A 144,179-nucleotide genomic window follows, 5' to 3' on the forward strand; every position below is an offset into this window, starting at 1 on the left:
CTTATTTTCTTATTTTAGCCCAAATAATAATAAATCAGAAATGGCCCGAAATTATCAATCGGCACTTAAAATGCTGAACGAAATTAGGGTTAAAAATGAAAGGTAGTTCCTTCTTCAAGCACTCCAAGGAGTCCATACTTTACTCGTGGTTCTGTCCTTAAGCCAAGGCGTGAAAGGTAGAACTGTTTGAGGGTTTGGCCCAAAATCAATTCTATTTAATTTAATTTAATTATTGTTTTATTATTATTTCCTTGAAGTTACTAACTCGTTTATTATTTTGTAGTTGCAAGCAAACAGAATCAAAGTAAGAATTATGTTCCTTTTATTTCTATTATTTTTCTAACGATTTTATATTGTTGGAATTATTGTTGAATTGCTTCCAATATTAATGTTTATTCTTTTATATTTATTGATCACTATATTGCATGTTAAAGGGAATATGTAATTGAAAATCATGCCTAATAAGATAATTTGGACAACCGGTTTAGGTTCCTTTTTAATCTTGTTATTAATCGAAGTGATCACAAATAGTTTAGAATTATATGTTGCATTAATATTCAACCAATTTAGCCTAATAATAGTTTGGAGCAAATTGAATATTTTATTTGTATGCCTTTGAGATCGCAGGAATCACTTTTCACAATAAGAATCGAGTAGAGGCCAATACGGGCGAATGTGACTCCATGACTCACTTCGTACCATCATCCCCGATCCTCCTTTCGTGGTTCCGAACCATATGGAGTTAGTAATCTCATGGATTATGAATGGGGTGTAACCTTCACGGGTCAATCGTTGTTGCCTATCGTTGTCCCTTAATCGTGGTTGCCTTTTATGATCCGTGAACGGTTTACAAGTTCCTTAAAAACTTGTTGGCGGCTCCCTACTTTCCTTGTCCCTAATCGTATTATGTCAATTCCCACTTCCTATGAGTGCCAAGCATATTCACAACATGCTATAATGTAGGCGCACTTCGAACGACGCCTACAATTTGGCGACTCCACTGGGGAGGATTCTTGGTTATTTATCGATTTGAGTGATCCGTATTTAATTAAGATGAGTGGATGAGACTTGAAAGGTTCTTGAAAAATATTCCTGTGATTAATTTGGCATTTTTTCATAAGCATAGACGTTTTAACGTCGCATTTAGGTCTGTCCCGTAGGAAAAATTGAATAACTTGATTGCGTACGAAGGAAAATAGGGCACCAGTCAGATTTTCTAACTGTCGTGCCACGGCAGAATCTGCCGTGTGACGGTGCAGTACACCGTTTGACGGTGTACAATACCGTGGCATGGGAATCTCTGTTGTGTCACGGAAGGCCTAAAATAAGTCTGGTGGCTTGTTTTCTCTTCTCACAGTCAACTTCCTTCGATTTTTCTGAAAAAAACGTGTGTGTTCTACATGCGTCTTAGCCCCTGGGGGATTTAAGCTCTATCAACCCAAAAACGCTCACGGCAATAAGGGTTCATCCGAGTTATTAAATTCACCCAAACCATGGAGTCAAGTTCGATTTCATCACGAACTCGCGGAGCCGCCTGTTGGCATACACCCTCAAGGGAGGCTTCCTTGCTAATGCGTCCAAACTCTTAACCATGGTACCCTCTTGACACCCAAATCTTGACCAATAGTTGAACATAGATCTTGACCTTAGGTTGCGAACTCTTTTTTACATCATCGTGACTAAATGCTACATGGTTTGTTTGGTGTTGATCCTCATGTGTTTGCTCTTTTTGTTTAACCCATGACCGAGGGTTTTTATTTCCACATAGTAATTAGTACGGACTTAAAATCGATTAAAATCTGGAAAAACTCACTTGGAACTGAGCACCATGTCACGGAAATTCCTGCCGCGCCACGGTGAACAATGCCGTGACACGGCACTTTTTACCGGATGACGATAGACTGCACCGTGTCACGACAGTCAGCACCGTGACACAGTTCCCAGGGAAAATGTCCCGTCAGTCTATTTTTGGTTTTTGTGCGTACGTATGTGGTTTATGTGTCCAGTTTGGTGTCATGTCTAGCTGTACGGTCATAACACGCGTCCATAACCTCACTTCATCACTCACATGTCGTGTTCACACACTTTTTACGTTAGTCGTGCACCATTTCTTGACCGTATTTTAGGGTAGTCTTGTGTCATTTTTTTGTGTCGTTTTTTTTTTCGGAGTAAGTCGGATGGTATCCTCCCATATATTTTATTTTTAAACAAAAATAAATAAATAGAATTTCAAAATTCGAAATTTCTTTTTTATTTTTTTCGAATGGGTTAAGGTTAAGTTTGGTCATTAAAGGTGTGTTTGTTTCGGTGTCACATCACTTGGTCAAGAAGCAAGGGTAGATTCTTACGGTTCGAGTCAATACCTCAACAACCTCTTATACCAAAGAGGCGTACAAGGAAACCACCACAATCATCTCCACAAGATCCATCTCCAGTCTACTTTCAACCAATGGCTACTAAGGAAGATATCGAGAACATCAACAGGACAATTGAAATGTTGTCTAACATGATGCAAACACTCACCACTAGAGTCAACACGGTAGAGTAAGACAATCAGAAAAATGTCACTGCCGCTGCAATGGACAAGATTAAGGAACAAATGAGTAAGATTTCTGAAGAATTCACTTATGTAGAGAAACCTGTCACCTCTTCGTCCATAAGGGACAAGCTTCCTGAGAAGTTTTCCACTGTTGACATTCCCAAGTTCAAGCCTATTGATAATCTGCTCTTCCACTTGAAGGCCTTTCTGCGACCATGGCTCTTAAGGGAGTAGATGTGACACTCTTCCCTACTGTGTTCCCTCTTTCCTTAGAGCATGCCTGTCAACAATGGTTCTACTCTCTAGAATCCAAACATGTTGCGACCTGGGAGGATGTTGCTGAAAGCTTCATAAATCGTTACAAATGTAACATTCAGGCCAAAACTTCTAAATGTGAACTCTCCATTCTCAAACAGAAAGAGAATGAAGGCTTCACCACTTACTTAAGCAGGTGGAGGGAAACAATTGCGCTCTTGGTGGATCCCCCCAAGGAAAAAGAGATGGTTTGCTTGTTTATTGCCAATTTGACTCATAAGTACAAGCAACACTTGAAGTTTCTGCCTTTGAGTACCTTTAAAGCTGTATACGATATTGGAATCAATATCGAAGATGAACTGATGAAGACTGCTGGTAGCAACAGTAATAACAACAACACTTGGAAAAACAAGAAGAACGACACTCCTTCTTCTTCGTCTTCCAAGCCCAATAATGCTACCAACAACATCAATATCAATGATGTGCTGGCCCTTAATTCTCCTCGTCAAAGATTCCAAAGGCAAAGGAGGGTTTGCACGCCTTTGGGAATGACTTATGATGCTGCTTTGACCGCTTGCATGGTCAAGGAATGATTATGCCAATTGGACCGTTTCCAAAACCTCGACCAGAGAATAGAACCGCTAGCTATGACCCTAATGCTCATTGCAAATTTCATCAAGGCAAGGGTCATAATATGAAGTGTTGGAGGTTGAAGGATGCGATCCAAGACCTGATTGATGCTAATCTACTTCCTGTCCCTCCAGGGGGCGAGAAGCCTAACATTCAAACAGGTCCTCTTTCTGATGCGTTGGCTATCATGGGAGATGAAGTCTCCTTTGATCCGTCAATACTCATTCAACTTGTGAATGAACCTCTGCCGGAAGTTGTATTCGTCTCGAGCTATAAAGAAGTGAATGGAATTTGGGATAGTGACAATGAAGACGTCTATCTCAAGGATATAGCCTGTTCATCTCTTGGCACAAATGAAGATTTTTGGGGAGACCTTGAGGTCAAGGTTCTCACCAGAAGTGGACGGTTGCAACAGCCAAGTCCACCTCCACCGCAATCACAGGCAATTGTTGATCCCATCGACCCTGTGAACAACGATGTAGTCAAACAATTACAAAAGACCAAGGTGGAAATGAATGTATGGAAGCTTTTCGCCACCTCTCACGAGCATCGGAAGGCTGTGATGAATGCTCTGGTGAAAATAGGAGTTGATGATGATATGACTCCTCAAGGACTGGTCAACTTTCTCACTACTGAATTGCCAAGTACTAGCAATTTGATTTCCTTCTCTGATAAAGATCTGCCCCCGGAAGGGGACCAACATAACAAGGCCTTAAACCTCACTGTGGTGTGTAGGCAGATGAATGTTCCTATGAGCCTGGTTGATAATGGTTCTGCAATCAATGTAAGCCCACTTCACACTGCAAAGAAGTTAGGCATAAAAAATGAAGAGCTGACTCCCTCTAATCAAGGGATTCGCACTTATGATAATACTCGCCATCAAGCCATGGGTACTATCATGCTAAACATAACTACTGGAGCCATTGAACGTCGCACCAAGTTTCAGGTGGTGGACATTAAGGCTTCTTTCAATCTGTTGTTAGGACGTCCTTGGCTTCATGAGCTAAAGGCGATCCCATCGTCGTTGCACCAGAAAGTGAAAGCCATAGTTGGAGGGGTGTCAATTACCATTGATGCCTCCCCCATGCGCATTCAAGTTATCGACACTCCCATCGTCCATGTCGAACATGACGAAGAAGATGAAGATCTCTGGGGGTTTTTGCTCGATGATGTTCTCATAATCGAAGAAGAGGAGAAGTGTCATCTTGACTTCGATCCTTATTCAAATACCAATGTTAATTCCATTATGAAGAAGCAAGGACATTTCCCTGGAATGACCCTCGGACTCAAAAAGAAAATGGCTGAACTTTGGGGGCATCCTGGTGCGCTCAAGAAAGATACCTTTGGCTTGGGATTCAAGCCAACAAAAGAAGATGTTAAACAAGCCCTATTGAAATTGAAGGCTCACAATAATGCTCAAATCATGAAGACGGAAATGGCCATGGATCCATATCCATTCACCCTCAATGGTCAATATATCAAAGAAGGGGAAGACTTCCCATGCTATGAATTCCCTAAGCCTTTCGCCCATGATGGGAAGCGTGAACCAGGATTCTAGATATTCCTCGATTGTGACTTCGTTGATAAAGGCGAAGAACTCTTCACAATTGAGAAACCAGCTAGTCCAAGCTCTGATGATCTAAACATTAACCTTCTTTTTGGACTAGAAAAGAATGAATCTAAGCCTATCTGTAATGATGATTCCAAGCTCATTCAAGCTGTTATATCAAGCAAGGATTTTGACCCCTCTGAGTTAATCGTCCAGGCTGATGAAATTTCAAAGGGATGGAGCAAGACAGTGAAGATCACTACGCCAAGCCGAGAAAAGTTGGAAATAACCGCTGGCGAAGGTCCTATGTTTTATGAGTCTGAGTCGTTTGGGTCCGAGTCCGAGTCTGAGTCTAAGTCTGTAGACAAGTCTTTAGGATCTGAGGTCGAACCTCTTTCTGCTATAGAGTCCAATCCTGAATCTCTTGTTGAGTCTTCTCTTCTTATCCCAAATAATTCCGGCGAGGTCGCAGCTGACCTTGCCCCTCTTGATGTATTTACCGATGAATTCAATAAAATGAATACCTTTGCTTATGATGTGTGTCATTCCCCTAACCCTGATCAATATTGCTTTGCTAATGATAAAAATGACAAAGAAATAATAAAAGAAATGGAAGAACACGAAAATAAAACAGCAGTTATTGAAGATACAGAAATAGTTAATATTTCCAATGATACGACTATCAAAGAAGTAAAAATTGGATTAACACTAAGTCAAGATGAACGCAAAGAACTAATTAATTTGCTTAGTGAATTTGTTGATGTATTTGCTTGGTCATACCAAGATATGCCAGGAATTGACAGGGATATAGCTCAGCATACGATACCACTCATTTCAGGTATGACGCCTGTCAAACAAAAGCTGCGCTGTATGAAACCAGATGTGGCCCTCAAAATCAAAGAAGAAATCAGAAAGCAATTAGCTGCAGGTTTCATCAAAGTATCCAAGTATCCAGAGTGGATAGCAAATGTGGTTCCAGTTCCGAAGAAGGATGGAAGAGTCAGAATGTGTGTTGATTACAGGGACCTCAATAAGGAAAGCCCGAAAGATGGGTTCCCTCTACCTCACATTGACATTCTGGTCGATAACACAGCAAACCATGCACTCTTATCGTTTATGGACGGCTACGCCGGATATAATCAAGTATTAATGGCCGAGGAAGATATGGAGAAAACCACATTCATCACACAATGGGGTACATATTGCTATACAGTAATGCCATTCGGGTTGAAAAACGCGGGTGCCACCTACCAAAGAGCAGCCACGGCATTGTTATATGATATGATGCACAAAGAGGTGGAGGTCTATGTTGACGATATGTTTGTCAAGTCAAAAGATCGCCCAGGCCACATCATTGCACTTCGCAAGTTCTTTAAAAGACTCCGCAAATACAACATGAGATTAGATCAGGCAAAGTGTGCATTTGGAGTCACGTCAGAAAAATTACTTGGATATGTGATCAGTTCTCGAGGGATTGAAATAGATCCCACAAAAGTCAAAGCGATCATGGCCATGCCACCGCCCAAGAACGAGAAAGAAATTCGAGGCTTCATTGGAAGACTGCAATATATAAGTAGGTTCATATCAAAACTCACGGCGATATGTGAACCTATATTCAAGAAGCTTAAGAAAAATGTCCCAGTCACATGGGATGATGATTTCCAAAAAGCTTTCAAAAAAATCAAAGAGTACCTGGCAAATCCACCCGTGCTAGCGCCAGCAATACCTGACTTTCCTCTTCGACTCTACCTTACGGTCACAAGAGAAACGATGGGGGCAATGCTAGCACAAGAGATCGAAAGCAAGGAGAATGCAATTTACTACTTGAGCAAGAAGCTTCAAGGATATGAGACACGATATACACCGCTTGAAAAATTGTGTCTTGCACTTATGTGGGCCGCACAGAAACTAAGACATTACATGCTCACTCGTACAGTGCATGTCGTGTCCAAGATGGATCCTCTCAAGTACTTGTTCGAAAAAGCAACACTGAATGACAGATTATCAAGGTGGATAGTCAACCTTGCTCAATTTGACTTGAAATTTGTACCATAAAAAGCCATCAAAGGTTTTGCGATTTTTGACTTCTTAGCAGATTTTCCTTTAGAAGAAGTTGAGAAAGAAGAACAGGAGTACGATTTCCCTGACAAAGATTTACTCATGACCGAAGATGATAGCTGGACACTCTATTTCGACGGAGCTTCAAACCAAAAAGGTTGTGGTGTAGGAGTCTTGCTTGTGTCACCCAATGAAGCACATATCCCAATTTCCATGAAGCTCGACTTTGATGTCACCAACAATGCCGCAGAGTATGAAGAATGCATTTTGGGATTAGAAACAGCTGTGGCCTTGGGAATTAAGAAGCTCAGAATCTACGGTGATTTGTCACTAATCATTAACCAAATCTCCAAGAGATGGAAGGTGAGAAGTGAAAGTCTCGCTACGTATCAAGCTCATATGGAAACTCTCACGGAGCAACTAGATGAAGTGGAATATACGTACCTGCCTAGAGAAGAAAACCAATTTGCTGACGCACTTGCTAAATTAGCATCAATGGTGCGAATTCCAACGGATACAATCAGAATGCCATTGACCATAGAAAGAAGGTATGAATCGGCTTATGTTCACGCACTTGATGATGAACAAGAATCACAAGAAAAAGATGAAGAGCCATGGTATATAGATATCCTTAATTACGAGACAAAAGAAAATACCCTCCTAACACTGATAAAAGGGCGCGTCGTGCTTTGAGGCTCCTGGCCTCACAGTATGTGCTCATCAGAGGAGAACTCCACAAAAGGACTGCACTAGGGAGAAATCTCTTATGCATGGCCAAGAAAGAAGCACACAAAACCATGGAAAATCTTCATGTCGGCATATGTGGAACACATATGAATGCTAATATGTTAGTCCAGAAAATTCAGCGACAAGGTTATTATTGGAATACCATGGAGAGAGATTGTCACGAATACGTCAAGAAATGTATGAAATGTCAAGTCTATGCAAATTTACAGCACGTTCCACCTTTGCTTCTCTACACATATACTTCTCCATGGCCTTTCTCTACTTGGGGTATCGACATCATTGGAAAGATAACGCCACCGGGACAAGGAGGGCATGAATTCATCCTTGTAGCAATCGACTATTTCACCAAATGGGTCGAAGCTGCCTCATATGCTAAGTTAACGACAAAACACGTAGCTCAATTCATTGAGAAAAATATCATATGCCGCTATGGGGTACCTCATGAGATGATCAGTGATAATGGAACGCACTTCCAAGCCGAATGCACAGAACTATTACAGAAATATCATATCAAGCATCACAGATCATCACCTTACAGACCACAAACAAATGGTGCGGTCGAATCGGCCAACAAAAATGTAAAAACTATCATCGAAAAAATGACGGAAAATTACAAAGATTGGCCAAGTAAGCTACATTTTGCCCTTTGGGGTTATCAAACCTCTGTTCGTACATCAACAGGGGCTACCCCTTTCTCTTTGGTCTATGGAGTTGAAGCTATACAACCAATAGAGCTCGAAATCCCTTCTCTCCGAATCGCGTTGGAAAGCCAACTAGATGAAGTCGACTGGATTAGAGCAAGATATGATGAACTAGTCTTACTTGACGAAAAAACGCTTAGCAGCTTTGCATCATGTCCAAACCTACCAACAACGTATGGCGCGACATTTTAATAAAAAAAGTCAAGACTAGAAACATCAAAGAAGGTGACCTGGTGCTCAAGGCACTTCCCAAAAATGTGTTGGATCCAAGAGGAAAATTCAGACCAAATTGGTCAGGCCCGTACATTGTTAAAGCCATCTTGTCTGGCAGAGCGGCACAATTGGTAGACATGGACGGTAACGGTTTCCACAATTTAACCAACTTGGATCAACTCAACAAATTCTATGTCTAGTCGCTTGGGTTCATGACCCAATAGAGCTACGTTTGGCCTGATTCCTTTTTAAGGATACGTAGGCAACCCCTCAAGGGGGCCCGGCCACTAAAAAAAATAAAATCCTCCCTCCGTCGATCGAGTACACGGGCCAGTTCAGCATTGCGTCACGACAAAACGGAGCTAAAAAAAAAAGAATTTGTCGCGCCACGGGAATATCCACCGTGTCACGGCAGAGTCCACCGTGGCGCGGTGGAGTTGCAGCAAAAAAAAAAATTTGCTGCGCCACGGGAATTTGCACCGTGTCACGGCAGTCTCCACCGTGGCACGGTGGACTCTCAAATTTTCCGATTTTTTTTAGTGACGCAGTCTTTACGAATTCAGTTATTTGTTCGACGTTTTTTATTTTCATCCTCCTATTGCGTTCGACTTCTTGACTCGGATAAAAAAAAATTCATTGTAATTTTTATTTAAGACGAAAATAAATATGCTATTATTATTGAAATAAAGATGACTACAATTATTGGCATCATGCGCCTTATTTTAAAAATTATAAATAAAAATTATAAATCATATAAGCAAAGCAATACTGATCTAATCCCTCTTCACTTTAGGAACCTCCTTCCCTTTTTCAACTAGGTCGGCCTTCACCATTAATGTATCTTTTGTAGCCCGAACCGTCACACCCCTAGTCAAACTTTCACCCCTTTCACCTTTCTTAGAATTCTTTGGTTGCTTCTCTCTATAAACCATCTTCTCTTTACCCTTCCCTTTCGCATAATTCTTCCTCTTAGGCATTATAGGAGTCTTAAACTCAATCCCTTGTGTTCTCGGACCTAGAGAATCTTTAGGAGGCGCTTTCTTACTTCCAAGACGCCCCTTCACATCAAAGTTGTGTGATCCGACTCGATCCCTTCTACTTCTAGGATTCAACCATGCCTTGTATGCACTAGATAAGGGAGGAGGGGCTTGGTTACTTGCAGAAACAGTCCACAAAGGTCTTCCAATCCAATAAGCCTCGTACTTGTGAACGTTACTTTCATGCAACGATACTTCACGAGGACTATCGTTATAGCGTGGCACTACTTGTTCAAGTCCATACTGTCGTATCAATCGAGAAGGACAATAAAAAGTCAGCCTTGAGATACTAGGAACACGGAAATACGGAGTATCATTCGTACCAACCATCCTAGTAAGCCTCCACCAAAGCACCACCCAACGAATGGAAAATTCTCTCTTTGCAAAGAAATTCTTCCAATCTTCATACGACATGTTCACAGAGTAATTCTTCTTCCTGCGGACTAGATCGTTGCGACCATATTTTTCAATATCGTCGGGGGCTTCAAAAAGTTCTAAACGCTCTATCAACCAAATCTGCAAAACAAAAAAAAAATAATAAATCAGTAAAAAAAAAAATGCAGATTCCACCGTGACACGGCAGAATGCACCGTGTCACGGCAAAAGTGCACCGTGACACGGTACCTGTTTTGTGTCACGGGGGCTACTCAGAGCGCGTTTTTACCTGCAGCAGTACTAGAGAGCCCTTCCTGACGGCTTTCCGGTCAGCTTTTGCTTCGTCAAGGCCGCGTAAAGTTTCTCCAAGGCACGTGGGCATAGCAGATCTCCCAGATTTGACATGTTCAAGCACAGATGCTAGACAAGCATGTTCTACCCTGCCGTTTGCAAATAAAAGATTGCTAAACATGCAAAAAATATAAGCCCTTCTACGATATACATGATAAGACTCAGAGACAAAGCGATTGAAATATAAACTTGCAAGTTTTTCTAAGTCTACTTCATTACCACACACAATTCTATTTCAATCTGGATCTGTCTGATTCAGATGGCGTTCAAAATCTTGGTAATAATACTCATGTAGGGTAGGCATGGCAATAAGATTTTTGGCAGGAAACCCAAATATGGCACCGAATTCCTGCGGCAGGGGACAGATTTCATCGTAATCAAATTTAAAACAATGTGTTTCTGGACTCCAATATTCTAATGTTGCCTTAAGAAAATCATGTTCAGTTGCTACATGTCTCAGGGCTAATAAACCCCTGACATGAAACAATTCCAACTCCTTTTTGTCAGCATTGGTGAAAGAATAAGACTAGTCGCGCAGTGTATTATCAAAATTCTGAGACATTATTATTGAAATATGAAATTCTAATTATTTTATGTTTCGTAATTATGCATATCACGAATATACTGGTCCTATTTTATAGCAAAAACGCTCGGGAATTCTCAGAATCTATCTTTCTATACGCGTAAACTACACCGTTGCAGAATACGCGCACCGTGACACGGGAATTCCCATCGTGTCACGGGAATTTATGCCGTGACACGACAGATTTTGCCGTGACACAGTGTACAATGTCGTGTCGCGGTGCCCACGCGTTTTCTTTTTTATCCTTTTCCTATATCTATCCGGATTTTTATTGTTTTATCTTCACCGTTTTTTTTTAATTCTGTTTTTCGAGAGTTTCACTCCTAATAAAATTCTCAATTTTTTTTTATTAATATTTTTTTTTTAATATTATTTTTATTATTTTATTTTATTATTTTTTTCTACTTTATTATTATTTCTATTCATCTTTATTATCTGTTATTTTATTTTATTATTTACTCTTATTTCTATTATTATCTATTTTATTTTTTCTCTCTTTGGGGAAGTTGTAAACCTTGTCCCATTTCCATAATTATTTATTTTGGAGGAGTTGTAAAACTTATCCCTTTTTATTTTCCTTTTATATCTTTTTTCTTTTGGAGAAGGTCGGTACCCTCCACTTACGTGTTTTTTCTCGCGTCATTAATAAATACACAATCACACACAATGAGTCTCAAGCACACACTAATACACACTAATAAATACATAAATTGTGAATACTGTACAAAATGAGTCATAATAAATAAGCAGCGTCAAGTGACATCACAATATGTACAAATAAAGACCCTTGGTCAAAAATCTGTAGAACCAGAAGAGTGAGGATCAGTGTCATCTCCAGCCTGTGAATACGGGAGTGGTGAGACAAAGAGTCCCGCCATCATCCGGGTACGAGGAGTAGTATCCCTACTAGTCCCTGTAACTCCAGTAGCAGTCAAACTCAAAGCAGAACCCGTCCAACTAGCAAACGGTGTAGACTGACTCCAAGAGGTAGGAAGCATCGATGAAGGCATCGTCCCATCACTAGAACTGAAAACAAGCCTGGCATCGGTGGAGGAACCCCAGACGATGGAGCTGAATATAAGCCATGATCCACAGGAGTGATAACAGGCCTAAACTCGGGCTGTGAAGACTGAGAAAACGAATGTCGCTGCCACTGACCCTGACCCTGACCCTGAAAATGCTAGAACGGCTGGGAGGACTGAGGCTTCTGCCACTAAGCCTCCTGAAATGGCAAAGAAAGCTGAGGCCCCCGCTGAGACTGAGAATGCCGGTGAACCTCAGGAGATCGTCTGCCACGACTAGGCTCTCCCTCGTCCGAGCCTCTATGCCTCGAGCGCGAGCGGGACCTCCGTCGCTCCTGAAGAGCACAAAATCAAAAGATGTCAACAGTGCGAAATAGAACAAATGGTAAAAATGAGAAAAAGTGAACATACCTCAAGAACATCGCCGGAACTGCCCCGACAACTCGCACCACGCCGAAGATTGATGATGCAGTACTTCAGAACGTCAACCAGCTTCATGAATCCCATCATCTCCGGGCGGGTAGGCTGAGAACAAAGCAAAGAAAAATCAGTAACAAGCGGTGTTAAAAGGGATGAATAATGTATCAAAAGCTTTCCGGCTCAAAAACATCAGGCAAAGACTCATGCGCCTGTCTGAAACCCTCTGGTGCGTCGGCAATATGGTCCTCAGTAATACTGATCGGTCCCGAGTAGCGGACAGATTGAGGCGGGATCTCAATCCTCCCCACACGGCGAACAGTCGTCTGAAAATACAATCGAATAATCAGGTTATTCGACGGTTTAAACAGAGACTAGCAACAAACTTCTCAAAAGAAATCATACCTCAGGAAGACGGGGTGGAGGAGCCAAGGACGGAAGTAAGTCCTGCGCATAATCGCTCTCCATACGCACAAGCTCCTGCCAAGGAAAGTGTAGCGCTCTCCCCTGTTTATCAACTCCCTAAGCAAGCGCGAGTCCAGCATCGACTCCGGTGGAGACAAGGGTACTACAAAGCGATCACTACTGTGCTGACGAACAACACGCTCCCCCAGATACCAGACAAAGCGTCTAGTACCAACAAAAACAGTGCGGTACGCTGAAAGCTGCAAGGCCTCGGGAAGATTAGTCATCCCAGCCCAAGGCCGATACTGGACATCAATAGCAACCTGAAAACCATAAAAAGTTGCAATGAAACGCCGAAGATAATGTCAAGATAGAAAATAACATGCTACGAAAGTAATTCTAACACCAACAGAAGAGGTGCCTCGGCGTAGCATCCCGCGTAGCGCAGAGACAGACTCCACTCGTGACTCGCCTCGGTCACGCCAGCTGGCTCCGACAGGGAAATCATGGACCGCTCCACGACGCCGTCGAGGGGCCAATCCCAGAAAGTACTCATAGAACCATAGCTGCAATGAAAAGTAATCTTTGAGCACACGAGTCGAACAAATTAAACCAAAGCAAGAAGAGGAAAGATCGTCACCTCTACGACTCTCCGTAAACCATAGACAGTGACAGGGGCCTGGTCGTTCAGCTGCCTACAGCCATGACGTAACGACAAGAGAAGATTGGCATATCCGAGGCTGGCCCAGCTAAAGGATCCTATCTCACTGATCCTGATCAAAGAAGGAAGATAGCAAACGAGTGCACGCGAACTCCTATCAGGAGAAAGAGTCATGGAAATGAGAATCAAAATTAAGATCCGCACTCGCTGCTCAGGCGATGTCTCATCCATGTCGAAACCACGAGCCAGAACAGATCCAACTCTGATCGCCCGCTCCTAGGACCACCTCGAGACACCGGCTGAGTCCTGATATGCTGAACGATCGGACCTAAAAAATCGGCTGCCTCAGCCGCCCCCCAAGAAAGGTCATACATCTACGCTACGGCCCGGTCAGTGAAGCGTAGACCACGGATCATGCTAAAATCCAGAGGGGTTACTGTCATCTCCCCCCAAGCAAAGTGAAATGTGTTGGTAGTATCCCAAAAATACTCCAACAACGCACGAACGACTGTCGCGCCACAACCCCGGGGGCTGCGAAACCCTACGATCGCCGAAAGTCTACTAGACCAGCAGATTCCCACAAAGCGTTCGTAACGGGATCCCTCGTGATAATCCCATGAAGTCGAGGAATCAAATCTCCGGCTCCAGAACCGTGATGGCGAAGCGAACCATCGACTATACCGGCAAGTGAACGATGAGAAACGTGGTTCTCACGACAGAAAACCAACTGGTCTGGTGTCCACAGAGGTGGAGCCCACCTACCCCTACTCGTAGAGGGTTGAGGCTCAGACTCTAAGACATCGTTATCCATACCCTCAGGAATCGTGGGAGTGTCCTCCCGAAAAGCCTGATGCCGGCCATGAGTGGAAAGATTGCGGTCCCGTCGTCTAGGCATGCTATTACAAAAATAAAAATCTAAATGCTTAGCATCATTTCCTAAGTTATTTAGTTATTTATTTCAAACAGCTTAACGGTTATTTCAAGTTGCATTTTCTATTATATGCTAAATTTTTACCTCAAGGCTAAAAATTAGCAAAATAATGGAATTATTTTTCTAGTATTTAGTTTCTCCATGACGAACTAATACTATGTTCTCCTAATTGCATGATACTATGTTCTCCATGACAATGTAGTACATACACAACACAAAACATGTTTCAAAATCGCACGAAAACAATAGATCGACACATCATGGCATATTTTACAAGATCTACAACCAATATATCATCACTTCAAGTGCAAAAGAACAACATGAACAACATGAACAACAAGAACACCGTTTCACACAAGTAGTACCAAAAATGGTGGTTTGCTCCATTCTTCACCAAATCATGCAATTTTTGTCTCAAATCGTTCATAAACACGCATACATACATATACAAGCTAATTCATGCAAAAAATTTCAACATAAAACCTCAAAATCAAAAATCCCCAAATTGATTTTTCAAGGGTTTTTACATGAAATTACTCACTTGAAGCAAAATTCAAGACAAAGAGCAAGAGAAACTTACATGGATTATTGTAAGAAATCGGAAATGAATAGGATAGCACAAAATTGGAGCGAATTTGGTGGAGAATTGAGCTCCAAAAGCCCGAAAACTGCTGGATTTTGTGTAGTGCGACCACAGAAACTGCCGCGGCACGGGGGCAAGAACCCGTGGCACGGTGACCTTCCAACAGCAGCAATGAGCACCGGAACAGCAGCAGTGGTAACCAACAGCAGAGGAAAATAAAAAAATAATAAAGAACACAGCAGCCAACCTCCATGTCACGGTGGCTGAAGTCGCAACGCGGTGAAATCGGCCATCCGCCAGTGCAGCGAAACCGTGGCACGGTATTCTGAGAAGCCTAAATAAAAACAATGGAGAGGAGAAAGAGCGGAATAAGAAAGGAAATGGCGAAAATGGTGAAGAGCAGCTCAAATTTAAAGACAAAAACCATCCCGTTACATCCCGTTTCCCGTGCCATGATTTCCGTTACCGTGTAACGATAATGTATTGACGTGGCGCACGTGCACTGGACTGGTCAAAAATACCAGTTGACCAATTTGCAGCCAGAAAATTTCCCGTGTCACGGGAAGTTACTCCGCGTGACGGGGACCACTGCCATGTCGCGGGAATGTTTCTTTGTGACACGGTGGTCTCGCGCGTGTCCTGCACATTCCTTGAAGCTGTCAGCGAATATTCCTGGCATTTTAACCAAAATTGCGCGATTTTTCGTACAAATTGGATAGTTAGTTTTTTAGTAAAATTACGCGGAAAATTCTAACTGACATTTAAAAGGTATCAAAATTACTATTTTGCCCCCAGCAAGCAGCAAAGTCAATTTGCCGACGTTTTAAACACCTAATATGGTCAGATAGTCGACTTGAAGGTGTGAATCATCTGCGGCCCATGTTCGGGGATAATCGAACCATCACACACTTGCAAATTTCAGCGATTATAGTAGTTGTCGGTTTTCTTCAAGCATGGAAAACGTTATCGGTGGATTTTTCTGCAAGTATAGAAAATCGCCAAGTCGGCTTTCTTCAAGCATGGAAAGCGTTATTGGTGGATTTTTCTTCAAGTATAGAAAACCGCCAAGTTGGCTTTCCTCAAGCATGGAAAGCGTTATCGGTGGATTTTTCTTCAAGTATAGGAAACCGCCAAATCGGCTTTCCTCAAGCATGGAAGGCATTATCGGTGGAATTCTTCAAGCATAGAATGACACCAATTCAAATTCATACGTCGACTTTCCTCAGGCATGAAAAATTTCATCTGGTAGGTTTCTTCAGGCTTAGAAAGCTACCAAATTCCTCAGTCGGCTTTCCTCAGGCATGGAAAGCGTTTCAACGAACGTCATCCGGTGGATTCCTTCAAGCATAGGAAGCTGTCAGACTCATTTGTCACCGATACACTGGTGCCAGATACGTATTCTATCCTTATACTCTTTTGTTTGTGGAATTAACATTTTTTTGCAGGTATCGGCGTATACAGAGTGATTTAGGATCGCAGAACGTCTTAAATCACTCTCCGTCCCTATCGGCTGCTTTGACTATCGTTTTCGAAACTGACGTTTCTACAAACTCAGTCAAAGTGGGGGCTTCTTTAGACACCTAAAAATGTCTCCCCAAAACCAAACCCGATGATGAACAACCTTTCACCGTCACTATTGGTCAGGTTTAGTATTAAATCTCGAGAGTGCTTAAAAATCGTATTTAATTAAATTCAATTTTTGAATAGTCCATGGATCAGTCTTGATGTTTGTTCAAAGCATGTTTTTTTTTAATTTCAGCCCAAACCTTTTTTATTTTATTGTTATATTATTTATTTTGGCCCAAACCTTTTATTTACTTATTTTAGCCCAAATAATAATAAATCAGAAATGGACCGAAATTATCAATCTGCACTTAAAATGCTGAACGAAATTAGGGTTAAAAATGAATTTAGACAGAAAAACGGACTAAAAATTATCGCGTCACGGCAATAGTCCACCGTGTCACGAGAAACTGTCCCGTCTGACGGTGGGATTTCCCGTGACACGGGAAACCTGCTGTGACACGGGAGTTTTCGTGTCCTTTCCGCGTAAACCCTTAACGCGTTGTTAATTGATACAAAGGCCATTGTTAACAGAATCAAGCCCATGATGCCGCATCTAACCTCTTGTACACAAACTAGTTTTGTACCTGGAAGAAAAATTACTGATAACATAGTTATTGTGTAAGAGGTATTCACACCATGAGACAGAAAAAAGGAGGAAAGGGTCTGATGACAATCAAAACTGATTTTAAGAAAGCTTATGATCGTCTTCGATGGGATTTCATAGGGGATACTCTTCACAAATTCTTTTTCCACCATTGTTAATTGATCTTATAATGGAATGCATCACAACCTCTTCAATTAAAGTTTTATGGAATGGTGAGCCTACTCAAGCTTTCAAACCGGGGCGTTGGAATCAGGCAAGGAGACCCCTTATCTCCATATATTTTTTTTTTATGTATGGAAAGGTTGAACCAGTTGATTGAGGAATCAATTATTGAAGAACGATGGAAACCAATCTATGCTAGTAGAAATGGGCCAAAACTTTCTAACCTTTGTTTTGCGCATGATATTATCTTATTCGCCGAGGCTACGGTTGAACAAGCTGTGATTATTCAAGAGTGTGTTGCTAGATTTTGTAGTGCCTCAGGCCAAAAGGTCAGTTATCCGAAATCAAGGGTCTATTTTTCTCATAATATGCCTACGGATAAAACCATGGAAATTTGTCATGCTTTGGGTATAGATGAAACTGATGGCTTGGGTACATATCTCGGTATGCCTAAACTTACTAGTAGAGTAACCCGAGACACATTGCTTATTTGTGGGAAAAAATAGATCGAAGACTTGCGGGGTGGAAATCAAAGTATATTTCATTGGCTGGGAGAATTACCTTGGCTAAAACTACTTTGACAACTATGAGTTTGTATGCTATGCAAACGGCCAAAATTCCTAGATCAATTTGTGATGATATTGATAAAAAAAATTGGGCGATTATTTATTTGGCGTGGAGATGAGGAACATAGGAAGATTCATTTAATCTCATGGGAGTGTTTGGAAAGATCGAAGGAACAAGGGGGATTGGGAGTACGATCAGTTTGACAAACAAATGCAGCCTTCCTAACTAAGCTGAGGTGGCAAGTTCTAACTGAGCTGAATGTCATGTGGGCTCGAGTTTTAAGAGAAAAGTAATGTAAGGGAATGTGTGACATCGACATGTTTGAACCAAAAGCTAACATGTTCAATGTATAGAGAGGAATCTCTGAAAACACAACTTATATCTCAAAAGGGTCGAGGGTACGTAGCTATTGGTACTAGTGCTACAACCCTTTTCTAGGATCACAACTGGGCCATGTCGAGCCCCTTGAGAGCTGCCGCTATTGCTGAAATCCCAGAACACCTCGATGGGGCGGCTGTATAGGATCTTTGGGATGAGGAGTTAGATTGGAAGTGGGATTCATTCGCAGACTTACTCCCTGCTGACACTCTTAGATTGATTGAAGCCCATGCCTTGCGCAAAGATAATGATATGGGTGATCTTTTCTATTGGGGAGGTGGATTAAAAGGCAAATTCTCTATCAAATCCGCCTTGGTGATTATTAGAAGAGATGATGATATAGGTGATGATGGTACTTGGAAATTAATTTGGAAATTAAAGGTTCAACAACGAGCCAAAGTGTTTCTTTGGTTGGCAATGCATAATCAAATAATGACAAATAGATTAAAGCGTAACCTCTCGACCTCCCCTTGGTGTAAGACTTGCAATACTTTTGTGGAAACTACGCTACATACATTGCGAGATTGCAAGGCAGCGAGAGAGGTATGGCGCCAGGTGGGAGGCCCAGCCTTAGCTCTGAGTTTCTACTAGGGTACACTGCAACAATGGATAGGCCAAAACATTAGAATAAAAAATCGAAGCAATCTCTCTCCTGAGATTTGGCCAACCTATTTTACAATCACATTATGGTGGATTTGGAGATGGAGAAACATTGTGGTTTTTGATCGAACTCAAGATATTCCTATGGATATTAATCAATTCCTTCTTGCGCGTTTTGAAGAAGTGTGGCGTGTACTAGGTGAGGAAAACCCTACCAATCACCAACAATCAAGACCAAGAGAAGAGACCCTTGTTCGATGGATGGCACATCCCATAGGCTGGCTGGCACTGAACACTGATGGTGCAGCAAAAGGAGCACCTGGTCCAGAAGGAAGTGGGGGATTAATACGAGATTATACAGGCAGAATGTTACATGCTTTTGCACTTAAAATTGTTCACTATGATGCATTCATGACTGAACTAAAGGCCATTGAGTATGGATTAGAGCTAGCAAATAGAATGAACGCTGCCAAGATCCAAGTTCAAATGGACAACCAACTTGTTGTGGCAGCACTGACCAATGAGGAAACTTATCGAGGCCAAGATTATCACATCATACGCCATTGTAAGCAGCTAATTGATGAAACCAATTGGCAAGTGCAAATAATCCACATTTACCGAGAAGCAAATCGAGCTGCAGACTGGTTAACTAATCAAGGGGTCACCCATAACAACAATATCAAGTTGATTCAATTCCCTCCTATCGAGCTAGGACGCATTCTACATGATGATATTGTTGGTGTGGCATTGCCACGTTTAATTCCTAATTAGTTTTATTTCTTGTAATTTTTTCCCGGGGCTTAGCCCCTCGTTTGCACCACACACACACACACACACACACATATTATATATATATATATATATATATATATATATATATATATATATATATATATATATATATATATATATATATATATATATATATAATTCTTCAAGATCCCTACTAAAGTACGGAGTAGTTGACATCCACAAAAAGCTTTGTTTTGTGTTTTATTTCTCATAATACAACACAGTGCAAAGCAACAATGACGTTAGTTGAGTTGTAATAATTATATATATATTTATATATATGTATACATACATATATATATATATATATATATATATATATATATATATATATATATATATATATATATATATACATACAATTGTACATTGGTATGTTAATACAATAATACGCATAGGTTATTTGCAACCTCCATTTTACATCTTTGGATACTTTTTATTACAACTCAACTAACGTCATTGTTGCTTTGCACTGTGTTGTATTATGAGAAATAAAACACAAAACAAAGCTTTTTGTGGATGTCAACTACTCCGTACTTTAGTAGGGATCTTGAAGAATTTTATTTAAAATTTAGGATAAATTTACTTCTACATTATTAAAAATAATAATAATAAAAAAAAATCCAAGAACAGAAAACTTTACCCAAAAAAAATTGGAAAAATTGACAGGAATATTATGACCTTTCAGCGGTCTTCGGTAAACACAAATATTATAAAACACCCAGTGTACAATAGCATTATTGTAAATCGGCTCAAATAAAGTAAGTTAAGATCTGTCTGTTTGCACCTTCTTCCTTATTTTTCATTTTCCGGATCTTTCTTTCTTCTTTCAGTTTCTCTCTCGACTCTTCATTTCCTTCTCTCTCTTTTTTCTTTACTCTTTCATTTTCTCTTCATATTCCATGATTCATCTTTATATGTCTTCATATTCAAAGGTTTTTTTTTTCCTTTTTTATTTATTGAATTTTGTTATTTAATTAAAATTCCTACAGTGATGAATATAAGCGCAATTGAAATTCCTGGGGAGTTATACATTTGTGTATTGATAAGACCATTCACTCTTTCTTGAAGCTCGATCTCTCCACCGGATGAACATATAGCCAATAGAACCCGTGAACCAGAATAGAAGAGCTTGCATCACCCATAGTAAATATTTCATAGTAACCTCATTAGATCGTACATCTTTCTTTGTATATCCAGATTATAGGTAGGAGCATAAACTGAAACATTTTGGAGATACAAAGATAGTTATTAAATCGTTCCTATCTAACAGAACACTATTGGATCAAATGACAAAGACATTGTTGAGAAAAAGATGGCTTTTTCCAGATGAAATGCAAATTGGATTCATGCAAGAGGAGAAAGATTTTCCATTCCTTAGCCAGAGAGATATGTGGTCATGAAAGGGGGATAAAGTGGAAAAAAAATTGACTGGGTGGTAGAGTCGTGGAAACACTTGTTTTTCCATATTTTGATCTGATTTTGTTTTTGCATAATTAAGCTAAGATGCTTGTTTCGAAAGTTCACGATGGAGATATTTTGATTATTTTTCATAATTTTCTTTCAAGTTTATAATTTTGTAACCTAATTTTCTACATGTAAGTAATTTTTTTTCTTTTGATTTTTATTATTTTTGTTATATTGAATTCTGGATTTGTAGACGCGTTGCATTATCATTTTGAGCAAATCATTTTGGTTTTAGTGTAATTCTTTTTCTATTTTAAGAAAATTTGATATAAATTATGTATGCTTATCGAATTTAAAGCGAATGATAGTGGTTGTTGATGAAAATTCCTATGTTACTTGTCTATTTTGTTGAATTTTTGTACTGCAATTATGTGTTGCCAATTTAAATGCAATGACAGGGATGCAACCCGCCACCAATGGATATATATATATATATATATATATATATATATATATATTCCCCGTCCCACGGTCATATTTGTGCTTATTTGAGCTCTGCGGAGCTACTTTTATTACTAATATACGTTTTCTAGTGTTTTGTAGAATTGTTATTATTTTGTAGGAATCTGTAAATTTATGACGGTTCCCGAGCTTATTGAGCCACTACAAAGACATTGGAGTCGGGCCAGATTTTATTTGCCCAAGATCGAGTTAGAGTAATTTAATTCGATGATTAAGGGCTAAATTTGGAGAAAAGCTAACTCTACGAACTACTAAATAAAGTTTGTAGTCATGGATCATATTTATGGACAAAGCTCAAATGTGGATTTAAATTAAAGGCCCAACCTTACAATTGATCGGGCGGGCCCATGTCAGATCAGGCGCGTGATTTATTTGGGCCGCTGGAGTAGTTTCACGAGGAGTTGGACTTTGTTTTTAGGGAAATTCTCATTGGTAGCCTCGTACTTTTGCGTATTTCCAATGGTAGCCACTTCGTATATGAATTATCTTTAGTAGCCTCATACTCTTAACATTTTCACTTCCGTAACCTTAATTACTATAAATCGTTAAGTGGGTGTTAAATTTAAATGAATTATTTTTAATTCAATTAATATTTTTTATGTTTCATAAAAAAATAGAAATTAATTTTAATTATAAAACATCCCTCCTCCACCCAACCACGAGCCCAGACACTTCCCTCCCGTAGTCCCCTCTCCCCCTCTACTTCCGGCGGCGCCGCTCCGGCTGCCCCTCCCGCTTACTTTGGCTGCCTTTCCCCAACCCTCAATCGTCCCTCCTCGTCTCCCCCAAATCCACCACAACCACCAATACACTTTCCCTGTTTCTATGAAATTAAATCCCCAAAACCAAAGCCGTTCTTCTTTCCTTTTCTTTTGCTGGATTGCTGCTCACTATCTTCACCGATCAACCATCATCAATTGTCCTCACTAACCATCACCATCAGTTAGCATTATCATCAACAAGAATAAAAAAAAAACATGGTAGTTGGCTTAATAGAATCAATTGATTTGGGCTAAAATTGAAGCTTGCGACTATAAATTATGGGCTAGTGGCGCTACTCGGTAGTGAGGCGGTGTGATGATGCTGGTTGCAGGTTGGTGTGACGGTGGTTGGTTGTTCAGTGTGTGGTGGTCATGGGGAACTGCCCGATTGCTGGCAGGTGTTGCGGACTTGGTGCGTGAGGGAGTAGGGGCTTGGAAATTGAGCTTGGGGTGTCGAGAAATGGGCGCCGGTGGAAGGAGGAAGCTTCATTGCCGGTACCGACTCCGATAGTGGAGGGGGAGAGGGAAGGGGGTGGCTGGCTGGTTGAGGGAGGGGTGGTTATTTTTTAAAAGATTAATTAAATTATGATAACTAACCTTAGTTAAGTATTTTTAGTTATTATAAGACTAATCTTGGTTAAACTTAACAGCTAGTTAACGGTTTTAGCTAAATAAGGTTATGGAAGTCACATTTTAAAAGTAGGAGGCTACCAAAGATAATTCATATACAAAGTGGCTACCATTGGAAATATGCAAAAGTAGGCGGCTACCAATGAGAATTTTCCTTGTTTTTATTTAGCTGGAGATTTATTTTTGTTTGGAGTTTGAGTAGGATTAGAAGTTGACTTGGTATCAACTTCTTTTTCCTTTCTTATTAAAGGAGGCAGTAGTAGTCCGTAGGGGGAGAGTGGTTTTCTTGGCATTAGTTTTAGTTTAGTTGGAGATTAGTTTTAGTTTTTAATTTAGTTTTCTTTTCTCTTTCTCTCTCTAACTTTTCTCTCTCTCCTTTTAATTAAACTCTTAGTATTACTTTCTCTTTTATTTCTCTCCCTAAACTCTTGGTTTATGCAATTTTATATTTCCTTCTTTTGGTACTATCTCTTATCTCCTTTATCACTTATTTTCTTTGCTTTGATCTTAATCATGTCTTCTTTAATTGCTTTGTTTAGTATATTTTTAATTATGCACGAGTAGTTTAATTCTAGGGTTTATGGGATCCAGAAATAATATGAAGGGGTAATTTATTGTTGTTGATTGTCAATGCTAGATTAATTTCCTATTGATTGATTTAATGCTATGCAACTAGATTTGCGCAAGTCTTTTATGTATGAGTTTAGCAATATTAATTCGAGATTTGAGAGATGAGAATTGATATTTAGGCTTAGTTTCAATAGGCAGGTTAATTTATAAATGGTTAAGTCGAGATTCGAGAGATGAGATTTAATGCCAGTAGATTAATTCTGTGATTGTAATACGTAAGGAAAGCCCTTTATGATCTGATTAATTGATGCATTGATGATTGATTATTATGTCCTGGAATATTATTTATTGGTGAACCTATGCCCTAGGTCTTTTATTCATTGTTTCTCCTCCTACTTTTATTCTTTCCCACTTTTATTCTTAAGTAGTTTAGTTTCCCTTCGATAATAATAATTTGTTACTCTATAATCTAGATTATATTAATTAATTAGGAATAAAAAGACTCATTTCCCTGTGGATTCAACCCTACTTCCCTATCTATTTTAGTTAGTGGTTTTAGGAATTACTTATGATTAGGTGATATGACTTTAGCCTGTCAAAATTTGGCGCCGTTGCCGGGGAAACGGTTTTATTTTTATTTCTAGTTGTTATTAAAGTCTAGATTATTTTTTTTTATGAGTTGAAAATATCCATGCGTACGCCACTACAAGAATTATATGATCTTTATGCAGCACCTGACTAATGTCTTTGTCAATATCGTCTTTGTCATGAAAATCCTAAATGCCCTTATAGTGAGTTTTTTGTGCGTGCTCCGGATAATTTTAGAGTCTTTTCATATACATATGATCATATTCGGAAACGATTAGTTGCTAATGAAAGTTATTGGAAGACTCTTGATGAAAAAGTCTATGGACACTATAATAATACGAATGTTATTGAGGATGAAGAACCATCCGTTATAAAATTTGTGGTTGAAAAATCATTGGTTGACAAATCGGTGATTGAAAAATCATTAGTTGTAGAAACGGTGGTTGAAAATTCCTTTGTTGATGATGAGGTTATTCGTAAGGGTGGAATTTTCAAGTCATTATTGGATGATAAAGACAATGACTAACTCCATGTTTGTTCAATTAATTCTAAATTTTTAACGGAGGAAGTAGAAGGTTGTGGTGTATTTTCATCTCTCTCTTTTGATTTTTCCTTCTACCTTGAGTTCTCTTTATGTGCTCCTAACCTTTTATTTGTAGGGATTAATGTGCTTGAAATTAAGCCCTATCTAGTGCCTAATGAAATGTTTGCAGGAGCATTTGATAAATTACTCAAGGCATTGAATTCCTCCGATTGAGAGAAGGAGTATGGCCGAGCGGGACCTTGATAAACTAGCGCTTTGCGGGAGGCAACCCGTATTTTATTTTATTTCTATATATTATTTCTTTCTTTATATTTGTGTGCTTTTGTTTTTTTTTTTTTTTTGTTTTTGTTTCTTAGAGAGTTAAGGAGAGTGTAACTTATGCTTGTGGGAGTTTGTTTTTGTGCATATTTTGAGCTAGAGAAGACTTCATTCACGCTGGAACTGCACTCGCATTCGATTGGGCAAAGCTCGCCCGATCGGGCGCGTAGCGTCAGCAAAATTTGTCAATTTCTATAGGCCATAACTTTTGCGTTTCTTATCAGATTTTGGCGTGTGACCTATTGTTGGAAAGCTCCTCAAGTCTACTTTCCAATGCAATTAAAATCACTGCATTATCACTTATATATCAAAAGTTATGATCTAAAGAGTACACCTGACTCAAATTCGGACTTTTTCCCACTAACACTTTGTTTCATTCTTACCTAAATTTGTTCCAAAGAGATGCATTGCAATCCTCGAGGCTTTGGTGACATTATTGTGGTGATGTTAAGGAGTAGTCACCTTGACTACTAGCTTTCCTTTAAGACAATGAGGACATTGTCTGATTTAGCTTGGGGGGAGGTTCTCATGTGCACTTGGTATATCTTTCACTCTCTCTTTTTATTTATTTTTTTTCTTGGTGTGCTTAGTATAGATTTTGTTGCTTTTATAGGTTAGTTTATATTTCTTTTAAAAAATCCAAAAATACGTTCCAATGAATTATGAATCATGCTTCCCTGTGCCCCTTGAGAAAATTATTTTGATTCTTGGTTATTGATGATGAACATTGTGGATTAGTTGGTCATGATTTGATGTTTGATTGCCTTGGAACCCTAAAATGCGTCAATTTTGCCCAACTACTTCTGAATATAGTGCTTGACTAGTTGATTTGGTGAGGAATGTGTGTTAGTTCCTGGTATATCAATGAATTTGAGTATTTGTTTGCAACTATGAGTAATGTTCTACGATTCACTATTATGCACAATGTGGAGGACAAAGGCGTTCATTCTTTTAGGTGGCCTTCAAATGATTTTAGATACATTTGTTCCCTTCTTGCTACCCATGTTGTTGCCTTGACTTTTTGTTGTTTATTAGCCACATTACAAGCCGTATTTGCCCCATTGGTTACTAGTCCCAAGCTTGGCTTGGGGGAGCTATCAGTGAGAGAGGTGAGGGAGTTTGTAGTGTGCTTATTATTTGCACAATGTGGGTGGGTGTTGAGAATTTTTGTTCTTGATTGTGGTTTATTTTTGATGGTCTTGAAAGTTAAATTTTCTTGAAAAAATAAAGTATGATGATATGGAAAAAAAGAAAAAAAGTTCAAAAAAAAATTTAAAAAAAGAGTGAGCTTCAAAAAAAAAAAAAAAAAAAAAGCAAAAGAAAAAAAATGTTATATGTTCAAATATTCTAAGTGGAGGTCGATCAAAAGAAAGAAAAAATTTTAGAAGTTGAGTTTCATGAAAAATTTCATGTTTGTTAGTAAAGTTTTTTTATTCACTCAAGTTTTACATTATTATATTTTAGGAGTGAAATTGTAAGTGTTAGAAATTATTTGATATGATTGGAGTTGTATTTGGTGAATTTTTGGTGGAGATGAGTATGTTGGAATTGTTTGGTCATTATTTATTTTTTTGACCTTGGTTTTATTAGAGTTTGGCTCCCTTTAAGCATTGATTTTCTCTCACATTTTCCCAAATATTTCCTACCCTTTTACCTTAGACTTACATTACAAGCTTAAAGACCTTCCGACCTTTGTGCATAGAGTTGTATTAATATGAAAATAGTTGTTTATCAATGCAAAGAATGATTTGACGTATTTTGAGTCGACTATATAAGTTGAGTGCTTATCTCTTTAAACACACGAGTGTTGTGAGTTTGGGAGGGCATTGTTCACATAAATGGGTTGGTTGGAGAGCGATCAAGTACATCTTTTACTCGCCACATAAATGAGAGTCGAATGTGTGAGCACTAGTCTTGAATTCTATATGCTCTTGTGGTTTGCTCTATTTGACAATTGTTAGGGAAGATTGGTAGTTGGATGGATTTGATTGATTGACTTTGATACATGTTTGTCAGATTTACCTTGAATTATATTTATTGATTTTAATTATATTTGAGGTGAAGTATTGATTTATATATTCATCTCTTTGCTTGAGGACAAGCAAAGGTTTAGCTTGGGGGAGTTTGATAAGTCTATTATATATATATATATATATATATATATATATATATATATATATATATATATATATATATATATATATATATATATATATATATATATATATATATATATTCCCCGTCCCATGGTCATATTTGTGCTTATTTGAGCTCTGCGGAGCTACTTTTGTTACTAATATACGTTTTCTAGTGTTTTTATAGAGTTGGTATTATTTTGTAGGAATCTGTAGATTTATGACGGTTCCCGAGTTTATTGAGCCACTACAAAGACATTGGAGTCGGACCAGATTTTATTTGCCCAAGATCGAGTTAGAGTAATTTAATTCGATGATTAAGGGCTAAATTTGGAGAAAAGCTAACTCTACAAACTACTAAATAAAGTTTGTAGTCATGGATCGTATTTAAGGACAAAGCTCAAATGTGGATTAAAATTAAAGGCCCAACCTTACAATTGATCGGGCGGGCCTATGTCAGATCAAGCACGTGATTTATTTGGGCCGCTGGAGAAGTTTCACGAGGAGTTGGACTTTGTTTTTATTTAGCTGGAGATTTGTTTTTGTTTGGAGTTTGAGTAGGATTAGAAGTTGATTTGGTATCAACTTCTTTTTTCCTTTCTTATTAAAGGAGGCAGTAGTAGTTCGTAGGGGGAGAGTGGTTTTCTTGTCATTAGTTTTAGTTTAGTTGGAGATTAGTTTTAGTTTTTAATTTAGTTTTCTTTTCTCTTTATCTCTCGAACTTTTCTCTCTCTCATCTTAATTAAACTCTTAGTATTACTTTCTCTTTTATTTCTCTCCCTAAACTCTGGGTTTATGCAATTTTATATTTTCTTCTTTTGGTACTATCTCTTCTCTCCTTTATCACTTATCACTAGTAGAAAAAGTGCTATTTGTAACGCCCTATTAGTAAATGGCGTATATTATGCTAGTTACGAAAGCAGCAATAGTAACCGACTAACATAATGCCAGTTACAAATTTCATGATATTAGTAACCAACGTTGTAAATGTCAGTTACGAATATGTGGTTTATCATTGCTTGAAGTTTTATTAGTAACTGACTAAATAAATGTCAGTTACAAATATTAAGTCTAAAAAACTTTGACTAAAAATTTTGTAACTAGCTTACAAACGCAAGTTACAAATATTAAGTCAAAGAAAGTTTGACCAAAGCGTTTGTAACTAGCTTATAAACGCCAGTTACAAATATTAAGTCAAAGAAAATTTGACCAAAACATTTGTAACTAGCTTACAAACACCAGTTACAAATAATAAGTCAATGAAAATTGGAACAAAAAAGTTTGTAACTAGCTTACAAACGTCAGTTACAAATAATAAGTCAAACAATAATTTTTGTTTTTTTTAAGCAACAAATATTAAGTTTCTACTTTCTATTAATTTTATTTAATTTCATTTAAATTATGATTAAAGGTTTTAAAAAAATAATAATAATAATAATTTGTATTGAATTCCAGTAAATTTGCTGGGAAAAAAAAAACAAAAACTACTCAAACTTTCGCTCCAACGAACTGCTTCTCCTTCACATACTGCTCCTCCTACTCCTTTAGTGCTCCTACCTCCTCCTCCTTCGCTGCATCTCACTCTATCCATTGTTGTTTTGGTTTGTTCGAATTTGGGATCACCTTTAGTGGATTTTTATCAAGGTTTTGAGGTATGTGTTCCTTTTGAATTAGGGTTCTTGTACTTTCGAATTAGTGGTTTTACTTGTAAATTCGAATTGAATGTTGTTGTTTTCAATTAATAACAAAGAAAATTAGGTTTTCATGAATAATTTCGAACAAATATAATCAAAATTGTGTTATTTGGGCGAATTTTTGGAGCTGGTGTTGCTGTGTTCTCTAATGTTCCCAAGCTTTCAGTAAAACGGGATCATAAGGACCCTGACAAACCTTAATACTGATTTTTTTTAAAGAATCTCGTAGTTTGTGTGACAGCTATGTGTGTGTGTGAGAAAGAGAGAGACTGTGTGTGTGTGAGAGAGATTGTGTGTGTGTGTGTGTGAGACTGTATGTGTAAATTCTTATCTTTGAATGCTAATGATTTGCAAGTAAATGATGCTCAACCTTCCCCATCTTCCTCAACCAATCCAATGGAGCTAAGTCCTCGTTTGTTAGAGGTAAACCTTCATTTGACTGAGTAATTGAACTCTTAATTATTATCACATGAGATGAATGAATGCAGAATTGATAATCCGAACTGAAAATCAGAACGGAATTTAGAACTAAAAATCAGAACTGAATTCATAACTGAAAATCAGAACTGAAGTTAGAACTGAAAATAAGAACTGAATTCAGAACTGAAAATTAGAACTGAATTCAGAACTGAAAATCAGAACTGAATTCAGAGCTGATTTCAAATTAGTGTGGATAGCCTAATATTCTGATATACTCACCAAGTCACCAATGTCAGTAAATTAGTGTGGTAGCTGTTAAGAAGTTTTTGTTATCTCTAATTATAGATGTGGAGATTCTTTCTTATGTTTGTTGATGTTGCCCCATCTATTTTAGGCGGGTAATATATTTTGATTTCCAATTTTATGAAGTCTAGATACAATTTATTTCTTGTTGCTTGTCTGCCTCTGGCTAGACTGCTTCACAGTTTCTGGAAAGTTTCAAAGTGAACTTTTAAGTTAGCGAGCTGAGCTTTGCAGGGGAGGATAGGCCTTGATGATGCAATTTTAGTTATCGATTCCTGGCTTTGTAATTGGGCATATACCCTGATGCCTGCCGTAGGGAATAGTTTCAAGCCTTTAAAATCCCACTAGCTTGAACCCCACTGTGATCATACACTAAAGTACGGTGGCGTCCAAAAGGGAAGAAGATAGAGCAAAAGAGTCGCCAACAAGTTTTTAAGGAACTTGTAAACCATCACGAGGTGAAGGTTACACCCCTTAACGATCCAAGAGATCGTCAACTCCATAAGGTCATGAACCAAATAAGGGTCCGGGGATGAAGGTACAAATCCAACCTAAAAGAGATTGAATCTGCCCTAATAATAGGCCTCTACTTTATTCTGATCGTATTCATGTGCGCTTTCTGATTAACATGCAATCAATAGATTTACCCTAAACCTGTTTATCTATGTTGGTTGAATTTAATGCACATATAAACTATTATTGGCGATCACTTGAATTATAATCATAATTAACCTAACAAGATTATTAATTATCTTATTAAGCGCGATTACAAATACCAATTCCCTTTAACATGCATAAAAGGCGTGATCAAGCAATAAAGAATAAATATAATATGTATCAAGCAACATAATAATAATCAATAATAATTATAACTAAAATAATCATGAACAATAACGAATATCATAATCATGGCAATCATAATTAATAATAATCATAATTATAACAATATTCATGTTAAAGCATAATAAAAGTAAGATCCTAGGCATGATACTAACCAGATTAATAACAAACCCTAGCATGTCACTAAGCAATAAAAATCAAATCTTTAACCCTAACATGATACTAACATGAATAAATATTAGGAAGAACATAGGAAGCATCGCAACAATCATATTTAATATTAAAAATAACCTAGACATGATACTAGGAATCATAACAACAATGTAAACATGATTTCTACATCGTAATATCAATAAATCAATTAAAGTACTTACTTGGATGCCTCGTACCTCTTTCTAATTACAAAATACACACGTTAGTAACTTCAAGGAAAATAATAAATCAAACAATTAAATTAAATAATTGAAAAAGAGATTTGGGACCAAACCCTCAGAAATTAAAACCTTTCACGTCTAGGGCGAAGGCAACTTCGAATATGGTTAGGTGTTTCTAGATCTTGTGAATGCGGAATTTTGTGTGAAAAAGCAAGAAAGAATTGAATGCTAAAAGAATTAATGTTATTGAGAATTGATGAAAGATGATGAATGAATTGTAGAATGAGGAGAATTGGTGAATAAAGAGAGTTGATGATCGAAAACGGAGTTTTTGATACGATATTTATAGAGAAAATCATCCAAAAAAGATAATTTAACAAAACAGAGTATGAAGATCACAAAACAGCATTGGCGCCAACCCTGGCTAACTGGCGCCAGGCACCAGTGGCTAGCGTCAGGCGCCAATGGCTAGCGTCTGGCGCCAAGGCCTGGGGTTGGACGCCAAACTGGATTTCAACGCGTTTTCGAAAATCTGATAAGTTTACCGTACTGGAAGATAAAATAATATAATTTCTTCGAAAATGCTATTTGATCTTGATTAAAACTCTGAAGAGTCCTAATTGAATTAGAAATGATGAGAACCTTCTAGAATGTTCTAGAAGACTAAAACCATTCCTAATTGCATTAGGAATGATAAATTGTATTAGGCCCTCCCCTAGATCATTGGGTCGTACATAAAGCTCAAACCGGACCCAGTTTAGTAAATTGGCCATAATTTCCTTAACATTCATCGGAATTGGGCTTATAATATATCGTTGGAAAGGTCTTTGCAAGCCCCATCCAACTACACCACTATTGGACCCATATCATGGACCAACCAAACTGGATTGACTGTTTTCTTAAAATAAAGTTTTCAAAAACAGGGAGAAGAGAAAAGAAATAAAACTTTTCGCAACACTAGACCTTTCCACACTTTCGTTTCATTCGATTATGATTCGACGTGAAAGACACTCATCACCGGGTTTGGTTTTGGGGAGACACAAATGGGTGTCTACACCTGCCCTTGTATATTGCCTTAAGATATCAAAGTTGATATGGTTTAATGAGACATTCACTATTTGGAAATTGAAAGATGAGATGGAAATGTTTTAGATATCATTTTGTGTTATTGCAATCTATAGTTGCTCTAGGGAAATGTGGTGGGTTGCTCAGGAACCATGTAGAAGGGTCGCTCTCAAATATGTAGTTGTCTGTTTAGACTTTGGAGTTCATATAATGCTTAGCTGATTACCATTCTTGCCATTTTTTAAAAAAAACCGCCTCTGACAAATTATTCCTGAAAAATTGTGCTAGGGGTGGGGATGTGCTTATCGCTCATTACAGACCATAATCAGAACTGAATTCAAAACTAAAAATCAGAACTGAATTCAGAACTGACTTTCCGAACAAAATTCAGAGCTGACTTTCAGAACTGAATTCAGAGCTAAAAATTAGAGTTGGCTTTCAGAACTGACTTTCAAAACTGAATTCGCAACCACTGGTTGGTCGCACCTGCATTCATGACTTATGAAGCCTAGAGAAACCAAAGCTCTATGTTGTAGACTCGAAGCTTAAGATACTCAATGTAATAGTAACTCACAAAGTAGAGAGAAAAGCTTGGACTTTCTTTTGATTAATATTGTAATGGAGGCTACAAGTTAAGCTAGATAAAGATTGCTAATTTAAAGATTGAATCTTGCACTACTCTACTACTACTACTACTTACTAATCTATGATAACATCAAAATCGGCATAACATTCTCATACCATACTCTCTCCTTTTATACCAAGCATTCCTCTTACCAAATACCCTAATATAATCACTAGTTTTGTCATCTACTGCCTATGTGGCTTCACTGAATTTCAGACTTCCTCCCACAATTCTTAGTGGTCATTTTTTGTCTTGTTGTTGCTGTCATGTGGCGGCTGCTTGTGCTCTGTGCTACTGATTGTTCCAGAAATTGTTCATGACCATGTGATGTTAAGACTGCTAGTATATGTTGATTTTGGTGTGATTTGTTATGCTTGACTATAAAATCCTACAGCCCTATAGACTTATGAAGAATTCAGCGCTTTCATTATGTGAGAAAATAGTGTGAATTCTCAATTTTTGATTTGTTTTAAGATTATTTTGACCTAATTAAAGAATTAGGCTGCTCATTTGATTGATGTTAGGGGATGTAATTTGATCAATTTCTGGTGTTTTCAGATCGGATTAATGACATCTTTTCATCGTTATTACGAATTAATGATCATTTCGAACTTTTGATGATTGATCATCTGATTTAATCTTACTACTTAACCTTACTGACCTGATTTCATTGGTTTGTAATCTGTTTTCATCATTAAACAGTAGCCAATCAATTTGAAAGTGTGTTAATTAAGTTGTTAGAGTCCTTTGTCCTTCAATTTAATTAAACGTCCATAGGTTTGGATTTGGCATTTTTGAGTGAAATTTTTGTAGGTTTTAGATCGAAATCTGTTATTTCTCGTGTCGGATGTTATCCTTATGGTTGTACTCTTGCACTTTAGTGTCTAATAATGATTCTGATGAGAAGAAATATATGCTCTTAACTTGTGTGTGTTTATTAATGTTTGTTTTTCCTGTCTAAAACCGTAAGGAGAGGGAGCAAGGTTGGAGATTTCCGGCTTGACAGGTCAACATTGTAGAATCAGGTTGATACTATTAAGATTCTGTTAAGGCTAAAACCATGATGATCAGTAATTCAGAAACATCTTATAATTACCAAGCTTCATAATCAAAGTACATAGGATCTAGGATACAACTGAGACTATTTCATGGGTTTTCTTGGATGACTTTGCATCCGTTTTTGTCATGGGGCTGCTTTGTGTGGACGATTCACTGCAGCCACTCGATTGTTTTTTCTTGAGATTGATGAGCCAATACCAAGTCATTGAAAACCGCTAAGCTCATTTTCTCCTCTTCTGCATCTATGTATCTGAATCTCAATAGTTGTAACATAGGTTTATTGTACTTGTGAACATTTTCTGTTAAATTATCTACTGTGTCCATATAGCTCAATAAAATCTTTAAGTTTAACTGGAGTTGAGAATGAGTCACTCGTTCTAAATTGGATTAGATTTAGTTGCAGCTCGGTTATTTCCATGTACTAGAGTTCTTGAGTATGCATTCAGTTTGGGCTTCATTTTTCACTCTATGCTTCAATTTGATGCTTAAAACCTTGCCTTGTATAGGAGGATACTTTAAATTATTATAGTATTGCATATATTTTTAATAAAACTATAAGGTTTTAGGAATTATTGGAAAACGAGTAAAAATTCTTATCATTAAGGATTCTGTATATCATAGTACACTTTTCATCAGAAATTGATATCCTCATGAAGAGTGTAATATACCTTTGGGGGAATAGCCTTCTTTTGGATATCGTAAAGTTAAGAATATTATAATTCTGTTTATTTGTGTGGAAGTGATTTGTCCGATTGTGAATTTATATGTATGTAGGCTGGATGGAAATCTGCCCTGAAAGGTTGTTGAGTGCGTAAAGGTGCTTTTGATTTATGTAATTATGTGGTCTAGCTGCACATAGAGATTGTAATCATCAAAAATCCCTTTGAAATAAGAAATTATCTAGCTATCCTATTTAGAAAAACACAGACTAGCTAAATTGGGGTCTTTTATAAACTTGCCCTCTATATATACAACATAATCATGGGAAATCTGATATACATGCCTTGGTGATTGCCTTCTGACTTGGTTCTTAATACTGGCCCAGCTCCTTCTGTCTTGGCAGCATACCTCAGTATGTATATTACTCTTCATTCTGTGAGATTCCCACCTTACATTCTGAAAAAGTAGATGTTATTCTTACTAGAACTCTATCTGTTGCCTAGGCTACCATGTTGCTTGAAATCTTCGAAGTTGCCCTTATCATTAGACTTTGAAGGAAAGCCATTGCCTGCACCAAATTTAGCATTTTCTTCAAATTCCTTGGTAAAATAATGAATTCTATCATCCATGAGGAAAGCCCATATCTAGTCTTATAATTTTCCCTTGGTCATTTTCATGTCAGTCGAGGAGGTAGGAGGCCTTACCGTGCATAACGCGATACACAACAGGCTAAAACCGGGGAAATGGAATGGTGCTTTGTCTGAGAGGAAATTAGCTGACGGCATAGGAAAGAAACAATTAAGGTTATTTGCTCCTCTTTTGGGAAAAGGAAAAGAAATTTGAATTTGACCTACCAGTTAGAGGGCTAAAAACCAATGGAGATATGATATTGGCCAAAGAACCTATCCCTGAGATGCATCCTTGAGCCTTACCCTGAGAACAGCAAACACAAGTAGAAAAATGTGACAAGAGAACAATCAGAAAAGAATTTCTGCAAGGGAAACAGTATGTAGGAGCTTGGAGCATTTGACCTTTCTGAATAAGAAAATTAGAGCAATGATACTTGAATCTTTAGAAGTGTCAGGAATTTTACCTGTTCACTTTCTCCTACTTGTTTGGAGGCAATGCTACGCATTTGCACACGTTTAGCAGTCTCTGTTATGTGCTAGAAGACATTAGAGACAACAGTGAAGGTAAATATGAGAGACTTACACAAGGGTTTGTGAAAACAACGAACACTGAAAGCCCGGCTACTGCATAAATGACCTGTGCAAATAGTTTTGATGATCTAATAGTCAGCAAAATTTCAAATATTTCCAGTTCTAAGCAAAGAAATGTCATCAATCATGTAAAGGGTGAAAAGTTAGTTGTAGCTTAAAGTAAATCTTATTGCATATTAGTGTGAGTTGTATCTGTAAGTGAATACTATTGCACACAAGCATTAGTTGTTTATGAGATTGGGTATGGTCGAGAGATATTACCCAAACATCCCAAGCGACGCTGTTAAGAATCATCTGCAAAATTCAGAAGCTCATTTAGCAGTATGATTTAGAACGTGACATCTGTTATACAAGTAATGGAGAGTTAGGTTTTGGAAGGAAGGAGAGAGAGAGAAACTACGTTTGAGCTCGCCACTAAGAGCCCAAGTCTTGTGCCTTAACAATTATACGACCATCATCTTTACATCTTGTTAGTACACAACATTCCTAGTACTACGTACTCATATGCATGTAATTAAAAGTTATTTTTCATTCATTTAATCTAATGCTTTTTATATTTTTTTTAGACCTTACAATGTATATAGGTCAAACCTCAAAGGAAATGCTTTCAAAATGAGTAAGCCACAATTACTACACATAAGAATGGAGGTAAGCGTATAATTCTTGATTTTAATTCTATTAGTAATGAAAGTACTATTTAATTTATTAAATAATTGTACTATGTTCATTTGAATTAGTGTGCTCAAAAATGTGGTGATACCGAATGTGCTTATTATGTGATGAGATATATATATGAGATAGTATCTTTCCATAGCGATTGCAAGGGTAATTTGAAAGAGGTTAGTGATGAATTTACCTCTTCTGTGCAAGCTAAAATGCTTTATACGAGTTTTGGTTGATGTTTTATCTTTATAAAGTATAATATATATACACGTATTTTTTTTATATTTGCAGGAGTATTTGGCAAGACTTGCCGCCTAAAACGATGTAGAATTGGATGAGATTCAAGAACAATGGGCTAAGTATTTTAGGCTTATTTTTTTGTTGCAAGACTAGTTATCTTATTAATCGATGTTATGATTAATTGCATTTAGCTTAATAAAACAATATAACACATTTTTATATATCTACTTAAATTTTATTTAGCCTATTGGTTATTGTTATTACATTTCTAAATTATAAATACATGCCTTTTAATCAAATTTAATTGTTTTTTTGGAAATTAAAGTATAGTTAATTTTGTTGTATTATATGGTTGTGGATGAATAATTCGAGTTGTGTGGAACTATTTAGAGTGTTTGTATTGTATGTTGTGGGGGAATTTAAGTTATATGGAAGTATTCGGAGTACTTGTTTTGTTGGTTGAATTGTAACAGGTTATAACCCATTTGACGATGGGGCGTTTGGTAGGATATACTACCATTCTTGTATTCGAATCAAATATTTATATAAAAAAAATTATTTATTAGTAACTAGCGTAATCTAGTGCTAATTACTAAAAGTATTTTTTTTTTTTAAAATAAAAAATATATTCGTAACTGGCGTTATGATTTGTCAGTTACTAATAATACCTTTATTGTAACCGACGTAACTTAATGCCAGTTACGAATAGTGTGATTTCTTACTTGGAAAATAGACTTTTTGTAACTGGCGTTGGGTTAAGCCAGTTACAAATAATACATTATTTGTAACTAACATTGGCCGGTTACGAATAATTTCCACTAGTTGTAACGGTGGCATTCGCAACCAACAATGCCAGTTACAAAAAGTCTATTTCGCCAGTTACAAATAGCACTTTTTCTACTAGTGTATTTTCTTTGCTTTGATCTTAATCATGTCTTCTTTAATTGTTTTGTTTAGTATAGTTTTAATTATGCACGAGTAGTTTAATTCTAGGGTTTATGGGATCCAGAAATAATATGAAGGGGTAATTTATTGTTGTTGATTGTCAATGCTAGATTAATTTCATATTGATTGATTTAATGCTATGCAACTAGATTTGCGCAAGTCTTTTATGTATGAGTTTAGCAATATTAATTCGAGATTCGAGAGATAAGAATTGATATTTAGGCTTAGTTTCAATAGGCAGGTTAATTTATAAATGGTTAAGTCGAGATTCGAGAGATGATGAGATTTAATACCGGTAGATTAATTCTGTGATTGTAATACGTAGCGAAAGCCCTTTATGATCTGGTTAATTGATGCATTGATGCATTGATTATTATGTTTTACCCTTGAATATTATTTATTGGAGAACCTATGCCCTAGGTCTTTTATTCATTGTTTATCCTCCTACTTTTATTCTTTCCCACTTTTACTCTTAAGTAGTTTAGTTTCCCTTCGATAATAATAATTTGTTACTCTATAATCTAGATTATATTAATTAATTAGGAATAAAAAGACTCGTTTCCTTGTGGATTCGACCCTACTTCCCTATCTATTTTAGTTAGTGGTTTTAGGAATTACTTTTGATTAGGTGATACAACTTTTGCATGTCAGGACATTAGTGCGTTTTTGTAAAATATGGGTCACTTTTGTGAAAAAAAAAAAGGGTCGGTTTTTTTTTTTTAAAAAAAAAGAGTCACTTTTGTGAAAAAGGGATCACTTTGTGAAATTATGGGTCACTTTTTGAAAAATGTTCGATGCACAATAAAATTATTGTAAACCGAGGGCATGCAAAAGTTTTGTACGATAAATCTAACGACCTTTATATTATCCCACAATATTACGACCTTTGAATCTGATCTTCCATAAATAGGATAAAAAAATCATTAACCTGTTTAAAAGGTTAGCATTAGACACGTGTCACATTGTTACAGGTTAGGATTTTTTTCTTTTTTTTTTTTCAAAAAACTGATTTTTATTTAAATTATTTTAATATTAAATAAAAATGGGAAATTCTCAATGGTAGCCCTCTACTTTTGCTTTTTCCCAATGGTAGCCAATTTTTTTTTCAGTTCTCTTTAGTAGCCCTAAACTTTCACATTTTTACAACTGTAACCTTAATGATGATTTTCTGTTAAATTTCCGTTAAAACTAACTACGGTCTACGGAATACTAAACAAGTTAACTATTCCAATAATTTAAAAAAAAAAAACAAAAAGAAAAAAAAAAAAACAAAATTCTAAAAATACCCCCACACACAAATACCTCCATCCTCCTTATTTCTCCTCTTCCTTCAACCTCCAAACTCCATAGATTTATCTCTCCACCTTCATCACCATTATTATTTGATAAATGTGTAAATGTCCATAAACCTCCAAACTTTCAATTGTTTAATTCTCTGAAATATGAAGTGCTCTTCATTTCTCCATTCTCCCCCTTTTATTTTCAATCAAATTCTAGGGTTCTTCATTTTCGTGGGAGTATTTTTCGTGGATGGGGTTTTCGTGCATACATGGGTGGTGATTTTCATGGGTTGGGTGGTAATATTGTGAGTTGCGGGTTTCTTGGGTGGGGTTTTGTTGGGCGGCGGTTCCATGGGGGTGTTTTCGTGGGTAGGGTGGATGGCTAATTTCGTGGTGGGTTTTGGGGTTATTGGTGGCCAATTTCTTGGGACTATGGGAGGTTGTTGCGGTTGAGTGGAGGGGGAATGGAGAGGGGGTGGTTGTTGCGGTGGAAAGGAGGGACGGAGATGTAGTGGTTTGCGGGTGGAGGGTTTTGGGGTTGGAGGTGCTGCCAAGGAAGATGAGTGAAGGGAAGGAGAGAGAAAATGGTTAGGAGAGAGAAAATGGTTGACAATAGTTAAAGTTAACGGATATTTAACGGTTTAGACTTAATAAGGTTACGGTTGCAACTTTTTAAAAAGTTGAAGGCTACCATTGAGAATGCGAAAAAAAATTGGGTACCATTGGGAAAAAGCAAAAGTAGAGGGCTACCATTGAGAATTTCCCAATAAAAATTTTTAAAAAATTAAGATTAAAAAATGAAAATTGTAAAATTAAAAAAACAAAATAAAAAAACCAGCCACCACCAAGTGCCACCTTTTCCTCCCTAGCTTCCACCATCGACCCCACACCGTCGCCGGCGCCCAGAACCCATCAACCCCAGCCACTGACTCCCCTTTAGTCGATAACCCCAACCTGAGCCCCACCTTGACTAGGATACCTTTGCCCCACCAATTGACAACCCATCGTCAATCCCCTCTCCCACCACCAACTGCGATTCCAACCGATGCCCAGCTCCAACAACACCTCGCCGGCACGCTGTCCTTCCCTTGTCACAATCGTCGCGCGCCTCACCCCTAAACCACCATCCCTTGCCGAACCCCCTCACTCTCTCACCGAAACCTTAATTAAAACCCATCTATCACCGTCGAAACCCCCACCTACATATCCTCCACCCTCGAAAAATCCTAGTAGCTAGGGTTCGAGGGTGGGGGAGCAGCGGTTGGGGGTTTCGACGGTAAGGGAGAGGTTTTAAATAGGGTTTCGGTGATGGAGGGGGTTTGGCGAGTGCACGGGTTTGGGGGTCTTCGGTGGGGATGTGGAAGGCGGGATGGAGATCGCCGGCGATGACTTGAGCCGGTGGGTTGAGGTGGTCTGATGCCGGCGATGACTTGAGCCGGTGGGTTGAGGTGGTCTGATGCCGGCGATAGGGGCTGTCGAGGTGGGGGTGTGGGGGAGGGGTTGCACTGGTAGGGAAGGGGGGTTGTTTTTTTTAGCTTTTTTATTATTAAAATCACAATTTTTAATTAAGAAAATTGTAAAGTTACAAAAAAAAAAGTAACTGACTAATTAAAAGGTGACACGTGTCACTCGATCTTAACCCTTTTAGTAGGTCACCAATCAGTTACGTCCTGTTTATGAAAGATCAGAGTCAAAGACCGTAATATTGGGATAATCCAAAGGTTGCTATATTTGTGGAAGACCGCTTAAAGGTCAATATATTTCTATTGTTAAATATTTACCGATATAAAGTTTTATTCAGAGAAATAAAGAAGGAGTAAGTGAAGATGGGGAAATTGGTAGTGTTGCTCCGGTAAATTTTCTTGTGCCATTTACACTTACATGACACTCTTTATATAGCCATGAGTGTTCAACGAGGAGTACAATAATTACATACATATAGCCATATGAGTTCACAAGGGTTTGGACTCATATGAGCATTGTAACATTAAATCAATAATTGACATTCACATTATCTTCTAACACTCCCCCTTGAATGCCCATACTTATACATAAAAAGGTATTTGTTGCCTCATTAAAAACCTCGCTAGGTAAAACCCTATGGGATAAAAACTATAGCTAAGCAAAAAGAGTACAACGATATTGTATTATATGCTTTGGTACTGCCTCGTTAAAACCTTCTCAGAAAAACCCAGTGGGATAAAAACCTGATCGAAGGGAAAAAGAGTGCAGCACATATAATACTCCCCCTGATTTCAGCATAGTTCGCGAAGATGTCGCATTCCGATTTTGTGAACTAACTGCTCAAATTTCTTCAAAGGAAGCGATTTGGTGAACAGGTCGGCAAGATTGTCACAAAAATTTGTTGGATATATATATCCTCGTCCTTTTGCATATCATGTGTGAAGAATAGTTTTGAGGCAATATGTTTTGTTTTATCTCCATTAAAATATCCTTCAGTTACTTGAGCAATGCATGATGTATTGTCTTCAAATATGATGGTTGGGTAATCGATTATTGTGTTCATTCCACACTCCTTTTGGATATTACTGATTATCGACCTCAGCCATACACATTCTCGTCCTGCTTCATAGAGGGCTATCAATTCTGCATGATTTGAGGATGTCGCAGTCAATGTCTGCTTTGTTGATTTCCATGAAATTGCAGTGCTGCCATAAGTGAACACATATCCATTTTGTGACTTGGCATTTTGAGGATCCGATAAGTATCTAGCGTTTGCGTACCCAATGAGAGCAGCATCTTGTTTCGATTGAATTAATAATATAAACCAAGGTCTTGTGTCCCTCGTAGGTACCGGAGTAAGTGTCGAACTCCCTTCCAATGCCTATATGTTGGTGCATTGCTGTGCCTGGCTAACAAGTTCATAGAGAAAGCTATGTCGGGTCTAGTGTTGTTAGATAAGTACATTAAGGCTCCAATTGCACTTAAGTATGGTACTTCTGGACCCAGAATATTTTCATTTTATTCTCGGTGTCTGAATGGATCATATTTTTCATATTCAAAGAACAACAACCATTGGGAAGTTTGTTGGAGTTGCTTTGTCCATGAAGAATCTTTTCAAAACTCTTTCTGTATAGTCTGATTGATGGATAAAAATACCGTGACTCTAGTGCTCAATTTGTAGTCCAAGGCAAAATTTGGTTTTCCCAAGGTCTTTCATCATCTCAAATTCTTTCATCAAGTATTTTGCAGTTTTTCGAGTTCATTTGGGGTTCCAATGATATTCAAATCATCAACATAAACTGCAATGATAGCGAATCCGGATTGTGATCGCTTTATGGAAACACAGGGACTAACTTGGTTGTTCTTGAATCCTTCTCTCATAATGTATTCACTTAGACGGTTCTACCCCATCCTTCTAGATTGTTTCAATCCATAAAGTTACCTTTTTAGTTTTATGGAAAGCAATTGTTTTAGTTTTAGGCTTTTGGTTTTCTGGTAGTTTTAGTCCTTCGAGGACTTTCATGTAAATGTTTGAATCTAGTGACCCATACAAATACGCAGTCACTACATCCATTAATCCCATTTGCAGTTCCTTTGTGACTGACAAACTTACCAGAAATCTTAATGTAGTTGCATCAAATACTGGAGAATATGTTTCTTCATAATCAATCCCTGGAATTTGAGAAAATCCTTGGGCTACAAGTCTTGCCTTGTATCTAACTATCTCATTTTTCTCATTACGTTTTCTCACAAATAATCATTTGTATCCAACGGGCTTTACACCTGCTGGTGAAAGGGTTATTTTTTCAAAAACTTCTCGTTTTTCAAGTGACTTTAACTCAGCTAGCATTGCCTCCTTCCACTTTGGCGAATCAGTCCTACGTCAACATTCTTCTACTATTCTTAGTTCAACATCATTTTCATCAGACACAATGTCGATTGCGATGGAATTTACAAATATTTCATCCACGATAACATCTTTCCTATTCCACTGAGTCTTGGTAGAGACGCAATTCATTGAAATTTCATTGTTATTGATATTTTGAACGTCTTGTTCATTCCCCGTAGGTTTGTCTTCTTGTTCGTGCCCTTTTGGATTATCATCATTTTCTTTACTTTCATCCACATTTGGTCTTTCTTGACCTTCTGACGGGGAACATCATTAGTCTCATTTTCTATTCCATCCAATCTTTTCAATTTCCTTGGCTTAGAATCTTTTGAACCAAGTGGTCTCCCACGCTTTCTGTGTGCTTGAGATTCATTTTCAATGGCCTTATTACCAGTCGGGATTTCAATACGTGTAGGGGCATTTTCTGCTGGTATATGTGATTTTGTCACCTTCTTTGTGTCTACAAATGCATCAGGCAATTGATTTAAAACACTTTGTAAATGAACAGTTTTCTTAACTTCTTGTTCATACATATTTGTTCGTGGGTCTAACATCTACAGTTGTCTTTTATTCCAAATAAGTTCAATTTCTTTCATACGTGGGTCCACTTTCTCTCCCCCAAAGGCTGAGAATACTGTTTCATTAAAGTGACAGTAAGCAAATCTAGCCGTGAATAAGTCACCAGTCAATGGTTCAAGATATTTAATTATAGAGGAGGATTTAAACCTGATATAAATTCCCAGCCTTCTTTGTGGACCCATTTTTATTCGTTAGGGTGGAGCAATGGGAACATATATGAAGGAGTTATGTCTTCGATAAGTGCAATTACTAGATATATCAAGGATCACGATTATGGAGATAATTAGTTCATTCTATAGGGTCGTCAATATTTGTGGCTAGATATGACAATTGATCTTTGGGTTGGTTAAACAGCCCTAAGCCTTATAGAATGGATCCTATGAGGTCACACACAAGAGTATTGAGTTAAACAAGTTAGAGGCCCATTATTGGGCCTCATGAGATTATGACATACCATGAAAAGGTTTGGGCTAGAGTAGTTTGATTAGGGATATGACTTTGGGCTTGACATGGACTCTTATTTAAAGATGTGATCTATAAATAAGATCCATGCCTAGGGTTGACATAAGTCACAATTAACAATCAGTAAATTGTGACACAAGGCAACCAGTTTTTAAAGCCCTAAACTCCCTTTTCTCTCACCTCACTCACGGCTCTCCCTCTCCCCTCACGTCCGTACGACCGGCGCCCATAGGTGGTGGTTCTTGGTTAGTTTGTCTCTCTTCTCCGTTGAAGGTTGATAGAAGTGTTCAATCACGACTAACTAGCATTAGTGGAGGTTTAATCCGTGCTCATGGATTAAGTAGAGGAATCACGCTAGAGGTTCTTTATCTCCCATTGTTCTTGCTCGATCGCACGTGGAATCACGCTTATAAGGTACAATTATATGTTCTTTATGTGTTATGCATTAGATCTTGGGATTAGGTACTTTTTTAATATGATTCATTTTCCGCAATCAGTACCTATAAACTCCTTCAATATACAGCACAACCAAAGATTTTTAGATGTGAGATACTTGGTTCTCGACCACAAACAAGTTGTAGTGGTGAAAATGTATGATAAGTTGTAGGTCTCAATCTAATTAGCGCCGCTGCATGTATTATAGCATGTTCCCAAGCAGATGATGGAAATTTTGACCTCATTAATAATGGTCTTGCAATCAATTGTAATCTCTTAATTAGTGATTCAGCTAGACCATTTTGTGTATGAACATGAGCTACTAGGTGTTCAACATCAATTCCAATTGACATACAATAATCATAAAATGTTTGGGATTCAAATTCCCCGGCATTGTCAAGTCTTTTTTTCTTTATTGTATGATCTGGGAATTGTGCTCTTAATTAATAATTTGGGTAAGTAATTTTGCAAAGGCAACATTTCTACTTGAAAGCAGACTGACATGTGACCATCGTGTAGGAGCATCAATTAAAACCATGAAATATCGAAATGGTCCGCATGTCGGATTAATTGGCCCACATATATATCCCTGAATTCTTTCCAAGAATTTTGGAGATTCGGTAGCAATTTTGTTCATAGATGACCTTATTATTAATTTTCCAAGTGAACATGCAGAGCATGTTAATTCATCTTATCGAGGAATTTTGACATTTCTTATTGAATGTCCAACTGAATGTGCTATTATTCTTTGCATCATCCCAGTTGCTGGATGCCCCAAATGATCATGCCATAAAATAATCAAATTTTTGTCATCAAACTTCTGGTTAGATACCATATTTATTTCCACGGGTCGTATGTGTATACAATATAACCCCAAAGAATACGCTGACAATTTCTCATATATATGTTTCTTGCCATGTTTTTCTGCCATGAGGCATATATACTCTTTTTGATCTGTTGTCATTGTTTCTAGATGATAGCCATTTTGGCGTACATCTTTAAAGCTTATGAGATTTCTTCGAGATTTACTCGAATATAAAGCATTATTGATTATCAATTTTGTTCCATTTGGAAGCACTATACAAGCCTTTCCAGATCCTTCAATTAAATTAGCTTACCCGAAAATAGTGTTTACACTTGAAACAACTTTAGTTGTGAAAATTATATTCTATCCTTCAAGATAGTATGTGTTGTTCCACTGTCCAAAAGACATTGATATTCGGAACTAACTTCAGGCAGATCCATATCTTCATAAAATAAATTTGAGATTAGTTTAGAATAATATCATACAAAATTTTATTGATGATGGAGATTAAAAGTACATGACTAGAAATTTAAAATACAGGACATAAAGAAAATACATTAAAACATAATATATGTTACATTAGTAGATGGGAAACCTAAGCATTGTTATTTTCTCCAAGGATGAAATCTTTTCCAATTTCAGCATTATCCATGAAATAATCAGATACGTCAAGGCTGGGATAAGGAGAATTTTCTTAGTTAACATAATTTGCTTCTGCATTTTTCTCTTTGCCTTTTATAGAAGCCTGGTAAAGGTCCACCAAATGTTTGGCCGTACGACAAGTACGTCCCCATTGCCCTGTCATGCCACATTTCACTACAAGAAAAAGGGTAATTAGCGACGGCCAAAGTAGTCGCAAATCCGTCGCAAAAATGGATTTGCGACGGATTTGCAACTACTTTGGTTCGTTGCCAAAGACCTCGTCGCAAATCCATATTTGCGACTAATTTTTGAACAGTCGCAAATTTAGCGACAGATTTGCAACGCCTTTGCAACTATCATTTAGCGACTAAATTTCAAACTTTAGCAACTAAATTATTGTCCGTCGTAATTTATTTGCGACGGATTAGCAACTACAGAGATCAATGTTTTAAGACTACTTTTGCGACGGATTAGCGACTGCAAGACCAAATTTTTACGACTACGAGACTAAACTTTTGCGACTACGAAGACTAGTTTTATTGTGACGGATTTGCGACTATTGAGACTAATGTTTTTTGCGACGGATTAGCAACTACATACGAGACCAAATTTTTGCGACTACAAAACTAATTATTTGTGACAAATTAGCGACTACTGAGACTAATGATTTTGCAACTAACCAATTAGTCTCTAAACCAAATTTGCAGTCGCTAAATATTTGCGACTAACTATCAATATTTGGGACCATAATTAAGCAACGACCAATATTAATCACAAAACAAAAAAGGTACCCACGCATAAATTCAAATAACCAAAATGTTAATTTTATTCAAATATCCAAAATAGCAATCAATTTTGTATCAATGTATTAAAAAACAATATTTAACTCATATGACTAATTGTTCCAAAAGTCACCTCCCATATAAAAAAAGCTACTTCAAATAAGAACTAATGACAATGTAAAAGACCAGTTGTTCATAAAATTACCACCAAAAAAATAAAAATCACTTAGTTGTATCATGAGAGCGGGTGACTGCAGGCGTAGGAGGCTTATAAGGACGGTAAACTTGTTTTACAAGTGATGCCATTTCTTGCAATGTTTTTTGCATAGCTAATTTTTCCTTCTTCCATGTAGCTTTTTCGATCTCATGATTTTCGACGAATTCCTTAGCACATTTTAAGCTCTCTGCCGCTATTTTTTGGCTTTCTTCTACCTTGTTATGGTTTTCTTCCGCCATCTTCTTTAGTTCTTCAACTTGAGAACTTAATTGAGAATTCATGGAAGGAGTGGAAGATGATGCAGTAGATTGAGAAGTAGGATCGCTCTTGTAATACATTTGTGAAGCACTCCCTAAACCGTAGACTTTTCCTTTCGTTTGCCCACCTACAACCTCCAAGTAGACTTTGTCGGGGTTTATCTCAATTCCTTTGTTCTTATATTCCTCAAGTTTTTCCATATATTCTCCCTGCATTAAGATATGTATTAGTAACTATGATCTCAAATGTTAAAACTTAAATAAACTATTGGGGAACAGAGGATCAGGGGTATTTTTATTATAGTTGTTTTTTTTTAAAATAAAAGATGCAACACTTATAGCAAAATAAATTATGTAAGCAGTTATTAGTAAAAATTTTGACAGAGTCTCCTTTGTAAATTGAAGAATTCCCTCCTATAGGGCATGGCTTCAAAATAAACCTGTTTCATTTCACATTATGCCATACCACATTAATCATATGATTAATGCCGACAAATCATTCTCATCCTCCAACTCAATCACACAAACAAATAAACAATCCATAATATCTCCAAACATTAACTACCATATATTTTTTTGTAATCTTAGAAAAATATAGAAGTATACTCATACCATGACTTTTTGAGACTTGTCACCCATCAATTCAACTTCATCATTACCCACACAAACAGAATGAGTGCTCTCATAAACTTCAGCAGCAGTTGGTAAAATTCCATCATTTTTCTTTGCCTTGTATTAGAAGAAGTTGTTAGCACTTAAAGAAAAACAACAAAAAATAGGGGGACATAGGATGCAGAGCAATTGTAATAAAGACCAGTTATAGTCATCTATATTAGTGGCTAAAAAGTTTCTACTTGCTTCTATCTTAATATTAAAAATCATAAGTTTGCTGCTAAAATCATACACTTACCATTTTTTTAACCACTTGAGGAGTAGATACGCTACCTTGGCGATGGCCAGGGTCAAACTTCTCTAATGTTTAGCCAGATAACCAATTATCTCTTGCTTGGTTAGAACGTTTTACAAAATCAGGATGCTTACGCTTATTTATGAATTCAGCTCGAACAGTGTCAGTCATGAAACTAACTTGCTTATGGAGAGCCATTTTGTAAACTTGGTTCAATGTGCCCCTAAGTCGGACCCCAGCTTTTTTGTCAAATTCTCTCCTAGCCTTAGCATCGAACTCAGGTCTCCAAGTATATGTACGCTGCATTAGAATTAACATGTAAAGTTTATAATTTAACTCAAAATAGCATATTATACATAAATAATTTTATTTCTAATTTACAACCTGATATGGCTGCAGGTTTGCAGGATATTACACAACAGCACATTATAGTAAGCCAAAGCTCAATTAACTACCAAAGTTTAACGATCCATCTCATTAAGATACACTAAAATATTGGCATAACGAAAACCATGGGCAACTCGTGAATCAATACTCTAGTAAGCTGTAACCTATGTTTATACTCACAAATGAAAGATTACTACACATTTTTCTAGCTGTCCCTCTTCTCTAAGTATTTTCCAAATTCCTCATTAGTCTCATTCATGTGAAAAGATAGGCCTTGGATTTTCAAGAATTAAACACTAAATAAAAAAATCAAAGATACCAACTTTAAATATACATGAAAATATCTGATTTTAAAAGCATATAATGACCTATTCAGCAAACATATTCTCACTAATGTAGAATAAAAGAGCATGGAACAACAGGATTATCGCTTATCATAATTATTGCTTATCATAATTACGGAGTAACGTAAACACTTTAGGTTGCATTTTAATTTATCCCCTCAGCTAAATGTTCTCACTTCTCAGACCACTCTGATAGAAAAAAGCATAAATTGAAGAACCTAGATGCATAATGTTAATCTCTTTGGAGACATCTGGTAAGTGGTAATTATTTCAGGTTACAGTCTACGGATCATACAAGCAACTAATTAAAGCCTGAGGCCTGATTAGTAAACCAAGCATACAACAAGATTTAACAAGGATAAAAAAAGGTGGATGATAGAAATCTTACCACTCTTCCCATGAATATGCCAACACTCCAAAAGGGCAACAGAGAATAAATCAGACACAATTGTGCCAACACTCCAAAAGGGCAACAGAGTTATATGCATTAATTTAATAGTTGTCTGCTACCTATATGGTCTAAAAAAGTCGTTACTGTTTTTATGAAGCTTTGTGCTTAGCATTTTATATATATATATATATATATATATATATATATAATCTGTGCTAATGATCATGTAACACTCAACTTAGATCAATAATGCAAGAATGAAATAGAAAAGCAATAAGAACAGCAACAACAAGGAATACACGAATGTTGTCTCTGGTGGGGTTAGAAGTGATGCTGCTGTGGGTTGTGGCTGTTGGAGGTGCCCTGCTGCTGCCACTGTGCGCATCAACGCTGATGCAGTGCTCTTGGAAGGGTGGGTGTGAGCTTGGGGGCTGTGATTAAAGACACCTATCAAGATTGAGTCATCTCTAGCTTTAAATCAAATTTCTCCATTTTTTCTGGACTCCGTAATAAATATAACTATAAATACATAACATTAGAACATTCAAAAGCTCTATTTCAAATGTGTTTAGCTACACTTAATTTTACAGTAAAAAATGCAAGCCAAATATAACAAATTTTAGCAAGGTGTGTGAGAGAACTACAATTCTTACTGAGGCAAGCACTCCTTGATAAATGGTCATTGAAGGATTTGTAGAGTAAGTAACATGCTCACTGCTTTCCCAATACTTGTTAATGTTGAAACAGAGGTCAAATAATAGCCTTTACAATCAAAGGTCTAGTAGATACCATAACCACCTCTTTGCAAATTCCAACTCCAAGGGTAATATAACTAACACTATAAAAATGATAAAGATGACAACTTCTAAAGGTGGGAACCTCATGAGATCTTGTATGGTATGTTTTAGAGGATTGCGAGTAAAATCATTATATTTGGCTACTGCTATATAAGCAGGATCATAAGAAAAATTACATAAACTATACTTAAGTACTCATTATAAACACACAAGGGACTTGAGCGAGCATCCCTTTTTTTCAATAAAGATACAGATCAAGGAAGTTGTTCTAGAAAATAGTCTCAAGCATCAGAAGTACTTTTGAATATATATTATAGTAGTAGTTTAAGGAAGTTTCTACAGCTACAAGGCTGATGAGTGATGACAGATAGCCAAGCACAGAGTGATGAAGGCAACAAGAGCTAATCTAGAATAAGTATATCCAATTTCTATGTTAGTACCAGAGAATTAAGATAAATGCAGACTTCTATGTGCACCAGAATCTCGTGATTTAATACTAATCCTGCTCCTTGAGCGCTTTTTTTTTTAAAAAAAAAAAGCAGCAGACCTACAGTGCTTAGGGATGATACTAGTGCACCAGAATTGCAAGTGAGACTATGAGAGGGACTGAGGAAGAGCAAGAGCAAGAGACATCTGTTCAAGCAGAGATCATGTTTACCATTCAGTACTTTTTAAGGCCATAACATAAATTTAACGATGACAGCTGTTCCGTCATTGAAGGATCAAACCTAAGTCTTCTAGGACTGATAGAATTACGAAGTTCATTAAGTCAATGCACCAAAAAGAAATTAGTGATCAATTAAGCTTTCCTCTCAATTCTTAGTTAATTTGAGCATAGTTTCTCTTTGAAACCTTGAAGATTGAAGTAGCCGACCAGCGACCACCCACCACTCCATCTGCTCGGCGGCGCCGCGGTGATCGTTAAGTTCTCTAATTCTTTTTTTTGTCTTTTCATCTTTTGCTTCTGTTTTTCTTTCGATCTGTTCTTTCTACTTTTTTTTTTCTTTTTTGTTTCGGTCTGTTCTTTCAGCCTATTTATGTGTTTTTTTAATAAATTATGCAGTAGTTCATACATCAATGGCCTCTCAAAATGTTGGTAGTAGCACAGGTAGCGGGTAAGTTAACACAACATTTAGAGAAACTCAAAGTGATAATTTTGAGAAATCGGTTGATAATTCAGCTCCATTGTGGAAATTTGTGACAAAATTAGAAAAAAAGGGGACTGTAGGAGGAACTTGGAGTTATCAGTGTAATTTTTGTAACGAAACAAGATCAGGAAGTTATTCTCGTGTTAGAGCTCACTTACTTCAAATTAAAAATCAGGGTACTGCACTTTGTAAGAGAGTAACTCACACTGATAAACTTGAAATGCTAAGACTAGAAGAGGAGTTTGAAAAAAAAATGATTCAACAGCTAGAGAAGTTCCATTGCCTTGTGAATCTCAATTGGATGATGCCACTGCCTCTAAGAAAAGAAAGTCCATTAAATCACCTATTACTAGAGCATTTGGTATTGATGCTAGGGAACAATTGGAACAAGAAATTGCAAGGATGTTTTACACCGGAGGGTTGCCATTTAGCCACTAAGGTCAACTTGGAACGAAAAAGGGGTGACAATTGTGACTGATGGGTGGAGTGATCCGACTAGGAAGCCACTGGAAATGGCCCTATGTTTCTGAAAGCTGTGAATTGCTTTGGACAAGTGAAAGATAAGTTTTTTATTGCTTCTTTGATGAAAGAAGTGATATTAGAGGTGGGTCATGAAAATGTTGTGCAAATAATTACTGACAATGCAGCAAATTGTAAGGGGGCTGGAGAGCTCATTGAGAGTAAGTTTCCTCATATCTATTGGGCACCATGTGTCGTCCATACGCTCAATCTTGCTTTGAAAAACATTTGTGCAGCAAAGAATATGTCTGGCAATGAGGAAACATATGAAGAGTGTAGTTGGATCACTGATGTTCATGGGGATGCACTACAAATCAAAAATTTCATCATGAACCACAGCATGAGATTGGCAATGTTTCGGAAATTCTCCTCCCTAGGAATGCTGATAACAACTAGGAATGATGATAACAATGTGACAGATTTTGATTCATGACCCCACATAAAAAAAACAGTATGCTAGTAAGGGTTGTTTCCTTGAAGTTTTGAGAAAGAGGTGAGAACACTGATGAATCTCTAAGCTTAATTGTAACTCTAATGTGAAGACAGTATGTAAGAAAAAAACAAAAAACAATATTTCTGGATTCGCAATTTGCAATAGAAACCAAATTAAAATAAAAAATTGAACAAAAAAACTCAATAAACCCTAAAATTCGCAATTCCTAATTCTACTAACTTATTACGTATTATTTTCAAGAATAACCCATAAACATAATTGAGAAATACTAATTCCTAATTCTAGTTACTTAATTCGACCAAACTTTCAAGAATAATTCTCGAATCTGTGAAATTATTAGAGTAAAACCAATTTGCAATTCAATCAATAATCAGATTAATATCAATTCGCAATAGAAAAAAATTAAAATAAAAAATTGGACAAAAACTCAAAGATAAACCTAAAATTCGCAATTGACATAATGCAGTAAGAGAAAGATTGAATGGAAGGTAGGAAGAAGAAGAACGCGTACTAACCTGGGTGAAGTGGTGGTGGCGCAACAGCAGCAGAGGAAGACGACGGTGATGGCTGCTTGCTTTAAGGTTCTGAACTTTTTTTTGTTTGAGGAAGAGTATGATACTCTTGTTTTTGACGGTGAATACTGATGATAATTCTTGTTTTTTTTTGCGGCAATAACTTGTTTTTTATTATACTAAGGGTTTTTTTTTATTATACTAAGGGTTTTTTTTATTATTATTTCTTTTTAATAAATATTAAAACTAATAGTAGCAACTACCGTGTTAGCTGCAAATTATTATAAGAGCGTCGCAGATTAGCAACCGCATAGCAACTATTATAAATTCGGTTGCAAATTTTGCGACTACTCGTTTTTTTCTGTCGCAAAAATATTTTTTGCAACTAATTATTATTGTAGTTGCAAAAATCAGTTGCTAATTAACGACCGCATAGCAACTACTGCAAATTCGGTTGCAAAATTTCCGACTACTCGTCTTTTTCAGTCGCTAAAATTATTTTAGCAACTAATTATTATGGTAGTCGCAAAAATCAGTTGCTGATTCACCTTTTTCTTGTAGTGTATTTGTAACATGTGTCTTTTCCTTTCGAAGGAGTATGTTTGTGGCTTCCAGATAACTGTCCCTTCTTTTTTTAAATTTTTTTTTTAAAATTATTGTTTCTTTGAAAATTGTTTCTGCCACGACCATGGCCACGACCGCAATAATTTTCCACGTCCACCTCTTCGTGTAGCATTTGATTCGGGTGGATAAGAATTTGTTGCATTTGCCTAATGATGAGTGGCCAAAGACCCAGTTGGTTTAAGATTATGATTTTTCAATAAAAGTTCACTATTTTGTTCCGCAACAAGCAATACACTCATTAATTCATTAAACTTTTTGAAACCTCTTTCACGATACTGTTCTTGCAACAGTATGTTGCTTGCATGAAAGGTAGTGAGAGTTTTTCAATCATCTGTTCATCCGTGATTGAATGATCACAGTATCTTAATATAGATACAATCTCATGTATAGTTGAATTATAATCAATTACAGATTTGAAATCCTAGAATCGTAAATTTGTCCAGCCAAATAATGCCTTAGGAAGGAGCACCCTTTTGTGGTGTCCAAATCTTTCATTAAGGCAATCCCATAATTCTTTAGTTTCTTCAACTATCATGTACTCAGTTTTAAGGCCTTTATGTAAATGATGCCTTAACAACACTAAGGCTTTTGCCTTATCTTGTTCAGTAACAGGTTTTAAAACTGTCATTGCAGAAGTGGTAGTATCAGTTGTTTGACCAGAGAGACTTTTATTTTCTTTAACAGTGTGCTCCAAGCCTTAAGCTTTCAAATTCATCGTTGCATCCACTTTCCATTCCAAAAATTTCTTTCCAGATAAATCTAAGATGTTGAACTGTGTTTTCATAAGGTCTCCCATTTTAGCTACAACAAATTAAATGATAATTAGTTTATAATAATAAATTTTATGTACAACACTTATGTTTAGTCCTTCCATAATTATAGTTAGGTTAATAAAATAAGTAATAATTAAATTTAGCAATAATAAACCATAAATAATATAGTTCTTTTCTCCCCTTTGGTTTATAAATGTAAGTAATTATATGATTAAGCAAAAATTAATCATGTTAGTTGCAAAAAAAAAAAAAAAAAAAAAAAAAAAGAACACAACAATAACAGTCGTAACAATAATTATAATGATAATGGTAATATTATACAATGATGATTAATAAGAACAAGCCAACATAATAAAACAAAAACAAGCTTTTAATCTATTAATTAAAACGACAAAATAAGTGAGTTTTACTTATACATAATGACAAAAATTAATATTGCTACTAATAAAACTACAAGCGACGTAATTAGAAGGAAGTATTGTTTTATCTTCATTAAATCTTCCTCAAAAGTGAAGGTGTGGGTGTTTTAGTTGCCATCGCCGGGGAACATATCGGAGAAGAATGGGGTAAAAAAAAATTTAGGTGATTTTTGGATAAAAAGTAAGAAGGGATAAGAGATTTGTGGTGAAATTGGGGGAAAAATCTGCCTTTTATAGAGGTAGGTTTATCCATTACTATTCTGTACAATTATAAAAATATCATATAATAGTCTAATATACTGACAAAAATTATGGTCCGTGCGATGTAAGCAAAAATTATATATATACTAGATGTAAGCCCGTGCGATGCACGGTTTTTAAATATTTCATTTTGTATATTGTTTTGTAATTTCTTAATATTTTTTGTTTTTATTTTCTATTCTATTATTTGAACATTAATTTAAGGTAAAATATTTTGTTAAGTTTTAAATTATTCTTATTCAAATTTTACGTATATAGAACTTGAATTTATAAATTGAAATAAATATTATCTCATTCATCGGATAGTTAGATAAAATCATTAAATCAAAATATATTTTTTAATTTCTAATTATTTGTTAAAATAATATAAATCCTAATGTAAAAGATAATATAAAAGATAATTTTTGTTTTTTTTTTCATAATTTAAATCTTAAATTACTATTTTTTTGTTTTCAATTCTCAAATTTCATTTGTTAATTTTTTCTTAAATGACGACTGAAAATTTAAATTCTAAATTAATATATAAATCTAATTTTTCATTGGTCGAAATATTACTTTTGCTTATGTGGCGTGCGATGCACGAATTTTTATATACATTTTGTATATAAATATTTTTTTGGTGATCTCTTAATTTTTTTTTCTTGCATTATAAGTTTTAAAATTTTGTATGAAAATATCATATATAAAACCATTAACATCAAATGATAATTTATATTTTTTAAATATCAAAATATAATTTTTAGTTTTTTAAATAATATAAATCCTAATATCTAAAGATAATTTTTAGTTTTGTAACAAATAAAAATGATAAAATTTAGTGTTCTTAAATAATTAAAATCTTAATAAATTACTATTCGTTGTTTTTACCTACACGGCAAAAATTTAAAATTTCATTCGTCTCTTTTGTTTAGGTGGCGAGTGATTTTTTTAATTCTAAAATAAAATAGAAATTTAATTTTTAATTGGTCGAAAATATACCTTTTCTTATGTGGCGCTCCCAATGCTCTCCAAAAATGCCTAATTTATTTATATATACTAGATATAAGCCCGTGCGATGCACGGTTCTAGTAAATCTTTTTAATTAATTTAAGATTTTTTTATATGAAGATCATTCATTGGATATTTGAATAAAATTCCTAATATCATAAGATAATTTTTTTTTTTTAATTTTAACACTAAAGTTATCTTTCGTAGGTTTATTTATTTTACGTGGCGCTTGTGCATTAGCATAGATATATTCATATATCCAATTTTCTAAGAGAGATGATTTGACTTAAAATGTGGAAGTTTAAGATTTGATGTGTTTATCAACAAAAGTCCGGAACAATTAATATAGTAATTGTTTCGGATTTTTGGCGCATGTGTTCATTGCCAAACTTTTTCTTTAATTTTTCTTAATAAAAAATAAATGACAAATCATTTTATTTATTGATTAAAATAAGTCCTTTGCAAATGCGTTTTTTTATATACTCGTTCTGTTTCAAAATGTTAGTCTCATTTAAAATCTTTTAACTATTAAAAAAATTAGGGGGAATCTTCTAAATTTCTTTTTGTATATAAGGAAAAACATAGTGATATGAGATTTAGTTTTATTCGATTCGATGAGTACATTTTTAATATCTAATTTTTATAATATTTGCTAGGGAGAGATTAAAGATATTTACGATCAAAGATTTACATCCATATATGTAAAAAAGATAATTATTAGTTTTTTAAAAAATTTAAATTTTAATTGTTCACTATTCGTTATTTTTACCTAGGTGGCAAAATTCTTAAATCTTATTCGTCACTTTTTCTTAGGGGGCGAGTGAATTTTTTAATTCTAAAATAAATTATTAATCTAAAATTTCATTGGTCAAAATAATACCTTTTCTTATGTGGCGTGTCAAATGCTCCCGAAAAATGCTTACTTTATTTATATATATTATATTAGATTAGAATATTGTAAAAGGTTATCACACTTGGGAATGCAAGTCATAGTGGTCCAAGAGCCCTAATATCTAAAAAAGATCATGGGTTCAAAAACAGAAAGAAACACAAAAGTATGTAAAAGTAAGAAAAATAATAATTATAGAGCATACTCCTCATAACATTTAGAAGTAGATAGTATTAATTGTTATAGATTTTTAGAAGTAGGTATAAATATATCTGACTAGAACTGGTGCTAATAACGTGTTAAATATTTAACGATAGAAAGTTTTATTTAGAGAAATAAAGGAGTAAGTGAAGATGGGGAAATTGATAGTGTTGCTCCGGTAAAATTTCTTGTTCAATTTACACTTGCATGACACTCTTTATATAGCCATGAGTGTTCAAATAGGAGTACAATAATTACATACATATAGCCATATAAGTTCACAAGGGTGTGAAGTCATATGAATATTGTAACATCAAATCAATAATTGAAATTCATATTATCTTCTAACATCTCTCAATTTTTCCAAAAAAAATTTCAAATTTACAAGATACTTTAGTAGAATAGAATTTTTTTTTTAAAAATGCTATAAACCTTGTACTCCATTTCAGTAAGTGATAGACTGATAGCCGTTAGGCCGTTACACAGGCTCAAATTTCAATTTTGATCAGTGCCAACCCTAAACAAGAGTCAATGGAAACAGGGTCGATTGAAGTTGCAAAAGTCGGCGGCAAATCCACCGTAACTCGCTGTTTCTCCAAGTATCCCCTCAAATTCATTGTACCCAATAAGGTATTCAACAAATTCTCGACTTCAAATTTTCTGGGTTATGATTTTTCAAGCATCATTGTTTGATTTTGATCATCTTGTAAAAAACCCTTTTTCAGGTGGGTAATAGAAATGCTGATTGCGTCTGGATTTACTCTCTTAGCTATGGAGGTGGAATTGTTTCTGTATGTTTTTTTCTTCTTCTCAATTTTCCTTAATTTCGCCTTTAATTAACTTATATTTGGCCTGAATTTGTGGAAATTGTTGGGATTTAGGGTGATTTAATAAAATGTAAATTTAACATTGGAGATGGGTGCACTGCTGTGTTGACTACACAGGCTTCAACTAAGGTACTTTCTTTAATTTTGGACTTATGGTTATTTTAATGTGGTGTATTGTTCGATGTTAACGGCCGGTTTGGGAGGCGATAATCATCAATCAATAATCAATCAATCAATCAATAACTATATACTAAAAGACACACCAGCAATGACACGTGTCATCTCCTGGTGTGTCCTTAGTTTTTTTAATTTTTTTAGAAACAAATCTTATACAAATACTAGTTTGGTGCCCCGTGCGATGCCCGGGTATTTATTGAATTTAAGTTAATTTTTATTTACATTATGTAGACGTAATAAAAACTAATAGCAATATTTTGAATAAAATTATAATTCAATTTAATATTGGTATTTTATCGAAAATAAAACTATAAACTAACAATTTTATCCTAAAATTCTATCCAAATAGAATTCTAAACTAACTTTTTTTATCTTATGAAGTTTATTTTAATCTATCCAACGTGGCGCGACACTTGGCAAAAAGTTGGAACGCCAAGTGTCGTCTCGTTACCTGGCTAAAAGTTTAGCTTTATATATTAGTTATATATGATATGATAGCTCTCTAAATTTATACAATATAAGATTCTTAACATAAGTTTGATAACTTTTTACATCATATTAAACCTGTAATCCCTTATTTTGATCAAAATTTGTCAACTATTTTTTTAGATTTTATTTTGTTTAATTATAAATTATAATGATTATTGAAAATTTTCGTGTATGGTACGGGAATTAACCTAGTAATAATAAATTTATATGGTGTAGGTAACTATGTAATGCAATACCCTAGTAATGCTCGTTTTATGTTTTACTCCGAACTGTAGTATATATGTATGGAAAAAATTGTTGGGTATTAGTCAATAAGTGTGGAAAAAGAAAAACACATGTTTTGACATTAGCATGTGATGTTCCTTGCAAAATTACATATAAAATCATTAATATTGTCGCTGCCATACAATAGTGTACCGACTTGATGGTTTAATTCAAAGAATAGAAAATGTGTTTACAGGCTGATTTTATATGGTAAATATGTTTCAATGGAAATCAGACATTAAAATTTATATTTCTATGTGTGAAGGTATACAAATCTGTTGCATCAAAGGGCTCAGAGCAAATTTTGGAGGTATGATTCCCATTTGAATAATTAATAAGGCTGTTATACCTAGCATACTCTTTAGGTTCTATTTATTTTGATGTAAGGAAGACAATTGGTTCAACAGATATCTTTTGGCTTTTTTGTCAAAGATTTCTGTGTATACAGGGCGGAGGATTTTTAAGCTAGGGGGCCGATGGTTGAATCAATATATAAATATGTGGATCATTATCATAACAATTTTTTTTGGATCTTGCTAAGCATTTAAAATCTTACCTAAAGTGGTATTAATTTGGAAAAGCATGATAAAATCACGCGGCGACCGGTGTAATTAATGTTAGTTCTAATTTAATCTTTCTGCTTTTAACTAGCTTATCCAACTCCCTCGGGGCGTTCGTTAGCATTTTCCTTTTTTTTTTTTTTTTTTCCTAAATTGCAATATATGGTTTTTCATATTAAAAAAAATGCCAATAATAGATTACATGTTAAAATTATTGGCAATATTATTTTCTATGTATAAAATTGTTGTAAATCAACATGTTGACTATCAACCGTACCACTCACTTTAAAATTAAGAGTTTCTTTTTTATGATTATACCAATCATATCATATATATATACAATCATATCATATATATATATACAAAAAAAAAAAAAAAAAAAAGGTGATCTATAGACAAATTATTACTAAACAATTAGACAAAAGTAAAAATTTGAATTTTTATACTAGAAAGGCGGTAGTTTGAATTTTTATACAATAAATACGATAATTTATAAAATAAAAAAAATGCCCGATTGAAAGATTGAAAAGATAATTTACTTTTATTAGAATTGAAGAAGTTTAGTATATATTTTTTTTTTTTTGAACAAAGTTTAGTATAGAATTTAGGCAAAAATAAAAAGAAAGGGAAAAAAAAATGAAAGATAAAAAAAATGAAATTGAATGAACGATCTACTAATGTGACTTAGTAGGATCGAACCTCAAAACAAAGAAGAGAAATGAAATCCCACTAACCACTAAGCCACAAGAGTTTCTTCGTGACTTATGTGAAATAGTTAGTACATATACTAAAAAACAGCAAGGGCCAATTAATAAAAATAAGGGAAACGAGTTTGGGCTACAGGGGCCGGGCCTCTGCCAGCCCCCCTGTAGCTCCGCCCCTGCGTGTATAGATTGATGGGTGTTGGCAATGATGTATGCCACTTTGTTTATTAGTGCTAAATTATGAAGCTTCTTTTGTTTATGTATGACTAGATGACTTAAGGCACTATATGTGTTATGAGTCATTTTGAGTTTAGTTAATGATTGCAACTCAAGACTTGAAAGTTGAAGCCAAACAACAAACATAGAGAATTATTATAAGAAGATTTTGTGTTTCATATGAAACTTTTTCACTCATTTTGGGTATATCATTCTAGCTTCCGTCAAACTTATCTTCCACGAGTTAAAATTTTGAGAAAGTGGATCTTCATCATTTTTAAGATACTTGTCCATTTTCTTATCAAGGTTATAAGGAATTGTCGTGATGTCTCTAGTCCCAGTGGTAAAAGAGCATAGTACTTGTTTGTTAATGTATCTTTTGAATGCACATATTTGTATAGCTTTTGATAGCCTATCCATCTCATTGTTTCTGTAAGAAGCCTCATGTGCTCCAAGGTCATTATAAATCTTTTGTGTTTTTACTTGTGATGATTCTTGGTTATTCAAGTGCCTCGGAAGCTTACTTCCTAAATTAAGTCATGTTGAGTTTCTCTTTCTAGTTAATTGGCCTGACAAGCGTGTATGCATTTTATGACTTGAAATTGTAAGGGCTTCCCAATCAGTGATCATTAAGATGTTAATTGAAAAAAAAAAAAAAGAATATGACGTAGATGAAGCTATTTTGACTAGATGCTTTAGTTTTTTGGCAGTGCACTAGAGTGTGGGTTTAAGCTTATCCAAAGGTGCTGTTTTGGATGGTATATTGTTCTACTTAATTTTTTGTAGCTTGCTTCAACAATTTTTCTGATTGGTAGTTAGATCCCCTCCTCTAAGTCATGCTCTCTGCTAGTCCTGATCAAGTTCAATCAAGGACCAATTCCCGTCCACTGGACTATGTTATCTTGACAGTGGAAGATTACTTTTTGTTGGTCATTATTCTCTTAAGCGTATTTGAACATTATTACATTGTAGCTCTGGTGGTTTAGTCGGTGGTTAGGTAGTTGCTTAGTGTTTTATAATGGCAGTGTCCTTGTGTCATCTGCCCGGGGGGTTTTGTATACACCAATTATTGCTAGTAACAATACCCAAATTTCTTATGCAGTAGGCACGGGTTGGACATGAAGCGTTACTTGCTATCATTCCAGATCCAGTGACATGTTTTGCTACCGCAAGGTATACTCAAAAGCAAGTATTCAGGGTGCTGTCAGACTCAAACTTATTGGTTGTTGATTGGTTTACAAGTGGACGCTATGAAAGCGGAGAGAGATGGAATTTTGAATCATACAAGAGTACCAACAATATTTTCTGTGAAGATGGCCAACCTTTGTTTCTTGATACGGTTTGCTCTTTCTTTTAATGAGCAACTTCTATATCTTGACTTAGTGATACTCCCTTGCTTGAATTCCTTATATATCATTATGTCTGGTGTCCCTGCTTTTTCTGGGTTGGTTTGTCTACATATGTTCTCATGTCCACCAAAGGCAGAAGCCCTTTGTGTACATAGTCTTTGTGTTTACATAAAAATGATATGTCATGAATCTCTTCTCATAATATAATGCAATATATTGTCAGTGCATATTGACCTGTATATCATCTGCCAGCTAGCTTTCTATCTGAGGATGGAAATGTTATATAATTACAGAAGTTCTGATTTCTTCCCGGCATTTAGTTGCACAAACTCATCTATTTCTAAAAAGTACCAGGATTGGCTGTTGATACCTTTGAATATTGTCCGTATGCATTTGTTAGTCTTTTGCAGTATCCAGTTATAAGTATGGACTAATAAAGCGTCTAATTTTCTTGGAATTCTTTACCAAAATTTTTAGGGGGTGGAAGACAGGCTTGCTTGATATAATGCCTTGTAGTTTTCTTATACATTTCTGTTACTTATGAGGTGATCCCATGGCACAGATTATACCTTTTCTTCTGTAGTCTTACTAACCAATAGAGCAAAATCCTGCTGCAGACCATTTGCTTGGTTATTGAGCACGAGTCACAGTCTGACTTCTTGACCATAAATTATCCAAGAGGCTTATTTATTTATTTATTTTTATACATATAAATTTTGTAATACAATTAAACCTACTTTGATCTCTTGTTTGGTCAAAGCACCAATTCATACTATATACCATAGTCTGCGCATATTCTCATTGTTTGAACAATATACCCTATTTATACATGACTTTATGGGGCTATTAAAAAAATATGACTTTATGGAGAATGTAGTATGAACAATGTACCCAATTCTTATATGACTTTATGAGGCTATTAAAAAAATATGACATTATGGAGAATGTAGTATGAACAATGTCCCCTATTTTTATATGACTTTATGGGGCTATTTTTTAAAAAAAATGACGGGGACATGTAGTTTGAGAAGGTGTCACACATGCAAATCATATCTTGCTGAAGCTCTAGATGTTTAGCTCCCATGATCTACCCTGTTCAAGAATGACTGGATCTTGCTGCTGCAGATACTGTTGGAGAAAGGAGCCACTAGCAGTATTTCAGAGTGCATGCAGGATTATCAAGTTACAGCAATGATCGTAGTATTGGGGTATGATCATTTCTTTATGCTGGATCTTTGAGCTTCGTTTTCTCATGCTATAATCATGCTCTTTACACTGTTTTAATAAACTGTATGAGGTTGAGTGAAACTGTTTGCTGTTCCCATTGTAATTCTACGGCATGCTCATATTTAGATTTTGGCCTTTAGATTTCTACTAAGATAGTTTTGTTTATAATACAACGGTTCCAGAAAAATAAGAAGTACAACACATTTGGTGCCAAGAGCATCAAACTGCAATGTTTTGGACACTGAAGACCAAAAGAAAAAAAAAATGATTCCGTTAAAAAAAATGTTATAGACAAGTCTTAGTATGGAAAACTAGTAAGGATGCCTCACCTAAATTTAAGCTGAGAAAATTAAAGCTTTCATGGACAGATTGCTCAACATAAAACAGCTTACATTTGAATTAAAGGGTTCACACCTTAGACAGATTGCTAACCAAGAATATTGACCTTACTAAATGCCACAAACACTATGACCTCCTAAAACCCTGAATTCTGTTAACCGTAAATTTTAAACAAGAATCACTTCCAAGTATTATTTTTTAATTTCATTTCTCATTCAATCATCTAATCCTACTAATTATACACATAATGAGATCATTACTCTATACATAGAAGGTACTGTAAAAGGTTTACCAAATGGGAAAAAGAAATGAAAATACTAAAGAAAAATTGCTTTTTATAGTACTTAAAAATCTGCCTTTTTTATAGTTTGTAAAACTTCAATCATTCTTACATATTGCATCATAAGCCTCAAATAGTTGCAAGGCAAATCAAAAAATCGTTTCACATGAATAAAACTAACACAGATTAAAAGATAGAGACTGAATAAGACATGTTAGTCAAATATGGCTCAAAAATCTGACAAAGGTTCTCAAGCTATTCACATTAGTCGAGTAAGGAGACCATTTTGGCCACCAACAAGCTTAATTCCAAATTGATCAGTAAATGGGTTTTCAAAAACAAGTTTTCCAATTTTAAAAGTCGCACATGCATTAACACCATTGTTAGGGATTATTTCAAAATAACACGACCTTTGACACATATCTTCTAAAAATAGAACGAAAAATCGGTAACTTGTTTTACCGATTACTTTTGACAAGTGTTTTGTTGTAATTTCTTAAGATTTATTTTTAAAAAAATTTAACATTTTATTAATATTAATGATCTTAATTTAAAAAAAAAAAAAAACAAAATAAAAAATTTTAAAAAAATTAAAAAAAAAAAAAAACAAAATAAAAAATTTTAAAAAAATTAAAAAAAAAAAGTAATGGAAAAAACACAAACACCACCCTCTTCCCGCGAACCTCCTCTACCTCCACATACATCCACCACGAACTCCCTAGAAACCACTTCTATACTTGAAACAAACCCACAAATCCCAACCAATCTCCTTCAAGTCCGCTGCAAAATCACCACCATCCTTTCCTATCACTGTGAAACTATGCGCCGATCCACCCTTGAAACCTAACCAAACCCTAACCTGTGGGAAAAGAGAGAGCTAGTGTGAAGGAAAAGGGGTGCTAGCATCTAAAACGTGGTAGGGAAAGAAGATAAAACTGGGTAGGACGTGGGGTCAAAATCGCGAACAGGGATGGAAAAGGGAAGGGAAGGGAAGGCACGGCACTGAGAAAGGGGTCGGGTGGGACGACGCAAGCGAGGAGGAGGGTGGTTGGGCAGTGAGGTTGTGTAAGGGGGTTTCTTTTTTTTTTCCTTTTTATAAGTTAAGGTTTTTTTTTTCTTTAAACGAAATTTTTTAAAAATAATGAAATTGACAACCGACACTTTTACACGTGTCATAGGTAACCAACAAGTCACGTTGTATTACGGAAGATATGTGTCAAAGGTTGTGTTATTTTGAAATAATCTAAAGGTCGTTTCATTTTTGGAAGACCGCTGAAAGGTTGTGTAATTCTTGGCAAATTTTCCTTTATTATATACAAATATAAACGTTGGAAATATAACATTATTATCTAAATAACTAGTAAACATACTATGGATTATTACTAGCATATTGTGTATTCATACTGCATATGGAGTGTACTGTGTATTAGGTAATTCTACCAAAAGTGCCTATTAGGCCCATATCTAAAATTTGGACTAAAATTTGGCTTGGGTCGATGGGTCCTTATTATATATTTTTCAGTACCCTATTCACCTAGGCTTGCTTTTTTATATACCTATGCAGGATCTTAATTTTTAGCAGTAGTAAAAGAGAGGTAATATGAAAAATATATACGGAGTACATTAAAAGCAAGTAAATCTATGACACATTGCGAATTTTAAAAATAGACTAACTTAATATGAAAGGATGAAGAAGTAAATTAGATAAACTATGTTGGGAAGGAACAATTTTGTTAATTGTATTATGCAGTAAAGTGATGCCGTATATGGGATTCTATGATGTAGGAACCATGTCAACATCCTTGTTTAATTTGACGGTACTTATTTACATACGCCTTTCTTTTGTTTTATGGAACTTACCATGCTTGATCGAGTGATTTACTGGTTGTAGACCAAAGATGAAGCCATTACAGAAGCAGGTTCAAAAAAATGTAGAAAATATGATGTCTGGATATTTTCAAGTCAAAACTAACATTCCAAGGCTTAGCATGAGAACAAGTTCTGAGGTTTGCTTCACGAAACCAAGCTTTATTGCATCGTGTAGTACCTTTGGCCCTGAGGTATGGTTTTCTTGTCTTATTCATTTCAAAGTTAGTTGATATTGAATGTTAGTTATGCTCCCTATATTTTTAATGAACTTAATCATGTACTGAATGCTTAGAGATGGGAACCTTGTTTTTGTTACTGCTGTGCTACTTGCGATAAAGCAAAGCATCCCTTACCATTGCAAAGTTTATCATTCAATTGCTTCTTATAGATATTGTAATTTATAAGCACACAATACTCCCATAGCTAGGAACACTATAGCAAGGATAAAATACAACAATAGTACACTCCCTCCACATTCAAGTGTACCAATTTTTCTAATACATAGTTTAGGATCGTCATGGCCGTGCCAAAACTGCCAGAATATTTTTTTTCCATTAATGATGTAAGTCCTTTGTACTGATATTTTTTATACCGATGGGAATTGTTTATTTTTTAGCAGCTTAGTGTTGTGCTACTTTTGGTTAATCGCATTGTGTACTGCCTTTGCCTCGCACAGGCTATATTTCCTTGGTTTTCATAGATATAGTAACTTGTAAGCACACAATGTCCTTCAACAATGAACATTATGATGATGTTCAAACAAGAGTACTCACCCTTTCTTTCAAGTGAGCCACTTTTTCCAAAATGTAGTTTGGGATAACCTGATTTCCAACGGATTTCTTTTCATAGCAAAATTTGAATTTGTTGGAATTGTTGATTGATATTTAGTAGAGGAATAATCGATCATTGGACAATCACCCTAAAAGCAAACAATATTTCTTCCTAAACCAACATAATACAAGTATAGGGTAAGTAAATGATCGTATCCATAGGGAATGGGTAAAGAACACCAAGAGTATGAAACGGTTGCAATCTAGTTCGTTCACAGATTAGGGGTTTTGATTAAATAACTACTATGGAGACAAACACTAGGGGGAAATAGGAATCGACACCAACCAAACTAATAGACCAAAACAATAGTCAAACATGAACACAAATTGGGTGATAGAAAGGGCACTCAACAATGCCTTCTTTCGAAGCCACAACTATAAGCATTCCTAAACCAAACTCGACTAACAAGATAGGCCAACCAAGTCTTAACGGTGGGAAGTAGATTACTAACTCGGGTTTGTCTTTTGATCGGTCCAAGAAAGTATTAAGGCGCAAGCAATTTGGATTTCTCACCTAATTGTTGCAACTAAGACTACTACATCATCCAAACAAGAAACCATAATCAAGAGGAATTTAGCATAATCATATAAGAAAAGGCTCACAACTAGACTCCATCTGTCAATGCAAGCATAGAAGTGACTACATATGCAATAAGTGGCCATCCAATTACACATGCAAATAACCAATTCTTTAACAATCAATCATCAACCCAAAATGAACTTGCAAGGACAAACATCAATCAACCCATGGCTTGTTTGGGTCTTCACCCAACCCCTAGCTAATTAACTACTCACTAATCATGGTGAAGAACATCATAACAATAAATTCTAATTCTAGCATTAAACTAACATGCAATTAACCAAAAATTACATCGTAGAATCCGTCAAAATCGGCTTCTAGAACAGGAAGAGCGCCTTCTCTCTTACGTGCCCGCTCCTAACTGCACAAAATGGCGCCGCTGCTCATTTTATTGCTTTATTTTTCTTTGTTTTCTTTGACTAACCTACTAATCTCCTATCCAGTCTTCTTTGTTTTATGCCCAAGCGCAGCAACAGGACAATTCCTCTTATGCTGTTGAACCTCGAGCTTGAAAAAGTGGTAAGGGCAAATCAAAGAGAAAAGAGGGCGATAGTTGAGTCCTACTTCAAGTGAACCACAAGTGGTAGTTGAGTTCGATCATTCTAGTTCTAGTGAATCTAGTGGAGACACCACTCCATTAGAACCACCGAGGACAAATTCTCTAGCTTCTCCAACTCTTCACCCATTCGAAATGGCTCAACCTCACAAGACTTTGAGAGAGTTTGGTGTCCCTCCACCATATCAAGAAGCAAGTGGGATTGCTACTCCCGCTATCGAAGCTAATAATTTTGAGATAAGGCTCGCCCTTATCACCTTGATAGAGGGTCATCAATTCTCCGGGGCAAAGCATGAGGATCTCATCGCGCATCTTAAGCAATTCACACGGTATTGTAGCACCGTAAAGGCGAATTGGGTGACTCCGGAGTACATTCTCTTAAGCATGTTCAAATTCTCTTTAACGGGAAAGGCAAGTGATTGGCTAGATAGGTTGCCTCTAAACTCATTGAACACATGGAATGAGGTGACTTCAGCATTCCTTGGAAGGTTCATTCCTCTTGGGAAAATGGCGGAGTTGAGGTCAAAGATTTCGAACTTCCAACAAGACCTCGACGAGTCTCTTTATGATACTTGGGAGAGATTCAAGAGCTACCAACAACAATGCCCCCACCATGGCATGAAAGATTGGCTCTTGCTCCATGGGTTTTATAGAGGTCTCTTGAGAGCGGATCGAATATTGTTGGACGGAGTATCGGGAGGACCTATCATGAACAAGCCACCCACAGAGGCATTAAAGATCATAGAGGATGTAGTTTAAAACTACACCGATAAGAGCTCCGATGAGAGAAGCACTTCTAAGAAAGGAGGAAAGTATGAGGTAAATGCTATCAACATGATTAATTCAAAATTAGATGCTTTGTCTTCTAAATTTGATCAATTGCAATCCTATTTCTCTATCCCCTTCCCGACGTCAAAATTCACATGCATCTAGTTCATTAAATGATAACATATCAATACAAATGATGTCTTGTGATGCTAGTGGAAGTGATGATCCTGTGACTTCGGAATGCTATTTGCTAAATGTTTCATGCTCCTCTTCCCCTTCCATGAAACAAGTTAATGCAATCAACAATGGTCAAACCAATCCTAGGTATGACCCCTATTCCAACACTTACAACGAGGGATGGAAACATCACCCAAACTTTGGTTGGAGAAGGGGGCCAAACCCAAGGAAATGGTTAATGTTCAAAACAATAATCAAGGAAATTATAGGAACCAAGGTAATGGTAACTATGTGTCAAATAATCAAGTGAACCATCAAAATGACAATAGGTACCACCAAAAAGGTCAATATTCTTCTAACAATAACCCACCCGGTTTTAATGAAGGAAATAGACCAACCCTTGCTTCTATCCCTCAACCTCCTCTCCAAATTCAAGCTCTCCCTCCTAAGTCAAGTCTAGAGATAATAATGGAAAATTTTATTAATGCTCAAAGCAAGAAGACCAATGACTTAGAGGAGAGTATTAAGCAAGTGCAAGTCCATAATAAGATGCTAAAAACTCAACTAACTCAACTAGTTAATGCTCTTAAAAGTAGCAATTCTAGCACCTCTTTGCTTAGTCAAGCCATTGATCCTACGGAACATTGTAATGCAATCATGACTAGATGTGAGACTAGCATAGATGAAACTCCACCAATGAGCTTGCAAAAAGAGAGTGAGAGTGAGGGGGTTAAAGATGAGAAACAATGTGAGGTGTCTAAGTCAAGTGAGGATAAGATGGTAAACCAAAAAATTCTTCAACAAAATGAGTACCAAATTTTTGTAGCGGAGAGAAGCTAGCAACATCAAGTTGAGAGGGGAGACTTTCTCCCTTACCTCAACTATCCCAATCGTCCCGTTCAACAAGGGTCGTTCCCGTTGGATTTTTGGATCATCAAGATGGTGAACGACCCTTGTTGAACGGGACGGTTGGGATAGTTGAGGTAAGGGAGAAAGTCTCCCCTCTCAACTTGATGTTGGTAGCTTCTCTCCGCTACAAAACTTTGGTAGTCATTTTGTTCAAGAATTCTTTGGTTGGTTGAAAGCATTTTCAACATCAAAGAGGGAAGAGAAGGAGGAAGAACCATCTACCTTAGATCGGGGAATGGAGGATGTACTCATATGACGAGGTATTGGTACATCCTCATCATCGTCGGCCGTACCACGTAGGAGTTGATCACGTGGCACTTGTTATGTGCCCCCCACCGAGTTATTAACCGCCGCATTTGAGAGAGTACAATAATGCTTCCCCATGACCTTCCTACTAAAGCGAAGATTCCGGCCCGGAATTTCACGAAGGAACTTCATATCATAAAGTACCTTAAGATCAAGCAAGATGGAACCATGGACCGGGGTCATTTGGGCTAGCCAAACCCTAGCTTCCTCGCAATAATTGAAATCATTCTCCCACACCTAATCTCTCCACTTTCCCTCATTTCCTCACATCTTTTAATGAACATGTATCCCATGTTCACGTACCCTTTCACATTTCCTTTGTTGAAGCAAGAAAGAGGCACTTGATCTCCTCTTTAGTTAGCTTTCTTAAGTCTTGCTTAGAGAAACAAGCATAGCTCATGATTCTCATGAAGATTCGAAGGACGGGGTGGATGATGTGGCTAGACTAGGTCATAAAGTTGGGATACCCCGCAATGGAATTCCACCAAACTTGCTCCTCATAGCTTGAGAAGTAAGTACCATTGGGGTCATAGATTTGATTAAGAGTGGGCCATTCAAAAATTTCATTCAATCTCGTCAAAGTTAAGGTTCTTTCGACATTGAACATTCAAAATTTTATCTCACATTCCAATGGCTCACTCTTAAGGCTAATGTGCTTCATAAAGACCGATGAAAGGAATTTAAGAGTTAGGGAAGAATGAGTTTCTTCACTAAGGATCAAGAAGTTTAGCCAACCGAAATTATTGGCTACTCTTCTAATTCCTTCATCGACCTCTAGAAGTTGCATTGACTTTTGATGATAGAATCGGGTTGAGATTACTTTTCGGGTAGAAAGGTCATTGTATGCCCTTCTAAATTTGTTATCGAATTTTAATGTTGGTGGCGGATTGGGGTTTTGTTGTTGTGAAGGGGATGAGGATGCTTGAGGTTCACTTGTTTTTCTTTTCTTAATCCCTCCAATGAACTTCTTCATTTTTAGATTAGGAAAGGTTTAGGATCAACAACAAACAACTCCACACACACCCTTAACTTCAAACCCCCTTAAAAATCCAAGTACCTGTTTCACAATAACAACACAACCAACAATCTATCCCAACACACAAATTCTCAAGCACAATGCACTTCACCAATTTCACACAAATCGCATTCACAAATCAACCAATTTTTATGCAATTTTCAATCACAATTTCAACTAATCCAAAAATCATTCACAATTTTCTCTAACAATTCTCCATAATCAACAACAATTGTTCAATTCCAACCAATCATGCAATCAACTACACAATTTGTATGAAATAAACAAGAATTAAGAAAATTTGAAAAAGAAAGTTGAGTAGAGAAGTAGATTACACCAAATAGAGTATGAAAATACTCTAAAATCCTCTAAGACTACTTAAATTTTGCTCCTCCTTTTTCAAGCTTTTCCCCTTTGTTCTTGTTCTTCAATGGAGAATTTGTGGGTTTTTGAATTTTTGCTCACTTTTGTGAAAATTTGTGATTTTTAGAGAGAGAATTGGATGGAGATTAAGATTTTGTGAATTTTGAGTGAAAATTATGAAGATTTGATGATGTTTTTGAAGAGAGAAGGTAGAAGAGGTAAGGATTTTAGAGTGAGAAATAGATGGGAAAAGAGGAGAAAGAATATAAATATGGGTAAAATGAGAGGTGGAAGATGAAAGATGATAAAAAGAGATAAGGGGACATCCCCTTTTTTTTTACACGGCCGGGTAGGAGCGGGTGTGCAGGTGGAGTGGAGCGCCCAGTCCTACCATTTGTAATAGTTCTTATTGCTGATCAATGGTCGGAGCGGGCGTGTTGTGTAACAGGAGCGCCCGCTCCTACCTCTTTGAACTGCTACTAATCTGTCCGTGAAGGGAGGAGCGGGCATGCTGTACACTCAGAGCGCCCGCTCCTATACTTAGTTCGACCTTCTAATTGTTCTGTTTTCAAAATATTCCAATGTTTTTTTTAAAGATGAATAGAGGAGCGGGTGTGCAGTACTCTTGGAGCGCCCGCTCCTATCACTTGTTGTAGGTTCTCGCTCCTAAGTTGCCTGAAGGTTCTTTTTTGCTGCTTCGGGTAGGAGCGGGCGCGCAGCACTGTAGAAGCGCCCGCTCCTATATTTATTTGTCGAATCCGCCTTCTTCTGTTATCCATTAGCAAATTACCTATAATAAAAACAAAACACTAAACAAACATTCAAAAATTTTAAGTGTTAGTTTAAGCTCTTTCATCTTTTTTTTTTTTATTTTTTTATTTTTTTATTTTTTTAAATGCTAAAAGCAAAAATACTCGGGTTGCCTCCCGGGAGCGCTTCTTTAACCTCAAGCTTGACGCAAATTTGAAAAATAACCTCAAGGTGGGATAAAGTTCGAAACCATTTCGTAACCATTGTTTTCATCATTACAACTTGCCATCTTGGGCAAAACCAATTGTTCTTTTTACTAAAACCTACTACAAGCTCATTTTCAACTTCTTTCAACTCCTTCCTTTTTCTCTTTGATTTTCCCTTCTTCTTTTTGGAAGCTTTGATGATACCCTCTTCATCCTTGTGAGCACTAGACTTACCTTCTTAAAGCATTGTCTTGAGGCAAGCAAGCATGACAATCACTTCATCAAACCTATCCAAACCTTGCTTTTGACTCATGGACATCAAAAAGAGGATTAGTAGCACAAAGCATTCTCAAATCATGCAAATCATTATTACTAATAGCATTTAGTGTCATGCAATCTTTTGTGGGGGAAGGACTTCCTCTCTTGGGATCAATAGTAATACAAAATTTATCATCACCCACATTCAATGTGAGTTTTCCTTCCCTAACATCAATGATTGCACCACCCGTTGCTAAGAAAGGTCGACCTAGGATGATAGGGGTGAGAGCATCTTCCGTCATTTCTAGCACAATAAAATCAACCGGAGTGATGAAATTACCTACCTTAAGAGGGACATCCTCAACCTTACCTTTAGGAATTTAGTGGATCGATCGGCAAGTTAAAGAGTGACATTAGTGGGTACCAGACCACCTATGCCAAGCTTCTCATAAACCGAAAAAGGCATCAAAATCACACTAGCTCCTAGATCACATAAGGCATTTTCAAAAGAAATGTTCTTAATAAAGCAAGAAATAGAGAAACTTCCGAGATCTTTTAGTTTAGTGGGCGAGTGGTTCTTGATAATTGCACTACAATTTTCGGTTAAGCTCACTGTGATGGACTCACTTATGATAACCATCTCATCCTCACTTGACTTAGACACCTCACGTTGTTTATCATCTTTAACCCCCTCACTCTCACTCTCTTTTTGCAAGCTCGTTGGTGGAGTTTCATCTATGCTAGTCTCACATCTAGTCATGATTGTATTACAATGTTCCGTAGGATCAATGGCTTGACTAGGCAAAGAGGTGCTAGAATTGCTACTTTTAAGAGCATTAACTAGTTAAGTTATTTGAGTTTCTAGCATCTTATTATGGACTTGCTTTTGCTTGATACTCTCCTCTAAGTCATTGGTCTTGCTTTGAGCATTAACAAATATTTCTTTTATTATCTCTAGACTTGACTTAGGAGGGGGAGCTTGAATTTGGAGAGGAGGTTCAGGGAATGTACTCCGGAGTCACTATTCGCCTTCACGGTGCTACAATACCATGTGAATTGCTTAAGATGCGCGATGAGATCCTCATGCTTTGCCCCGGAGAATTGATGACCCTCTATCAAGGTGATAAGAGCGGGCCTTATCTCAAAATTATTAGCTTCGATAGCGGAAGTAGCAATCCCACTTGCTTCTTGATATGGTGGAGGGACACTAAACTCTCTCAAAGTCTTGTTAGGTTGAGCCATTTCGAATGGGTGAAGAGGTAGAGAAGTTGGAGAATTTGTCCTTAGTGGTTCTAATGGAGTGGTGTCTCCACTAGATTCACTAGAAATAGAATGATCGGACTCAACTATCACTTGTGGCTCGCTAGAAGTAGCACCACTAGCTATCGCCCTCTTTTCTCTTCGATTTGCCCTTATATACTTTTTCAAGCTCGAGGTTCAACGTTACAAGAGAAAGTGTCCTATTGCTGCGTTTGGACATAAAATAAAGAAGACTAGATGGGAGATTAGTAGGTTAGTCAAAGAAAATAAAGAAAAATAAAGCAATAAAATGAACTAGTCTCACATATTTCACAAGTAACTCAATGCCTATTCTATAAGTAACTCAATGTTTAACGTCATTCCCCCGCAGCGGCGCCATTTTGGTAGAGGAATAATCGGTCGTTGGACAATCATCCTAAAACTAAACAATATTTCTACCTAAACCAACCTAAGACAAGTCTAGGGTAAGTAAATGATCGTATCCACAGGGAATGGGTAAAGAACACCAAGAGTATGAAACGGTTGCAATCTAGTTCGGTCACAAATTGGGGGTTTTGATTAAATAACTACTGTGGAGACAAACACTAGGGGGAAATGGGAATCGACACCAACCAAACCAATAGATCAAAACAATAGTCAAACATGAACACAAATTGGGTGATAGAAAGGGCACTCAACACATTGCCTTCTTTCGAAACCACAACACTAAGCATTCCTAAACCAAACTCAACTAACAAGATAGGTCAACCAAGTCTTAATGGTGGAAAGTAGATTACTAACTCGGGTTTGTCTTTCGATCGGTCCAAGAAATTATTAAGGCACAAGCAATTGGGATTTCTCACCTAATTGTTGCAACTAAGAGTCTAAGACTACTACATCATCCAAACAAGGAACCATAATCAAGAGAAATTTAGCATAATCATACAAGAAAAGACTCACAACTAGACTTCATCTCTCAATGCAAGCATAGAAGTGACTACATGAGCAATAAGTGGTCATCCAATTACACATGCAATTAACCAATTCTTTAACCATCAATGTTGTAGCCAAGCCTAACAACTTGGTTATGGACGTTTCTTTGGTTCAAGATGTAGCATCATGCATTGGTGCTATGCGTTCTATCTATGTGCAACAAGATATTCAATCCCTTGAATTTCTTGTTGTTCTTATTAACTAGTTCATTCTAGTTCATTTTATGCTTTGAATAAATTGTAAACTTCAGTCTTATTTTAAGTTTGCAAATTAGTTATATTTTCTTTAGTTCTTTTTAGCTAATTAAAGTTCGAAAATGTAATGTCACATTCACATAAAGTACAAGTACAAGATACATCAAGAAGGCAGCCATTTAAGCTTGTGAATGAAGCATAGAATCCGAAATTCTTTTAAAGGAATTTCAAGGCTTTGACTTGGGTGTTACAATCAACATCAAAGAGGAGTTACAAGCCTTCAATTCAGCCTTCAAGTGGCCATTTATTTCAGTCAGCAATTGAGCATTCAAAGGGTGTCCAAGTACATTCTTGTCCACATACATTCAAGCTTATTTCAAGGCTTGAAACAAGGAGTTACACTTCTTTTGCTGTTTGAATTTGGGCGTGAATAATGGAGTTGATACATCTCCAAATTGCTGCTTTGTTGGGCGTGAATCAAGGGGGAGTTATACTCTCTTATTTCTGATTTTATTTCAGCCTTAATTTGGAGGTTACAAACCACCATTTTCTCTTTGATGTATCTAGTTAAACATAGCTTCTTTTATTAATGTATCTAGACAACAAAAGCTGATTTTGTTCTTAGCCTAGGCGTGTAACAAGTGAGCTGAAAAGTCACTTAAGTTAGCTTGTACTTAAGGATGCTTGTTTACTATAAATAGCAAGCAAATGTGAATGAAAAAATCAGATTATTCGAACAAACAAATTTGTCTTACATTCGTTTCTTGGATTAGAAACAAAACCTGAAATTCTTGGATTTGGAATTTCGTTCCTTTGCTTAGTTAGCTAGTTTAGGCTACTAGTTGGCTTGTGATCTTAGGAATCCAAACCGTTTCTTAGTGGTGTGACTATATCTAAGAAGCCTTTGGTTCTTTAGCCTTAACTATCCTTTGGTATATCCCTTGTGTATTTCGAGTGCTACTCCAAATATACAACAATCAATCATCATCCCAAAATGAACATGCAAGCACAAACATCAATCAACCAATGGCTTGGTTGGATCTTCACCCAACCCCTAGCTAATTAACTATTCACTAATCATGGTAAAGAACATCATAACAACAAATTCTAATTCTAGCATTAATCTAACAAGTTGAGAAAAGTAATAATAACAAGGTAGATTGAACATGCAACAACAATTAAACAAGATTAAGGAAGAAATTAGCAATTCAAAGTAAATAAAAATAGAAAATAAAGAGCAAAGAGATAGAGGAAAGAGATTACTAATGAAGCTTCAAAGTTGAGAAAATGTTGAATTCAAGAGAATAATCTTCAATTAACAATTACAATGATTGAGTTTGAGAAGATCTAAGCTAATTAATGAGAGTTTAGAGAAACTAAGGGCCTAAGAAAACTTAGGGAAGAAGGTCCAGAAAATGGAAGCTAAGGGTCGTATTTAAACGCCCAAAAATTACATCGTAGAATGCGTCAAAATTGGCTTCCAAAACAGAAGGAGCACCCACTCCAGTAGTAGGAGCCCCCGCTCCTAACTACACAGAACGGGGCAGAATGTTTGAACTCAGGGAGGAGCCAGCTCCTCTTTAGGTGCACGCCCGCTCCTTGTAATGCAGGGGGTAGGCAGATTGGAGGGGATCAGGGAGGAGCGCCTGACTTGAAATTGAGAAAGGCAGATTGTGGTGCTGAGGCTAGGAGCGCCCTCTCCTCATGCCCTCTCCTACTTAGCTTTGCTTCCAAAATAGTTCTTCATGCTTATGCTATATAACCCATTTCTCAATGCATCTACAATCATGAACACACACATAAAAAAGATCGGAGAAGCCAAAATCTATAAATGTGCATAAAAAGAGTTAGAAAAAGGGATTGAAGTAGGGGAAAGAGTACAAAATCGTGTTTAAAGTGCCATGATAAGTGGACAAATAAAACACTTATCAATATTAATTTATTATTCTCTTCTAAATTAGAAAAAGAGAAAGGATGTGAATAAGCAATCGTCCCCTTTGTTAAGGCCAGAGGAAGATTTTAAATTTTTTATATAATCTTGAGAATACAACTCTGTCTTGCTGCAGAAAATAAGCTGAACATTTAACCAGCTGCGACTATTAGATAGAGAAAATTTACACCCCAAATGCAGCTTTATAAACTTGAGAATCAAACTTAATTGTGAACTACATTCTTGTTCTTGGTTTTATCATGATTTTGACTCCCTTAGCTTACTCAATCAACAATAGATTTTTTTTCACTACACTCCTAAAGATTGGGCAAGATGACTTGGATTAGTCAGCTGTTAAAACACGTCCCTTTTTCTCATTTGTTAGAAATTAGTAATTACAGAGTATTGTAAACACTTTAGGGGCGCCCATGTACGAAAGGAGGGCTTGAGCCAAAACTATCATGCTACCACAGTTACCTTAACTATGTTGAACGTGGATTACCCTTAGTACGTGTGTATGGCCGAAGAGGAATATTATCATGTATGACCATATGAGCCTAAATCTGCAAGCAAGTTTTTTGGGATAGCTTAAGGCCTTGAGCCAATACTTCAATTAGATTCTTGATTGTATGTAATGAACTGAAATTCGAACTAAGCAACTGTAATTGAACAAAAAAATAGGTAGAAAGCTTGATGATTGATTGATTGCAACAAAAGGTTTACAAGAATAAGTTGATAGTAGGCTATCCGCTATCACTCTCATGGGTAACCAAAATTAATGATTTGGTCTGCGGAATGGAGACGCATGTTGAGGGGAGAGGTAGTGATAGAGGGAGAGGACTATTGGCATTTCGTAAGGTTTGTTAGGTAATCAACATAGAGAGGGGATGTGGATGGCAGAATTTCAGTGCTTTTGTGTGTGTATGTGTGTGCAACCAAATCCAACTTGACCAAACTAAATTTATGTTTAGCAACAAGAACCGCATCAAGGCATAGTCGGATACGGTTAAGTACACATACAATGTCTTCCCGGACAGGGGGCTAACAAGTTTCGGGGTATTCATCAAGTGTTCTTTTAATTGATGGAAGGCTTTCTCATATTTCTCATCCCACATTAACTTAGGCCTCTTTGACGACCTTGAAAAAGAATAAGCTCTTGTCAACTGATCGGGATAGAAATCCGCCAAGCGCAACTAAGCAGCCTTTAAGGCGTTGCACTTCTTTCACATTCCCGAGGGATTCCATGTCGAGGATGGCTTGAATTTTGTCCGGGTTAGCATCAATGTCACGTTGATCCACCATAAAGCCGAGGCACTTTCTCTCTTGCACCCCGAAGACACATTTGCTTGGATTGAGTTTCATTTTATATTTTCTGAGGGTGTGAATGTTTCCCTTAGGTCTGCTATGTGGTTTGAGCTCTCTCTGCTTTTAACGATCATGTCATCAACATAGGCTTCAATGTTTTGGCTCATTTTTCCTTCAAAGATTTTGTTCATCAAGCGCTGGTATGTAGTCCCGGCATTCTTCAAGTCGAATGACATAACATTATAACAGTATCCTTTGCCGGTGATGAAGGCTGTGTGGGCTTGATCTTTTTCTGACATGGGTATTTGATGGTACACAGTATTGGCATCCATAAAGCTTAGGAGGGTGTGACCAGCGGTCGAATCTGTGATCATCCTTTAGGGAGGCTTTGTTCAAATCTGTGAAGTTCACACACATACGCCAAGATCCATTTGGCTTTCTAACAAGTACAACATTAGATAGTCACTCAGTATATTGGCATTCTCGAATGAAACCCGCTTCGAGAACCTTTTTGACTTCTGCTTTGTTTTTCTTCGGCTCGGCATGCCTGAGTTTCTGCTTGACAGGCTTGTAGCCTTCCCAGATATTTAGCTTGTGCGTCATGACATTAGGATCTATGCCCAGTATTTCATATGCTATAAAAAAGCGAAGATATCTTTGAATTCTCTAAGTAATTGGATGATTTTTTCCTTGAGATGGGGGTCTAACTTCTTTCCCACTCTCACAGTCCGAGCGGGGTCATCCCCTAGAGAAATGCTTTCATCTTCCTCAATAGGCTTAGGCATACCGTATTGCTTTGGATTTTCAGCCATATAGAAGTTCATTACGGGGAGCTGGGGTTTGTCTACGTCCATTGCCTTTCGCTTGGACCCTTTATCCTCTTGATTGACCAAGCCTTCGAGTTGTTTCAAGCTATCTACATAGCATTTCCTCCCCTCGAGTTGGTCTCTATATATCTTCCCCATGCAGTGGCGGATCCAGGATTTTAGGGGTGCTGGGTCACTGACTCACCGTCACCAATCGACCGCATACAAATCAATAATTAATGCATATATGTTCTAAAATCTAATAAAAAAAAGTCACTCCAAAACTTTTGTATACATCTGGTGTACAATAATAAACTGTACATCGAAGGACACTTTTATCAAATTTAGGGTCACTTTTAAAAACATTTGGGTTACTTTTATTAATAAAGCATAAATACTTCGCAACTTATATTTATGCTAAGGTAACTTTTATTCATATTAGGGTTATATTTACCCATTTAGGGTAACTTTATAACGGATGTACAATATTTTATTGTGCATTCAATTTATTTAAAAGTTTGTCAAAATATCTTGTGGGAGAGGAGGAGGATTTGTGACGGATAATGACAAATTACCAATAAAATTGCCAAAAAGATTTAGAATGGCGAGCTTTAACAAGTTACCTAATGGGAACTAAGAATGTAAGATTTGAGGGATGAAGGTAATAAATTTAAAAATAAATTTCAACAAGTTACCTAGTGAGAATACGTGTTCAACAAAATACGTTCTCAAAATTAGGGAGTAATAAATAAATTTAAAATAAGTGCTAAAAAATATATATATTGCCATATAGGTAGTATATGATATTTGACAAAATTATATTATGCCTCCACCAAAAACAAAGAAAGAACAAAGAAAGAAAAAAAAAAAAGAAAGAACAAAGAAAGGAACAATAAAAGAAAGCAAAAAAAGAAAGAACAAAGAAAGGAACCGAAAACAAAAAAAGGAAGAACTAAGAAAGCAAAAAACAAAGGAATTGCTATTGCAAGGCCTTGATCTCATGACCTCAATATATATAGGAGTGAAGCCTTAACCACTAGAATAATGGGCACTCACGATTATTTAATGCAACGTTTAATATTTAATGGCTCTTTTTTTTTTTGCTGGGTCCCGTGACCCACCGTGCACAAGGGTGGCTCCGCCAATGTCCCCATGGAGCCATCATTAGTCTCAAACTAAAGAAACAGATGCTAACTTTATTGAGCAAGGGCCGGCCAATGATCATGTTGTATGGCAGAGGGTGTCCACAACAAAGAATGTGAATACTAGCTTGATCGTTTGGGGTAGATGAGGGAGTGCCAATATCGTAGATGGGTTCCTTAAGAGATCGCAAATGGCCTTTGCGTGCTTTGAGGCATATCCCTCGCCTATGACATTGATGCCCATGTTGGTGTTATGAGCTTCTTGCAAAACTCTGGAAACCTTGCTTCTTTGTTTGTCTTTGGGGGGGGGGGGGGGGGGTTGTTTGAGATATCGGTTAAGCTTGCCTTCATCTGTTAGCTCATCAAGTGCTCTATTGACTTCCTGACAGTTCCGGATGGTATATGTTACACCAGAGTTTTTTGTTCCTTTGCTCTATTGGCGTGTTCATTGGATTCAACTTGAGAAGGATAGCATTGTATCTAAGTCCTTTATCATCACTCTTGGCCTTGCTCGGCTTTTTTATTCTGTTCTCATGATAGTTGTCTTCATGCTTTCTTTTTCCCTTGTCCTTACCCAAGGGTGCCTTGCACACCTCGCTTGCTTCAATGATTCTTTCAACTCTTTCCATGGTTTTTGAGAAAGTAGTGACTTCATCTTGCACAAGCTCAAATTTCATCTTGTTAAACTTGAGTACGAAGAGAAGGGCTTGGAAAGCAACATTTTCTGGAGGTCAGGGATGAGTTGAGACTCGGTGTTGAACCTCTTGATGTAGTCTTTAAGACTTTCATTCTCTCCTTGCTTTTCCGTCATCAAGTGAACGCTAGTCTTTGTGTGCCTACTCCCAACGATGAAATGCTTTTTGAATTGGCTGGCTAGCATGGATGCTTCCTGGGTTAAGGCTATTGAACCATGTATGGGCTATGCCCTTGAGAGTGGTGGGGAAGAATTTGCACCAAGAGGCTTCACACTCGGTTTGGACTCCCATTTGTGCCTTGTAAGCGTTCAAATGGTCCGTTGGGTCTGTCTTTCCATCATATGGGTCTAATGTAGGGATTTTGACCTTCGGGGGAATGGGTCTGTTCATTATCTCTAGGCTGAAAGGGGTGATATTCTTGACAATCCCAAGCCTCCTCGGCCAGGGGAGGGAGGACGATCCGGGCTTCTACTTGCTGAGCGAGCGGATTGAGGAGGGGTCCTTCTTCTTTGTCTTAAAGTAGCTGAGTTAACCAAGCTATCCCGGTATCTTTTTGAAGTAGTTGAGTTAATCAAGATGCGGGGACGCCTAGTGTTCACCATGGCTTTTTGTTAGTTATCCCCACACGGCGACACCTGTTCCTGGAAACAAAATGCTCTTGGGAGTCTTAGGGTAGTAAGGTATTAAGATGTCCTAGAACTTGTGTCCGATTGTCCAAGTGTCATTCGGCTCCGCCTAGCAAAGGGGTGTCTGGGAGCTACGCTTGCACGTCCGAGAGCTTGGCCTGCAAAACAAGGAAGGTTAGCTGCCTTAGGGGTGTGACCCGGGAAAGCCCCTTTGATGCTTAAGTCAGCAAGGGAAATCTCTAGAGAGAGAAAATAGAGAGAAAGAGAGAGAGAGAGAGAGAGTGAATTCAGATAAAGTTCCTATCATTAATGGTTGGAGAGCTATTTATAGTTGTACTTTCAGGTGGCAAAAGTTGTACTTAATTGGACAAATTAAGGGTAAATCTGTACTTTGCAATGATTAATGATGGGTTGAATCATGGAGGGGTATTTTCGTAATTCCAGATCAATGGGCTTAGGACAATGGGCTTGGCCCAAACACCTGCTGAATTTAATAGCTCATCACTTAAATATGATTTGATCGAAATCGATCTGAACGACCCATTTGAAACCTTTAGGAGCCGCCTCTAATTGGGCATGACAAATTTCCACATTATCCTGGTCTTTTTCTCCGTTATGTCTTTGTCTCGACATGTCTAATATTGTCACATATACATCATACAAATGGATGTTGACACTAACTGTTATTCTATAGAGCCAATGCACTTTGAACCTAGGGCTAACCAGTAATTTTCTTGTCTTATTATTTTTTTATTTTATTTTATTAATTTTAGAAGTATTAAGTGAAAATTTTAATCAAACCAGCAAGGTCAAGACTAATTCTGGTGGAGTAAGCTAGCAAGTTAAAAGGGTTGCTTCCACTTTTTAAGCATCTTTACTTCATAGGATCTTCTACTTCACTCCTTAAATATCTACACTAATCTCCATACTTCATGTGTTGCAGTCATTCTATCATTGTAAACTAGAAAAATTCCGTATTTGTTAAAAGTCTGCATTTTTTCCATACCAAAAATGCAACCATGAACAGTCAAACAAGCATCAATTTCGACTACTTCCAGCCTCTGTTTTTTTTTTCTTTTTCTTCCTGCTTATCACCGTGATTAGGTTCAGAGTTCTTTTTTAGGTGGGCAATAATTCGGGTTGAGGTTAAATTTTTCATTTGCCTATAACTAACCTTAAACATTCAAGGATACATTGAGTCTCTTGGATTCCACGTCATTGTTGCATGTTGATTTATGAAATGATGGAGACATACAACGTATGTGTCCTATGTGACAAGGAATAGGGACCATGTAGAGTTTGAACCTTAATTGTCAATGGTTTATTATGTTCGACTTACCAACTACCAGGTTACTACTGTCTAAATCATCTGTGTTATGCCTTGGCAGGGTGTTGGTCTTATCGTCCGCATAGCAGCTCTAACGACTGAACCTGTGTATCAATTTTTACACCATCAGCTGGCTTGCTTAGAGCCATATCTTGGGGCCTGTCCATATACCTGAATGCCCTGGTGAAATTGGGTTCTGCATCGGTAACAATTGGCAATAAACTGCCCATTGATGTTAATGCTGCAATTATATGTTGAATTTCAGTGAAGTCGAATGATTTGTTTGCAGACTCAGAATCTAGTGCTACATATGCAAGCTACAATGTCATCATATTGATTGAAACACAACTTTCAATGGTTTTTGAACTGTCCTTTTGTGTAGGATTTGAAATTGTATAGAGAAAATGGATTGGATAATAATACCACAACTAGACAATAATATTGTATTTACTCTTTTCTTTGACACAAACCAATACGACTCTGGTTCAACTTGATTTTCCCTTCATAACTTAAATTCAAGATAAGTTGACGTTTTTTTATAGGAGAGTGTTGCAGATGAGGTAATAGTTGTATAGGATTTAGTAAGGTAAGCATAAATAGTTGGCTCCAAATTATAATAGATGAGCTTAAAGTATGTAATACATGTAAAAAAAAAAAAAAAATTGAATATACACGAGAAACAAATTAATTTCCTTACATGGCAAGCGTAAAAAATCCCACCCAACTAAACCCTCTAGACCTTAAGTTCATAACTAGGAATTTTTGTGCAAGATTATTCTCGTGAAGTTTTCCTTGTCGCAAATTCACCAAGTACAAATCAAACTTCTAAATTTAGTTAAAGAGATGTAGACTTATTATACTATTGTAATCTATTATTTTCCACTCCCATTAACCCCGGCTGTAGTACTTGGGGCTTGCTCTCTTCAGCTGAATTTCAATTTAGTTCAGCTTAGCTCAATTCCTAATTTCTTTCTTTCATAAATAGTTCAGTTCAATTTAATTTAGTTCCTAATTCTTTCTCTCATAAATAGTTCAGTTCATTTCATTTCAATTCAGCTCAATTCAATAAATCAGAACAGGCCCTTAGAGTTTTCCCTACCAATAGTCATTTTTGGGATGGTCAGAGTGCCAACATCAATAAGGTTTGTCCATCCTTTTAACTCACTTACTGGATATCTTGAGGATCCTCCTGATTGTGCAAGATGATAAGAGGATACACTTAACTAATACTCCCTCTGTCTCATAATATAGTTCCTATTTCTATTTTGGGAAATTCTCAATGGTAGCCTTCTACTTTTGCTTATTCTAAATGGTAGCCAATTTTTTTTCGGATTCTCAAAGGTAGCCCTAAACTTTCAATTTTTTACAACGGTAACCTTAATGTTGATTTTCCGTCAAATCTAACTTACTCCGTCTACGGAGTGATAAACAAATTAACTATTCTAATATTTAAAGTAAAAAGGAAAAAATTTAGAAAAACAACTCCAAAAAAAAAAACTTCATACTCTATCTCTCCTCTTTCATCACCTCTTTCTTCGACCTCCAAAATCAAAAGATTTATCTCTCCACCGTCATCACCATTATTTGATAAATGTGTCAATGTCCATCAACCTCAAAACTCTTAATTATGTAGTTCTCTAAAGTACTCTTCTTTTATCCCCCTTTTTCTTTCAATCAATTTCTAGTGTTCTTCATTTTCGTGGATGAGGTTTTCAATATATGGGTGGTGATTTTCCTGGGTTGGGAGTGTCTTAGGAGGGGTTAAGATGGGTAGGGTGTTCGTGGTTGAGGTTTTGGTAGGTGTAGGTGGTAATTGTGTGAGTTGCGGGTTTCTTGGGTGGGGTTTTGGTGGGCGGCAGTTTCCATGGGGGTGTTTTCGTGAGTGGGGTTTTGGTGGGTGGCTGATTTTGTGGTGGGTTTTGGGGTTAGAGGCCAATTTCGTGGGACTGTGGGAGGTTGCTGCGGTTGAGTACTAAAGGGGGATGGAGATGTGGTGGTTGTTGCGGTGGAAGGGGGGACAGAGATGTGGTGGTTGTTGGAGTGGGGAGGGTGTTGCGGGTGGAGGGTTTTGGGGTTGGAGGTGGCTGTCATGGAAGATGAATGAATGAAAGCAGAGAGAAAATGGATGACAACAATTTAAGTTAATAGATATTTAACGGTTTAGACTTAATAAGGTTACGGTTACAACTTTGTAAAAGTTGAAGGCTACCATTGAGAATCCGAAAAAAAAATTGGCTACCATTGGGAATAAGCAAAAGTAGGAGGCTACCATTGAGAATTTCCCTTGTATTTTTTCACATTATTTAAGAAATAGGAGGAGAATGTTGATGAAATACATTAATAAAAGTGATAATCATAGACAAAAATTAGAGAGAAAACTAGAAAAGGTACAAATTATGTGCAAAAATCATGAGTAAATTAGGAAGTACAATGAATAAAGTTAAAAACGTGAGGTTATAATGGTTTTTACATACTATTTAAAAATAAAAACGGGAACAATATTTTGGATTTTCAAGATAAGAAAACATAAACTATATAATGAGATGGAGGGAGTAGGGAATGACTCTTGCTAAGGAGGATGCTCTTACTCAACTCTGCAAAAAATGGAGATTTTGTATTTAAAGAATGTAAAAATCATTGTTGTGTCAGCTTTTGTGATTAAAAAAGCTCCGCACAATTTGGAAGGCAATATCAACAGTTTTACTACTTGTTACCCAATTATTTGCACAATAGAAAATTTTCATTTTTATTACAGAGTAAGTTTTAGTTGAATAAAATTGATGAGAGAGAAAAGTGGTAGGATCTAAAGTATTTTTGTTAGAGTAAAGTAGTGGTTCCTAATCTTCCTATGTATATTAATTGTATGGAGTAATCTTTAATGAACAATTTAAAAAAGAAATTGGGGCAAATAAAAAGAGATAGAGAGAGTATGATTTTTGTCTGTATACATTATGCGTGCCATAAACTTAAGTTGCAAGTCAAAAAAAAAATGATAATAAAAAATAGAGAAAGTAGAAAAGTATGTGATTAGTATAGTCATTAAACTTGTGATGCTCAACGAGAATAATCCTTTCTTGTCAAAGTGGTTTTAAACTATTATTATCCTAATTTGTTTAATAATGAATCAATGCTGAACTATAAATTAATGCAGTTCTTAGAGCCTTTTAGTGTTTTGTGTCATTTATTTAATTAACTTACAGTTCATGTCTTTCTATTCACTTTTGCCAAATCCCAAATGAAAAAAACGTGAAATCTCTCTTTATTTGATTCTTTGTTGATGTAAAAGCTAAAGTCCCATCAGAATTTAGTTGCTTTACATTCTTTGATTCTTATTCGCTCACTAGATTAAACCCCGTGCAATGCACGGTTGTTAAATAATTCTAGTGACAATAAATTTTATCAAAAATAATGGATATAAATATAATTATTATAAATAGACTTAGTAGTAAAAAGTATGAAATATTGTGAAAGAAATTAATTAAACATGTAATAGTTATAATTGGCAATTTGATATTTAAGGACATTTATTTTAGATTTTATTATACAAACTAAAAGTCATAATTTAATTACAATAATTTTTTTTTAGTAAGTGGTTTTGGAGGGAAAACTTTTTATAATATTTTGCCAAGTGTTCTCTAAGTTTCGCCTTTAGTATAATGTAATTGATGATTGATTGATGATTCCAAAATAAATACTTCAATTAATCTCCTTATTCGGTAACGTTTACCTCCCTCAAAAGTCATAAGATACTATCTTTGTATGCATTCGGTGCCGGGGAATGTATTTCATCAATATCTTTGATAAAAATTTACACTCATGAAATATATAGGGTAACTTTTTTTTTTTTTTTTTTTTTTTGAAGGAACAAAATATAGGTAACTTAGGGTAACTTTTTTTTTTGAAGGAACAAAATATAGGGTAACTTTTAATTGTAAATCATTGTTTTTTACAGTGGCAGATCCGAGAATTGTATCTAGGGGGTTCGAACTTCATCAAAACACTTGATGTCCGAATGCACGAATATAAATCGAGTATTCAAGCATAAAATAGAGTGTTCAAATAAATACTAATACATAAAAACACAACAAAATAAGTCCAAAATTCCAATAAAAATGTAAAACAAAATAATCCGATAAAATAATACATAATTTTAGGATAATGTCAAAAACTCAAAATACAATACGTAAAAAAGATGCAAATTACAAAAGCATTTTTTGAGTTTTCATATCTTGAAAATGTTCCGATACACCATTGTCACTAACGTTCCAATTCATTAATCAAACAACTAAACAAGTAACAAAATTAATAATTTAAACATGTAACAATTAATAAATAGATTTAAAAATTAAAACTGATTTAAACATTTAATACTACAACAATTAACAAATTAACACTAAAAAGAAAAAAGATCAACAATCTAGTAATCTACAATTTAAACAAGTTAAAAAAAAAAACAAGAAATTGAACAAAAAATAAAAGGGAGAGAAGCAGACCTGCCCGAAAAGAAAGAGAAGATTGAAAAGAAAAAAAAAATACTCAAGGAAGTTTCCCTGAACCTCAAACCTGGGACCTTATGTCCAAAAAGTTACTAACCTATCCAACTAAGCTGTGTGTTTAACAATGTATATGTTTGTTTCAAATATTATTTATATAGTATTTCTATTTTTTTTTATAAACAATTTTCCCCCTTTTTTTTTCCCGGATCTAACGGGGTTCAGTTGAACCCCCTGAACCCCCGCTGGATCCACCCCTGCTTTTTTATTGAATATCTTCCCTAATAAAGGTCAATCAATACTTAAATATTTTCGATATATACACAAATTCTTATATGTGGCACCAGCCATTATAAGAGTATAGCCAATGGTTGACCATTTAAGTGAACATGAAGAGAAAGAAAAATAAATAAAGCTTAAAAAATGAAAATGTTGTACTTTTGGTGAGAAATTGTTCATGACCAAGTCATCCCCATGACCATTTGTTAAGGGTGGGCATTTAGTGGTATTTCACTCTTATCCAACAAAGAGAGGTGGTTTAGTTTTATTTTTATTTTTATTTTTTTTAATTTTAATTGATAGGGGCTCATATGGAAATGGAAGGAAAGGAGAATCAATGCCCACAAAATTGGAGGACAACCAATGTTAGTGTATGGGCATGGGAGTTGGGCATAAATGAAGTGCAAGAGAGAGAAAGTAATAAAAAATATAATACATACCATTAGCTTGGGTATCCATTGGCTATGCTTTAAAGATTATTTTGTTAGTGTTATAAGGGTTACTTGGTCAGTGTTATAAAGGTTACTTCGTCAATGTCGTTAGGGTTACTCGATTAGTATCAAAGGGGTGATTACCGATCAGTATTATAGAAGTTACTTTATTTTGTTACAAGTGGTCACACGGTGTGGCCAGCAGCACAAAATTAAAGACAGACTAAAATATATGAAGGGGCAGTAAAAAAAATTAAAGTTAAAATATTGGACACCAAACGATTTATTAATAACTTACTTACGTAATAAATAGAGTTTATACATATTATGCGTGATTAAAATTTTAATTAATATTTCGTAGAGATTTAGGGTCTGTTGTCATTGACTGAACTCAGCTGAACTGAACTTATTAGAGCTGAACTGAAATGAACTTAAATGAAATATTTTATAGGAAAATTTGTAAATTACCACCCAAAAAGAGGTCCTATTTTGAAACTACCACCCATTAAAACTTTTATTTTTAATTACCACTCCTTAAATTAAAAAAAGTTTTCAGATTACCACCTTTTTTGGATTTCCGGTGGAATTTCCGTTTGAGGGCCCCACATTACTAACTTCTCTCCTTTTTTATCTTCCATTCCCTCGACCTAACCTTCTGATTGTTACATTAAACTCAAAAAACAACTTCTCTCATCAATTCCTTCAATTAATTCATCCAAAAGCATCAATCTTTTCCCTCCTTCCTTCCTTTAATTCTATGTCAAATTCGCAGCTACCCCTAAAGGGTTGAATCAAAACCCTAACTTTTTTTTTCTTTTTTTTTTTTTCTGCAAATTAAATGCTTTATTCTCCTCCATTTCTGCAAGACATAATCCAAAAACAAAAAAGGAACTAGCTTAGGGCCTGTTCTCATTGACTGAACTCAGCTGAACTGAACTGAAATGAATATTTTATAAGAGAAGGAAATTAGGAGCTGAACTGAACTGAACTGAACTGAACTGAATTTCAACGTACGAGAACAGACCCTTACAACTTTATTCAACATTTAATCATTCAAATCTTTTATTGACAAAACACAACACATAATAAACAATTATTCAACATAATAAACAATTATTCAACAAAATTGGACAACATTAAGTCGAATCAGCGGAAATCTAACAGAAACGCCCAATTAATTTCAGACAAGTAGCCTAATTGCAAAAAAACCCAATTTAATTAACCCATGAACCCTAATTTCTAAATTGGCGAAAAAACCTAAATTATGAAGTTGTGGATTCATACCTTAGATGCGAATTGAGAGTATGAACTTCAGTGGATAAATTCTTCACATAATACCAGCTGAAAATTGAGGAAATTTGGTTGACATTGGGGCAAAAGTTGTGATTTGAAGTTGGAGAATTTATAAACAAAAAAAAATCGGGGAAGAGAGTCAAAAGAGTCAAATTAGCCGTTATTAGCCGTTGTGTGGGACCCTCAAACGGAAATTCCACCGGAAATCCAAAAAAAGGTGGTAATTTAAAAAAAAAATTAATTTAAGGTGTGGTAATTTAAAATAAAATTTTTAACGGGTGGTAATTTCAAAACAAGCTCCTTTTTGGGTGGTAATTTACAAATTTTCCTATTTTATAAGAGAAGGAAATTAGGAAATGAAATGAACTGAATTGAACTTATTAGAGCTGAATTGAACTGAAAATAATCGTATGAGAACAGACTCTTACACGATCAATGTTATAAATTAGGAAAATTTCACATTTGCTACCCCTTTAATTTTTTATTTTATATTACTACCACCCAAACACACTAACTGTTATAATCACTACCACTTGACTTACACTGTTAGTATTTCCGTTACCACCACCCAACCACCGTCCAGCCACCACTCCTTCCCACCCACCAGCTGCCAATCCGCCGCAACCACCACTCACCGTCCAGCCCAGCCACCAAGCCACTGCCATAGTTGCCTGAGCCCAATCCCCTGCTGCCCGCGACTCCGACCACCCTGATTGTCGGCGCCGGTGTCGCATTCCCAGCCCCTCGAAAACCCGATTAGCCCCTCTCTCCCCTCGAAACCCACCTCAATCTCAGTCCCTCTCCCCTCGAAAAAAAGAAAAAAAAAAGAAAAACCTAAACTACCCAGCCACCATCCCCGCGCCACCACCCCCTTCCCCCCCAACTCACCGCACCCCTCCCCGAAACCACCACCCGCGTCGCACCACCAGCCCCAACCCACCTGAACCCCCCCTCCCTTTCCCGCAACCGCGTCGCCCCCAAAAACCCAAAACCCTCGTCCCAAAAAAAGGCCAAGAATCTGGCCTTAAAAGGCCGAAATCGGCCAGTTAAGGCCACTGAGCCCCAAAACCGGCCGATTTCGCCCATTTGTGGCCAGATTCGTGGCCGTGGTGGGATCTAGGGTTTTAGTTTTGGTGGTTTTGGGGGCGACGCGGTTGCGGGAAAGGGAGGGGGAGGGTTCAGGTGGGTTGGGGCTGGTGGTGCGACGCGGGTGGTGGTTTCGGGGAGGGGTGCGGTGAGTTGGGGGAGCGGGGGTGGTGGCTGGGTAGTTTAGGTTTTTCTTTTTTTTTTTTAATTTTTTTTTAATTTATTTTTTTAATTTTTTTGGCCAATAATAACACGACACGTGTCGTTATGGACCCACTTAACGGAAAATCTAACGGATTCCGTTAAGTGGTAGTGATTATGAAAGTTAGTGTGTTTCGGTGGTAGTAAAATAAAATAAAATTTTAAAGGGGTAGCAAATGTGATATAGGGTCCTTTTGCTGGGAGCAAATGTGAAATTTTCCTATAAATTATAATGCATATTTTTACTCTTTTACAAATGGCCACATACAAGACGGTTTAATAAGTATATCAATTTAAAAAAACGGAGGGAGTAATTGTTCAACTTTTTTGTTTTTAAAAATGTGACAAAATTCGCCAACGAGAACACCCGGCAAATCCCTAATTTATCCCTATCTCCCTAATAACTCCTGCATTTCCCATAACTACTTCTCAGCGTACTCACACACTCACCCCACCACCACCATCACCACCACTTCCTCCTTTCGCCGGCGATTCCTTCGCGTCGACGCCGTCTCTGCCCTCCTAGGCGGCGTTCTTCTAACGTCCGCCGTATTCGCCAGCGTCTCCGCCTCCCTCCGGTGTCTCCATCTTCCTCTCTCTCCTAAGAAATCAAAATTAATCCACCAGATCTGAACACATCGTCTTCGAATTTTCCGACGAACATTTGATTCTGCTTTCTTTTGAATTTCGGTTAGATCCGATACCTAATTTTACTTGTTTGATAGTATTATTTTTTCAAAATCAATTTGGGGAATATGATAAAATGATGGTTGACCTAGGTTACTGAATGTAGACAGGTATAAAAATTGATAGTTGTAATCTTTTGTAGATCATACAGTATTACGAGAATGGCTGACAAATCGAAGCCGACGATGTCGACGATATACCTTTATGTACCTAATATAATTGGTGAGTTTTGCTAATATTAATTGAATTGAATTTTATCTAGTTTTTGGTGAAATGAATTACATTGTTAATTTAATTCTATGTATGTAAATGCAGGGTACATTAGAGTTATAATGAATTGTGTTGCATTTGCAATATGCTTTTCTCACAAGGGCCTTTTTTCAATTCTGTATTTTATAAGGTAATTGTGGACTACTGCTTACATAATTTCATCTATATTTCTCTTATTGATGGTGATTGTCTCGTCGATTTTTTGAGTAGTTGCTGAAGTTTGAATCTTTGGTTGTAGCTTTGTGTGTGATGGTATAGATGGATGGTTTGCTCGTAAACTTAATCAAGGTATGACTTTTATACATTTTGTGCGTTTTGAGAGAATGTCTTGTTTATTTATGATAACTTTAATGTTAGATAAAAGCAAAAGGGTTGCTTGCGGATAAGATTATGAGTTGTGGCGGTTTTCGATGATTTCTTATTGATAATAGGATTTTCTAGCATTAGGTATGTTATGTTGAGTTGGACCACATTAATTTGCTCTGACTTTATGCTCATTGTCTCTCCAGTATCAACATTTGGTGCCGTTTTGGATATGGTGACAGACAGGTCTGTCCCTTATTTCCGTCCCTCCATTGCTATTTATCCCTTCCGTTCCGCTTTGCTATTGTAGTAATGCCCTGTTAACTTTTTATAGAAATGTTGTGAGCTGAATAGCTGATTACCCCTTTCAAGTCCTATCTCAAAATGTGTATACTACAATTTATCTATTAAATTGTATGCTGCTGAGAAGTGAAGCATTTATTGCAGTATTGATCGATGGAATTTTATATTTTCCTGCTACCTGTACTTACATCTAGTAATGTGAATATTTCAGGATTAGTACTGCTTGTTTGCTAGTAATACTGTCTCAAATATACCGGTAAGTTCTAAATTTCAATGTAATTTATGTTCGCTTGTGCTTGTTACATAACTATGCATCTAATTTTTGTAGTTTTTTGCAGGCCTAGCCTGGTTTTCTTATCACTGCTTGCCTTGGATATAGCGAGTCATTGGTTCCAAATGTACAGGTATTCTGAATTTCTGATCCATCTGCCCAACATCATTTCTTGAATGTTCTTCTTCTTCTATATTCGGTGATTTCATCTATTTCCTTACTGCAGTACTTTCTTGACCGGCAAGACTAGCCATAAGGATGTAAAAGACAGTTCTAGCTGGCTGTTCCGATTGTATTATGGAAACAGAATGTTTATGGCATATTGTTGTGTTTCATGTGAGGTAATGAGTCTTTGTTTTGTATGCCAGATGCAGCAGTTGATACAATTTCAATGTTTATGTCACTAATGTCATAAATCCACAGGTTCTGTACATAATCCTCTTTCTCCTTGCAAAGAACCAAACTGAAGATGTGGTTGATGTGAGCAATCTTTTATCCTACTACTATTTTTTTTCCTTTTCAAGACAAAAGGGAAATTTATTAGAAATTTTGGAAACTTCAGCTATCATTTTAATTAATTAATTATTATTATCATTATTATCATTATTTTTTTTTTATATATATCTGCTTAAGTTTTCTCTTGTGCATTCTTACCGCAGGTATTACTTTCATCCAGAAAACATAGCTTGGCTCTCTTTCTTCTGGAAGTTCTAGTTCTTTTTGGATGGGCGGTCAAGCAAACAATCAATATTATTCAGGTAATTCTTGATTTTATCCTCATATTGTGCCTTTTATTTTCTTCACTATTGTGTTTAAGACTTCTGAGCTATGTTCTTTATTTAATTGGTGTACTTTCACAATTAATTTGATTATCCAAATGTACGATATTTTTTCTTGACAGGTGCAAAACATTTAGTAGTTATAAGGAATTCATATTTCAAGTGTTAAAATTTTTTGGTGGGCTCCCTTTATAAACTCTCTTGGAATTAATGAAGTACTCCCTCCGTCCTTAAATTAACATTTCATTTTTCTTGGCACACTGTTTTAAGAGAGGAGTATTGGCACATTAAAGTTGAATTTATAAAGGTAATAAAAATTATTGATGTTTTAAAAGCAGAGATAATATAGAGGGTTATATGGGTTTTGTTGATTAGAAGGAATATATAAAAGAAGTTAGTGGATTCCCCACCCAAATGAAAAATGCGGCTTTTAATTTGTGACTTGAATTTTGGGAGTAATAGGGTTTATATTTAGGATGGAGGGAGTGAGACAGTAGTTTAAATTATTTACTTAGATAAGGATATCCTGCTATTCCTGCATGATGGATTTAGGGTTCTCAGTTGTCTTTGGTATCAGCTAGGAATTGGATGAATTCTCAGTGCTCCACCATCAAATGAAAGAGCTTTGTGATTTAGTTGGTAATTAAATCGTGACCAACTTAGATTTTGATCAGTCTCCATCCCCTATTTCGTATGTCATGATTTACTCCCCCCCCCCCCCCCCCCCCCAACAACAACAACAACAACAAAAAAAACAAAAACAAAAAAACCCTATTTTGCTGGTTTAATAGTGTCCCCAATATTTGTATGCTGGAGGACGGATTTCATCATCTGGGAACCAACATAAGGGGGACTGTGATCAGTATCAATTTTCCTTTTCTTTCTGTTCATGGGCCATTCTTTTTAACTAAATCCTTCAAGATCTTGACTAGCTGGGAGGGCCTTTTCTTTTTTGTACGGATGAAATGGAGCTAGCTTTTTGACCTGGGATCTCTGTTTCCTTTCAATACCTTTGATGGTGTGGGCGTTTGGCTGATCAAAAGATGAACTTTACCAGAGAGGGGGAAGCTTGATGATGCGGAATGCTTCCTGCTCCAGTCATTTTCCCTTCTTTCTTTTGACTAATAGGATACATGATTGAGCACTTCCTTACCTTGATTGTGTAAGAGTATTAGATTCCTCCCTGTGCATCATCTTCCATAACCACTACTCCTTTGGTTCTTTATCTGCTTCTTGATTCTCATGGATCTATGGAATTTCTGCTTCCCTTAAACAAGAGGTGTGGGGGACTTCCCTTCATGATGATGGTAAAAGTGCTTTCCCCCTCTTTTATAACTTTCGAAGCTGAAAGAGGACATGCACTAGGATAAGTGAGGAAACTTACGATCAATGAGCACCAACTTTTAGGAACCTGAATTATCAATATATGTATAAGTTGTAACTTTGTTGCCCTTTGCAGGACTTGAGAAATTCTACATGTACATTTTTTTTTTTCTTCTCCTGAAGCCTTCTGTTACAGTCCTAAAACTAGGAGTCTTCTGTTGTCTCCATTGTGAGACAGCTAGAATTAGGTTACGATCTGCTCACCTCCTCTTCAAATTCTCAGGGGCTTTCCCTTATTAACTTAGAATGGTTTGTCTGACCCATCTAAATCCTTGCTGACTTTCAGTCTGCAATATATCCTATCTAATGTTGCTTGAGACAGTTTTAATATGATTATTCATTCCTCTGGATCACTCTAACTCTATATGATTCCCCCTACATCACTATCATCAATTCATCATCGTTGTCACTTAGGTAAAAAGCCATGAGAAGCAAGATAAGTTAATAATTCATGATATAAAACCTTTATACAACCCAGCAATGAAATTCTCAATTTATTGATACCCTCTAACAGTAATAACAGCATATGGACAAACAACTCTTTATACACGAGGAAAACACAAAATTATGAACTTGAAAGTGTACAGAAGAATCTGGTGCAGCCTAGAAATTGTAGTGGTTTACTCACCTGCTTTCATGAACGTAGTTTAACTTCCGCTGGCTACTGGTGAGATTGGAACAGCTGGATCTTGGAAGGATTCCCTTGCAAGGGCTTTTTTTTTTTTTTTTTTTTTTTTTTTGCTACTGCTAATCATCCATTCGAGTAGGAATGTTATGCCTTATTTTCTTTGTATAGTAGATAAGCTTCTTCAATATTTGAACTAACTTGCCGTTTTTTCTTTCTGCACAACTGCTGGTCTGATGTTAAAAGCTTCTTTACATCCCTGTATTTAACTCTTATTTCATTCCATGATTACCAGCTTAAAACCGCCGCAGATGCATGTGTTCTGCATGACATTAACAGAAAGCAGAAGGCATAATTTGGTCACCTTTCGATTTCTTATGCTCCACTCTCTTGAATTCTCATTTGAGCGTGATGACGCTAGTGGCATTCCTCACCACATTGAAAGAACTACTGGTGATTTGCTGCTATTCAGGAATGCACAGATGAATTTGTGTCTCAGCTAATTGAATTCTCCCCAGCATGGCCAGCAGGTCTTTCGGATTAACCCTGAGGAGTTCTTGTGGATAATGATCTGATCAGTTTTTAGTTTTGAGGCTAATGTTATGCTCATTTTACTTTGATCAGTTGATGCTTTTCTTGTACTTTGATTGATGGGGTGCACATAAAAACATTTAATATTAGTAGAATAGTAGATGATAAATTTGATTAATGTATGGTGGTTGTGTTTTGTGACTACTTGTCTCATTTGCTCGCTATGCTTTTAGCCTGCATTATATTTTCTTACTTTGTATTAATTGAAAGCAAATCGTTACTGAAGTAAAAATCTTGATGGCTTATCCATCTGGGTCATGTTACTCAAGACTGATTTTCAGAGGAAAGAATTATGCTAAATTATAAACTGTACGGTCTGTACCTGACTAATCCGCGAAATAGGATATTTCGGGTGTTGCTAAGTAATTGCCTGCAGATCTGATCTGAAACCCTTAGTACCAATGGGAGCTCACTGATACACCAATAATCAGTTGAAGGTGGCCATATTCTAAAATCATTACTGCTAATACTACTTTCTAGAGAAACATTAATATCTTTGGATGCCTTGTACACGATCTGTGGTGAAGTTTGTGTAACCATTCTTCTTACAAAGAATAGGGACATCTCTAAAGGGCTATTAACTGTGTACATTGTGCATGATACAAACAACTAAATGTATTTTTGTACATGTGCATCTCGCCTTAATTTTACAACCGGTTTTAAGGTGAACATCTTTGTTCTAAAGACACCAATATTGCACTCTATACATCTTCTATGGTGACATAATGGGTAGCTTAAGAGAGTTACATAAAAAGTATGTATCAATGTATGTATGATGAAAATTGTTCTTCTATGGTGACACAATGGGTAGCTTAAGAGAGTTACATAAAAAGTATGTATGTATGATGAAAATGGTTAAAAAATTAATTGAAACATAACCATTAGGAAAAGCACCCAAAATGACAAAAAATAAAATCAAAAACTACTTCCTGAGTTATCTTGTTAATTACTCGCTCCTTATTTTATTACTTGTTTTCACTTTCTTTTACGGTCATTTTTCTTACTAGTTTCCATTCCAATTTTGGAATCTATTTACATTATTTATTATTTTTCTTCCCACTAGTGGTAACGTCATATCATATTTTGATATTTTTCATATTTTCTCTCCGCCCCATTTATACCAATGGTTGTTCATTGGTTAAAGACCGGATCGATGAAGCTGGGATGGAACCTGAATTGGACCATTTTGGACACTTTTTTTTAAAAAAATTTATAATAAATACTAAATTTTAATAATTTTTGGGAAAAAAAAAAGATAAAGGAAAAACAATATTTTAATGTCTTTTTTGTATGTTGAGTACAAAAATGTTTTTTTTTTTTTTTTTTTTTTTGATGGGGAGTACAAAAATGTTCTTAAAATTAAAGTTTTCTATAGAATTTTAACACCCTTACTTATACCTAATTTTTTATTATATTTCATTTTTTGTAAGATTTTATTTATTTAACCAACCCACCACCCATCTTAAGCTAATCTTTCCACTATCTCCTAACATAGTTTAGTTCTCGTCACTTTGGCCCACAACCCAAGTCCTCATGTCCTAGAAATGAAGGTAGTGAAGAGTGTTCTCTTCTCTGCAATGTTCCATAAGTTCCATCCATGGCCATGGCCTCCATCATGACATCACCTTCTTTAGACTCATATACATCACATTCTTTAACCCATATGAATTTAACGACTCAACAAGTCAAATAATTCTCAGTAATAGCAACATCTATCTTCCTTTTCTAAGCCTTAGTCCGCCATGAGTTTTCACTATGAATTAAGATGGTTGCTTTTACTTATTAATCTACTTGTTTCTTCGGCCTGAATTCTATCTTTAGTGATAGCTCTCAAACCTTTTCCAAAACCATACCACTTCTTATGGTTGTGCTCTTCTTCCTCTCTACATCTTTCGTAGTTTTCTTCTCCGCCGTTGATCTTACCCACGGCCTCGGCATCCTCTTACTCATTTGTCATCCTCTTTCCTCAAATCCCAAAATCTAGCCCAAATTGCTGCAAAAACAACCTAAATTGCTCAAATCAGGTACGTTTTTCTTCGATTTTGTTCTAATTTTATGAATTTTGCAGGAGTTAAAGCCGAGTTTTTATATTTTTGATTTGATTTTCAATAATTTCGGCGATTTTAGGGTTCAAACTTCGGCGATTTGAGGGTTCAAACTTAGCGTTGGAATTTCAGCGATTTTAGTGTTCAAATTTCAGCGATTTCATTGTTAGAATTTCGCAATACGAGGTTATTTCACCGCTGCTCTTGATTATTAGATAATTTTAGCCCATTTTTTCGATTTTTGCATATTAATTAGTTCGATTTATGTTCGAATTATTTTGTTCGATTTTTGTTGTTGTTGTTTTTTTTTTTTTTTTTTTTTTTTTTTTTTTTTTTTTTTTTTTCTGTCAATTTCGAATAGATTTTCAAGAATTTCTCAATTTTTGGTTTTTTTTTTCTTCAAATTTAAACAATTGATTATAGATCTGTCAATTTTTGTTCGATTTTTGCTTCAGTTTTTTATGATTTATTGTATATCAGTGCAAAATGTATTAGACTTCTGTGATTTGTAAATAAACTTAGCATGTTCCAAATTATTTATCAGCATATTCGAAACTCTTTCTCAACATGTTCTAAATTAGTTATTTACAAGTGAAAGATCCATCATTGATTTACAGTTTTGGCACTAATACTAAGTTTCAGTCCTTTGTACTGTTCTTGAGCCATTCAAGATATGAGGCATTTCCACCAGTAATAAGCATATCTTATCCTACTCAAATAATAAATGAAAAAATAAGGTCCTTCAGAGCCTACAATTAAGAATTCGATGAATAATCACAGGTAAGTGAGGAAACAACCATAGTCAGGTGCTCGAAAACTCACATGTCAGGTTTCACGCATAAGTACAAAACAAAACTCAAAATACACTTGTATAATGTTCTAAAGTTTTTTTTTAAAAAAAAAAAAATTATGTTCTAAACTCATTCTATACAACGATTGAGATTTATCTAATGATTGAGATTTAATCATGTCCGAAATTGTTTTTGAGTTTTGTTATAATTATGATATCATGTTCTAAACTATTTTTCAGCATATTCTAAACTATTCCTATGTTTAAAATATATTACTAATGTTGGAATGTTACTAATGTTTAGTATTTCTATTATATTGTAAAGTATTTCTATTATGTTCTAAGGTTTTCTATTATGTTCTAAAGTATTTCTATTACGATCTAAAATTTTCTATTATATTTTAAAGATTATCATATATGTTTGAAATTATTTATATTGCATGTCAATGTTTTAAAGTACTTTTGATTATATTTTAAAGATTATCATATATGTTCTAAATCATTTATATTTAATTTTAAAGGAAAGTTGTTGAAAATAAAGCGAAAGTAATTAACAAAGCTGAATTTCAGAAACATGTGCAAAGTCTAAAACGAAAAAAAAGTAGCAAGCTTCCATCAAGGATCCAACCACCTAGAAAAATGACAAAAAAAAGGAAGAAGAAGATGATGACGATGATGAGAATGATGATCAAGATAATATTAATGATGAGATGGATGGACCAAAGTTGGAGGAGAAAGATGATAAAAGAGAGGACCTAAAAGATGATAATAAAAAGAATCTAAATTATTTGTTGATGTTCTAAATTATATGCTAATGTCATAAATTGCATGTTTATATTCTACATTCATGCTTATGTTCTAAAGTAAATGATTTATTTGATATGTAACTTTATTTTTGTAAGTTACATGCTTACATTTCCAAGTTTATGTTTTAAATTATATACATATGTTCTAGATGTTATTTTTATAACAATAACCTATCTGCTTATGTTCTAAGTTACATGTTCTAAACAATAAACTTATGTTAAAAAGTTTGTGTTCTAATTCAATTTTTTTTTTCTCCTAATTTGTATTCTTATAATCTGATATGATTGCGCATGTTATAAAACTATGTGCTCATGTTAATACCATGTGCTCATTATAAACTATGTGCTTACAATGCTTAAGTGTTTTGAAAAAAAAATATGAAAAGTAATAAAAAAAAAATGATTGAAAAAGAAAAGGATGATGAAGATGTCAAAGTAATCAAAGAGGGAAAAAAAAAAAAAAAAAAAAAAAAAGAGATCAGTTTATCAAAGAGTTACTGCTAAGGAATTGATGAAACAAGTGTTGATAGATCTTTTTGATAAGAATAAACAAGCAATTAAGAAAATTGGATTTAGAGTTTTTTGGAATTGGATGTACCACATTATGTTGATTCTTGGTAACCAGTGGCATTAACTTTTATTTTTTGTTTTTATGATTTAAAGATCAACTATTATGTTCTATGTTCTAAAGTTTAATTATTATGTTAATTTTTATTTTTATTTCTATTCTAATCTATATGTATTTTGTATTCTAAACCTTTAATTTAAATCTAGGTTGACTGAACAACTTCTTACTAATTTTGATCCCAAAAGATGTTGCTTGATGCTAACGGAGAGAGAAGAAGAAATAATTTTTTGATGAAATTGATGTTCACATGACATATGGATTGCCAATGGGAGATATTGCAATTCTTGATACAAAAGAAAATAGGAATGTGAAATGTGCAAACTTTATGCAAAAATGGAGAAAAAACTTTAACCTTGAAGTGGTATGAATATTTTTATGTGTGCTTGTATTCTAAATTTGTTATTTGGCTTATGTTCTAAATTATATTTTTGCAAATTTACGTTGAAAAAACTTTGACCTTGAACTGGTATGAAAATTACTTTAAAACACACATTATGTTGTATATATCTATGTGTGCTTGTACATTACATGTTATTCTGATTATGTTCTAATGTATATATTTATACTCTAAATTAATGTTTTTAGTTACATGTGTATGTTGTTAAAGTAATTCTTATTATGTTCTTATTTACATATCAATGTTCTAAAGTATTTCTAATAATGTTCTAAATTATACATCTATGTTTTAAAGTATTTTTGACTGATTTCTAAATTACATGTCAATGATCTAAAGTATTTCTAATAACTTATTTTTATAATTTTGTAAAGTATTTATGATTATGTTCTAAATTATTTAAGTTTATGTTCTATGGTATTTTTAATTATGTTCTAAATTACTTGCCCATGTTCTAAATTGCTTGTCCATGTTCTAAATTACTTACAGGGTGCTCCAACAAATGGATAATTGATTAGTAGGATCCAAAAGGTGAAAGAGGTAGATGAAACACAAGATCAAGTTTCGGATGAATTCATTTGGAATTTCTTGGTTTGTGTGGTTAATAGTTGCATCCGTTCAGCTAATAGCAACCGACTATACATTTAGTTTTTGTATAGTTGCAAGGATACAAAGAATATAATTAAGTTGGATTGGTGCAAATTTGTTAAGGAGCACTTGATGGAAACTTTTAAAAAATGGCTAGATTGAAAATCTTTCTTCACGGGTCCTTTAATCTTTCTTATGTTAATTTTTAATTTTTTAACATTCTTTATATATGTTATTTATATTATGATAAAAACGCACTAAAATGGTATACTTAATTAACCTAATTTTAAGTTATTCTGATTATGTTCTAATGTACATATCTATGTTCTAAATTACTTGTTTATGTTCTAAAGTAATACTGATTATGTTCTAAGTTACATGTCTGTGTTCTAAAGTAAATCTAATGATGTTCTAAATTATATATCTATGTTCTAATTTACATATCAATGTTCTAAAGTATTTCTAATGATCTTGTAGTTATCCTATTTTGATCGGGTACAAAAGAAGGGGTTAGAGATACCAAGTGGAGTTCCACTAATATCATTGTGGAACCAAGAAAGATTTCATACAAGATTCAAGTTTGAGAAATACCTTGGATTTGAAAAGGGAAAAGTATTAGAAAGAATGAAATTGAATGTGGTATGATTTTTTTTTTTTTTTTTATTATATGCTTATGTTCTAAAGTTTATACTATATGTTCTAAACTTTATGATATATGTTCTAAAGTTTATTGTATATGTGTTTTAAAGTTTATTATGCATGTTTATTTTATGTTCTAAAGGAAAAGAAAAGTGAAGGTCCATCAATGGTAATTATCGTTTTATATTTATCCATACATTATGTTTATGCATGTATTCTAAAATTTTTAATTTATATTTAAAAGGAATTAGACATTGGGACATGTCCAATTTAGAAATAAATTAAACATGTTTAATTTCTAAATTGGACATGTCCCAATGTATTTGGCGACTTTTCATCATTGAATTTCTTCAATTCTATGTTCATTAACATATCCAATTCTTCTATGAATGTCGGCTCATCGAAGAAATGTTGATCTTGACTAGATATAGAAGAACTTTTTTTCGGTTGTCTTTCTTCTTCTTGATTTACCAATGGCTACATATAAGAATACATAATTTAGAATCCAATAAGGCATTTATACATGTTGAACTATTATAAATATAAAAATTACACTTTAGAACATAGGCTGAAAATAGTTTAGAACATGATTATAATACCTTTGTGGTATACTTGCACCAAATGTTCTCTATAAGATGGTACATTTTCCCAATTGTTTCTTCCTCAACAAAAAGATCTTTTGTTTGGTCCAACATGCTATACATCTCTTTCACATTCGATGCAAGACTTTTTCCCAAATCTCCAAATTTGCTTAAAAAACCATAATAATTTAGAATATAAAATAATGAATATTTAAAACATTATAGAAATAAGTAAATAAATTAATAAAAAAAATATTAAAACATTACCATTATGTAATTTGGAGACGTGATAGAATTACAAGCCATGGATTGGTTTTCCATAACTTTCTCCTTTCCTTTGTCTTTCCCTTGATTTTTTAACAATGCAATGAACTGTTTTTCATTACTTTCTTCTCCCCTTGTTTTTCTCTAATTGTCAAGGGTTGCTCTTTTTTCTTGCCTTTGTCTTTCCCTTGTCTTTTTTCAAATTCCTTTTAAATGTAAATTAAAAATTTTAGAATACATGCATAAACATAATGTATGGATAAATATAAAACGATAATTACCATTGATGGACCTTCACTTTTCTTTTCCTTTAGAACATAAAATAAACATGCATAATAAACTTTAAAACACATATACAATAAACTTTAGAACATATATCATAAAGTTTAGAACATATAGTATAAACTTTAGAACATAAGCATATAAAAAAAAAAAAAAAAAAAATCATACCACATTCAATTTCATTCTTTCTAGTACTTTTCCCTTTTCAAATCCAAGGTATTTCTCAAACTTGAATCTTGTATGAAATCTTTCTTGGTTCCACAATGATATTAGTGGAACTCCACTTGGTATCTCTAACCCCTTCTTTTGTACCCGATCAAAATAGGATAACTACAAGATCATTAGAAATACTTTAGAACATTGATATGTAAATTAGAACATAGATATATAATTTAGAACATCATTAGATTTACTTTAGAACACAGACATGTAACTTAGAACATAATCAATATTACTTTAGAACATAAACAAGTAATTTAGAACATAGATATGTACATTAGAACATAATCAGAATAACTTAAAATTAGGTTAATTAAGTATACCATTTTAGTGCGTTTTTATCATAATATAAATAACATATATAAAGAATGTTAAAAAATTAAAAATTAACATAAGAAAGATTAAAGGACCCGTGAAGAAAGATTTTCCATCTAGCCATTTTTTAAAAGTTTCCATCAAGTGCTCCTTAACAAATTTGCACCAATCCAACTTAACTATATTCTTTGTATCCTTGCAACTATACAAAAACTAAATGTATAGTTGGTTGCTATTAGCTGAACGGATGCAACTATTAACCACACAAACCAAGAAATTCCAAATGAATTCATCCGAAACTTGATCTTGTGCTTCATCTACCCCTTTCACCTTTTGGATTCTACTTATCAATTGTTCATTTGTTGGAGCACTCTGTAAGTAATTTAGAACATGGACAAGTAATTTAGAACATAATAAAAAATACCTTAGAACATAAACTTAAATACTTTAGAACATAATCATAAATACTTTAGAACATTATAAAAATAAATTATTAGAAATACTTTAGATCATTGACATGTAATTTAGAAATCAGTCAAAAATACTTTAAAACATAGATGTATAATTTAGAACATTATTAGAAATACTTTAGAACATTGATATGTAAATTAAAACATAATAAGAATTACTTTTAGAACATACACGTGTAACTAAAAACATATTCAAAATTACTTTAAAACATAGACAAGTAATTTAGAGCATAAATATACACATTAGAACATAATCAGAATAACATGTAATGTACAAGCACACATAGATATATACAACATAATGTGTGTTTTAAAGTAATTTTCATACTAGTTCAAAGTCAAAGTTTTTTCAATGTAAATTTGCAAAAATATAATTTAGAACATAAGCCAAATAACAAGTTTAGAATACAAGCACACATAAAAATATTCATACCACTTCAAGGTCAAAGTTTTTTCTCCATTTTTGCATAAAGTTAGCACATTCCACATTCCTATTTTCTTTTGTATCAAGAATTGCAATATCTCCCATTGGCAATCCATATGTCATGTGAACATCAATTTCATCAAAAAATATTTCTTCTTTTCTCCCCAGGTAGCATCAAGCAACATCTTTTGAGATCAAAATTAGTAAGAAGTTGTTCTGTCAACCTAGATTTAAATTAAAGGTTTAGAATACAAATTACATATAGATTAGAATAGAAATAAAAAATAAAAATTAACATAATAATTAAACTTTAGAACATTAATAAGAACTTTATAAGAATTAGAACATAATAGTTGATCTTTAAATCATAAAAACAAAAAATAAAAGTTAATGCTAGTGCTTACCAAGAATCAACATAATGTGGTGCATCCAATTCCAAAGAAGCTCCAAATCCAATTTTCTTAATTGCTTGTTTATGCTTATCAGAAAGGTCTGCCAACACTTATTTCATCAATTCCTTAGCAGTAACTTTTTGATAAGCTGATCTCTTATTTTTTTTTCCTCTTTGATTACTTTGACATCTTCATCATCCTTTCTTTTTCAATCTTTTTTTTCTTACTTTTCATATTTTTTTTTCAGAACACTTATGCATTGTAAACACATAGTTTACAATGAGCACATAGTATTAACATGAGCACATAGTTTTATAACATGCGCAATCATATCATATTATAAGAATACAAATTAGGAGAAAAAAGATTTGAATTAGAACACAAACTTTTTAACATAAGTTTATTGTTTAGAACATGTAACTTAGAACATAAGCAGATAGGTTATTGTTATAAAAATAACGTTTAGAACATATGTTTATAATTTAAAACATAAACTTGGAAATGTAAGCATGTAACTTACAAAAATAAAGTTACATATCAAATAAATCATTTACTTTAGAACATAAGCATGAATGTAGAATATAAACATGCAATTTATGACATTAGCATATAATTTAGAACATCAACAAATAACTTAGATTTTTTTATTATCATCTTTCACGTCCTCTCTTTTATCATCTTTCTCCTCCAACTTTGGTCCATCCATCTCATTATTAATATTATCTTGATCATCATTCTCATCATCGTCATCATCTTCTTCTTCCTTTTTTTTTTTAATTTTTTTTTTCATTTTTCTAGGTGGTTGGATCCTTGATGGAAGCTTGCTACTTTTTTTTCGTTTTAGACTTTGCACATGTTTCTGAAATCCAGCTTTGTTAATTACTTCCGCTTCATTTTCAACAACTTTCCTTTAAAATCAAATATAAATGATTTAGAACATATATGATAATCTTTAAAATATAATCAAAAGTACTTTAAAACATTGACAAGTAATATAAATAATTTCAAACATATATGATAATCTTTAGAATATAATAGAAAACTTTAGATCGTAATAAAATACTTTAGAACATAATAGAAAACCTTAGAACATAATAGAAATACTTTACATTACAATAGAAATACTTTTAAACATAAGGGAAAACTTTAGAACATAAGGGAAAAATAATACATAAACTTTAATTACCTTTTTTTTCCATAAGTAATTTTTTCATCTAGTATATAGTAATTTCTTCTTCTGATTTTTCTTCATTTTGGCCCTGCATTTTGCTGCAATTTTAAGAAATAAAAGACATTAGTAACATTTCAACATTAATAATTTATTTTAAACATAGGAATAGTTTAGAATATGCTGAAAAATAGTTTAGAACATGCTATCATAATTATAACAAAACTCAGAAACAATTTCGAACATGATTAACAAAAAAAAAGAGTTTAGAACATGATTAAATCTCAATCATTAGATAAATCTCAATCGCTTTATAGAATGAGTTTAGAACATATTTTTTTTTTTTTAAAAAAAAGAGTTTAGAACATTACAAGTGTATTTCTACAACTAATCCTTCAGGGCAGCAGCATGCTAAGTATGTGAGTTTTGTTTTGTACTTATGTGTGAAACCTGACATGTGAGTTTTCGAGCACCTGACTATGGTTGTTTCCTCACTTACCTGTGATTATTCATCGAATTCTTAATTGTAGGCTCTAAAGGACCTTATTTTTTCATTTATTATTTGAGCAGGGTAAGATATGCTTATTACCGGTGGAAATGCCCCCTATCTTGAATGGCTCAAAAACAATACAAAGGATTGAAACTCAGTATTAGTGCCAAAACTGTATCTCAATGATGGATCTTTCACTTGCAAATAACTAATTTAGAACATGCTGAAAAAGAGTTTCGAACATGCTGAGAAAGAGTTTCGAACATGCTGAAAAATAATTTGGAACATGCTAAGGTTATTTACAAATCACAGAAGTCTAATACATTTTGCACTAATATACAATAAATCATCAAAAACTGAAGCAAAAATCGAACAAAAATTGACAGATTTATAATCAATTGTTTAAATTTGCAGAAAAAAAATTCAAAAATTGTGAAATTCTTGAAAATCTGTTTGAAATTGACAGGAAAAAAAACAACAAAAATCGAACAAAAAAACTAATTAATATGCAATATTCAAACAAGAATCGAAAAAAATAGGCTAAAATTATCTAATAATCAAGAGCAGCGGTGAAATAACCTCATATTGCGAAATTCGAACACTAAAATCGTTGAAATTTGAACATTAAAATCGCTGAAAGACCAGCACTAAGTTTGAACCCTACAATCGCCGTAGTTTGAACCCTAAAATCGCCGAAAATTATTGAAAATAAATCAGAAATATAAAAAATCGGCTTTAACTCGTGAAAAATTCATGAAAATCATGCGAAATTCATAAAATTAGAACAAAATCGAAGAAAAACGTACTTGATTTGAGCAATTTAGGTTGTTTTTGTAGCAATTGGGCTAGATTTTGGGATTTGAGGAGAGAGAAAGTAAAGAGGATTGAAAGTTTGAGGAGAGAGAAAATTTTGGACGGTTGGGGAGGGTTTAGGGGGAGGTTTTTTGTTTTAATCCTGACTGCTCAACCTAATCTAATCCTACGGATGAGATTGGTTCTTATATAACTTGAGTTCTTATATAAGAAGGGGTTCTTACCGGATCCCTTCCATATATATAGAGGAGGAATCCGGTAAGAACCTCTCCTTATATAAGAACGCTTTCTTATGTAGGAACACCTTATGTTCTAAACTTTTTCCTTAGGTTCTAAATTTTATTTTTCTTATGTTTTAAAGTTTTTCCGATATTCAAAATTTTTCTAATGATGTTCCAAATTATTTCCTATGTTCTATTTTTTTTTTTTTTGGAAAATGATATACATAGCCATTAGGGCTACATATAAGTAGTGAATTTGCACTTGGAAATCATAAAAAGTTGAGAAATCACAGAAATATAATCACTAATTACACTGATTTACGCGTGTTTTTGTCATGAATTCCTAATTTTATACAATTTTCAAGGCTCATATATATTGTAAAAAGACTGAGATTGGTTCATATATATATGAGATTATGTGAGAACCAAGTTGAATAATAGGAACTAGGAACCAATCTCAGTCTTTAAACACGCTACATCCGACAGCTCACATCTCACCCGCATTCATTAATGGCATACAAAGTACTACTATTTTTTCCCTTCATATAATATGGAGTAGAAATAAATAACTTTAATTTCACCTCTTAGGCCCCGTTCACTTCACCTTATTTTTGCTGAACTGAAATTATTTTTACTGAAACAAAATTATATTTGCTGAACTTAAATTATTTTTACTGAACTTAAATTAATTTTACTGAAATGAAATTATTTTTTTACTGATTTTATATTATAATTCTTCTTTAAAATAACTGAATTTTACTGAGCTGAATTTATTTTTACTGAACTGAAATAATTTTTACTTTATATTATTTTTTTAAGGTGAAGTGAACAGGGTCTTACTCTATAATAAGTTATAGATCAGGAATTTGTGTCGTAAGTCTAAATATGTTTAGCCCCTACAAGAAAATTACTCAAGATCTGCCAGGCCAAAGTAACCCTAGTAATATTGACCGAGTATCCTCTTTAACACTGAACGAGTAACAACTATTACACTAACGAAGTAACCCCTATAATGACTGGCCACACAGTGTGGCCATCTACTTATTAGAATTTTGTTTATATTTTCATATAAATAAAAAACCCAAAAAAAAATTATGACCCGAATAATGACGAAGTAACCCCTTTAGCACTCACCAAGTAACCCCTATTACACTAATGAAATAACCCTTATAATGACTGTACGGCCAGCTACATATAAGAATTTTACTTATATTTTCATTTTTTTTTAAAAAAAAAATCCAAAAAAATAAAATTATGACCTGAAAATTAAAGGACTTAATAGATTTGAAAACCAAGGATTTTACATTCTGACCAGAACTTAGGTGAGTTAAATGATTTGAAAGTTAACTCTAGGACCTTAAAATAAGGTGAAAAAAAGTGATGAGAGGTCTTTGAAGGTGGTGAAAAGTACCAAAAAAGAGTTCCTTAACTCCTTTTAAAATACTTTATACTTGACTCTACTTCATTATATTTTACTTTTGCAAATTTGTATTATTCACATTCTTATGTTTGACAACATCGGTTAGTTTGGGTAATGTTTATTAATTACTCCGTCATTAATAATTGACCCACATGCTAATATTCTAGTGTAATTTAGACATATATAATATATATCACTTTAGTAAAAAAGTATAAAAAATTGATATTATGAAATTTTATATAATATATATCACTCCGTAGTAAAAAAGTATAAAAAATTGATATTATGAAATTTTATATTAACTAGGGGAGCCTACGCGTGCGTTGCGCACGATACATCTAGCCGTTGTGAGAGAATTATGTATTCAAACCTCAAAGTTTACCGTCGTTTAGTTGTTATTGCATTATACCTGTATTCTTTTTATATATTTTATAATCTCTATTGATCGACCTAATACAAGTATAATGCAACTCGCCAATGTATTACTATATTTTATACTCCCTCCGTGTTTTTTTTAAGTGTTACAGTTTGATCGACACATAATTTTAGACAATTTAATTGACTTAAATAAAATAATATGTAAGTGGTCGGGGTAGTTGAAGTATTAAAAAATTGTAAAAGAAAGATAGTGAGGTTAATAGTTTATTGAAAAATAATGAATATGAGAGGAAATATATAATAAAAAAAAAGTAGTAGTGGATTTGGGTAGAGATCATGAGAGGAAAGAGATATAATATTATAATGTAGCTCTTTGCCAAAAAAAAAGAAAGTGTAACACTTGTTAAAACACGGCCAAATTTGGTAAGTGTAACATTTATTAAAACACAGAGGCAGTAATCTCTATTTGATTCATGTCCTTGATGGATTTATGTTGTATTTTGTTTAAGCCTCTCGTAAACAACATCTAAAATAGGCTCCTTCTCATCCACCAATTTGAAAATTTCAACCTGCAAAGATAGCTTCTCTCACTAGAAAGTGAGTCTCCTTTTGGAGTTCTTGGTTTTCTCAAACCCTAACCCTAGTTCTTGGTTTTCTCCTTCTCTAATCCTAGGTTCTTTCATCTTTCACTTTCAAAAGGTGATTGCCTTTTGATTTTCCTAGATTCCAAGGCATGCAATATCCTTTCTCCATTCTTTTCTCCAAGATCTATCTCACGAAAAACCTTTCCTCTTCTATCAGCTTTTGTTTTGGCCAATAGAATTTGTAGGAGTGCTTTTATTTGCCTTAAGCCCATCAATCTAAAATTTTCATTACTACAGCAAGCAACCGTTGGAGCATTTATGACGGGACACTTGTTCCCTATGTATTTGGGTTTTGCATAATCTGCTAATCCCCTTCTGCAATTTAAGCTCGCATTTACTCCATTTTCTTACACATCCCCTTCTTCCTTTCTTTGTCTCTTTGTTGTAATACCTGAGAAGTATTTAATTAAATTGAATTGTTTTATTTAAAGTATTTTAATTATTTATTTTAAAGGGAAATTATCAATAGTACATTCGTAGTTTTGACTTTTATCAATGATACACTCGTGTTTTTAATAATTATCAGAGATGCACCTGTGGTTTCGACTTTGTCTCACTCATACACCTCTTCCGTTAAAAAAGTGTTAATTTTTTTTTTAAGGGAAAAGCTTTTATAATAATTTAAGATTAATAAAAAATTATTATAAAAACTTAAAAAAAAAAAAAACCCAGCCACCCTCTCCCCACCCTACTGCCACCCGTCCCCCACCCCTGCTCCCTGTCGCCACCAGTCCCTCCTCCCCCACCCATCCGGCGGCCAGCGCCCAGAGCCGACGACCCCACCCACACCCCCCTTTCCCCCACCAAGGCAACCCACCACCCTCTTTTTCCCCCTTTTTGTTTTCCGAACCCCATCCCAAAACCACCCCTAAACGCCGTCCTCCCCTCGAAACTGCCCCCCTCCTCTTCACCTCCCCCCGGAAACCGCCCCTCCACCGGAAACCCCCCCTTAATCGACCGCTTAAGGACTCTAACGCCCTAACCCTCCCTTAATTCGCCAGCGGTTTTAGGGTTTCAATAAGGTGGTGGTTTAGGGTTAGGACCCATAGGGAGTCAATTAAGGGAGGGGGAAAGATGAGGGGAGGTTTCCCGGGGAGGGAGGAGAGGAAGGGGGCGTTTTCGACGGGAGAACGGTGGTTAGGGGTGGTTTTGGGATTGGGGTCGGGAAACGAAAAGGGGGAAATGGAGGGTGGTAGGCTGCCTTAATGGGGGAAAGGGGGGCGTAGGTGGGGTGGCCGGCGCCGGGCGACCCTCTAGGCGTCGGCCGCTGGCTGGGGGGGAGGGGGACCGATGGTGACGGGGAGGAGGGGGTGGCAATGGGGTGGGGAGGGAGGCTGGGTTATTTTTTTTTTTTTTTTTAAAGATTTTAGAATAATTTAGATTTAAAAAAAAAATTAAAATTTTTAACGGTTTTTTAACTTTTCAAACGGAATAGGTGTATTAGTAAGAAAAGTCCAAACGACAGGTGTACCATTGATAAATAATAAAAACACAGGTGTATCATTGATAAAAGTCAATACCACGGGTGTACCATTGATAATATCCCTATTTTAAATAAGTTTGGAAATATTTATAAAAGGAAAGTTTATTTAATTAATTAATTTAATTAAGTTGGGGTTTAATTTAAGGAAAGTTTTATTTTAGTAAAGTTTTATTTTAGTAAAGTTTTATTAGGGAAGGGATTAGGAAAATTAAAAGAGGAAAGTTTAGGGAGAAGGGTTTCTAGAGAAAGGGTATAAATATTCAACACTTGAGGCAAATCAGACTTTGCCAAGAGTGGAGAAAACCTAAGGTAATCTTCTCTCCCTTTTCTCTTTATTTTTCTTTTTCTTTTTCTTTCCCCTTTTCCCCTCCCCCCTTCTCGGCACCACCCTCCCTCACCGCTGACCACCAGCAGCAGGTGGTCGCCGGCCGCCAGCTGCATCATCCGCCGATAGTAGGCAGCCACCGGCGCTGGTAGCTGGCGTGGTGGCTGCCACTGCCACCTCTCCCTTTCGAATAAAAAAAAAATTGAAACTTTGTTTTAAAAATCAATTTAACCCTAGATCTTAATATTAATTATCAGTTTTGGGATTTGATTTTTGATGTTTGATTATGAGTAGTACATTAATTAATTTTTAGATTATGTTTTTAATTAAAAAGCCCCAATTTTTGAAACCCTAGGTTCTTGATTTGTAAATTATTGAAGGATCATGATGTATAATGGTTTAGACTTTTAATTAAAGTGTTTTAAGGCTTAATTACAGCAAGTTTTAATCAAAATATAGTGCTGGAATTTTTGGTAGAGCATTAAAAATCAAGTTTCTTTAAAGAATTTTAATTACCCATTAATTGGGATTAAAGTATGATGTTTTAAATATAATTTCAGCTTATTTTAATTAAATTATGAGAGGTTTTATAATAGTATATATTGCTGGAAATTTGTGTAGAGTGAATTTTAATACTCTTCTATGATTATAAATTGTAGGAGACTTTGAAGTGAGCGATTTTTATTAGTTGTGGCGATTTTAAGATCGTATACAAGGTACATTTGCGTACTTAGAATAATTATGTTGATGTAATAGCATGCTAAATGTGTTTGGTTGATTACAAGTAGTATCATGCTAGGTTTGGAAAGAAAATTATGATTTGGATGTTATTGGCGATTGGATTATGAAGCATGATTTATTTGTGATGGATTATTGAATGGAAAATATAGTTTGGAATGTTATTCATGAACCACATATTTATTTATGGCATGTTAGAGAGCATGTTTAATTAAACTAAATGTTTAATTTGGTTTGGAATATTGAAAAGGAATTTTATTATGGTTCATATAATTTTTATTGATGCTATAAGTATGAGGAAAGAGCTATATAAATGTCTATGTATATGAGGAATAAATTGTATGTTGGTGCCTTAGTGCACTTAAGGTGTTTTTAACACCGAGGGATGTGATTTGTAGCACTTTATGCGTTTAAGGTGTCATTGGCACCGAGGTAGAATTAAAAAGGATTCAACATAAAATATTATGTGGTCACTAATTATTCAAGAATTAAATTGGTATATTTGATTGTTTGTATAATTATTGTTGATTGAATGATTATGGTTTGAGAGTCATCACCAAGTTTAATAATATCTAAATAACGTAAAGTGAAAGAGATTACGCACCAAAACTCTTGGAACGTATATACCTTGAGTATGAACATATCGGGGGAGTTATGGGGTTTTATATTTAACCATAACTTTTACTGGAGTACAGGACACTGTACATTCCTTTTATTATTGTTATGCGCAGGAATTTCGCCACCTATGTGTGGTTATTGATGATGGCACGGTTATCTCCCGTGTCAGTAACCTCAATTTATTTGGGGGAGGTTGAGTGGGAAACCCGTTCGATGCGTAGTCAGCATTAAATAAATTATGTAGTGTCTAGTGAGAAATTTTATTGAATGCTGTATGCTTGAAAAACAGGAACAACGAGGTAAGTTGTGTGTTGATAGGAAATTATATTTTAGTGTGTTAATTACGCTTATGTACTCAGCTTTGCTGATTGTGTGTTTGTTGGCCTTGTCTTTATCTTGGCCTTATGATTACCCATTTTTAATGGAGAGTAGTGGAAACAAGTAGAGATAAACTTTTCATGTGATGAAGCATATTCATGAATGGGCATGAGTGAAAAGCGAATCATGCTAGTTTCTATAAGTATATGAATTTGTTATTGCTTTATTTACTTATGACTTTATTATTATGTGTGACTAACAAAATGGGTTTTGAGTTCGGTTTGTTTTAATAAGGGCCTACAAAGGTTCCAAGTTGTAGGTTGATTATATTCTACTTCGTTTGTCTTTGGTTTGACTTTACTTTCGTTGATGGACTTTTCAAGTTGACTTGGTTTGAATTGTTTTGAAATTAGTCTTCCGCTGTGTGTCTTTGATAGTTGCCTTAACCGTTTTCACGGTGGCGGTAATGTCTTAGATATTCCTATTTAAAATTTTAAACAGGGCGAAATATGTATTTTAAAATAAAGGAATTTCTAGGGTGTTACATTTGTTGTCTCTTTGTCTTGTCTCTGTTTATTCCCTGAATCATGGAGAATAATTCTCCGCCACCTAATGGAAACAATCCCAGACTCCATAGAACGGGTATCTTAGTTACCCCTAACAAAATTTTAATGCTTTAGGTATCCTTAATTTCAATAGATGTGCTATTGGAGTTTTCGTCGGCCCCAACCCACCTCCTGTCTCTTTCGTTCAGCACATAATCAATAAGAGGTGGGTATCTAGGGCACATGTGCGAGTTCATCGTACAAGCAATCATTATTTATTCGAATGTCTCAATCCAAATGAATGGGATGGGTTAGTGAGGCAGTACACGACAACTTTTGAAGGACGCCTTATGATGTCAACCTTATTCCGCAACAAATAAATCAGCTTCACTACTTCTAGAATCTGGGTACGAGTGTACGGCTTGCCACTTCAGTTTTTAACTAAAGCGTGGGCAAGAAGGATCTTCTTCCACCTGGGGTACTTGGACTAGCTTGAGCCAATTACAAATGGCCGACTTCCAGAAAGAGCTGAGTTGAGGACTCAAATGATGATTGATATTTCACAGCCTTTTATTCTAGGATGCTATATCCTACTATTGGATGGTCATGTGATATGGGTATACTTTAGGTATGAAGGTGTTTTTCGGTTTTGTAAAAGATGTGGTTGTGTAGGATATAATTTGAGTAATTGTAGGCTTTGAATTGATGTGGCGGCGAGGCGTCTAACTAGGCGTCTTGCGGTGGTGGAAAGGAATGGTCTAAGGGTATTACATGGGCCCTTAGATTAACCCTATTATACTAACTTTGTGCATGGGTTACCTGACATTTTTAGGTACCGGAATTTAGCGGTGAATTTAACCAGGTTGGATGAACCGGAAGACATACCTTTGGCAGAACAATAGCAATTTGTTGATGTGTTGGACTCCGATTTAAACTCAGATGATAGTCATGATACTGTGTAATTTACGGGGTCCGATAGTTTGAGTTGGAGTGAAGTTGAGGATGGAAATGCAAGGGAGGCAAGGATCAGTGGGATGGCGCTGCGTCTCTCTCCTGGAAGGAGAATTGGCCTTAACCAAGACCCCTACGTTTAATTCACCTTACCAAATTTAAACAATCCGGCCTCACCCTTACACTAGGGGTTGAGCACTCAACCGAATCCAAGCACAAACCAAAACCAATTTCAACCCATGAGCCCACCTAACCACTCACTAGTAAGGCCGGGGTTCCGTCCATATGGAACTTACCAGCGTGACCCCATCAGTTCCTACTACTCTCCCTTAGATAACTTCAATCCACCGCCACTCCCCTACTTTGGTGCATCTAATTACGAGGTGGGGGAGTCTTCGGCTGCCGCGGCGGAAAGGTTAGAGGACGAAGCAACTTCGCACACTCTGTTCCAAGTTCTGGGCATTCAACAAGCGGCTGGGGATACGGAAATTTATACCTTCCAATGGTCAGGGCTGCTTCAAGATATAGCGAGCCAAACCTTGATGGGAACAGAGGGGGAAGTAAACACGAGGCTGAACAACCTCCTGATGTAACCCGCACCTTTACCAAGGTTATCAACTGACTCTTTTGATGATTATTTAGATGCTAATCACCTTAATTTCATGGAATCCAGTCGGAGATTTGCAGTTTCTTTGACTAATTCTCGAATTCGAAGGGTTTTTCCGGAGCAAGCAAGGTTACCTAAGTGCCTTTTTGTCCGAATTCTTTTGGGAGTGAGTTTGTTAATCTTCCTCTCATGGGATGCGATCCTCCCAATTCACCAGCATCACAAACAGGAATTGATGATCTCATCAATCAATTGCAATCAGACATGGACAAATGGGCTTCGAAAAGGCCGAGGAGTGTCGAGGATACTCCCCTACGTTTTGTGATGATGAAAATGTGCATAAGAGTTGCTACGATTTGGGCTGGGTCTAGAAAAAGAGATTGAAGACATTAAACATATGGGCCGAGAAGGGGTGCTTCAGTATATGGAACCGTGATAAGGATAATTGGTTTGAATTTAAATTCAAGGCATCATCTGATGTTGATATGGCACGGTTATGGGGAGTAAGGATGAGTTCTTCTCTAACCAAACGAGCTGAAAAGAAAAGGGCAGCTACTTGTTCATCATCCTCTTCAGGAAGGTCGAAGAAACAAAAAAGTGACGAGGTCACTTCAAAAATTTTTGCTGACTTGGATAAGTTCGACTATGAAGTGCAACAAATTGTAGCTGATTCGATGGAGATCAACAATGGTGAGGTGACTGAACCGGATTAGTCCAAATGGACATATGAAGTTTATCTCTTGGAATTGTAGGGGTCTAAATGACACACTAACCCCTACTTATCCTTTATTAGTGTGGTTGATTACTAGTAAATTTCCTACTTTTGCTTTCTTGTCAAAAACTAAGATGTCGTTTAGTAGTGTGAGTACTCCTGTAGCAAAGTTCTCCCCTAATTTTTCGTATGGGGTGGACTTGAATGGTAGTAAGGGTGGGTTAGCTTTGTTTGGTTGGTATCAAGGGGATGTAACTTGTATCGTATCCTCTCCAAACTTTATCTTTTGTAATCTCGTTGAAGCTAATGGAAGTAGTAGGCATGTTTTGTTTTTGTACGGAGCGTCTAAAGTTGAAGATAGGCCTAGTGTTTGGAGTGATGTTTCCTTATTACTTGAATTGATTTAACTCCTAATTGTTTGGTTATAGGGGATATTAACAAAATAGAGAGCTTCAGTGATAAACTAGGGTGTTCGAAGTAATAATAGGTTTACTTGAACAAATAAAAGAGTTTCATGAACCGATTATTACTTTGGACCATGTTGCTATCTTGTATGATGCTACACCTTCGACGACACATTCGAATAGGCCATATCAGGTGGAAAATTGGTGCTTGTCCTTGCCAGATGTGAACACTCTGATTGGAGAAGCTTATGAAATGCCTCGGTTGGGTTCGGATATGTTCCAATTAGTGCAACGATCGAAATGGTTGAGGCACAAGTTACAAGATTGGTGCTTAAACAACAAGAAGGTTTGGGGAGTGAATTGGAGGAAATCTTCTCTAACTTTGGAAACACAAAGTGTAGATATTAGAAATGTTTAACAAGGTTCGGATTTTGTTACTAAAGTCATTGAGAACCTTGATCAAGTTTCTTTGGAATTTACGTATTGGCAGCAAAGGATGAAAGAGAACTGGATTAAATGTGGGGATATGCCATCCACAATTATGTTCAATAGGGTCAAACAATGCCAGAAACGACGGGAAATCCTTACCCTACATGATGGTAATGGTGAAAGGAATGGTGTCCTTTGAACAAGTGTATTATTCTGATAACGGGTTCAGAATTATTAGAAAGCTAATATATTCAGCAAGGTCAAGTGATCGGAATGCCTGGGTGGAGGCCGCTTCCGATTAGTAATATTAATATAATTAATATTATAGCTTAATCTTGACTGAACCCTTCGGGTCACACCCAAGCAAAATATACGAACCAACTCGACGAATTAATTCGGAAGAAATTAATTCGTCGCTCGAGTGTTAAACATTTAGACGTCGGAAATTCGAGCTTGGAGCGTCGAAACCGAGCGTCGGAGAATCTCAAATGTCGAGTTAAAATTTAGGATTTGGCGAGACGGGAAAATGCATCAAGTAACAAGTAAAATCCTAGCCACGCAAAAGGCTAGGAATGCATGCCCAATAGGAGCATGCCACGTGGCAGCACACATGGCAAAACGCCATGTGGCAGCACACGTGGCCGCCACGTTGGCAGCCGCCACATTGGTAGCCACCTAGTGGCAGCCACCAAGTGGCAGCGTGCCACGTGGCAGCGCCATGGTGGCGGCGCGCCACGGTGGCGACACATGTGGCAATGGCCGTGGACCCGGGTTGATGGGTCATGGACACGGGCCAAAATAAAATGGGCCAACCGAACCCAACTTGGGGCTCAAGGTTGGGTGACACATGGTTAGTTCACATTGCATGTGAAATGCCTTGGGGACCAAGTGAGAAAGTGGTCCACACCTAACCATGTGACACTTGTTACTTGTTCCTTTGTTTATTTAACTAAGGGTTGAATTCACCAATCTTTCCATGTGGGATCTTTTTGTGAAAAGTCCCACATTGAAAGATGAGTGAAATTCACAAGGCATACTTCCTTATAAATAGTCATGGCATGGCTTGAGAATTCTTTGCTTGAGTGGGAGTTAGAAAGAGCATTCCATATTTTTGGGAAAACTCTTAAACTCTAATAACACTCGGGTTTTGGTCGGACCTTGCTAACTCCAAGGTAGTGGACCTTAAAGTCGTGTTCGTCCTTTGTGGGTGGATACCGTTGGAGGCACGGCGCTTGCGGTGCTCGAAGCTTTCAAGTAAGAGCCCGTTTTTGTAAGGGCGAAGCTCGCTTCGAGGGTAAGATTCGTTCTTCCTTTCTTGTGATTATTTATTTATGCTTTATGGTTTTATTAATTGCGAGTGGTTCCTTGGGTCGGGATTGTTTCCGCGGCGAGTCGGACTCACCTAACCCCAACAAATGGCGTGTGGACTACGGGGTAAGAACTCTTTAATGGAGGTGTATAATTCGGCGGTTCATGACCATGAGGGATTTGGGGAGAGAATTGATCTTTTTTTTCAGGAACTTGATCTTCCCCGGCTAGAGGAAGATGAAGGTTTGCAGTTAGTCAAGCCTTTTTCAGCTCAGAAGATAAGGAAGGCAATGTTCTCTATACATAGTCTTAAATCCCCTAGGCAAGACGGGTTTAACGCTGAATTTTTCCACCAACATTGGGACAAGGTGGGAGGTACAGTGGTATCAGCGGTGCAATCCTTTTTCACCACAGGATACATGTTAAAGGAATTTAATTCATCTACTCTTGTTATGATCCCCAAGGTGGATTTTCTGGAGGTGCCATCTCATTTCTAGTTGATTAGCTTATGCAACACTATTTACAATTTCATAGCTAAGTGCATGGTGAATATGATGAAGGGATAACTTTAGAATCTAATTATGGAGTTTCAACATGCTTTCATCCCGGGGAGATACATGGAGGATAATATTCTCTTAAGTCATGAGTTGCTTCATTTAATCAATACTAATAAAGGTGATGCTCATAAGGCGGCAATAAAGATTAACATGTCGAAGGCTTATGAAAGGGTTAACTGGCTCTTTATTCTAAAGCTCTTACAAGCTTACGGTTTTCCCCCAAGATGGGTGCAATGGATATCTCAGTGTGTCTCGACGGTGTCCTATAGAACCCTGGTTAATGGACAAGTTTCTGAAGCTTTTAAGCCAAGCTGTGGCTTAAGACAAGGAGATCCTCTTTCTCCATATCTTTTCCTATTCTGTATGGATATTCTCTCAAGGATGTTTATTATGAGGGAAAATCTAGGACAATTTAAAGGGCTTAAGGCAACTCGGAGATCGCCCTCGATCTCGCACTTATTTTTCGCCGACGATGCTATGAATTTTTTGCAGGTTACTTAGGAGTCATGCAAGAACCTAACATCTATTCTTGATAGATTTGGAGACATTTCAGGTCAGCATCTAAATCATGGAAAGTCCTTTGTCAAGTTCAGAAAGCTGGTTCCAGGACATCAAGTGGAGGAGTTAAAGGAAATCCTCAAAATAGGTCAAGTTCAGAACTTGGGACACCATTTAGGGGCTCCAATTGATCTTGCTCGAGGAAAGAAGGACTCCTTCTAGTATTTGGTGGATAAGGTGGTGCATAAGATTACACACTGGGGCTCGATGTGGATTTCCTAACCAGCAAAATTAATCTTGATAAATTCTGTTTTAATCAGCATTTCTTCACACGTTATGAAATGCTTCAAGCTTCCAGGTTCCATAGTGAGTAAAATTGATTCATTAATTACAAGGTTCTTTTGGGAAAAAATGAGGAAAAGGGAATGCAGTGGGTTGGAAAAAAAGACTTTACATATTCCAAAGGGAATGGGAGGACATGGTATTAGGGCAATGGTAAACCTCAATGATGCATTACTGTTCAAACAGGTGGTTCGGATGCACTGTAACCCACAACTTTTATTAGCCCACTCTTATTCTCCCGAGCACTCTTGTACCATGTGTGATGGGCGATCGCATGAGTTTCTTCGAGGATATTTTTCACGGGGAAGACGAGGGTTTCATAATGTCGCTAACAAATTTGTTTCAGGTTTTTCTTGGAAAATTGGAGATGGATAAAAGGTCAAATACGCGAGTATGAAGTGGGTGAATGGAGAAGTGCTAGTCCTCAACTCTAACCATGTGCTGAGGGGAATAGGGAATGGGAAGGTCAGTGATTTATTGGCCAATTAACCGATGAGATCTTGGAAAGCGGATGTGGTGCGACAAAAATTTGAATGGGATTCGGCTAACCAAATTCTAGATATGGAGCTACATGCAATGGAAAAGGAGGATTTCCAATATTGGCAAAGGAACAAGGCGGGGAGGTACACTGTTAAAACAGGGTATGCTTTTTTATGCCAAATTGAGAGGGAGGCTCTTATTAGCTCGAGAGAGAATAATTTTTTTAAACTAATCTAGAAACTGAAGGTTCCACCAAAATGGAGCCTATTTTTATGGAAGCTTATCTTGAATGGTTTGGTTGTAAAGGCTAACCTGCAGCATAGAGGAATCCCGGTGGACGCTTTTTGTGGTATTTGTGGAGATATTGATGAGGATTCTCAACATATTTTTCGGTTATGTTCTTTGGCAAGGTATGCTTGGCTTAATTGCTCGTTGCATATCAGCTCAGAAATGGATGGGTCTACTCCTTTGCGACAATGGATCCAGAGATATATCCTACTGTTTTATAGTGAGGATGATATTACTAGTGAGCGTATGCACACCTTTATAAGTGTGTTGTGGGGACTGTGGATGGTTAGGAATAGAAGAGTTTTCAGAAATGAAAATGACCATATGTCGACCCTCAAGAGACATTTAGAGATGGCTTCTAAGGAGTTACATGTCTTCTCGGCACCAGATAACAGGAGTTTGGGGATTATACAGGTAATGGGGATGAAGAAAGGGCCACCACCAGGTTTTCATAAAGTACATTTGGGGTGTAGAAGCAATTCTACACATAGGTGGGACAGCGAAGATCGACAGGTGATAATCAAGTCTGTGAAAATCTTCCAAATCTGCAATTTCCTATAAAACAATACCAAATCTACGAAAACACTAGAAAACGCATATTAGTAATAAAAAGTGGCTCTTAATATCCAAAAATACTCCTAAATATGACCAAGGGATAGGGCCGGGGTAAAACACTATATATAAGATGAACATATCAATTAACAAAATTATGGTTGTCATTGATGTTTAATTTAGGGGTGTCCATTTGGTTTTCGGTTTGGATTTAGGCCAATTTCAATTCGTTCTAAAATATATTTGGTTTTCAATTTTTAAATCCAATCCAATACAAATTCATCATCAAATCCGATTTGATTCAATCCGAATTAAAATTTGGTTATTTAGATCCAATCCGAAAATCCGAATTAAAATGTGTTACAATTTTTTAGCGTTTAATGTGATTTTTAAAATAAATATACATTTATAAAAATTCAATTCTTAAAAGCATGGTTATATAGGATTAATGCAAGTGTTGAAAACATAATTCTATATGATTAAAATTAATGTAATTCAAATATATTTTAACATGATTAGTATTAACACTACTTATTAGTAAAATCATGATTTTATTTTTTGGTTATTTCATTTTTGAATCCAAACAAGGTCAATCCGACCCGATCTGAAAATTTGAATTATGATAAAATCAATCCAATTTAAAGTTCGGATCCCATCCGAATTAAGAAATCAGTTTGGATTTGTAGACACCTAAAAATGTCTCTCCAAAACCAAACCCGATGATGAACAACCTTTCACCGCCGTTATTGGTCGGGTCAAGTATTTAATCTCAAAAGTGCTTAAAACCCATATTCAATCAAACATATTCAGCCAACAAATCATTATCATTTATTCAAACCCAGTCCATCTCATATTCTACCATAAACCATTTTAATTCATTTCGTGTTATTTATTTATTAAGCCCGATTAATAAATAATAAAACCTTAAGCCTGAAATTAGTCCGGAATAGCAGAAATGGCGCATACAATATCACATCCTTAGTCATTAAGCAAAGAATAAAATGAATCTAGACTGTTTTCAGGAAAACGCGTACATCATATCACAGCAGACACACTACGTCACGGTATTCCGCGCCGTGTCGCGGCGTTTCATACCGTGTCACGGTATCCCGCGCCATGTCGCGGCACACATACCGTGATGTGGTGTTTTATTAGGGTTTTTCCGTAGCGTCTTTTCACTTATAGGGTTTTGTGCTTCATCCCACATATTTTCTCTATAAATACAAGACTGATTTCCTCAGTTTCGGGGACCAAATCATTCTCTCTTCCTCTTTTAGACACCAAAATCATTCTCACTTTCTCTCTTATGCTTTATCATAATACTAGATTTCCCTATACTCTCATCATACATCCCTTTAGCACTCCAAGGAGTCCATGCAACACCCGAAGTTCTATACTTAAACCAAGTCGTGAAAGTTAGAACCGACTGAGGTTTGGACCAAATCAACTCTAACTTTTATTTAATTTAATTTTTCAATTTGATTTATATTTTTATTGAAGTTACTAACAATTTATCCATATATGATGTAGCAATTCAAGGAAGAGAGTAATTAATCACTTAATTGCTCTTATTTTGAATTTTTATTGCTAGTATCATGATTAGAGTTATTATTATAATTTTATTTGACTAACGATATTATTGTTAAATTTCTTCCAATGTTGATGTTTCTTGTTGATCACTATATTGCATGTTTAAAGGGAATATGTAATTGAAAATAACGTCTAATAAGATAATTTGGACGACCAGTTTAGGATCCTTTTTAATCTTGTAATTTAATCGAAGTGATCACAATATTTTAGAATTATGTGTTGCATTAATATTCAACCAATTTAGTATAATAATATTTTGGAGCAAATTGAATCTTTGTTTGCATGCCTTTGAGATTGCAGGAATTACTTTTCACAATATGAATCGAGTAGAGACCAATATAGGCGAATGTGACTCCATGACTCATTTTGTACCATCATCCCTGATCCAACTTTCGTGGTTCTAAACCATATGGAGTAAGTAATATCATGGATTATGAATGGGGTATAACCTTGATGGATTAACTGTTATTTCATATCGTTGTCCCTTATTCGTGGTTGCCTTAAATGATATGTGAACGGTTTACAAGTTCCTTAAGAACTTGTTGGCGACTCCCTACTTTCCTTGTCCCTAATCGTATACGTTAATTCCCACTTCCTATGAGTGCCAAGCATATTCACAACATGTTTAACGTAGGCAAGTTTCGAATGATGCCTACAGGACTGGATTGGATTTCTATTTTAATCTGATTAATGGACACCCCTAGTTTAATTTACCACAATCAATAGTTATTACAAAAACAAAAGTTTTTGGATCCAAAAAGGTCAATCCGATATGAACTAAAAATTTGAATTATATTTAAAGTTCGGATCTTATCCGAATTAATAAATCGATTAGGATTGAATTGGATTTCGGTTTTAATCCAGTTAATGGACACCCCTAGTTTAATTTACCACAATTAATTATTAAATAAAAATTCCACAATGAATAAAAAAAACCCTAATTAGCCTAACTATTTGTTTGACATTGTAGGCGTCGTTCGAAGTGCGCCTACGTTAAGCATGTTGTGAATAAGCTTGACACTCTTAAAAAGTGGGAATTGACGTATACGATTAGGGAGAAGGAAAGTAGGGAGCCGCCAACAAGTTTTTAAGGAACTTGTAAACCGTTCACGGATCATAAAAGGCAACCACGAATAAGGGACAACCAAAGGCAACAACGATTGACCCGTGAAGGTTACACCCCATTCATAATCCATGAGATTACTAACTCCATATGGTTCGGAACCACGAAAGGAGGATCGGGGATGATTGTACGAAGGGAGTCATGGAGTCACATTCGCCCGTATTGGCCTCTACTCGATTCTTATAGTGAAAAGTGATTCCTGCAATCTCAAAGGCATGCAAACAAAAATTGAATTCACTCCAAACTATTATTATGCTAAATTGGTTGAATATTAATGCAACATATAAATCTAAAATATTAGTGATCCTTGATTTAATAACAAGATTAAAAAGGAACCTAAATCAATTGTCCAAATTATCTTATTAGGCGTGATTTTCAATTACATATTCCCTTTAACATGAAATATGGTGATCAATATAATAAACATCAAGATTGGAAGCAATTTAACAATAAATTCAACAATATAAAATCATTAGAAAAATAATAGAAATAAAAGGAACATAATTCTTACTTTGATTTTTTTTGCTTGCAACTATAAAATAATAAACGAGTTAGTAACTTCAAGGAAAATTAATAAAACAATAATTAAATAAAATTAAATAAAATTAAATTAAAAAGAGTTGATTTAGGGCCAAACCCTCAAACAGTTCTACCTTTCACGCCTTGGTTTAAGGACAGAACCTCGAGTAAAGAACGGACTCCTTGGAGTGCTTAAAGAGGGAATTTTGAAAGAAGAAGGGTAGGCTAGTGTTTAGACTAGAGCATACAAGAGATAAAAAGAGAGTTAATTGATGCCCCGTACATCAGAAATGAGGGGGTATTTATAGGGAAAATGAGTAAAGGGAACACACGGAACCCTAAAATGGATAAAAACCCTAAAAAGACTGCCGCGACACAGCAAAATATGCCGCGACGCGGCAGAAAATCCCGTGACACGGGGGAATATTGTGTGATGCGGGAAATAACTAGGCTACGAGAGATAATGAGTGAAGGGTTTACGCGGAAAGGACATGGAGCTGCCCCGTGTCACAGCACTGCCACCATGTCACGGGAAGTCACACCGTGGCGCAGCAGTGAGCCCCGTGACGCGGCAGACTCTGCGTCCATTTTTCCGTCTAAATACATTTTTGCCCTAATTTCATTCAGCCTTTTTAAGTGTCAATTGATAATTTCGGGCTATTTCTGATTTATTATTTATTAATTAGGTCAAAATAATAGATAAAATAAATAAATAAAAAGGTTTGGGACAAAATTAAAAATAAAATATACTTTAACTAAACATCAAGACTGATCCATGGACTATTAAAAACCAAATTTAATTAAATATGATTTTTTAAGCACTCTCGGGATTAAATACTGAACCCGACCAATAATGGCGGTGAAATATTGTTCATCATCGGGTTTGGTTTCGGGGAGACATTTTTAGGTGTCTACACAAGCCCCAACTTTAACTGAGTTTGTAGAAACGTCAGTTTCGAAAACGATAGTCAAAGTAGTCGATAGGGACGGAGAATGATTTAAGACGTTCTGCGATCCTAAATCACTCTATATACGTCAATACCTGCTGAAAAATGTTAGTTCCACAGATAAAAGAGGAAAGGGATAGAATACGTATCTGACACCAGTGTATCGGTGACAAATGAGTTTGGTAGCTTCCTATGCTTGAAGGAATCCACCTAATGACGTTTCGCTGAAACACTTTCCATGCCTGAGGAAAGTCGACTGATGAGTTTGGTAGCATTCTAAGCCTGAAGAAACCTACCGGATGATACTTTCCATGCCTGAGGAAAGTCAACATATGAATTTGGCGCTTTTCTATGCTTGAAGAAATTCACTGAATAACACTTTCCATGCTTGAGGAAAGCCGACCGAATAACTTGGCGGTTTTTCTATACTTGTAGAAATCCACTGAATAACACTTTCCATGCTTGAGAAAAGCCGACAGAATAATTTGGCGGTTTTTCTATACTTGAAGAAATCCACCGATAATACTTTATATTCTTGAGGAAAGCCGACTTGGCGGTTTTCTATATTTGAAGAAAAAATCCACCGATAATACTTTCCATGCTTGAGGAAAGCCGACCTGGCGGTTTTTTATACTTGAAGAAAAATCCACCGATAATGCTTTCCATGCTTGAGGAAAGCCGACTTGGCGGTTTTCTATACTTGAAGAAAAATCCACCGATAATGTGTTTAAAATGTCGAAAATGTGACTCTGATGCTTATTAGGGGTAAATTGGTAATTTTGGTACCAATTAGAATTTTTCGCGTAATTTCGGTGAAAAATAACTATCTAAGAGCTGCGGAAAATCGTTTAACTTAGTCAAAGATGCTCGGAATATTCTCCAGGAATCTTCAGGAACGTGCAGGATAAGCATCCAGGCACCGCGTCACGTGGCATTTTGCCGCGACACGGTGGTCACTATCGTCAGGCGGTATAAAATCCCGTGACGCGGGGTTTGGTCTTTGCTGAACCAGTCTACATGCCTCGATAAACAAGCCGCGCCACGTGAGAAATACCGTTACAAGGTAACGACCATTGTGGCACGGGGAACGGAGCCCGTAACGACTTTATTTTGCTTTAAATTCTGCCATTTTCATGCCTGCTTTCTCATTCTTCTTTGCCATTTTCATTTTCTCATTCTTGTTCTGCTCTCTCTTCTCCCTTTTTTTTATTTTTGATTCCACAGAATATCGCGCCATGACTTTTAGCACCGGTGCACGTTGGTCTTCACCGTGACGCGGTGACTGAAACGTGACACGGGTTGCCTTTTTGTGTTGGTTTCGCCATTGCTGCCGTTCGAGCTCTTTTACTGCTGTTACTGTTTGCCGTGTTTCCTGGGGATATACCGCGACACGACGTAAAGTGTCGTGCCACGGTGGTCGAGCTACTGTGTTCGGCCTCCTTGTTGCAATTTTTCAAGCTTTTTACACTCAAATCTTCATCAAATTTGCTCAAATCTCTTGCTAACTTCCTTAAATTTGAATATCTATAAGGATCTATGTAAGTTTCCTTGTCTTATGTCTCAAATCATGTTGTAAATGCCATATTTTCTTGAAACCGTAAATAAATAAAATTGGGGGTTTTTGATTTTGAGACTCTATGTCAAAAATTCTTGCCATGAATTAACTTGTGTATGAATGTATGTTTGTTTGTGAGCAATTTAAGACCAAGTTTGTGTGATTTGGTGAAGAATTGAGCAAATCACCATTTTTTGGTACTTCTTGTGTGAAATGGTGTTCTTATTGTCCATGTTATTTCTTTGCACTTGAAATGGTGATATACTGGTTGTAGATCTTGTAAAATATGCCATGATGTGCCTATCTATTGTTTTTGTGTAATTTTGAAACATGCTCTGTTTTGTGTATGTACTACATTGTCATGGAGAACATAGTATCATGCAATTAGGAGAACTGTAGTATTAGTTCGTCATTGAGAAACTAAGCACTAGAAATAATTCCATTATTTTGCTTATTTTTAGCCTTGAGGTAAAAATTTTGCGTGTAATAGAGAATGCAACTTGAGGTAGCTGTTAAGCCGCTTTTGAATAAATAACTAAATTACTTAGGAAATGATGCTAAGTATTTAGATTTCTATTTTTGTTTGAATGTAATAACATGCCTAGACAACGGGATCGCGATCTTTCTACTCGTGGCTGGCGTCAGGCTTTTTGAGAGGACAATCCCACATTTCCCGAGGGCATGGACGACGATGCCTTAGAGACCGAGCCTCGCCCTTCTACGGGTAGGGGTAGGTGGATTCCACCTCCGTGGACATCAGACGAGTTGGTTTTTTTTTGTGAGAACCACATTTCTCACCGTCCACTTGCCGGCGTAGTCGATGGCACGCTTCGCCATCATGGATCCGGAGCTGGAGATATGATTCCCTGGCTATACAGGATTATCACGAGGGATCCTGTCACTAACGCCTTGTGGGAGTCTGCTGGTTTAGGAGATTTCTATTCAGCGGTCGTAGGATTTTGCAGCCCCCGGGGTTGTGGTTCGACAGTTGTTCGTGCGTTGTTGGAGTATTTTTGGGATACTACCGACACTTTTCACTTTTCTTGGGGGGAGATGATAGTGACCCCTCTGGATTTTAGCATGATTAGCGGCTTACACTTCACCGAGCGGGCCGTACGGCAGATTCCTGACCTCACTTAGGGGGCAGCTGAGGTAGCAGATTTGTTAGGTCCGGTCGTTCAGCATATCTGGACTCAGCCGGTGCCTCGAAGTGGTCCTATGAGCGGGCGGTCAGAGTTGGCTTCTGTTCGTGCCCATGGCTTTGACATGGCTGAGACGACACTTGAGCAGCGATTGCGGATCTTTATCTTGATTCTCATTTTTGGGACTCTTTCTCATGATAGGAGTTCACGTGCGCTCGTTTGCTACCTTCCTTCTCTGGTAAGGATCGGCGAGATAGGATCCTATAGTTGGTCTAGCATTGGATATGCTGATTTACTCTCGTCGCTGTGTCATGGCTGCAGGCAGCTGAATGACCAGGCCCCTGTTGTTGTCTATGGTTTATGGAGAGTCGTAGAGGTGATGATTTTTCTTCTTCTTGTCTTGTTTTAACCAGTTTAACTCATGTTCTTAGAGATTACTTTTCATTGCAGCTGTGGTTCTATGACTACTTTCCGGGATTGGCCCCTCGACGGCGTCACAGAGCGGTCCATGATTTCCCTGTTGGAGCCAGTTGGCGTGACCGAGGCGAGTCACGAGTGGAGTCCGTATCTACGCTGCGCGGGCTGCTGCGCCGAGGCACCTCTTATGTTGGTGTAAGAATTGATCTTGTTTCATGTTATTCTCTAGATGTTATTTTTCGGCATTCATTGCAACTTTTTATGATTTCAGGTTGATGTTGAGATCCAGTATCGGCCTTGGGCTAGGATGACTGATCTTCCCGAGGCCTTGGAGCTTTTGGCATGCCGTACTGTTTTCTTTGGTACTGCACGCTTTGTTTGGTATCTTGGGGAGCGCGTTTTTTGTCAACACAGCGCTGACCGCTTTGTGGTGCATTTGCCCCCACCGGAGTTGATGCTGGACTCATGTTTGCTTGGGCCGTTGATGAACAGGGGGGAGCACTACAAATTTCCTTGGCAGGAGCTTGTGCGTATGGAGGGCGATCATTCACAGGACTTTCTTCCTTCTTTATCTTCTCCTCCCCGTCTTCCCGAGGTATGATTTCCTTTGAGAATTTTGTCGCTAGTCTCTGTTCAAACCGTCAAATAACCTGATTATTCGATCATGTTTCTAGACGACTGCTCGTCGTAGGGGAAGGTTGAGGTCTCGCCTCAATCTGTTCGTTACCCAAGGCCGAGCGGTATTACTGAGGATCATATTGCTGACGCACCAGAGGGTTTTAGACAGGCATAGGAGTCTCTGCCTGATGTGTTTGAGCTGGTAAGCTTTTTGACACGTTATTCATCTTTTTTAATACCGCTTGTTACTGATTTTTCTTTGTTCTCAGCCTACGCACTCGGACATGATGGGATTTATGAATTTGGTTGATGCTTTGAAGTACTGCATCATGAAGCTTTGACGTGGTGCGAGTTGTCAGGGCGGTTCTAAAGATGTTCTCGAGGTATATTCACATGTTTTCCCATATTTACCATTTGTTCTATCTTGCACTATTGACATATTTTCAATTTGTGTCTTTCAGGAGCGACCGAGGTCTCGCTCGCACTCGAGGCATAGAGACTCGGACGAGGGGGAGCCTAGTCACCGCAGACGATCTCCTAAGATTTGTCGGCATTCTCAGTCTCAGCGGCAGCCTCGGCCTTCTCAGCCGTTTTAGGAGGCTCAGTGGAAGCAACCTCAGTCTTCTAAGCCATTCCAGCACTTTCAGCGTCAGTGGCAGCGACCTTCATCTTCCCAGCCATTCCAGCTTTCACAGCCTGAGTTTAGGCCAGTCATTACTCCTGTGGACCAGGGTTTATACTCAGTTACATTGTCTAGGGCGCTGCCTCCACCGGTGCAGGGCTTATTTATAGTTCTATTGTCTGGGACAATACCTCTACTGACGCTTCCAACCTCTTGGAGTCAGCCTACGCCGTTTGCCAGCTGGACAGGTCCTTCTTTGAGTTTGTCTTGTACTGGAGCTATAGGGACTAGTAGGGATACTACTCCTCGTACCCAGATGATGGAGGGACTCTTTGGTCCGCCATTCTCGTATTCGCAGGCTCGAGATGACACTGATCCTAACTCTTCTAGTTCTAGAGAGTTTTGACTGAGGGTTTTTATTATGTACTTTGATTGATGACACTTGGCACTATTTATGCATCATGACTCACTTTGTATATTTTATTCACAGTTTATGCATTTATTAGTGTGTGTATTACTGTGTGTTTGAGACTCATTGTGTGTGATTGTGTATTTATTAATGACGCGAAAAAAATCGGAAGTGGAGGGTACTGACCTTCCCCAAAAGAAAAAGAAAATGAAAAATGGGACAAAATTTGCAATTTTCCCAAAAAGAAATAAAAATGAAAATGGGACAAGTTTTACAACTTCCCTAAAATAAAAATAGGACAAATTTTACAATTTCCCCAAAAGAAAAAGAAATAAAAGAAAAAGAGAGCTGGAATTGTTTCATGTCAGAGGCTTATTAGCCTTGAGGAATGTAGCAATTGAACATGATTTTCTTAGGGAAGCTTTAGATTATTAGAGTCTAGAAAATCATTGTTTCAAATTTAATTATGACGAAATCTGCCCCCTGTCGGAGGAATTCGGTGCCATCTTTGGTTTTCCTGATGGAAATCTCATTGCAATGCCTACCCTACGTGAGTATTTTTACCAAGACTTTGAATGTCATTTGAATCTGACAGATCCAGATTTAAATAAAATTGTATGTGGTAATGAAGTAGATCTAGAAAATCTTGCAAATTTGTATTTCAATCGTCCTGTCTCTAAGTCTTATCATGTATACCATAGAAGGGCTTATATTTTTTTGCATGTTTAGCAAGCTTTTATTTGCAAACGGTAGGGTAGGACATGCTTGTTTAGCGTCTGTGCTTGAACATGTTGAATCTGGAAGATCTCCTATGCCTACTTGCCTTGGAGAAACTTTGTGTGGCCTTGACAAAGCAAAAGTTGACCAGAAAGCCGTCAGAATGGGCTCTATAGTAATGTTGCAGGTAAAAACGCGCTCTGATTAGCCCCCGTGACACTTAGCAGGCTCCGTGTCACGGTGAATGGCTGCCGTGACATGCAGACACGGTGCATTCTGCAGTGTCACATTTTTTTTGTATTTTTTTTTCAGATTTGGTTGATGGAGCGTTTAGAAATTTTTGAAGCCCCCAACGATATTGAAAAATATGGTCCCAACAATCTAGTATGTAGGAAGAAGAATTACTCTGCAAAAATGTCGTATGATGATTGGAAGGTCTTCTTTGCTAAGAGAGAGTTTTTCATTCGGTGGGTGGTGCCTTGGTTGAGGCTTACTAGGATGGTTGGCACGAATGATACTCCTTATTGTCGCGTTCCTAGTATTTCAAAGTTGACTTTTTATTGTCCTTCCTGATTGATGCGCCAATATGGACTTGAACAAGTAGATCCACGCTATAACGATAGTCCTCGTGAAGTATCGTTGCATGAAAGTAATGTTCACAAGTACGAGACTTATTGGATTGGAAGGCCTTTGTGGACCGTTTCTGTGAGTAACCAAGCTCCTCTTCCCTTATCTTGTACATACAAGGCATGGTTGAATCCTATAAGTAGAAGGGATCGAGTCGGATCACACAACTTTGATGTGAAGGGACGTCTTGGAAGTAAGAAAGCGCCTCCTAAAGATCGTCTTGGTCCGAGAACACAAGGAATTGAGTTTAAGACTCCTATAATGCCTAAAAGGAGAATTATGTGAAAGGAAAGGGTAAGGAAAAGATGGTTTATAGAGAGAAGCAACCTAAGAATTCTAAGAAAGGTGAAAGGGGTGAAAGTTCAACTAGAAGTGTGACGGTTCGGGCTACAAAAGACACATTAATGGTGAAGGACGACCTAGTTGAAAAAGAGAAGGAGGTTCCTAAAGTGAAGAAGGATTAGATCGATATTGCTTTGCTTATATGATTTAAATTTTTAATTTTTAAATAAGGCGCATGATGCCAATACTTGTAGTAACATTTATTTCAATAATAATAGCATATTTATTTTTGCCTTAAATAAAAAATACAATGACTTTTGTTTTCTTTTTATATTATTATCCGAGTTAAGAAGTTGAACGCAATGGAAGAATAATAATAATAATCATCAAATAAAATATTCGTAAAACAATAAAATGCAAAGTCCAGGGTCTGCCGCGCCACGGAAAAATATGTCGCGTCACGCTGGAAAATACCGTGACGCGGGGATTGTCTGGTGTATTTTGTAACTGGAAATCCACCGTGTCACGGTGGAATTTGGTGTGACACAGTGATATATGCCATGGCACTGTAATTCCTGGTGTGGCGCGAATTTTTTTTTTGACTTGCTGTGCCACCGTGTACTTTGCCGCGCCATGGTGGCTGCTGCCGTGGCACGGTGGCTGCTACAGTAGGATGTTCTTGATTTTAGGTCCATTTGTTTTCTTGTGTGTTATACTTGGTCGAAGAAGGAAGGATTTTATTTTTTTAAGTGGCTAGGCCCCCTTGAGGGGTTGCCTACGTATCCTTAAAAAAGGAATCAGGCCAAACGTAGCTCTATCGGGTCATGTACCCATGCAACTAGGCATAAAATTTCTTGAGTTGATCCAAGTTGGTTAAATTGTGGAAACCGTTACCGTCCATGTCTATCAATTGTGCCGCTCCGCTAGACAAAATGAATTTAACAATGTACGGACCTGACCAGTTTGGTCTAAATTTTCCTCTTGGATCCAACACGTTTTTGCAAAGTGCCTTAAGCATCAAGTCACCTTCCTTGATGTTCCTAATCTTGACTTTTTTATCGAAATGTCGTGCCATACGCTGTTGGAAGGTTTGGAATGATGCAAAGCTGCCAAGCGTTTTTCGTCAAGTAAGACTAGTTCATCATATCTTGCTCTAATCCAGCCGACTTCATCTAGTTGGCTTTCCAACGCGATTCGGAGAGAAGTTTTCCAGCTCTATTGGTTGTACAACTTCAACTCCATAGACCAAAGAGAAAGGGGTAGCCCCCGTTTATGTACGAACAGAGGTTCGATAACCCCAAAGGGCGAAATGTAGCTTACTTGGCCAATCTTTGTAATATTCCGTCATCTTTTCGATGATAGTTTTCACATTCTTATTGGCCGATTCAACCACACCATTTGTTTGTGGTCTGTAGGGTGATGATATGTGATGCTTGGTATGATATTTCTTTAATAGTTCTGCGCATTCGGCTTGGAAATGCATTCCATTATCACTTATCATCTCATGAGGTACCCCATAGCTGCATATGATATTTTTCTCAATTAATTAAGCTACATGTTTTGCTGTTAGCTTAGATATGAGGCAACTTCGACCCATTTGGTGAATTAGTCGATTGCTACAAGGATGAACACATGTCCCCCTTGTCCTGGTGGCGTTATCTTTCCAATGATGTCGATACCCCAAGTAGAGAAAGGCCATGGAGAAGTATATGTGTAAAGAAGCAAAGGTGGAACGTGCTGCAAATTTGCGTAGACTTGACAATTCATACATTTCTTGACATATTCGTGACAGTCTCTCTCCATGGTAGTCCAATAATAACCTTGTCGTTGAATCTTTTGGACTAGCATTTTAGCATTCATATGCGTTCCACATATTCTGGCGTGGAGGTTTTCCATGGTTTTGCGCGCTTCACTCTTCGCTATGTATAAGAGTTTTTATCCCTTGAGAAGTCCTTTTGTGGAGTTCTCCTCTGATGAGCACATACTGTGAGGCCAGGAGCCTCAAAGCACGACATGCCCTTTATCAGTATTAGGAGGGTATTCTCCCTTTGTCACGTAATTAAGGATATTTGTATACCATGGCTCTTCATCTTCTTCTTGTGCTTCTTGTTCATCATCAAGTGCGTGAACATAAGCCGGCTCGTATCTTCTTTCTATGGTCAATGGCATTCTGATAGTGTCCGTTGGAATTCACACCATTGATGCTAATTTATCCAGTGCGTCGGCAAACTGGTTTTCTTCTCTAGGCAAGTACGTATATACCACTTCATCTAGTTGCTCCGTGAGAGTTTCCAGATGAGCTTGATACGTAGTGAGACTTTCACTTCTCACCTTCCACCTTTTGGAGATCTGGTTGATGATTAGTGACGAGTCGCCGTAGATTCCGAGTTTCTTAATTCCAAGGGCCACAACTGTTTCCAATCCCAAGATGCATGCTTCATATTCTGCAGCATTGTTGGTGACATCAAAGTCGAGCTTCATGAAAATCGGAATGTGTTCTTCGTTGGGTGATACGAGAAAGACTCCTACGCCACAACCCTTTTGGTTCGAGGCTCCAGCAAAATAGAGCGTCCAACTATCATCTTTGGTCATGAGTAGATCTTCATCAGGGAAATCATACTCTTCTTCATCTTTCTTAACTTCTTCTAGTGGGAAATCTGCTAGGAAGTCAGAAACCGCAGAACCTTTAATAGCCTTTTGTGGTACAAATTTTAAGTCAAACTGAGCAAGGTTGACTATCCACCTTAGTAATCTACCATTGAGTGTTGCTTTTTCGAACAAGTACTTGAGAGGGTCCATCTTGGATGCAACATGCACTGTATGAGTGAGCATATAATGTCTTAATTTCAACGCAGCCCACATGAGTGCAAGACACAACTTCTCAAGTGGTGTGTACCTGGTTTCATAACCCTGAAGCTTTTTACTCAAGTAGTAAATTGCATTTTCCTTACTTTCGATCTCCTGTGCTAGAATTTCCCCCATTGTTTCTCTTGTGACCGTAAGGTAAAGTCGAAGAGGAAAGTCAAGCATTGTTGGTGCTAGCACGGGTGGGTTTGCCAAGTATTCCTTGATCTTGTCGAAAGCTTTTTGGAAATCATCATCCCATGTAACTGGAACGTCCTTCTTGAGCTTCTTGAATATAGGTTCACATATCGTAGAGAGTTTAGATATAAACCTACTTATATATTGCAATATTCCGATAAAACCCCGAATCTCCTTCTCAGTCTTGGGTGGTGGCATGGTCATGATTGCTTTGACTTTTGTGGGATCAATTTCGATTCCTCGAGAACAAATCACATAGCCAAGTAGTTTTCCTGATGTAACTCCGAATGCACATTTTGCTGGATTCAACCTCATATTATATTTGCGGAGTCTCTCAAAGAATTTGCGAAGTGCAATGATGTTGCCTGGCCGATCTTTTGATTTGACGATCATATCATCAACATACACCTCCACCTCTTTATGAATCATATCATGTAATAATGTTGTGGCTGCTCTTTGGTAGGTGGCACCCGCGTTTTTCAACCCGAATGGCTTTACCGTATAGCAATATGTACCCCATTGTGGGATGAATGTGGTTTTCTCCATGTCTTCCTCGGCCATTAATACTTGATTATATCCAGCGTAGCCGTCCATGAATGATAGGGGTGCATGGTTTGTTGTGTTATCGACAAGAATGTCAATGTGAGGTAGAGGGAACCCATCTTTCGGGCTTGCCTTGTTGAGATCCCTATAATCAACACACATTCTAACCCTTCCATCCTTTTTTGGAACTGGAACCACATTAGCTATCCATTCCGGATACTTGGATACTTTGATGAAACCTGCAGCCAATTGCTTTCTGATTTCTTCCTTGATTTTGAGAGCCACATCTGGTTTCATACGGCGCAGCTTTTGTTTGACAAGCTTCATACCTGGAATGAGCGGTATTGTATGCTGAGCTATATCCCTGTCAATTCCTAGCATATCTTGGTATGACCAAAAAAATACATCAACAAATTCACTAAGCAAGTTAATTAGATCTTTGCGTTCGTCTTGACTTAGTGTTAATCCTATTTTAACTTCTTTGATAGTCGTATCATTGGAAATATTAACTGTTTCTGTGTCTTCAATGATTGTTGTTTTATTTTCGTGTTCTTCCATTGCTTTTATTATTTCTTTGTCATTTTTATTAATAGCAAAGTGTCACGGTCCGGGAGTTTGGACCTTGAAACGTGTGGCGCACTCTAGCCTTTTGGCGGCAAGAACGCTAGCCTTGAGCGGAAGAGGGGCTTGTGACGGCCGATAATTCAAGGCGGGCACAAGCGGGTCCGAACAACGAGTTCTTAGTGCATCAAGTTGGTTTGGAGGGGAGCTATTATGAAAGTAAGACACAATATCTATAAAGGTCTAACAACAAAAAAGCATAAGAGCAAAGCAACACTTGGTAGAAGGCTTAAGATTTCATTGATCATTCACCCTCTAAAGAGCTTTAAATGACATACAAGGAGAATCCCTAGTGAACACTAAATTGACAGTTACACAATAATGGGACCTCAAGCTAAGAAAGCATAAACTTAACTCTAGGAAAGAATCTAAAGGGAATATAATACATCAAAAGGAGTTGGATTCTAACATCCTCCCCCACTTAAGCTGTCGACGGCCTCGTCGACTTACAAGAGTTACAATAAAAATTAGAAAGTCCTAAACTATCTCGAGTTTCTGATGCGCCGTTGATGCGGCTGACTTCTGGAATCTTTGCTGACTATTGAGCTAGGTCTTCTTTGTTGAGGAGGAGCTTGTCTCTGAAGTCTCTCGGCTCGAACATCTTGTTGAGAGCTTCATCTCTAAATTTCCTCCTGAGAGTGGTGTCTATTGAATTCTGGGGGAGAGCTGCTTCCACGATCATCTGTTGGGGAGCTGCTTCCTTGAGACTGTGGTGGTGAACTTTAATTTGTGGTTGGTGCCTCTTGGGTTACCATTGTTTCTTCGATACCCTACACGTGACCTGCGTTGTTTTGCTCGACCACTGTTTTCCCTCTCTCTTGGGAGGTTCTTCTTTGGTGTCTCTAGGCTCGTCGCTCTTTGCTTCGAACCGGGTGTCTAATTCTTGATTTTGGCGGGGATGCATCTAGGATGTTGCCAATTCATTGGGCTTCATCTCCCACTTCTCTGAGTCTCTGGTGGGAGCTTGTTTCTTCGATGTTGCCTTCTTCTCTGGCTCCATCACTCGCATTGCCGAAAGATATCGGACTTCTGGCTCTTCTTCAGGTGCTATCATTCTTATAGCACCCATGCGGCGTATGGAACCCATCCTGTATGTGGGCACCTCATCACTGCTAGTCTCTTTTGGAGCCTCCTGAATAGACATGGATGACAATCTCTTTTAAATCTTGTCAAGCTCCCCTTTATGTTCACAATCCCACCATTTGTGTGGACCTCGACAAAGTATGCAGTTTATCGCCCTTGTGTTTGACGAGGATGCGATGGCCTTTGAGTTTCCAGAGTTGTGAGAGGTAGATGTTGATATCTGGTAATCACCTCCTCCACTTCTACTATGATAGGTATTGATGGTGTTGGATGATACTTGAGAGTCATTCTCCGTACCCTTTAGAGAGTTTGGAGACGGACTGTTGGAGCGTGTTGACGTCCCACTTGAATCATTCTCGGATTGACGACCCATACCGACTGAGTAGTCCATCAATCTCTCAGCAGCACACATAGCAGCAGCGAGGGTATCAATATTCTGCCTCAAAATCTCTCGCTGCGTCCATTCCTTTAACCCGTTAACAAAAATGAACACACGATCTTTCTCATTCATGTTAGTGATGTCCAACATTATCGCCGAGTATTCCTTAACATAGTCACAAAGAGAGCTCTTCTGGCGGCACTCTTGCAACTTCATTTGCTCAACAAATGCTGTGTTGACGGGGTAGAATTGTTCTTTGAGTTCCTCCTTGAACTCCGCCCATGTATCAATCTTAATCCTTCCTGCTTCGATGTCTGCGTGCTTGGTGCGCCACCAAAGCTTGGCATCGTCAGACAAGTACATGATGGCAGTATCCACCTTCTGATCGTCACTCAGTTGACATATTTGGAAGTACTGCTCCATGTCAAAGAGGAAGTTATCAACTTCTTTAGCATCTCTAGCGCCACTGTAGTCGCGAGGTTTGGGTGGCTTGATTTTCGCCGCACCAAACCCATGTGCGTCTCTACCCACAGTGTGCATTATGGTAGCACATTTCTCAAGTGCTTCATCGGCTTGTCCTTGAACAAATTGCAATTGTTCGCGGAGAGCATCTCCATCTTCCATCAATTTCACAATTTGCTCGGCTTGCTCGCGCACAATGACTTGCATCTAGGACCACTCGTCCACTTTAGTCTCGAGCCAACCGAGTTTTTCCTCTATGAATTCCATCTTCGTGCAGCCCTCCTTGGTGCCTACAAGGGTTGCTTACGACGAGGTTTGGGCCTCGACTCTGATACCAACTGTCACGATCCGGGAGTTTGGACCCCGAAACGTGCGTCGCGCTCTAGCCTTTTGGTGGCAAGAACACTAGCCTTGAGCAGAAGAAGGGCTTGTGAGCACAAAGCAACACAAGCGGGCAATTAATTCAAGGAGCACTCGCGTCTATTTGGGCGACGGAGTGCGGGTGGTCGGGGCTTGTGACGGTTGATAATTCAAGGTGGGCACAAGCGGGTCCGAACCACGAGTTCTTAGTGCATCAAGTTGGTTTGGAGGGGAGCTATTAAGCAAGTAAGACACAATATCTTTTTTTTTTTGGGAAATATGGAATTTTATTACCAAGAAAGAGAAAGTTACAAACTTACAAAAAGCTAAGTTGTAACAACACCAAACACCACAGACCAAAAAGGCCAAACCAACACCAACAGTCCAAGAATCTACCCAAACCACCTTCTAGGAAGGGTGCTTGAGAGAACCAAGGACCCCTACTGGACTCAGGCTCACAGCCACCTTCTAGGAAGGGTTCTGAGAGCCAGGACCAGACAAAACACCTAAGACAGAAATAACATAGTAAAAAGCCAGAACAACTGTTGAAAACAACAAAAACAACCTAAAACAGCAACCAAAACAGGCTAGAACAACAACTAGAAAAAAGGAAAACAACAAAACACCAGCTGCCAACCAAATTAGCAGACACAACACCTAATCTGCAGCAAACTTCAGACCAGAACAACCAGAAATAGCAGTAGCAGCTACCTGTCAGACATGCTGCACCCAACAACAACTAACTCTGCCAAAGCCGGAATCAGGAGAGCAGCAAATTCCTGTCAGAACAAAGCAACCAGATTTGCAGCTCCCTATCACAGCATCAAAGCAGGAAGCTACATAATCAAGTACTTGTTTCTAGCTGGGATTCTGCAAGCTATATGAAAAATGATTTCCCTGACTAGAACATCAGCAGGCTTACAAAAACCAGTAAACAAAACTGCATTTCTCTGTATCCAAATGCCATAGACTGTTTCAGTGAAATCAACTTGGATTACTTTGTTTTTCATTCTGGAACTTCTGCAGATTTTCTTCAACCATTCAATCTCATCAACAAACTGCTGGACAGGTTTGGTGACATGTAAAATGCTTAGAACTTTGTTCCAAACCTGTCTAGAGTACTCACAATCAAAGAATAAGTGTTTCACACTTTCATTACTATTCAAACAAAGAAAACACCTTGGATCACAGGAAATGTGCCATTGCAGCAGCCTATCCTTAGTGACAAGCCTATCCCACAGAGCTAACCACAAGATAAACACACTTTTAGGAGTTGCCAAGTTATGAAAAATGACCCTCTTCCAAGGAATCTTAGGGACTTGAGGCCTAATAGCAGCATAAAGCTTCCTGATTTTCATCTTATTGCCCTGTATTAAACCATCCCATCCCCCTTGATCATTCACAATATCTCTACAACTTAAAATTTTCTTCAAAAACCAAGAGCATTTAGTAGGGATAGGGGTAGTCCAACAATCTTTATGCTTGAAATAATAAATATGGACCCACTTTACCCAGAGATTGTCAGCCTTGTGAGCAATATCCCAAAGTAACTTAGTGACAACTGCTTTATTCCACTCAGGGAGAGAAAGCAGGTTCCAGCCACCACAGACTTTAGGAAGACAAACATAGTTCCAAGAAACCAAAGATTTCCTAGCAGGAGCAGAGGAGCCAGTCCAACGAAAGCATCTGAATCTAGCCTCAATCTCTTTCAGAATTTTCTTTGGTAAGATAAAGATTTGAGCCCAATATGTCTAAATACCAAACAACACACTCTTAACCAACTGGAGCCTCCCAGCATAAGACAAGTGTTTAGCCATCCACCCTTGAATTCTAGCAGTCACTTTCTCCACCAAAGGCCTACACTGAGCAATTGTAAGCTTCTTAGAAGAGAGAGGGACCTCAAGATATCTAAAAGGAATAGAACCTTGAGAAACACCAAGAAGCTCTTTAAGTTCTGTCTGAACATCAATAGAAACTCCCCCAAAGTAGACTTCACTTTTATCAAGGTTAGCAGAAAGACCTGAAGCTCCAGAAAATTTTGAGAAAGCTTGGAAGAGAAGCTTGACAAAAACACTATCAGCTCTAGAGAACATCAACAGATCATCAGCAAACATCATATGAGTTAGGTTTAACTTTTCACATCTAGGATGAAAGTTAAAATCAGGAGTTAACCTAACCTCATCAAGGCATCTGGACAGGTATTCCATACCAATAGCAAAAAGAAAAGGAGACATAGGATCACCTTGTCTTCAACCTTTCCTAGCTTCAAAGGGAGGGGTAGGGAAACCATTGATAAGAACAGAATAAGAAACAGAAGTAAGACATGTCCAGATCCAATTAATAAACCTTTGAGGAAAACCAAGCTCCTGCATAATAGTAATCAAGAACCCCCACTCAACAGAGTCATAGGCTTTCTTCAAGTCCACCTTAACCATGCACCTAGGTGAAATAAATTTGTGATCATAGCCTTTGATCAACTCAGTTGCAAGAAGGATATTATCTCCAATGTGCTTGCCTGGAATAAAACCTGCTTGAGCATCATCAATGACCTCACCAATGATAGTAGCAAGTCTAGCAGTTATGATCTTAGAAATAAGCTTATAGACAACAGTGCAACAAGCTATAGGTCTAAAATCCTTAACATGAGAAGCATTAGGGATTTTAGGAACAAGAGTGATAGTTGTGCAATTCCATTGCTTAGGCAAGGTCCCTTTAGTAAAGAAATCAATAACACTTGCATAAATATCATCTTTCACAATATGCCAAGCTCTCTCTTAAAGAAAAAAGAGTTAAAGCCATCAATACCAGGAGCTTTAGTGTTATCAATTCCTTTAAGAGCAGCATCAATTTCAGCATGAGAGACAGGCTGAATAAGATAGCTCTGAGCAACAGAGCTAAGCTGTTTACCTCTCCTCATAGTAACAAGATCAACAGCAGGGAGCCAAGGAGCCTTAGTCCCTAAAAGAGACTTATAGAAAGAGATAATCTCATGAGAAATAGAATCCGAATCCTTATGCAAAACCTGGTTAGAGTCAAAGATAGAGTCAATTTTGTTCCTTGCTTGTCTAGTCTTCGTCACTGAGAAAAAATAATGAGAATTGCCATCTCCAAGCTTAATCCAGTTGATCCTAGACTTTTGTTTGAAGATACTTTCTTGAATATCACTCTAGTGCTTGACAACCTTAATAGCATCAGATTCTTTTGCATATAAATCCAAATCATCAGGATTCTGAGCCATTAGGTTTTGAATTTCACCAAGCTCAGCATTAGCTTGATCAATCTTCACAGCAATATTGCCAAAATGCTTGCTATTAAGAGACTTGATACTAGACTTCACAGAATTAAGCTTCAGCCAGACAGAACTACCAGAACACCAGGCCTGAGAAACAATATCAAGGAAATCAGGATGATCAGCAATACAATTTAGAAATCTGAACGGTCTACCTTTCTCAGCAAGAGCGGGACAAATATCCAAAAGAACTGGACTATGATCAGATAAAGAAGGGGGGAGATAGACGGTTTCAACATGACCATGAGAGTCCAACCAAGCCTGGTTACTAAAGACTCTATCAATCCTAGAAAGAGTTATAGGACTAGTATGAGCCTTATTTTACCAAGAGTAGAAGGCTCCTTTGCTCTTGATCTCAGTGAGGTCCAAATCATCAACCAAACTCTGGAAATCTCTAGTCTTATAATCAGTAACATCAGTACCATGAAGCCTGTCTGAAGTGCTAAGAACAGAGTTAAAGTCACCAGCACAGAGCCAAGGAGAATGCTGAATAGTTTTGTTCCTAATCCTTTCCCACATAGGAAGCCTATCATGAATAGAATGAAGCCCATAGATGACAGTGAGCTGAATTTGAATAGAAAGATCCTTACTAAGGACACTACAATGAATAAATTGCTCATGAACCTTTAAGACATTGACAGTTACTCTATCTGCATTCCATCTAAGCCAAATCCTCCCTTTAGGAGAATGATCATAATTGCACACCCAAAGCCAAGAAGAGCCAAACTTCTTTTGGTAATTGAAAACATTTTTTGATTTAACTTTTGTTTCAAGCAGGCCAATAACATCAACTGAATGAGAATGAAGCAACCTCTTTATAGAGGCAACTTTGCCAGGGTCATTCAGGCCCCTGACATTCCAGATAGAGTAAATCATGGCACCAGAGGGGGATTAACCTCACCCCCGCTTGGATTAATAGTGAAACCACCTGCACCATCCATTTCATTTGCAAATAAAGCAACAAAAGCATTAGAGGTAGAAGCAGGTTGATTAACTCTAGTTTGCTGACTCTTTGTCTTCCTCCCAACTATTCTCCACCCCTCATCTGAGTTTTGAGAAGTATGAACCTGTGGAGTGATAATAGATTTTCCATGGACAGAAGCATCAATACCAACAACAGTAGCAGGAGCTTGACTAGGCTTAGGGACCCAGGCCTGTTTCTGCTTGAGTATTGCAGGAGCTGGCTGTTTATGAACCTGCTTAGGCTTAGCAGGAGCAGGTTTAGTAGAGCAATCATGGCCAACCTTGTTGCACTTAGAACAAAATGGTGGAGCCCACTCATACACTACCTTAAGCTCCAACACTTCCTTTGAAGGGCTTTCAACCAGGACAGAATTAGGCATAGGCTTTGTAACATCAATTTCAACTAGGAACCTAGCAAAAGACACTCTAAGCTGTCTAGTAGTGCATTCATCAGCACAAATTGGCACACCAAGCAAACTGCCAATACGGCTAAGAGTATCAGATCCCCAGCAATTAAGTGGAAGATTAGGAAACTTGACCTAGAGAGGGACAGTTCTCAAAATTTCAGCACTAAAATCAAATGTAGGGCACCATGGCTTAACTATTGCTGGTTTTCCAAGAAACATATGAGGACCAGAACAAAGTATAGTATCTTTATCATCACTAGAGCAAAGATTAATGATAAAGTATCCATCGTCATGCCAATAAATATCTGGTGTCTGCATAGCACTCCATTGCTGGGCAATAAATCGATGAACATCAGCAATAGTAGGATAATAGCCAACCACATAGAAAACTAAAGCATTAGACCACTTTTGTTACCTGCATTAAGCTCAGATTCCTGCCGTTGAGCAACCTGCTTCCCAACTTGAACTTTCGGAGCAACATAGAACAGGGGAGCTCCTTTAGCAGTCAGCTTACCAGAGAAGGGAACAAATCGATCCTCACCATCTTTGGATACATTCTTCTCCGAGGGAGGTGTAGAATGATGACCGAGAAATTTTGGCTCAGATCGATGCCCAGATCCTCCACCAACCAATGGAACAGTAAACCCAAAAACCCTAGGTACTGTTCTATTGGAAATCAAAGAATCTGGTCTAGAAGTGCCTCAGCAAATAAAGCAATAGTCTCAGCATCACTTCTAGGAATAGCACCACATGCTGGATGTACCAATGCCGGCGCCGGAGTAACCAGCTCATCCACCTCCTGAATCGGGCTAGGAATAAATGAAGTGACTGAGTTCCTCAGATTCTGCAAAATTGTATCAAAAGGTTCATGAGTATTCTTCTGTTGTGCTACTTGAGGTGTAGGAGTGTTCTGCTTCTTCTTCTTAGCCATCGGAGATCAAGATTGATGAAGAAACCGATCAAAATTGAAGAACCATGGAGAAGAGAGAGAAGAGAGAAAGTCAACAAAAGTCAAACCTCCCGTCTTTTATCTTTTTATTTAGTAAGACACAATATCTATAAAGGTCTAACAACAAACAAGCATAAGAGCAAAGCAACACTTGGTAGAAGGCTTAAGATTTCATTAATCATTCACCCTCTAAAGAGCTTTAAATGACATATAAGAAGAATCCCTAGTGAACACTGAACTGACAGTAACACAATAATGGGACCTCAAGCTAAGAAAGCATAAACTAAACTCTAGGAAAGCATCTAAAGGGAATCTAATACATCAAAAGGAGTTGGATTCTAACAAAAAGCAATATTGATCAGGGTTAGGGAAATGACACGCATCGTAAGCAAAGGTACTCATTTCATTGAATTCATTGGTCATTACATCAAGGATGGCAAGGTTAGCTGCGACCTCGCTGGGATTATTTGGGATAGAGAGGGGAGACTCAACAAGAGGCTCAACATTAAGGGGAACTACATTCGACTCTATGGCAAAAGGGGGTCGGCCTCAGATCCTAAAGACTCGTCCACAGACTCAGACTTGGACTTGGACCCAAACGATTCAGATTCATCAAACATAGGACCTTCGCCAGCGGTCACTTCCAAATTCTCTCCACTTGGCGTAGTGTTCTTCACTATCTTGAGCCACCCCTTTAAAACACCATCAACCGGGACAATCAACTTAGAAGGGTCAAAATCTTTGCTAGATATCACAGCTTGAATGAGATCAAAATCGTCATTGCGGACAGGCTTGTGTAGGGAATAAATTTCAAGCTTTAATCCCACTAGATCGAACCCCACTGTGATCATACACTAAAGTACGGTGGCGTCCAAAAGGGAAGAAGATAGAGCAAAAGAGTCGCCAACAAGTTTTTTTAGGAACTTGTAAACCGTTCACGAGGTGAAGGTTACACCCCTTAACGATCCAAGAGATCGTCAACTCCATAAGGTCATGAACCAAATAAGGGTTCAGGGATGATGGTACAAATCCAACCTAAAAGAGATTGAACCTGCCCTAATAACAGGCCTCTACTTTATTCTGATCATATTCATGTGCGCTTTCTGATTAACATGCAATCAATAGGATTAACCCTAAACCTGTTTATCTATGTTGGTCGAATTAAATGCACAAATAAACTATTATTGGCGATCACTTGAAATTATAATCACATTAACCCTAAACAAGATTATTAATTATCTTATTAAGCGTGATTACAAGTACCAATTCCCTTTAAACATGCAATAAAGGTGATCAAGCAATAAAAATATAATCAAGCAACATAATAATAATCATAATAACCATGAATAATAATTATAATAATTATAAAAATAATAATCATAATCACAATAATAATATTCATAATCATGTTAAAGCATAATAATAATAGCAAGATCCTAGGCATGATACTAACAAGATTAATAACTAGGGATGGCAATCTAGTCCGGATCCGACCCTACTCCGCCCCGATCCGAACTAAAATATTCGCTTCGAGTCCGAGAAAAAATTAATCCGAGTTCGACTCTGTTAAAATAATCCGACTCCGAGTCGGAGGAGGGTCGGAGTCGGATCCTATAAAAAATCCGAGAAAAAAATCCGACTCCGACAAATGTTTGACTTTAACGGATTATCCGACTCCGACTCCAATAGATAGTGGATTTTTGTGTGGGTCATGGTGGCATTGGGTGTGGGTTGTAAAGGCCCAAATAGCCCAACATCTCAAGGTATATTGAATAATGAAAAAAAACTCGGAGTCAGGTCGGATCGGAGTCGGAGTACGAGGTCGGATATTGAAGTCGGAGTCGGAGTCGGATGTCGAAGTCGGATGTCGGAGTCGGATGTC

The 144,179-nt window shown here is 36.6% G+C and overlaps 4 protein-coding genes, 2 long non-coding RNA genes and 1 other non-coding gene across 14 annotated transcripts; 4 read left to right on the forward strand and 3 right to left on the reverse strand.

Annotated features, from left to right (window-relative positions):
* Positions 1–28,672: 28,672 nt before the first annotated feature.
* On the forward strand, positions 28,673–36,654 carry LOC145623825 (uncharacterized). The gene is made up of 4 exons (XR_014110262.1): positions 28,673–28,853; positions 36,028–36,109; positions 36,199–36,300; positions 36,416–36,654. It is a non-coding gene; the product is annotated as an uncharacterized LOC145623825 (long non-coding RNA).
* A 9,513-nt stretch (positions 36,655–46,167) lies between these two features.
* LOC145623826 (uncharacterized) lies at positions 46,168–52,214 on the reverse strand. 2 transcript variants are annotated; one of them, XM_081676700.1, is made up of 4 exons: positions 52,084–52,214; positions 47,532–47,828; positions 47,234–47,350; positions 46,168–46,831 (listed from the first exon to the last, which is right to left on the reverse strand). In XM_081676700.1, exons 2-4 carry the CDS (start codon positions 47,532–47,534, stop codon positions 46,370–46,372), a joined length of 582 nt encoding a protein of 193 aa, XP_081532826.1. In that variant the 5' UTR covers positions 47,535–47,828; positions 52,084–52,214; the 3' UTR covers positions 46,168–46,369. The 2 variants fall into 2 exon arrangements, 1 of the variants encoding a protein (XP_081532826.1); XR_014110263.1 differs by lacking the exons at positions 47,234–47,350; positions 47,532–47,828 and having other exon boundaries at positions 52,084–52,212.
* A 4,441-nt stretch (positions 52,215–56,655) lies between these two features.
* On the forward strand, positions 56,656–82,004 carry LOC145611508 (urease accessory protein D-like). Its single transcript, XM_081666848.1, has 8 exons — positions 56,656–56,864; positions 56,960–57,025; positions 57,116–57,190; positions 58,257–58,301; positions 60,577–60,810; positions 61,946–62,028; positions 64,558–64,726; positions 81,572–82,004. Exons 1-8 carry the CDS (start codon positions 56,766–56,768, stop codon positions 81,683–81,685), a joined length of 885 nt encoding a protein of 294 aa, XP_081522974.1. The 5' UTR covers positions 56,656–56,765; the 3' UTR covers positions 81,686–82,004.
* On the reverse strand, positions 67,015–67,121 carry LOC145625838 (small nucleolar RNA R71). The gene has a single exon (XR_014110739.1). It is a non-coding gene; the product is annotated as a small nucleolar RNA R71 (small nucleolar RNA).
* Positions 82,005–89,635: 7,631 nt separating the features above from the next.
* Positions 89,636–94,646, forward strand: LOC145623827 (putative CDP-diacylglycerol--inositol 3-phosphatidyltransferase 2). 2 transcript variants are annotated; one of them, XM_081676703.1, is made up of 11 exons: positions 89,636–89,983; positions 90,091–90,202; positions 90,296–90,380; positions 90,489–90,538; positions 90,760–90,799; positions 91,068–91,112; positions 91,195–91,260; positions 91,354–91,468; positions 91,551–91,607; positions 91,787–91,885; positions 94,210–94,646. In XM_081676703.1, the coding sequence occupies exons 2-11, from the start codon at positions 90,142–90,144 to the stop codon at positions 94,267–94,269; spliced, it is 678 nt and encodes a 225-aa protein (XP_081532829.1). In that variant the 5' UTR covers positions 89,636–89,983; positions 90,091–90,141; the 3' UTR covers positions 94,270–94,646. The 2 variants fall into 2 exon arrangements, with proteins under 2 accessions (XP_081532829.1, XP_081532828.1); XM_081676702.1 differs by having other exon boundaries at positions 89,641–89,983; positions 90,123–90,202.
* A 1,349-nt stretch (positions 94,647–95,995) lies between these two features.
* On the forward strand, positions 95,996–100,603 carry LOC145623828 (uncharacterized). Of its 6 annotated transcripts, none has more exons than XR_014110267.1 (5): positions 95,996–96,529; positions 96,633–96,736; positions 98,921–99,135; positions 99,658–99,759; positions 100,234–100,603. It is a non-coding gene; the product is annotated as an uncharacterized LOC145623828 (long non-coding RNA). The 6 variants fall into 6 exon arrangements; XR_014110268.1 differs by having other exon boundaries at positions 95,998–96,529; positions 99,658–99,708; XR_014110265.1 differs by lacking the exon at positions 100,234–100,603 and having other exon boundaries at positions 95,999–96,529; positions 99,658–100,194.
* A 36,554-nt stretch (positions 100,604–137,157) lies between these two features.
* Positions 137,158–142,279, reverse strand: LOC145624831 (uncharacterized). The gene is made up of 13 exons (XM_081677918.1): positions 142,081–142,279; positions 141,798–142,033; positions 141,544–141,678; positions 141,017–141,480; positions 140,304–140,828; positions 139,895–140,174; positions 139,495–139,711; positions 139,168–139,309; positions 138,531–138,771; positions 138,201–138,440; positions 137,592–138,056; positions 137,401–137,468; positions 137,158–137,254 (listed from the first exon to the last, which is right to left on the reverse strand). Exons 1-13 carry the CDS (start codon positions 142,277–142,279, stop codon positions 137,158–137,160), a joined length of 3,309 nt encoding a protein of 1,102 aa, XP_081534044.1.
* Between the last annotated feature and the right edge of the window lie 1,900 nt (positions 142,280–144,179).

The sequence above is a fragment of the Chenopodium album genome, chromosome 3 (assembly GCF_948465745.1).
Source record: "Chenopodium album chromosome 3, dcCheAlbu1.1, whole genome shotgun sequence".
Classification (NCBI taxonomy): Eukaryota; Viridiplantae; Streptophyta; class Magnoliopsida; order Caryophyllales; family Amaranthaceae; genus Chenopodium; species Chenopodium album.

Excerpts from the sequence above, each read along its gene's own strand:
- LOC145623826 (XM_081676700.1), bottom strand. Across the intron at positions 46,832-47,233 it reads ACAAGTCTCAAAAAGTCATG|GGAGAATATATGGAAAAACT; the intron begins GTATGAGTATAC and ends ATCTTAATGCAG.
- LOC145611508 (XM_081666848.1), top strand. The coding sequence starts at position 56,766 with ATGGAAACAGGGTCGATTGAAGTTGCAAAAGTCGGCGGCAAATCCACC. Across the intron at positions 56,865-56,959 it reads AATTCATTGTACCCAATAAG|GTGGGTAATAGAAATGCTGA; the intron begins GTATTCAACAAA and ends ACCCTTTTTCAG. Across the intron at positions 64,727-81,571 it reads GTAGTACCTTTGGCCCTGAG|GGTGTTGGTCTTATCGTCCG; the intron begins GTATGGTTTTCT and ends ATGCCTTGGCAG.
- LOC145623827 (XM_081676703.1), top strand. The coding sequence starts at position 90,142 with ATGGCTGACAAATCGAAGCCGACGATGTCGACGATATACCTTTATGTA. Across the intron at positions 90,539-90,759 it reads TGCTCGTAAACTTAATCAAG|TATCAACATTTGGTGCCGTT; the intron begins GTATGACTTTTA and ends TTGTCTCTCCAG. Across the intron at positions 91,608-91,786 it reads AAACTGAAGATGTGGTTGAT|GTATTACTTTCATCCAGAAA; the intron begins GTGAGCAATCTT and ends TTCTTACCGCAG.
- LOC145624831 (XM_081677918.1), bottom strand. The coding sequence starts at position 142,279 with ATGGCTAAGAAGAAGAAGCAGAACACTCCTACACCTCAAGTAGCACAA. Across the intron at positions 142,034-142,080 it reads ATGTGGTGCTATTCCTAGAA|ATTCTTTGATTTCCAATAGA; the intron begins GTGATGCTGAGA and ends CTTCTAGACCAG. Across the intron at positions 139,712-139,894 it reads CTGATGATTTGGATTTATAT|GTTTTGCATAAGGATTCGGA; the intron begins GCAAAAGAATCT and ends GACTCTAACCAG.